Source organism: Nesoenas mayeri (genome assembly GCF_963082525.1).
Source record: "Nesoenas mayeri genome assembly, chromosome: 18".
Lineage (NCBI taxonomy): Eukaryota > Metazoa > Chordata > Aves > Columbiformes > Columbidae > Nesoenas > Nesoenas mayeri.
Window position 1 is genome coordinate 8,727,226 of NC_137566.1, and position 108,406 is coordinate 8,835,631.

General features: G+C 47.4%; 1 protein-coding gene across 1 annotated transcript; it reads right to left on the minus strand.

The window, feature by feature from the left end:
- Nucleotides 1-2,078: 2,078 nt before the first annotated feature.
- RAPGEF1 (Rap guanine nucleotide exchange factor 1) lies at nt 2,079-77,724 on the minus strand. The gene is made up of 26 exons (XM_080356075.1): nt 77,489-77,724; nt 50,754-50,893; nt 47,418-47,596; nt 44,129-44,285; nt 39,796-39,884; nt 39,255-39,407; nt 37,741-37,864; nt 36,326-36,509; nt 35,256-35,771; nt 29,057-29,259; nt 26,399-26,557; nt 17,183-17,464; nt 15,851-15,943; nt 14,157-14,245; nt 12,800-12,911; nt 11,132-11,207; nt 8,167-8,258; nt 6,857-6,942; nt 6,554-6,739; nt 5,898-5,982; nt 5,612-5,706; nt 5,075-5,153; nt 4,830-4,931; nt 4,374-4,471; nt 3,871-3,999; nt 2,079-3,497 (listed from the first exon to the last, which is right to left on the minus strand). The coding sequence occupies exons 1-26, from the start codon at nt 77,511-77,513 to the stop codon at nt 3,347-3,349; spliced, it is 3,684 nt and encodes a 1,227-aa protein (XP_080212201.1). The 5' UTR covers nt 77,514-77,724; the 3' UTR covers nt 2,079-3,346.
- Between the last annotated feature and the right edge of the window lie 30,682 nt (nt 77,725-108,406).

The window sequence follows — 108,406 nt, forward strand, 5'->3', positions numbered from 1 at the left end:
GGGGAAGGACACGGGGACCCCACGGCCCCCGCGCCGGTGGGACGCGCAGCGCGGTGCAGCCCCGGCGAGCGAGTGGGCGGCACGTGCTCCATCGGTGTCTGGGCATCCTCCTCCATTATTTCCTGAGGAATTTTGAACCCCGTCCAGGCCTGAAATAGCGCTGGAGCCGCAGGGGTTATTTACAGCCCTTGGCCGCGGGCTGCGCTGTGTCGGGCACGCGCTGCCAACGGGTGTTTTGGGGAGCGGGAACCCCCCGACACGGGACATCGGTGCCTGGAGGGGACAGGAGCAGAAATCCCCCCCAGCAGGTGTGGGGTTTGTACTGGAGCGAGGTCGTCTCACTGAGAGGCAAGGAAGAGATTCGTAGGGGAAAGATGAAAGGGAAAAGGGCAGAGGAAAACCCCGAGGGGCACATGAGAAAACATGAGGCCACACCAGTGCCAGAAGCGGGTTCGATTGTCACTTTAATCCACAGACTGCTGCATGCACCGTAAACAGGATCATCAGGCGGGTTTGTTATCGGTGTTTATTTGTCTTTAATATAAAAGTTACAGGTCTGAAATGTTTCCAGGAAGATGCCACCATCGGGACTGGGTTAGTGGTAAATGTATCATACAACCGAAGAGCTGGGGGAGGTCTGGGAGCGGGTCAGGGGGCTGGTGGCCGGGGACGGCGCTTCCCCCGCTCCTTGCCCAGCACAGAGGGGGCTCAAGACCCTCCCTCCCCCCCAAAGAGAAGTGATGGAGTCGGTCTTGCAAACAGCTGCTCGTCTGGGCTCCTGCTCCCCAAGGATGCTGCTCCTGGAGAGGGGGGGCTCTGGTCAGCAAACCTGAAGCTGCTCTGGGCGAGGAGACCCTTTCTTAGGGTCCCTCCAGCCCTGCGAGCCTGGTGTGAGGTGGGGACACGAGCCAGAGCTGCGGTTGGAACACCCTGCTTGGCCGGGACAGCGCAAAGGGGAGAAGGGGGGAGGAAAGCTGGGGTAAGAAAAGCTCAGCCCCACGGCGCTGGACAAGGTGCTGCGGCCACGCAGACCCCCGTCCCCACGCCACGGGCTGAGCCTGCGGGCTCTGGGGGGCTGGCAGAAGGCTGGAGGCGAGGGGCCCCCCAGGTCCTCCATGGCATGGACGCTGCACCCTGGGAAAGGGAGCGATGGGCTGTGGGGTCAGAGCGGCCACCACACATGACAACCCTGGAAACGGCCCCCGGCACAGCTCAGAGTTCCACGGCGCTGCTGGGAGCCGGCCAGGGGGGACACGGGGCGTATTTGCCTTTTCACAGTCTCGTCATGTCAGGTTTTTTAAAAAATATCTTATTTACAAAGGGAAACGCAAGTGTTACCTCCTGCACGCGAGGCCGGGAAGCCCTCGGGGATTGCAAAGTCTCAGCCAGACACGACACACGGCTCCAGGGCCCTTAGTGCCATAAAAACAAACCGGTTTTGAAGTGTTCTTGCTCAGACGCGTGTTTCAGCGCAGGTAGATCCCTGCTCTGGGGTTGCTGAACCCCACGGTCTCCTCTCCGAGAAAATGCCCTTGTAGGCAGGGGGGGTCTCTTTGCACTTCACTATTTGGCTGCTGCACGAGTCCTGTGCCTAAATTGTCAGGAAAATACTCGACCTGGGCACAACCCTGGGAACGGGGCAACGCGACCGCCGCTCCTCCTGCCGCCGGCTGACACTGCAACCTGTTTGCAGAAGAAAGTGCTGGCGGCTCTGATCCACCCAGAACAAACAGAGGCTTTAGCAAACACAGGACTGTGAGAAGTGAGTTCAGGATGCTCTGCGGAGCGCTCCGGCTGTGTTCCTTGCGAGCCGCTGCCCTAAAACCACAGGGGTTTGTTAGACCAAGCTCTAAAAACCTGCGCCCACGCGACACGGTGCTGAGAAAGGCACCGCAAGGCTGCGAAAACCTGCAGCGTCCGCCCAAAGCCACAATCCACACTGTAAACCACGGGATGGGGACAGAGAGGAGGGAGGTGACACGGCCCGGCTGGGGACAACACTGCGGGTGGGACATGGAGAGGGGACAGAGTGAGTAAGGCACACCGAACAGATCGGGGTTAACGCTGCATGTGTGGGAAATGAGACCCCCCCTTGCTGGGCTGCCCCTGTGCCCCGCTGGCTCCAGCACGGTGGGACTGGGGACGGGGCTGGGGACAAGGACCTGCTGGGGACATGGAGCTCCTGGCAAGGCGCGGATCGCAAGGACAGCACCAAGGGTCAGCCAGATCCCCTGGAGAAGAACATTTGGCAACAAGTGAGAGGGGAGAGGAGCGGGCGGAGGGGACAGCTCGGCCGGGCACGGGGCTCCTTCCCGCTTCCCATTTCCAACCCCAGAAACGGACCCGCCGGCTCCTTCTCCTGCGCCGCAGCCGCCCAAGCCCCCTTCCTTCCAGCACTTGGAACGACGTTGTCACTGGTTGTGAATTTTATACATACTGTTTTGCTTTTTTTTTTTTTTTCCTATAAATCCATCGGTATTCAGACATGCATCAAAAAAATCCCCCAATGGATTCTAAATACTAGTATTTACAGTCTCATATACTACAGCATTTACTGTGCAAAAGCTAGTACCATCACTAAAAGATACGGGTTCACGGGACGGGTGAACCGCGGTACCTCGGGTAGTCCGTGATTCCAGGGTTCGGAGGGATTTATCGTTGCTTAAATAACAAGATCTGAGAGGAGGAGGGGGACACGCTGACTGAAGACGGCGGGTCTCTGCCCGCGTTTTCAGTGCCTCTTCCGTATCTACGACTGGTGCCTTCCCCCCGCGAGGAAGGCGCCGGAGATCTGGGGTAATGCGGAGACCCCTGTAAACACAAGCAGCTCTGTGAAAGCTCCTCTGCAGAGCTCCTCTTCCGTCCTCATCTCCTGGGGACGAACGCGTTTCGAGGTGGCATTGCAGGGGAGCCTCAAACCCTCGGCTTCCACAGCTGCTGACCACCACTCCGGGGACGAGTTTGTGGGTGCTCAGCTCTTGCTGACCCTCCTTGGTGGATGAAAACAAAAACCCGCGGTATTCCGGGATGCAATGAGCCAGCAAACCACTCGCACGGCACCCTCCTTCCACAAAGCTCTCTCCCCGGGTTTAAAGCTGATTGACGGCACGGAGGGACGGGAGGAGGAGGAGGGTGAGCACAGCGGCTGATCTCTGCCCTCGGTGGCTGACGTGCGCTCACCTCTCGCCCGCTGCGAGCACCCGATGACGTTGGCCCCCCCGGGACGGCTGCCAGCTGGGAGGGAGGGTGCGTCATCCAGTAACAGGTACAAACACTCAACTCCAGTCTCATAGCTGCCCTCGGCGCGTCTGCGGAGCAATTCTCCTCGCTCGCACGCCCCCTCCTCCTAGGTTTTCTCTTCTCGGTCTGTTTTCCGCCTTGTGATGTTCCGAGGTTTGATTTTGAGGGACAGTTCCCACAGGGCCTCCTCGGCCAGGTGGTCACTGAAATCGTTGAAGAAGGACACGATGTCGTCGTTTCTTTTGATGTCGTAATGTCTGCAAAAGCACAGAGGAGGGCAGTGGTTGAACAAGGGGATACCTGGGGAGCCCTCCGAGCTCCGAGCCACCATGTCCTGCTCTAAGGGACACCCAGCACTGTGGGGTCTGTGCTACCTGAGCCCAGTACTTGTGATTGTGGTGCGACAGCAAAAAGGGGAAAAAACATCATGCCCACCACTGCACTGAGGAAAAAAATACCCTAAAGAGGGAAGGACTGTGTCCAGAGCCCTGTTGTAACCAGGTCTCCTTCCATCTCCATCACAATATTTTACTTTAGCATTCCCCTTCCACAGGGGCTCCTGTGCCCCAACCACAACCCCCCGTGCCCACCCCCAGCATGGTGGTTCTGAGTCCCCGCTGCTGCACTTACACTTGCTGGAAGCACCTCATGCTGTCCAGGATGTTAAACTGCTGCCAGCGCTTGGAAAAGTTCACTTTGTTGTCGATGTAATCGGGGTTTCCCAGATGAACAAAGGTCAGGTCCTGCAGAATCAGGCCTCTGCAAGAGAGAATGGGGTGGCAGGGCAGGGAAGGGACAAACAGGCAGGGAGGTTGGTGACATTGGGCAGGACAGCCAGCCAGATGGAATCTAACAGCCTCCCGCTGCTGCCACCACCAACAGAATCACAGAACAGTTTGGGTTGAAGGGAACTTCAAAGCCCATCCAGTGCCACCCCTGCCATGAGCAGGGACATCTTCACCAGCTCAGGTTGCTCAGAGAGGGCACATGATTTGATGTGCCACTTTGCCATCTTATTCCAGATGTCGGGCAAAAAGCAAGTGCTGAGCGGAGCACAAGCTGCTGAGAAATCCTTGAAGGAACTATTTGAGCGTGCAGAAATAACAGCAGGGGAAAAGCAACTCCCAACTCACAGGTAAGGTATGCAGGGAGGTTCCACATCAGCCAGAGCTGCTCGGTAGGCGCGGAAGGACGAGGAGCTGTCGATCAGCGTGCAGTACTCAGCCAGGCCCTGCCGGAACACAAAGCGCACGGTGACTCCGCTGCTGCAAACCCCTTTTCTCTGTCACCTCTCCCCAGAGAGCCAGGGAGTTAATGCCACCCTGAGCTTGAGTGCGTATACACCGAGCCCTCCATTTGCAGGGAGGAGGAAGAAAAGGGGAGGAGGAGGAGGAGGCTGTTCTGACCCATCACTGCGCTGGCAGTGCTGCAGGATGCCCAGCTGTGCTGCAGGATTGCACCCGTGGAGAGCAGCTCCCCCCATCCCTCTGCCCCGGGACGTTGCTGAGCTGTTAAACCCCCCAACTGTTTCACACCGTCAGCACCGTTATCTTTTCCCCCCGCAGACAAGAGCCCTGGCTGCTCCTCACCTCCGAGGTTTGTTTCTGCCACTCCAGCCTTCGGATGGGCGCAGAATCCAGTGCAGAAAGAATGGCCAGATAGGAATTAAAATTATTCAGCTTTCGTAAGTGCTGTGAACAGGGAGAATATTCCAGTTACTCCAGAGATCTGAAAAGCTTTCTAGCATCAAACAGCTCTGCCAAACAGAAGGTCCCACTCCCCTGCTCCTCCAAGGAGCAGCATGTGTGACTCACGGCAAGAACCAAGCTGATACCTTCATAATCTTTATAAACTTAAGGAGAAGCCTCTCTCTGTCTTGCGCCTTCTCTTGTAGCATAATTATTGAACGGACCCTGGAAGAAAAGACAGAAAAAAGATAAACCCACTTACGCAGATGTCAGATTTCTTCTTGTTTCATTTAAAAACCAGATAACTGATAAGGATGGGCCTACAATACTAAATAGTTCATGACACCTCCAACTGAAATGGAGCACTCTAATTCACAACAAAGACAGAAAAATGTCAAAGACGACGACATGACCCTTCACAGAGCGCATTTATTTGCAGGGGGAATGTTTATTTGAAGGGCTCAATGGTACTGACAATAATTCCTACAGGTTACAGTGTCCCGATTTTCTTTCTCCTGTTCTCTGGGGTCTTCAGTGAGTGCCCTGCATCTAATTCTTGGCCAAAAATACAGGTTACCCCACTTGTAACAAGGGGACCCAACTCTACAAGGAATATTTCAAATATTTATAGGGCACTGGGGTTTAAGCACGGTTCAGTGCCACGGGTGCTCTAAGCTCCTTACCAGTAGGACATATTATTAAAGTGCTCTGTGAACTGTGTCAGGTTGGGGCTCTTCTCCTCGTTTTGCTCCTTTGCCCAAAGCAAAACTTCTGGGATCTGCCGAGGAAGAAGAAGAGAGGGGTGTGAGAATACCACACTTTAAAATGGGATTTATGCCTCCTCATTCCCCGTCTGTGTTCACAGCCGCTTGCTGACCCGAGTTCAGCACCTCCTGCCACACAAGGGCCGTGCTGCAGAGCGGGCAGGGAACGCCAGAGATTGCCCCTACCCCATCCCCATCTCTGTACCTCAATTTTGTAGAAGAGTTCAGCATCCAGGAGGGTCAGCTGCTCGGCTATTTCGTGGCTGTGGAAATCATGCAAGGTCCCTGGTCTGTAGGAAGAAAATGACAAAGTATAAAGGCTCAGAAAATGTGTCCTGTTTTATTTTCATTCTTATATTTTGGACGGACAAAACTCTTGTGTCCACAAGAAAGGGATGCCCTGTCTCTCACAGGACCAAAGTACCATTATCACACAGAATCACAGAATCGACTGGGTTGGAAAAGACCTCAGAGATCATCGAGTCCAACCCTTGGTCCAAGTTTAGTCTGTTTACTAGATCACGGCACTAAGTGCCATGTCCAATCTCAGTTTAAAAACCTCCAGGCCGGTGAGTCCAGCACCTTCCTGGGCAGCCATTCCAATGCCTGACCACTCTCTGCACAGAATTGCTTTCTCATCTCCAGCCTAAATTTCCCCTGGCAGAGTTGAAGCCCATGCCCCCTTGTCCTATTGCTGATGCCTGGGAGAAGAGCCCAATCCCCACCTGGCTAGAACTGCCCTTCAGGTAGTTCTAGAGAGTGCTGAGCTCACCTCTAAGCCTCCTCTTCTCCAGACTAAACAAGCCCAGCTCCCTCAGCCTCTCCCCATAGGTCTTATGTTCAAGTCCCATCTTTCCTCACCTGGCTGCCACCCCACGGGCTGCAAGAGGTTTGCTGGAGTTGGCGTAGCCCAGCATTTTCTTCTGATCCACTTTATCAAGGATATTCTTGCGTAGCACTCTGGCAAGGCTGAGCTCCCCGTTGCAGACCAGTCGGAAGACCAGGTCCATCAGCAGCTTGAGAATTTCTTCCGTCAGCTCCACTAAGCTGAAAAAAAGATGGAAAACCCAAGGAAGGCATCAGAGCCGTGACTCTGATGGAGTGACTCCATGGAGCTATGGAGTTTGTATCCGTACCCATCCTGAGATGAAAAAAGCAACTCACCACAGCTCATCCACCACCCTCACCAGCACAAAGAAGGTGTTCTTGCTGACTCGCTTCTTAAACGTGTCTGGGAAGTGGCAAAACTTCTCATACGTTGGTTGCAAGTTAAAGAATCAACTTAAGTGTTGTCAGACAAGAATTAGTACAATCAGCAGCTGCCTTGAGCAACATTAGAATCGTTTAATATTCTGTCTTGGCTGAAACTGGTGTTCAATTTCCAGAAAATAAGGAACACCGATATGGCTCTAATTAACATGGGATTAACCTGTCACCAGCTGCAGGTAGCAGGGGTGTGAGGAGGCACTTACACCTTGCAGAATCGATGCTGGAAGAGCAGGTGTACCCTGAAACTGTTCTCTCTAAGGTGGAATTTAATGAGTAGCACTCCTCTGCTGTGATTTCCCTGCTGGTCTGAGACATCTGGTCTCATGACAGACCTCAGATGTCACCTCTGCCTTCCCCACTGCCTAATTTGCTGCAAGGAGAATGGTGGCAAGGGACACAGCACAGGTTGAAAAAGCTGCTGCCAGGTGGACAAAGGGAAAGAGAAAAAGGTTATTGGTTATTCAAGTATTGACATGCAGCAATGCCCCAGCTGGTATTTTCACTGACAATCGCTCCACAGCGAGATCCGTGTGTCCACGCCGATGCCAGCAGGAGCGTGGGGAGCAGGCTCTGCTGCAGGTGGCAGTGACGAGCTGTGACAGGGGACAGGGTGACGTCAGGCTCCCTTTGACGTGCACAGACAGGACCTAAGCCCGTGAGGTCTTTGCACTGTCTGATCCGAGATGCTGAGCAGCTCAGCTGAGGGCGAGGGGAGCAGTGGGGACAGAGCGCAGGGGCCATCGCCTCCTTAACAGCCACGAGCTCGGTTCGGAACTGGAGGCTACGAGGACATTCTCTTCCGCGCTACGTTTCTTGTAGTAAGAGGGAAAAAAGGTCTCGACCATTTAGTCACCTCCAGCATTAAACAACATCTACCCATGCAGGCAACCCCCACAGCCCCTCACGACAGCGTGATTCCTGCTCTTGTAGATGTCCTGAACAAATGGCCCGTTCCCCAGTGATGTACAGAGGATGTGAACTGCTCTTCTCTCCCGCCAGGGCCCTCAGGAGACAAGTCCCTGGTCCAGCACTCTGCTAGCACCTGCCCCAGAGCATCCCCCACGTGCAGGAGGTGCGGGACGTCCTGTTCATGACACCTCCAGGACAAGCACGTCACCCACCACACTGGCAGCGGCTTTTGGCCAGACAACCTGTCATCAGCTCCCCCCATGATGACCACGTGGTTCCGATGCCGCTCATGCAAAAGGATATCTGTACTGCAGCTTCTTGATGAGCTCTTCAGGGGTAATAAATGTCCTGTATGTAGTCAGGAAGGCTTCACAGTACAGCACCAGATCTACAGAGAAAGACAAGAAAGCCTCAGTTTCAGCCAAAGGAAGCTTCTTGTGAAGTTGAATCCAGTCTCACATCAAGAGGACACGGACACATGTTGACACGAACAGGCTTTGCAGAAATGCTGTGCTGGTGCTTCTTACCAGCAGATGGACCCTATGGCACAAGAGCAACAGTGAAACTGCCCTGTCCCCACTGTGCTGGCTTCCATTTGCAGCACCCAGGCTTGCTGCTTGTTTCTGTGACCACAAAAGGGGCCAGTGAAAAACACCTGCTTGTGGGACAGGAACTTTTAACAATGGGTCAAGGAAAAATGTAGTTTAGACCTTGGGGATACTTTAAAAATATCTGATGGTGAGAGGTGGGTGCCTGTTCGCTGTCTGTACCACTTAGGCAGCACAGAGCCCTGTAGAAAGACACGGTCACTCTTCCTCCTGCTCAGGAACATGTGGTTTGACACGGCGATACAGTGCTGCAGACCCTATGCCCTTGCTGTGCTCCAGGAAATCTGCCCCAGGATGGTGTAAATGTTAAATATTTTTGGCCAGAAGGAGAGTAAATTGCAGTACAAAACCTGACGCTACCGTGACCCTGCCACTGCACAGACACAGTGCACACAGTCGACTTCTGTTCATTAATCTGCAGCAGGTGCAGTGCCCAGCACACTGCACCCGCGCACTGCAACCACTGCCACAGCCCCGGCAGTGCAGAGAAGGAGAAAAAGCTTCTGCCGTGCCTGCCCAGGCTCAGCTCCACATGTAAAACTTGTTTCAGCCAGGCCAGGGCTCACCGCACACCTGTGTACCATCCATCCCTTGCACGTGGAGGTGGGGGAGAGCAGGACCGGGTGCGAGCTGTGCCTCTACCTGCCGCGTTTCTCTTGGCAGGAGCCTGACAGAGGCGCCGCGTCCTCCTGCTCTAAAGTCAGGGAGCGCTGCTGCCTTTTGGTTATAGACAACCAGACGTGAGCTCTAAAGCCGGAGGCTGGGTGGTCATGTCAAGGGTGAGTCCCGGGCCTCGTCCAGCCGTAATCCTGCGCTCACAGCCAGTGTGTGGCTGGGAGCACTTAACCGACCATGGATTTTATTCCTAAAGACAAGTCTCCCTTTACCCTTTATTCCATTTAGCTCTTTTAGAAAACTCAAACGGACAAGAAGCATCATGCAACAGGGCGTGGAGTTACATTTATTCTGGGTTCCCATCTGCCCAAAAGGCAACGTGAGGTAATACAGCTGGTCTGCTCTGGCACTCCAAGCTGCCAAGAAATTCGTCTTTAAAGGAAAGCCTCTTAACTATACCCCTCTGTGCCGTTTGGCTGATTGATTTACAAGCCTTGAATTCTTCTCATTGTAGGCTTAATTCATTAACCCTCTCAGTCACCCAAACACTGGGTTAGCATAGCACAAATTCCTCTGTGCTCCATTCAGCTCCGCGCTTGGCAGAGCCCGGGAGGCTTAAGCTCCAGGACTATTCTGAGACTCACTCTGTGCAGAGCTCACTCTGCTGCACATTCAAAACCCTGCTGTGTTTTTTCCTAGTCTGGAGAGGTTCTGCACGGCTTTCACTGCTCACAGCACCCCAGAGCTCCCCGTTCACCAACTGGCGGTCTAACACACATCCCTGTACCAAGGAGACGTCTTGCAACAGGAACGGTAGGGAAGTTCTTCCAGTGTGATGCTTGTTCTGGAGAACAGCAGGTGTAAATTAGAGCTTCACTATTCCAGTTTAAGCATCTTTATAAAGGGTATTTCCACCACCTCATTTAGACCATTTTTTAAAAAATATACATATCTAGCTTTGGCACAATTGGTTGCCTCCTCCTCTCTAGTATATTCCTAACTTTGGTCCTTGCTGCCTGATTTGATGCGTGATGTAAACAGGGAAACGTAACTGTCAGGGGAAGGATTTTCTTGTGAGCTGAATGGTGCTGTAAGTAATTGCAAACACCTTATGTTACAGTAAAAACCCCACCATTTCAAAATGCCCACAAAAGATATTTCCCCTTTGACTATCAAACCTCTAAAATACGAGCGCTGAGTGCATCAGCGGGTTAGTGCATTTTGTCTTGCGTCCCAGGAGATAAGGAGATCAATTCTGGTTAAGGTCATCAGCACAAATGTGTTTGGCAGGTTCAAAATCACTCTCTGGACACATTGCAAAGGCTGTTTTTGCTGCCGGTCTGGGAAAGGAGCTGCTTCATGTGCTGGTGACTGAGTTTGGAGAGATAAAATGGGGTTTCAACAAGTCTATAGCTAAGGGTTGCAACCCCGCTTCTCCTCCCCTACATCTCCTTTCTTGTGCTGTGGATTCTCTCTCTGAACCAGTCTGGGTTCCAGCACACAAGGGGTACAGAGTGGCTCTAGGAAGTGACACAGTAAGTTGAAAATATGGGGTGTCACCAGATCAGCACCTGAACAGCTTTCCCAGTGCCCACGGGTACTGTGTTAGACCCAAATCAACGTCCCTCCTCTCCCACTTTGATGTAACAGTCACTCCAGCAACTCCTATATCACCACTGCCCCAAAGTTCTAAGGACAAGGAGCACCTCTAAGCAAAGAAGCAGGACTTGCAGTGGCCTCCCCTGGCTCATGGAGACACCAGCTCCACTGGTACCCCTTGCCTTCCAGATCTGGGCAAGGGCTGTGAGGAGTTAACACCATCCCTGCTGCTAAATGGAACGACTAGGCGCTTATCCAGCTTATCTCCGTTCCACCAGAGACAAGCACAATCCCCCCCTAACTCAGAGGATCATGATTTGGTCCTCTCCACCCTGACCTAGCTGTCTGCAGTGACATGGTGACCAAACGGGCTAGAGATGCAGAAGACAAGCAGCAAAGGGCCGTGCTCCTCAGCTCTGGTTTGGGAAACCCACTGTACCTTTCCTGTCGGTCTCTGTTGCATGCACCAACAAAATATCTCCGGATCCACCACGAACATCTGGCCCATCATCTCCCTGCAATGAGAACACAGATGTTAAGCGTGGCCCAAGCTCCCTGTGACCTGGTTTATCATCTCTGGGATTCAAACTCAGCAAGGACTGGCAGAGTATGCCATGTTCCTGGCACAAGCTGGGACATGGTCTTCAGTGCTGGGCTGATCCTGGAATCTGAATAAAGCATTTGGTGTCCCAGATGAGGATCTGGGCTGATCCTCACTCGAGGTCTCTGACTCCTTAAGGCCAGGCTGTGAAGCTCAGTGAAAGCTGAGCCTTCTGCTCACAGAAGAATGAGCAGAAATGTCCCAGACTCCCAAATGCTCCTGTTAACAAAGCAATAACACTGTGTGAACTGTCTCAAAGTGTGGGATCACGTACCACAGTGGCTGTGTGCTGAGAGGTCACGCACTCAACTTGCACGTTCCCAGAACATCAAAACCCAGCGAGTTAATTCCCTGATCTGGAACTATTTGGCTGGGGGGTCACCTGAAGCGATCCAATAACCAGGAGCAGAAAAAAGCCCTGCTAATGGCTTGACCCCTGCCTTACCACGTGCTAAAAACATCTTTCTTCTCACTACTGGAATTCACAGCTCAAACTATGCAAAACAAACCCATCACTCAGCCAGCGGTTCCCACCCTGCAGGAAACAGCCCACACTGGCAGTTCTACACTGTTTCAAACACGTAGAGCACAAAGAAAATAAAAGGTAGGGGTTGACACAGATATGTTAGTCCCAAATGTTCAGAAATCACTGATTTTTAATTGATTTTCAAAGGAAGTATTCCTGCAGAGGAGACTGGAGTCATGTCTGGCTTCCCTTAGCAATGTCTTTGCCACTTCAATATACAAAACCCTGATAAAAGCATGGATTACAGATTACAGCCATGCAGCAGCTATGTCTGAGATGGGAATTTTTCAGGTGACACTCTGGCAAGACTCAGGAAATGCTGCTTAATAAATGAGTAACAGCTTCTCACTCTCTCCTGCACATCTCGGCTGACCAAAGAACATTCGGAAAGTGCCAGTAAATGATACATTCTCTCTGTTTTTCAGACTAACTCCCTGACAGTCTGAAAGCTTCAAAAGCCTGAATATGCCCTCCAGCTGCATGTCAGGAACAGCTGGGTTCAAGAGCCCAGTGAGCAAAGCTCACTCACAGAAATAAAGCCACTTCTCAAATACAGAAACTGTTACTCTGGCTGCTCTTCCACACCAGTAATACAACATCCTGCTCAGGAAATCAGCTAAACCTGCCTTCAGATTGAAACCTGCACCTGGATTTGCTGTGCTCGGGCTCTCAGGTGTTTAGTTTCAGACTGCAGCAGGCTGAAGAGGTGGGAAGGAGCAGACTGGGAAAAGGGCACCAGATGGGTTTGTTAGCTTTTAGAGAGACACCTCACGTTTTGTGAAACCCTCACTCAGGGCTGATGCTCCCTGCATGTACCAGCATCTCACGCTTTCACAACAGCCAGCACACATAAAGCTGCATCCCACTTCTGCCGCAACCTAGTTTTTCCTATCAAATAAAAGCTGACGCCTTGCTTGGGCACACAGATTTCCGTACAGTATAAACCAAAGAGTCTGAAAGCAAACCCCGCATGCACCTACCTCTTGCTTCAGCGTTAACCTCGCCATAATTTCACTGTGGTCGATAAGGGATAGCTCATCTACCTCTTCCTCCAACTGCGATGATTCCAAAGCATCTGGTGACTGCTGCTGCCTGTGAAAAAAGAGGCAAATAACCATCAGTGTCACCGTCCACCCAGGTGAAGAGATGCTTGGTCCACCTGAGCTCTCAGGGTACAAACCTTCATTAAGTGACAGTAAATACACAGACAATCAGGAGGAAAACCTATTGCAAACAAGCCTGAACGTCTGAGTCTAATTCTGTTGCTTTGTGCATATCTTGAAAAATATAAAAATGAACTTTCAGGACCTCAACACTCGTCTGCCTGCACTTCTGGCAGATGGGGTTTTACTATGCCCTGCCTGAGTACACACTTCCTTGTCTCCTTAATCCACCAAATTTTTAGAGCACACAAATCTAAGCCCTTCCTCAAACGCAGAGAGACTGAGCATACTCTACACATATATACATCTTAGCTCACAACCCACTGTGCTGCTGCAAGGGAGACAACAGGCTCTCTTTTGACAAGAAGACAGAGCAGGAAGCTCTGACCAATTTTTTGGTGTATATCCACAACTCCAGCGTTCCTGCCCCCAAAGGCTGGAGCTCTTGTCCCTGGCCACATGCTCTCTGTGCCTGTATTCTGGAAGAAAAGGAAAAAAATAAAAAGCAGCATGTTCTTTATAGGTTTCCCTGGGCACAAGCCAAAATCCTGTGCAGCAGTCAGTACTTTGGGCAGACCCTGAGCTTTGCAGAGCACTCTGCATTGTCTTCTGCACTGCGGGGATTAAAACTCTCACATCAACTGCAGGGAAATGGGGGAGGGAAGTTGACTGTAGCACACCAAACAATGCTGTTCGTGATTTCTGCTTTAGAAATGCAATTGAAGAGCAATCTCAAGCAGCAGGGAAGCCCTCATTCCACTCCTCCTGCAGCCCATCTGTTACAGCCTGCACCTCTTCATTTACATAGCCAAATGATAGCTAAGAGCATTAGGAGGGATATAAAGCCTCCTGCTTCAGGGCCTTGCCAGCCCCTAACTAGCAGGGTTAGGAAGAAATTCCCCTCTGTAAGATCCAGCAGCAACACAGGCTTTTTTCACAGGTTTCCCTGGAAGGAGGATGGAGCAGCCAATGTCTGAACAGGACTGCCAAGGAGATGGACTCAGGACGACCAACAGCGGCTGCGTTAACCCCTGCAAGCTCATTAAGTAACAACATTGTGCCAGGATCCTCCTGCCTCAGCACGATCCCACCACTCGGCAGTTGTGCCAAATAAAGGGGGTGTTGGTGAGACTCTGCCCATCCAGGCTGGGGAGCAGGAGGGCGCTGGGCTCACCTTTCAGCACCGTCCTGGCCTTCCTTCCCCACCGTGCTGCTGCTTGAAGTGGAGTCTTTCGAGTGGCCGTCTTTGATGGAGGGAGATTCCTGCAAAGAGAGGGAAGTTTTCATCATTACACGGGGTCCTACGCCACAACCAGCCGTGCATTTACAGTCTGACTGCCCCTGAAGGGCCCTTTACTGTAAATTCCTACAGAGCGGTTAAAGATTGATGCAAGTTAATGCCAAATGCCGGGAAAACACAGAAGTTAATTAGACAGGAAATTTGGGACCATCTCTGGAGACTAGCGTAATTAGTACTGTTTGCTTTTAACATTGTGAAATGATGCTCAAAGTTACAACACAAATCAGCTGTTGTCTTGGATTTTAACCCTCTCAAGGCTTTTATTTTTGTGTTCCTCCAGCCCTTACTGTTGGTATACACTCGCCTTCAATCGAAATGGACACAGCCAGCTCTAAGCTCTCTGGTTTTGGCTCCCCTCCTGGTCACAGCCTCCGAAAGACCAGCCTGTCTTTGTGGGGTGGATGCAAACTGCCCTTCCTACCTCCCTCCTCTCCCTCCAGAACAGGTTACGCAACGATGCAACGTTTCCGCTTCACAATTTACGGCTGTGGAAACGAAGCGAATGCAAAAAATGCAGAATCATCTGAACCTGCGTCATGGAACAGCAGGTAGAGAGCTCAAAGCTAAGATACAGCATTTTAAATGAGCCATTTGTTAAGGAGAAAAATATCCATGAATGGCAAACGGGAATATTAATCGAGCAGTGTTGGGGTTCAGAATTAATATCATGCAGACTGAAACTTGGAAATTCAGCCTACTGAAAAGACTGGATGGAAACCACCTACACGCTACCCATTTGGCCTGGAAAACACACAGGTGAATTTAGATTGTATGGTGTCTGCAGAATTTTTCCGGAGTATATCTGTAAAGCCCTTGGCTTCAAAGTTGAGAACCAGCTCGCAGCTGCCCAAAAGGACGGACCTGCCCAGATGTGTCTCTTGAAGAGAAGTGATGGGAGCGCTATCTCCTGGAGTATTTAACGCCAGCACGGATAAAGGTCTTGGACACATCCTGTAGGAGATGTGCCTTCCAAGACGAGGGCAGGCAAAAAGATCACCACAGATCTCTGCACGCTTTCCTATGACCCAACAGGAAGACGGTACCTCCCTGCAATGGAAAACGCCCTGTCTCCTCTAGGAAATATCTAAGATACGATGCTTGAGGAAAGGAAGAAACAGCGTGCGATTACAATGCTGAATCAATCACTTACTTTGTATCCAAACGATGAAGGAAAAGAATAATTTAGAGTGCAAGGCTTTCTGTATTAAAATAGGGAAGACAAAGCAGTGATAAGAATAGACGCGGTGCTGGTCAGGGTGCAGTTTCGTGGAGGGGAACCTCACACAAGCAGCTCCAAACAGACAGCGAAGCAGAAGCCGCCCCTGCCTCCCGCTGGGGCTCAGGGTGGCCCGAGAGCGTCCCCTGCTCGCCCCGCGGGCCGGGAGCCAGCCAAGCCTGCAGCCGCGAGCGGGCAAGCAGCGGGACCAGCAGCCAGGGAGCCGGGGCGGTGGGGGGACGCGGAGCTCGGGGTGTGCGGAGGGGCCGGTGCCGAGCGCGCAGCCCCGGCGTGAGCTCAGCATGCACCAGGCAGCCCCGTCCCGGCGTGCGGCCCTGGCCGGGTTACTTACTCCTTCAGAGCGAGGGAGTTCCCCGTTGCTCTGGCCAGAGGAATACAGATTGACGTATTCACCCTCACCAGCCTCCTCACTGGCGTTTTCACTCTGGGGGAGACAGGATGAAAGGAAATATGTGATGGTGCCCCCCACGAGTGCTTGATGTTAGAGAACGTGCCCATGGGCTGGGAGGAGAAGCCTCGGTGGCTGCTGTCCCCTAATGGGAGCCCTTCCTCTGGCTCAGTGGCCAACACCGGCCACTGAGGCTGTACCTTCCCAGGTGCAATTATTTTCTCGTGCTTCGGGACCATCCCAAAGGCCGCGAGCTGCAGCAGGACAGCAGCAGGCGCTGCTTTGCAAGAGCTGCCATGGACTCTACGTTGCGAAGGTGCCACTTGCATGTGCAGATTTCGAGGTGATGGAAGCTGAGAATTCAGAGCTGGACACACAAGTGCCTGTCCTACCCACGCTGTGGTCCTGCCGCTAAGTGCAGGTCAGCCCTGCAGCCCAGAGGGTGTCAAATACATCTCCCACACTATGCTACAAGCACCGACTAGAGCCACCATGCCAGGCTGAACCAAACTCGAGGGCTTCTGGGCCATAACAAGGACCCAGCGCAAGGAAGATGCCACAGCAAGGTCGGTCCAAAACACAAAAATCTGATCAATCTGCATCCCTCTTTCAAACTTTGTGAAGAAGCAGCACTACCATGCACTGTGCTGACAGCTCTAATGCCGTCGACTCAAGGCTTTGCAGCAAACAAAGGAGGAACTGCCCTGTAAGCGAGGCATTCAGAAAAGCAGCTGTTATGCAGGAACCTGCCCAGTGATCTGCAAAACTGATCTGGGACCTTAAACCGGTAGTTCCATATCAGTGTTGGGAACGGCGTCAGTCTAACTCTGCCAACACGTGATGCTTTGCACGGACGTGCACGGCCAGCAAGAGCACAGCAAGGGCTGCTGGAAAAGTGGGGTGAGCAGGAGCCTGGAGAGAGCAACAGGTTTACACAGAGACAGAGCTGGACTGAATCCACCATTTAGGAGCCTTCTTTACCTTCCTCAGCTTCGTATTACAATTGCAGGAAGCTACAGCAACTTCTCTCCCATTCACCAGCATTTGACATTTTATGTTTCCTGCATATGTGCTAACTTTTTCTCAAACCTGCTGAGGTCGCTCATTCTTTCTAGCCACCATTTCTATATGAAATTACCTCTCTGCAGTTCACACGTTTGTAAAACGGACTAGATCATATTAAGCACGTATTAATATGAGACATTTTATTTAAAAAAAAACAACAAATAAACCCAGCCTTGCATTAAGGCGCATTATCTCTTTGGATAGTCTCACCGAAGGTGTCTGGAGAGAATCAGTGAGAGAGGTTTCAGAAGGAAGGCAGACAGGAGCATTCCCGTTAAAGCTGCTCTCCTGAGAAGAGGAGTTTGGCACGTCCGCAGTGCTGGGTGACTGGCTGGCTGCGGCGGGCACCGCCAGGTCGGGGCTCTGGGATGGATGGACGGGCGGAAAAGGTGGGGTGGTGCAGGAGGAGGAGGCAGAAGAGAGGAAAGGAGGTACGGAGACTTGGTTGTGAGGCACAAAGTCCTGGGAGTAGGACCTAAACACGGATTTGTACTGCAGGATGCAGAGACGGATGACACAGAAAAAACAAGGAAGATGGGGAAAGGAAAGAGACAGACAAAAGAAAAAGTCATTAGATCGGCAGCAGCGCAGCAGTGACAGCACAAGGCATTGCTAACACGGGCACCTCTCGGACAGAGGCAGCACAATTCAATCGCCCATGCGCTGGAGCAGGAATCACTACCTGGGACATGTCAGCTGTTTTATTCACGGAGAGGCACGTTTTTGCACAAACAGAGGGAAAACAGGTACCAGGGTGTTTTCCTGCAGGTATCCAGCCCTTTTGAGGCAGGGGAAAGCCTGAACATCTCAGTAATTCTCATGACAGTGACCCTAGCAATCATTTGAGCAGACGAAAGGATGCGAACGCATACAGAAACCACGCTGTGAGCATGCTGGAAATATCTAGATAGAGAAAAGTACTCTGAGTGCTTATTGCTTTTCTGGGATTTTCCACAGGATCCAAATTTAAGATGCCGTTTGCTCCAGCCCTGTAATTTAACAGCTACTGTGTCAAGACTGTTCCAGAACACACAGCTCCCAGGGAGGAGTGGCTGGATACTGTCTTCAAAGTTCCACTGAAGGATAAAGGAGATTACACTGCTACTCCTTCCCATTTGTGAAACATAAGGAACAGAAACGGTAATTGCCCTCAGGAGCGACGAATTCCTTATCAGACCAATCCTTTAATGCTGTGCCTCAAAGAGTCAGCTGAAGAGATAAAAAGCGATCATCTACGTAAAGCTTTATTTCACGATCTCTCCTAATCATCAGATTACTGTTCAGATAATATTAAACAGGCTGCAGTGGGAATATGTTGTGCCAAGAAAAACAAGAGCAACCCTCTGTCTTTTAACATCTGGTGCTAGTAAGATTTGCCATCATGGTAAGTCTAAAACAAAGCTGACACCCATTAAAAAAAATACAATCATGCTAAACCTGCTGGAGAGGAGTTTATTTTAAAGCCTGTAGAGCTCGACCTCTAGCGAGATCTGTGTCATAGTCAAGTGGGCTAAGGAGGAATCCCATAATCTAAAAAACCACACTGAAATAAAGCTGTAGTGGTTGCTGGTTGGAGAGACCTGCAGCAGTGACGGTGCATCACAGAGCTCTCAGAAAGCACAGACACAACTTGCTTAAACCCGGCTGAAAAGCAACACCGCTGTGATGTAAAAAGGAGAAGGGGAAACAAAGGCACAAGTCGGAGAATTCAGGCTACGTTTTCTCAGGAGAGACGAGTGGGTGATGAAAAGCAAAGCTCAGTCTGCCCCCTGAGCCGTGGCAGCAGCCACTTGGGCAGCGGTGTGTTTTATACGTAGGCAAGCTAAGCTTAAAAATCTAAACTGAGAACAACCTCGGGCCAGGAGCTTGAGCAAAACAGCTTTTCCACTACAAAGGAAAGGAAATGTAGAGGTCAAGGGCTGGACTTTACCTTCTACCACTTCAATCCTTGAGTACTCGCCCTGTGCCGAGCCTGGAGTTCGGCAACGCTCTGGGTGAATTTGGGGCCCAAAACATGTTGCAGGCTGTAATACAGGCAAGTAGAGGAAGATGCTTTGGAAAGAGACCTTAAAACACCACTGAAAAAAATCACTAAAATGCAAATCCCTAGCCCATGCCCGTGGCTAAGAGGAGACTGGCTCTGGGGCCGGCTCCTCTCTCTTCCTGCCCGTTTCTTTCCGGACAAGCAGCCCCGGCTCTGGGGACACTGTTGGCTTTTGGTGCTGCCTCAGTAACAATGACAAGTCTAATCTCTGTATTTACTTTCTGCCTGGATAAATGCTCTGCATTTATTCATTTTCACTTGCACGGCACAAAACGCTAAATCCCTCGTAAGACGCCAGGCTCATGACATCATCTTGGCTCAGCACATTCATTATTCCTGCCCCGTCTCCCTGGTATTTCATGATCTCACTGGCACTAAATACACCAACTATCGCCCCAAGTCCCAGGATAGATCCCCAAAAAAAGAACAGGAGCAAAGCAAATGGAGAACTATCGCTAGTGAAGGAACTCAACAAACTGCTGGTCCGATGACGAGATCCCCAGTAAAGGAAACAATTTGCTCAAATGGGACCTGCGTGCCAGCTCCCCTGGAGCTGAGCTTCCTGCGCCCACACGAGACCGCTGTCCCTCGCTTTGCAGTTGATGGACATCTTCCACCGAGGAGTCCCCAGGGGTTTTGTCTCTGACCCGCCGAACCCGCAGAAAAAGCCAAGCCTTTGCAAAGCCGAAGCGGAGCTCACGCAGGGCAGGAGTGAAAGGGAATCGCTGTCCTCAATCGAGTCACTCGGGGACAGGCAGCACCCTGGGATGCTCTCGTGCTGTGCGATGGTGCTGGCAGGGTTAGTTCAGGGCAAACGCCGGCCAGGAGGCTCAATGCTGCCTGGTACAGCGCCCGCAGGCTGAGCCGGCGGCTCGGGGAGATGAATTACTGCTTCTGGGGCAGGGACATCTGCACAGCTCCAGCCTCGCATAGTTTCAGAGACATTAATCCCAATTCAAAGGCAACTTGGACCTAAATATAGCAGAACATCGCATCAATTTGAAAAGTCTGAATGCAGATACGTTACTACTGAAAATCTATATATTAATTTCTCCTCGGCCTCACCAATAAACTTTTCAACACAATATCTTGGCATTAGATGTGTTGAAAATGACAGTTTAAGGCCCAGGTACCCAGGAAAATGCATTCATCTTCATTATGAGATCCAAGAACAATCATTTAACGACGCAGACACGCTCTCAGCATGCTGTTAACAAAGGGAACAGTGTAGAGAAGCCTTTGGTGTGCTGGCATTAATTAGCCAGGCTGCTCTCCACTACCAATCTCATTGTAACGCTGCATCTTGTAGCAAGCGAGCCAGGGAGCCCCCTCCTTCCTCCGGAGCCTGCAAGCAGCTCTGGAATTCCAACTATGCAGCCGTGCTGGGACAAGAGCCAAGAATGAAGCATACTTTTAAAAGGGAAAAAAACACCCTGCGGTGGAGATGATGTCCATATGGCACCCATTCCTCCGCTCTCCAGTCCCACCCAGCCAGCAGCTGCAGCAGGAATTGTGGCGACAGCTTCCAGGGCTTTGGGTGTTGTACATCTCTTGGAAGCCCTGTCATCCTTTAAAAGGCTTTTCTTTTCTTTGGGAGGGGACAGTCCATTCAATAGAACTGTCACAGGGAAAGCTTGTTCTTCCCTAATCCTGCTGCTGTGAGATCACAGGCAACAGATTTTTCTTGGAAACAAATCAGTGCGTGTTTTAATCTGCTTCTCAGAGCTTCCCGGCAGGGTCAGTACGGTCTCAGTAATGGCTGAACTGACACAACCTCCTACTCCACGGCTTTAAGTGAAGTACTTCAAAATAACCTCTGGGAAAGCCAGAAAGAAGGGTGCAACCGGGCCCTTTGAGAAGAGATGCCTTCCTCTTCAAACCCCAGCCAAGCTGCCAGGCTCCCACCACAGGACCAGGAGATGGTCTCCCAGCACAAGTGATCCTGAGCTACGATGGCAAATGGCCAACACGGTGAGAAGAGAGAGATCCCTCTCCTCTCACCAGTAAAGTGGATTTAAAAAAAACAACCCTACTTGCCACTTGGGAAGTTCTTCCACAAAGCGTGTTCTGAGCTTGGAGCAATCTTGTCTCCTGGGAACCGCAGGAAGCTGAAGTTCCTGGACCTGAATGTTTACCGCACACTCCGACACAAAAAGGTCTCCCAGAGATGGCGTCTTTCCACGTTTTCAATTTGCCGCCTTTGATTTTTTGCAACGGTCAATATTTTAGAACAGCTTTCCATCGTTAGCCAGTGGTGTTACAGGATGTCCCAAAGGTCAATGACATTACAACCGTTTATTTGGATTAGATGGCAGGAGATAAGCACTCTCATAGACAACTTATTTCAAGAGTAGTGCTTCTCTACATTCACTAGGCATGGCTGACCACGAGTAACAGGGAGACAGGGAGTCACTAGTCACGAGTAACAGCAGTCGCCTTCCTAAATTCAAAGTTGAATTCAATTATATGGCTGTCAGAGCATCTGCAGCTTCAGCAGAGAGTCTTCACCTTTTAAGCAGAGCCTTCTCAGTTACCCTGCGGCCTTCTGCCAAATTAATCTGCGATCCTGCCAGACACTCCCAGATCAGATAGAGCATCAGACTTCCAAAACACGAAGCTATCAGAGGAAAGGATCAATCTTTCAGATCTCCTCTGCTAACGCTATTAAGAGAGCGACGTGGGCAACGTGCCAGAACTGGATGCCCAAATTCTAACAGTAGAGAACTATGTTCACAAAATACTGGGTGTTGCACAAAGCCGCTACACCCTCCGGGTATAATTGCACAGACAAGTACTGGAAAAGACTTCCTATCCCATGACACAATGCTGGGCTTCCAGGTACTTTTGCTAATGAGGAAGGAAACGCTCCTGCAATGAATGGCTGGAAACACAAGCTGCCAACAGATCGGCCACAGGAAAGGCAGCAGCTCCTCACGCCTGAGTGTTTCTCAGCAAGGGCTCTGACCTGGCTGCACAGTTGACCTCCTGTGTTTTTAAGAGCTGGTCAGCATTGGCAGATGGATAGATGGGGCTTGCTATTCCCTTGGGAAAGGCTCTCCTGGCTTCTGCACGAGAAAACACAAAATCCAAACCTCTCCTTAAGTGGGAGGGTTTCTTGTACACCTTTGCAACAAAAAAGAATACAGGGTGGGGGGAAGAAAACATTTACGAGATTAATTAACCACGCTATCACGCATCTCCCTCTTTAAAAACACCAGGAGAATTCAATCTGATCACACCTATGGCATTAACTCTTGTTTGGCTTGTAGACAACACCACCATATCCAGCAAGCAGCCCTTTAAAAGGAGACAAAGACAAGGCTACAAAACAATCAGTCACCCCAAAATGTGGCCCGTGACCTATGAAGTCAAGAGGGGACCGTTTAGAGAGACCTACACAGAGACAGGCAGTGCTCCAACTGCAAGAAAAATGTATAAACCACTGGAGGAAGTGGTTTTCAGGAGGATTCAGTGTTGCCAGCATGCAACGGCACTATTAATACCACCGTCCAGCCATGCCATGGGCAGCGGAAACCAACACAAACACAGAAGAAACGCTGAACAGGAAAGGCAAAACAATACCTAGACCCCGGTAACTGGTTAAGTGGATGCATATCTTTTATTTCCCTTTCCTTCTGCTCCAAACTATGGAGCCAAATCCTGATTAGGAGCGAAATGAACTCACAAACTATGATTTCTCAGTCCTGGTTTGACTGCAGCTCCCACCACGGGACCACGATACGAATCAAAGCAGCTCAGTCTGTGCTGAAAACTGGTCTCTGCTCGCATTGGAAGTGAATTACGCCAACTGGAGTGAGGAAGGGAAAACATGCAAAGCACATGTCTGCCTTTTGAGCATCTTTAAACGCTTATCTGACCCTTCTTTTCCTGAACACATATTAGCGCACACACAAGAAAGAGAAACAGTTGCTGCAAATTTTCTGTGTGCTTGCTCAACTTGCTCAAGAATGGTGGGAACAAGTGAAAACAGAAGCGCTGAACTGGAGCTTTCATAAGGAAATCACTTGCGCCTTCTGCTGGAATCCAACCACCAATTTGGCTGCTGGAAAACTACTGGAAATGTTTCTTAATTAAAGAGAAAACATAAGAAAAAACCAACGTTTTGAGAAAGGCAAGTTATTTCTCCATAGTGCAGAATGCAGCCAAATTTCCACTAATGGTATGTACATGTCTTGGAGAAACAACTGCATTCCTTGTATCAGTCAAACAGCACAAGGAGTTAATAAACCATAAGACAAGTATCTCTCTGCAAGAAGGAAGGAGGGAGGTGATTGTCTAGAGAAAAACTGCTGCCAACCATTACCGAGGAGGATGATTTCTTATTGCATCTTTCCTTTCCTGTACATTCAAAAGACACGCAAATCCCTAAAATGACTCTTGACAGTACAATCCAGTTGTCCCACCGATGTGGGATTTAATGGCTTAACTGTGCATAGGATGGGGAATATGATGCTGCAATTCCTTAAAATATCAGCCCACACTAAACACACGAGCCTTGTTGGAACAGAGACACGAATCAGAGCCGGTAAAAAACAAGCTCAACTTGCCAAACCCGATGAGGTTTGATACAGTTGCTCAAGATCTGCCTCTATCCAGTAAAAGCTATTACCTCTGACAGAATTTCCTGCAAAGAAGGGAAAAGAGCGATTAGTGGGTTTACAGAGCTGTGCTGGTTTCGGGACTGCAGCAGCGTCTGATTGGAAAGGAAAATGTCAGAGTTCTAGAAAAGAAATTCATACATTAAAAATGGAAAGAGAAAAGATGTTCTGAACAGCCTCATTCCCTTTTTGCTTCAAAACACTGTCTCCAAACGGTCTTTTTAAGCCTTGTAAATCAGTAGTAAGGCACTAGCCCTCCACCTGGAGCACAGAGCCAAGCGGCTGACATGTCAGACACGGTTTAGGCTCGGCTTTGCTGCCTGCGCAGGAGCAGATGGGTCCAGCTCAGGGATCGGCTCCTGCCAGTCTCCAGGGAAGGAAAAAGCACTGGGCACTTTCTGAAAATTGGCTACGCTGGGACAACCTGCGAGGTATTGCCCACGTTGGGCCCATGGACAGTCATCTGCTTTATCAGCTCTGACTTCCTGGTTATGATCTAAAGGGGCTTTTGCTTCCTGGACTGGATAATGATTAATGTAGGAGACATATTTTAATAAATTTGATAATCACCACTCATTTTTGGGTCCACAGTTGGTCAACTCCTCAGCTGGCTGATATGGGGAAGGTGCGCTCTCCTGAGCATTAACTGGGGCTGGTGGAAAGCTAATGTTCATTTTTTAACGGGTTTATTGTTCACTGCAGTGCTCACTTGAGTGGCCTTTCTCTGGTGAGAGAGGAAAACAATGAAGATGAGAATAAGAGGAGCAGAGCGATGTGCTTAAAGTGTCACCCCTCGCCTGAAACCGCACGCTCGTTCCAGCCCCTCACAAGAGGGGTTCTGGTCCTTCTTAGTGCTGAAACGCAGGGTGTCACCCTGGGAGCGATCCAAACCTCCACAGCTGTTTCACATCCCTGTCTTGTTAGGGACAGGGAGAATGGGATAAACCACGGTTACAGTATGATGTGGGTCAGCTATGATGCATGTAAGGACATTGGTATTTTGCAGCTCGCAGACAAAGAGATGCTGTCATAGGGAAAATCTCATTTTTGCCTGTGAAAAAACAGACCAGCTAGAGTCATGAGTAACTATGAGATTATCATAATTTAAAGGCATTTATGGAAAAATCACAATTTTTAATTCAGTTTGTTTCCTTTGTGTGTTTGACAGTGCACTGTCTAATTGTTCTCATTGTTCCCCATGCTCCAGCCATTTATCTTGCCCTCACCACATGCTTGCACAAATGAGTATGGATTTTTAATGAAGTTTTAACATTTTGTAAAATAATAGTTTCATAATAATGTGGTCCAAAGCAAGACAAGAACAGGTCAGAACAATAAGCAGGTAGTAACCATTTCATCCAACCAGGACGTTTTTTAGAACGAAAGCGTCCACATACTTTTAGAACAGTATTGTATCGTCTTTATAGCGTCTCAGTTAAACAAGTGCGTTTACCTAGTTTTACAGTTCCGTGTTTTGCTTGCACGGATCACTATCAAACAAGCCAGCTGCACAATTCAGAACTTTTGCATTCCTTCAAATTTTAAAGCTGTTTACCACAAACTTCTGCAAGCACAAACTTTTCAACACCTCGGCCTCTTCATCTAGGCAGCAAAACCATGATACTGTCGCACAAGTGGAAGCCACAGTTTAATCCATTGCTTGGGAAGTAGGACTCCTTGTAAAATACTTGAATACTTCCTCCTTTGGACCAACGATAATCGCTGATTTTTGGAGAATGAGTAAGCGTTGAAATGGGAAGCTAGCGGTGGCGCAGGGGTAGGATCCTGTTTTCAAACACTGCATATTAAACTAATTGAACACTTCTGAATTTCCTCAAGTCTCGTCTGATAATTTCTTCTCCAGAAGAAGTCTAATTTACTAAACCATCCAAGGCCACTGTTAAAAAATAGCCTATTCTCAGTTGTCATCACACGGCAATCAGAGCATAACCACATAGTTTTACGTGCAAATGAGCCTTATACTAATGAGCTGTTGGAATCCCACGGTTAGCTTTAATTTCATTACGTTAACACTTTGTTATTGCTACCATTTAATTTAAGCCGCTGATCACAGATTTAAGCAGTGCTCTAAAATTATTGTTATTTTGACTTGAATAATTCTCAGCTCCTCCCGCCGTTGTCTCTTCAGACTGCTCACAAGTGCTGCAGGACAGAAAACCCGGCTCATTCCTCAGCAAACTGTACAAGCTCCTGAGCTTGTCTGGACTGTGGAGACGTGAAGGGAAGCAGAAAAGCAAAAATGAGATGAAAGATCTGCTGGAGACCATTTTCTAGAAAAAAAACATTAAGGAGCTACAGCCACTGTTCCATATGTTTGACTAAATCCTTGTATTTTGGGGGTGGCATCTTGTTATTTCTCCAAAGGCCAGACTCACCCAGCAGCCTTTAATCGACTCATCCACATCGCTGACAATATTCAACTGAACAAAAAAGACTTTGCAGCTCCAAAGTGCAGCCTGGGGAACATGAAGGTCGAAGGACCGTGCTCTCCTTTGTCAGTCTCTTGCCATAAATGTCAATCCCAACATGTACATGATGTAATGAAAACCACTTCTCCCCTTGTGCTTCATTTAGTAGCATTTACAGTTTTTCTCACCTGATTGTCTCCGTGAGATCAAAACCCCCAAAAGAACTTTCACCTTTAGCTGCAACCGAGACCTTTAAGCGCGGAATTTGCACACGAGCAAAATACAGCAACACGAATACACACACACACACGTTAAAGTGCAGAGAGCAACTCACCGAGTGCACAGGAAAGGAGCTGTGCCGGTTGAGAAAGGAGTTAGAGACTGACATAGTGAGGCCCTGAGCGGCACCGCTGTCCTCGGGGGTGAAGGGCACTTTAGTTTGCTGGACACAGTAGGAGACAGGAGAGAAAGAAGAGGCAGCATAGGAGGCCTGCTGAGGAGGGGGAAGAAAGCAAGAGACAGAAGACACAAAGAAAGAGAGCACAGAAAAGGCAATGAATAAAGGGTAAGAAATGCTAACTGTAAAACAATGCATATAATGGCTTGCTAAACAAACAGCTATTCATGCAGTTCATCAGAGCCAGACACACCAATATGCCTCTCTTGAGCTCAAGAGGCATGATGAAAATCACAGTTCAAATCTTCTTTGTTTCACAAATCCCTTAAAAATAAACTCCCGCCTCCCCCTTCCAGCTCACCCATGGGAGCTGCTGTGGGGACAGACGAGCTGCTCCTCGCTGCCCTTTTTTCCCCATGGCATGGGGGGCAGATGCCCAAAGGAAGAACTGGCTCTTCCTTCTGGCTGTCAAGCAGCCGACTCTTGCAGACTACTCATTTTTGGGGCTTGGTCTCTCCAGTGTGATCTATGGGCCCTCACTGGTACTGCTGAGACACTGGATAACAGTGATGCCCAGTCATTTTTCAGCCCAATCCAAAATTATGTATCATTTGCGCAAGAGGGAGATATTACACTGTAAGTAACAAATACTATTAAGGAATTTCTCCTGAATTCCAGTATAGTGGGGAGCATGAGGGAGGCGAAGGTATATCTAGGCTTTCTCAGCTCTGACTTATTGAGTATCACATACAACTCTTCCTAGATAACATCTGAAGCTCAGAAGAAAGGACTTCCTAATTGTTACTTTATAGAGGAGTCCATCCAGCAAAACTTGCTCACTGCTAGAGCAGCTGATGCCCATGTAATTTGCTGTTGCAGAAACTCTCACGGCAGCAGAAGCAGAAACAAGAGTCTGGTGGCTTTTACAATTATTTTTTGATAAGCCATTGTCTTCTTGCACCACTTTCCCAACAGAGAGATGAAGGCAGGGATGGGAGGCTGCACTCGAAGAAACCTTTGCTTCAGGGGAACTGCAAGCAACACCTTGACGGTATCAGCTTGCAAGGCTGCAAGAATTGCCTGGCAGGCAAACCAGTGACAACTTGGCTGCCTGGACAATGACTAAAGGGCAGCAAAGAAACGCTTTGCTTCAGCTGAGAAATTCAGAAAAGGAGCAGAATTTCCCTTCTGCACAATTGCTACAGCAAATCTGTGCTTTCCACACCCTCTCTCGTGGCCGTGTAGACCACGTCATCACTGGAAAGCATCACTGCAGAGTAGCCGCTCTAGGAGGAGGAGGTCGGGCAAGGGACAAGTGACAGTGCAAGGATCACACTGACAAAGGGACCGCAGACTGTGGAGAACTGGATCCTTCAGAGAGGGATCTGAGTCTTGTAGACTCTTCAGTGTCCCTGCAAAGCAGATGGGACACGGGTGCGCAAGGTCTCATCCCCACAGCTCAAGAATGCGTAATACTCAGTTTAGCTCAGCCAGAAATGTTACTTATCTTTTTACAACTCCTACCTGCATCGCAGGAATGTACTAAGGCAAATCCCAAAATTAAGAGTTCTTGGTTGCTTTTCCCATTTGATTAAAAAGCAACACGCTGGGACAGTCAAACTTTAGCACAGATAGCATGAGGAAATATTGCAAGTTGCCCTCACGATGGTAAGACCATGGCTCTGTTCCCACATTTCCTCCTGTTTTGTTAAAGCCATGGCCAATTTAAGTTAGCTACGTCAGCTTTTTTTTTAATAGAGCAAGTCAGATAATTAATATCAACAAATACCCTAAGGTTGGAGTTAAAAAAAAAGAGAGAGAAAAGGAAAACTCTTAAAAAGAAACAGGACAAAATCCCAGCTCCATGCAGGCTGGAAATACAACCGTTGCTGCTGTCATTGAGGCTGGGGTTTCCTCCCCCACATGGAAAATGGCACTTGCTGTACTGTGAAACTCACCACCCAACACACACACGCTTGTGGATGCGCCTGTTTGTGCTGAGAGTCTGGGCGAAGAAGCAGAACACTGAAAACCAGGTAAAATCCTGAATCACACAAGGGGACTAATGTGGAGAAAACATGCAGGAGTTCAATCATGGCTATACCAGCGTTCTGCGGCTCTGGCAAACACCGAGCCATAAAAGCAATTATTATGTTTAAATGGTCATTATTAGCGGCATCCTTGACAAGGGTTTCAAAACAGCACTGGGAACAAGAGTGCAGCAATCCCCTGAAAATCGTGCTGCCCAGCATGTCAAAATCTTCAAGGCAGTTGTTACACAAGCCTGCAGTCTGGCACAGATTCAGCTGTGCCATGTGGAAGACTAACATTTCATTTTTAGGGCATTTCAGGACTTTGGCAGCTTATGGGGAATAGTCTGAACGTGGGGTCAAACATGAGCGCAGAAGCTCAAAGCAGATGATGCAAAAATGCCTAATAACACATTAACAAGATGACAAGGAGCATGATGTGGTAGCACCACCGAGACATCCTCCCACCACCGCAGCCTGTTAGCAACAGGAGCAGCAAGAACAAAGCTGCTCCTGGGGGGTCTATGTGTCCTGCCAGGGGACACCGTGCATGGACGTCACTCACCAGCTGCCGCTGCTTCGGTGGGAGAGCAGGAGGAGGTGCCAGATCTTGAGAAGGGTCTAAGCTGATAAAGGAGTCGTTGAACCCATAGACTTCCATGAGGAGCTTGTTCTTCTGCTGGTAGATGTGCTCGTTCTGAGGGGTCTGGTAGAACATGGACGGCTGCGGCTCTGAGTAGTCTTCCACAAACTGCATGTATGCCATCACTGCAAAACAAAGGTCACGTCACTGCTGCTGGTCCGCACGCTGCAGCTGCAACAAGCAGGCAGGGTGCTTATTCCGAAAATAAAATCAGAATAAGGCCATGCCATGGTCAGCTGGGCTTTGCTGCAGGCTGGGAGCCGTGAGGCAACGCGCTGTGCTCCCAAACCACACGTAACCCATGGCAATTCTGGGAATATTCAACAGCTAATGCCTGAAGTCACCAGAAGAAACAGAATAACTCCCGTCTGCTTTCCAGGAGCCACAAATCATCTTGCACAAAGATGCAACCCTGACAATAGATCTATAATAATGTTTGTGCCTATAATAAGTCTCATACCTGTAGTCAGTAAGATTTCTTCAACAGGCTTACAGCCCTTCTCCACTCTAGCAAGCTGATCAAACTGTTATCAGAGAACATTTACCTGTGAGACGGGGTGTACATCTCCTTCAGCTATTTACAGGTCACTGCCAATGCTGGCATAACAGATTTCATCTTTTAGAAGTGCCCCTGACCATGCTTTCCTACCTCCTTAGCTCAAATCCAACACCCTTCGCTCCTATTCCCTTTTAAGAGCATCTTATAATCTCAAATTCTTGCATCCAACTGATTCAAAAGCATCTCTGAGATGCTGTTCAATGGAAGTATTAAATGGGATCAAATCTCATTTAGAGGACCTTTCCATCTGTACAGTATCAAAACCTAAGAAAAAACCCACCCATGTCTGCCTATGCAGCTCTGACAGAGGATGAGTTACTAATGCATTATTTTAGTGTATTTTAGAAGGGGAAAATGACACCCAGAGTCATAGAAAGACTACCACAAAACCCCAGAATTACTAAGGATCGGAACTGTAGTTAATAAATGTAAAATAAAGAACTCTCTTCTATATACCTGAGCACAGGAGCAACAGATGTATATAAGTGTCATAAATGGACGAACCAAGGCCTTTTTGTAAATATGTTGTCATGTGCAAGATATTCAGTGATCATTCCTCCCTTTGTCCCACTAAACAAGCAGGTGTCTGTTTTTGTAAATCTAGTCATTAGGTGGCAATTACTCGGCTTCTGGTGGCATTTCAGGTTGTGCAGCTGAAGCAAACGGACGGCTCCAGTGGAAGCTATAAATTCAAGGACCACGATACAGTATTTACACATCGGGAAGCCGGTTTCCACAGGAGCTGCAAGGCAAAGCCCTCTGTTCACCTGCCAGGGCAGATGCACGGGCCAGCCTGTATCAAACAGGATGCAGCCGCGAGTCGGTTTGCACCTGTTTTTTGCACCTTTTTTTCAGATTTCCTCTAATATTTTAAAATACATTTAGAAATGGAGCTAACACAGCTGCCCCTTCCCACAGAACGATAGTCCTCCTCCAAAAAAATAGAATAAAGAGGAGAAAAAAAATAGGTGGTGGCAACTGGAGCGCAGGAAACCTTGGCTGATGGATTTCAATCCCGAGTGGTAACACCTGCTCTCCCCATCCTGTGACTCGAGCCTCGCTGCTCTCCCTCCCTCCTTCTTTTTGCAGGGACTGTGACAGAGGATCCAAACCGCACCCACATGTGCTGGTGTTTGTGCCCCTTTGTCTGCTGGTGTGGGCACTCATGGTAAAGCCACGATCAAATTTGCTCATGCACGTGAATTTCAGCCTAACAGTGGAAAGAAGCACTATTTATTTGGCAATATTTATTTGAAATCACGGTGGAGGAGTTCGCGTAGAAAATACAGAACTGCCAAAATACCGTTTTCAAATACCAGTGATTCACTTGACTAAGGTCAACTATTAATACCTGTGCCCTGAAAAATGCCTCAGTATCATACAATCACTTCAGGGGATAAGATCCAAGAAGGGTTATGAAAGACATTTCTTTAGTAGCAGAAGTGAACTAAGGATCAAGACTCCTTGGAGAAGCATAGAGGACAAGAGCTTGAGGGAAAAACCACATTCTGAGAGCTCATCAACTGAGTAGGACAAAAGCCAAGAAGTCAGGCTTGGCAGTCCTCATATAACGCAGCTGACATTGCTAAATTCAGATCAACCCTTCGTGTGGAGTTACCTACAAAAACAGTGCCTCACTGAATGTCTGCATCCAAAGACAACACGGGATCGATTGCTGTGAGTTCCTGGGTTCAGGCGTCTGTGCGACACTACAGCTCAGGAAGTGTTGGCGAAAAGGGTATCACATTAGACACTTACGTAAAATTAAATTACTATAACCCAAGGTAATAAGCCTAAATGCTGTTGAGAGCCTTAACTCAATCTGCAAGGGAATAATGAAGAGCTCCTTTATCTCGGCTCTTTATGAGGCTAATGCATCCCATCCGCTGCCGTGCTTGTCACAACTAGTCCAGGGCGGGTGAGCGTGTCTTTGCTTCTACTTTGTCTTCTTCTCTGTTTTTACGTGAAGAACGACTGGGATGGTGAAATACCAACCTGGTTCAGGAGCAGAGACTGCAGAGCACAAATTAAAACGGGCATCATTAGAACTGCCAATCTTCAACGAGAGTAAGGGAGCAGGACCACTCCTGAGGCTGCTGTTTGCAAAGGGTCTTCTCTCTCTCTCCCTCCATCCCTTCCCCTCTCTGCTGTGGTATTTGACATTTAAAAAGCAGATGGGAAATGACATCAGCAGCTCGGCCGGGGCTGCACGCCCTGCAGCGGCTCCGCAGAGGGAGGGATGGGGCTGCAGCCTCCATGGTGAGCAGCGAGAGGCTCAAGGCAGAACCTCGGGAGAGAAGGGAGGCGTGAGAGAGAAACCTCTCCCATCACAGCGCCATGCCCAGCTTACGTCAGTCCTGAATGCAGACAGAAAGTATTTTAAATAATAATAATAAAAAAATCTCAGACCGGGGCTAGGAACACCTTCCCAGCAATCTGCTCACAGTGCCTTGGCTGCCATTTCTAGAGGAGCTAAAGCTGCTTGGGGATTTCTGTCGCACACCAACAGAAGTCGCAGGTATTGCTCGGAGCGCACCAGCACCGAGGCAGCTCATGAGTAGCTGCTAGTCCTGGAAGGTGCGAGGAATTTTAGCAGATGAGCAGCAATAAGGCATCTGTGTACTATAGGTGAGGATGAGGAGGAGTCGCCGAAGGTCCAGCCCAACTCCTGGCGCTGTGTCAGCCTATGTTACAACCAGCCCCAAAAAAGCCCAACAGACTTGTGTGCATGAGCAAGAGTCAAAATAATGGAAATTCTTAAGCTACGCTGCACATCAGCTCACTGGAGAAGTCAAGGTCTCTGCTGTCATCCCTGGGAGGAGAGCAGTTTTTCAGAGCTCGCGTTATCCGCGGGCTAAGCCCAGACTGCCCCAGCAGGCTCCGCGGTCCAACACCCGCTGTTACAGGGCACCCGCCTGCATTTTGTTCCCACTGACACGGAGGGGAACATGAATAAGTGCCTCACTTCTAGTTTGCAAGCTGTTTAGGGGAAGGATCTTGTTACTTCTGACTCTGGGTTCTTCATGGCAGAAGCTGCTCCAGATCTGTGTCTAGTACAGCAGGAGCACGATGCTGGTGCTCAAGCAGAAATCTGGAGTAATTTGCCCTTAGCACAGCAACATGTACTTTTGCAGCACAGTGAATTAACAATAAATCATGCCAGATTAAAAGGCTTATCACTCCTCTGTTTAAATTATACAAAGTCAACTCTTGGAGGTCCCTCTTGGCACAGCTCACAGCAAAACACATGGGTAACTCAAGCAGGATTTGCTGTCTATTATCAATAAAAGGACCACCAAAGTCTCTACTGCAGCATTTCCTGCCAACTACCAAAGGATAACCCACAACAAAAGGTCTACAACCAAGTCCCATCTCCGAGAGCTCTAGATCGTTTTAATACATCCGTACACCTCCTTTGGATCCCAGGAGTTTGTTGGGGTTGTGGAAGCAGCACCGCCTCACCTATGTGATTACACAAGAATATCTACATGTATCAGCCCCCAGGCAAAAAAATCCTGGGTGCTACTATACATTCTGAGTAATGTTTTACTGCCCTTTTAATGTTGAAAATAAAAGTAAAACTAACAACCACAGATCTGTGGTGTGATACACTGTGGAGTAAAGATAATCCAAAACAAGTTCTCAGTGTCACATGAATGCAATTAAAAAGTCCGCAGCAGCCAGGTATCAGCTCAAATTCTACTACAAGCTTTACAGCAAGGATGCTTTATCAAACCATCAGAGCTGACAACACATTAGATAACAGCTTCTGCCTTTCCAAACAATGCAATCTGGTCAATAGCCCAAGAGCTTCTGATAGCGCCAGATGACAGATGACAATTAACTCTATTCTAACATCAAAGAAAATTCACAAACAAGGCCTTGGTATTGAGGTTAAAAGTGTGCACGGGCAATAATGGAGAAGATAGCTTTTAAAATTGTTTTTAAGTAACTCCTTGATGTCTCATAGGATAACACAAAACAAAGACATGGGGCTTAAAGAGAAAAGCAAACAGCTCAGGTCTCCCTTTCAATTGTCAAATTGCCTCTTACCCAAGATTCAGGCAGGCGTCTCCCCGATGAAGCTGCCTACGTGTGCAGAGGTGCATTTCCCTGCGTCCATCCCAGCCTGCACGGGGTAAAACCACCCGCACCAGGCCCTGGTTTCCAACATGCGGAGCCCACAAGGACCTGATCCCCCAGTGAGGATGCTCTGGGTCACCTCACCTTGCAGCTGGCACTGGCAGCACTATTTTGAACAGTCCAAGCCATAACAAACAGCCCTGGATGTGCCCTGTGCCAGCATTTATTTCCTTTCTGGTTTCTACAAATGCAGCTTCTTTTTAGCTGCTTTCAGTATCTTTTACCTGCTTGCTTACCAAAGGGAGGCAGAAGTGATTTCCTACATATGGGGACACTCGCTTTCAGATGGGTCAAACCCTGTGATTTGATTAAAATCCCAGGTTACAAATGTGGACTGGTCACTCAGGAATAATGGAAAATGCTTTTAGCCGGCACACTTTTTAAAAAGAGTGACCAGCACAGCAGATTATCACAGAAATGGACAGAATACTTGTGCACGATACAACGATCTCACTTCCACCTTACTTTCAGTGAAAGGGTTCTAAACTGCAGAAATTAATCAGAAGACCAACTTGGCACTTTAGAATCAGCTCTTTGCTTGGGCTACCAGCCATACAATGTAACGCTGTTGATCCAGATCTTGTATATGTTGCCTCCTCATGCAACACACAACTGCAAAGCAAGCCAGTGACTGCTAAACTAAACATATGCTGGATCTCCCTGTGTTGTCCACAGCCTTCCTTGGCAGATCAGTATGGCTGCTTTTTTGGCAGGAGGTTTCACTTGTTTTCAGCCATGAACATTAAGGAAATCGGAATAAGGTTGTGAGCCTGAGTCGCGGTCAGGACTCATGCGCCAGGAGCTTGGCTGGGCCGGCCAGACTTCATGTTTAGAGGCTGCTCGTTTTAACGATGTGGGAAATTCTTAGGTATCCAAAGGAAATGAGATCCCGTCACAAAACATCAGTACTGGACGCTGGGTTAATGGCGCTGTCTCGCGCAGCCACGGGTGACTGTGTTCCCGTTGCCAAATAACTGATCTGGCAATGCTTGGTTTTGGACGGAAAAGCAGCCCTTTCTCTGAGCTCTTGGAGAGTACCCAATTTCTTCTACAGTGGGAAAACATTCATAAAATGGGCGCGGAGGGAAGAAATGGACATGAAAAAGAAAGATAAACCAGGAAGATCTGCAAAGTAGATCTGCAAAGAGCCTCAAAGATTCACACTCAGGTAAACAGACAGTAATACCATCTCACTATAGTAATGAAGATGCTGTGTGATGCTGCTCCCCAGGCCTGGATCATTCCTGGCTCCAGGAGTCACTCGTTGACCCCAAAAGCACTGAACCTTCCATGCCTTTGACACTCACTAACTGGTTTTGCCTCATGTAGGCAAGGGTCACCATTACTGAGTGGTCATCAGAAGTAAAACAACCGCAAGGGCAAGGTAAAAGTAAAACAAAAAGATAAGAACTTGCTTACTGTGTTTGTTCTTCTTCTCTGGCAGAGGTGGTGGCTTCTCTGGGTCACTGTTAGAATCTGGAGCAGCAAAGTCAGCAATGAATTCAACTGGTGCTGAAGAGTTTCCTTGCTGGAATGGCAAAACAGCAGCAAACGGCGTGAAAGGTACTGACGGGACAGACGCTGCATTCTGCAGGTCATCCTCCGAGATGTTGTCATATTGGGAAGGGTGCCTGTCGTAGGACACCCTGCAGCCCGAGTTCTCTGAGGTCTGAGAGGCTGCGCTCCTCCTCTTCTTCTCTGGTAAAGCTGGAGGAGTCTCTGTTGGTGGCGCCGCTCCCGAGAGGCTGCAGAATTCCAGCGGAGGAGAGCTGCCCTGCGGGAGCTGGAAAGCATGTCCGTGGAAAGGGGAGCCAGACTCACCCAAGGACTCTGGCAACGGGCTGAGGATACCGGGCACCTGCTGAGGTATCTGGTCAGCGTTGGAGAGGTCCTGCTGCAGAAACTCATAGTCCGGGTCATAGTGATCTGATTGATCTGGTTAAACAGAGGGGACAGCAGAATGATGCATTAGTTTCTCTCTTTTACTGTTTAGCCCTTCTCAGTTCTGCCCCTCCCATCCCATCAGTTAATTTATCAGTTCATTTAATCAGAGTAGTACTTCCTTGCAGCAGGGACCGTCTTGCTAGACCTGTAATGTCCAGCCTTAATAAAACTCTTGTAATTATTTCTTTACACTAGCAAACAAGTAACAAAAACTCTACCTAGATCATTGCAGAGATCATATATGTTTCACATTTAAATTTTTTATTTTCTTTCCTAGTACGTAGAAACAACAGCGCTTTAGTCTATCAGGACTGTCATTTCGTATCGATGTCAGCAGACAAGGTTGAAACCAAGAAAACATTCCACTTGAGAGCTGAACGGAGTTTGAACACAATCATCTACAGCCAGGGAAACGCATTCCCCTGGGCTTTTTCCTATCCGACAGAATACAATTCTGCACAGAACTGCCTGCAGCAACGACAAGATGACAGTTGCAAGTACAATCCATTTACTTCTGCATCACAGCTACGACAGCTCCCGCTTACCCAGGGTTTCACAGCTTGTGTTGCGGGAGCACTGCCCGCTGTCACGGTCCAGAGACGAGAGCTGCTCGTCAGACTTGCTGAGTTTGCCGATGCTGCTGCAGGGCGAGAGGCGAGGAGATTCCCCCCCGTAGGAGTGGCTTCCACCCGACAGCCGTCTCTGGGCATAGCAGTCCACATCGAAATCCTTAAGCAAAAGAACCAAATCACCGTCGTTCTTGTGCGCTCGTTAGCAAGTGAGATGCGGCTCAAGGAGCAAACACCTCACAGCAGCGTTTAAGGAAACCAGGATCAGTGCTACAGCCCTTTCTGGTTAGACAAGCTTGGCAGGACCTCAAAAAGCCTCTGATTTGGTAAAAAGCCCAGGCCAGGGAGCTCTGGCTGCTCCTGCTTCCAGGCAGGTTGTGCTGTGACCCACAGTGGACTTCACAAGGTGCTGAGATGACCAAGTTCCTCACAGCTACACACATCTCATGACCACTTGTACTAGGTAACCAGACTGAAAGACTTCTTATTAAATAACTGGGACTTTAGCACACATCTGGTTAGCTTAGGTGTATGCAAAAGGAAAATAAGCTATAATGAGATACAACTTTCTGTGCCTGTGACTACACTTCTGTTTTGGGTATTACCTCAAGCTCATCAGCCTGCAAGTGAACCCCCCAAGTGTTCCCACTCCTGCAAAACAACCAAAATGTGATTGTACCAGTAACTGCAGAGCTGCCACGGTTTAATCTGGGTCAGCCAACCAACAACAGAGGCTCCCTAAGCCAGGGCTGAGGCTTTGGGGATGAGGACAAGACTTGATTTTGGTGCAATTTAATATGATGCAGATCCTCGCTGCTGAGTTAGTAAGTTCCTGAATGTGTAAAGCAAACCCAGCCATTTACAACCTCATAAACCCCAGACTAGCACAACAGATGGAATATGATTACACACACACAGCCCCAAGTTTTCCATTTTTCTACTGGAAAATTCTCCTCAAGGCACAAGCAGCGGTTGGAGGAGTCGCTCAAACTACACCTTGGGTGACAATTTTAAATTGTGACTGGATGAATACAGATTTCTGATCTCAAGATGCCACATGCTCCCTGGTCTGTAAGTCAATCGTGGTGAGAGCTCAGCTGGCTGCTCCGCACCCTGATCTATTCAACATGGCAACACTCAACTGCTACAGCTCAAGGCAACAAAGTTTGTAGCAATTTGTTAATTAAATCCAACAACACCGTAAAAAAAATATATATATTAAGCTGTTTGCATTATGTATCATAAAACTCCCCCTGCAGAGCTCTCCCGTCCGGGGCTGGTTGGGACGAGCAGGGACGTGCATGGAGCTGCAGGTCACAGCATCTCTTGGAGCTTTGGCTCCAGTTCCCAGCACGTTCTCCTGGGTTTTCATAATCAGGCCGCGCCATTACCTGTCTGTTGATGCCAACAGGTAAACTGGAGCCGCTGGTGGCTCGGCTCATGGGGGCCACAACAGCCACTCTGGTCGGGGAAGGTGCCGATTGCCGTTTTTTGGGGGGCAGTGCTGGTGGAGGGCTGCAAGACACAACAGGCATCAAGGCTTCCATTACTCTTGCAGCAAAATAAAGGCTTTTAGAGGCTTCACAAGCTTGTTTTCTAAAAAGCCTTAGACTTGCCAGGCTCAAATTCACAGGTTCCTGCCCAAAGCTGGCCTGGAGCTATTTAGCAAAGTGCATCCACTAACAAATATGAATTTATGAATGCTCTCACAGGTAAGGTCCTGTGCAGTGATTTATTTTTTAAGGTTGCAAAAGAGTTGGTATTTCTCAAGCAAAACCCACTGCCATTCTAAAAATTATTTTTAATGGAGCCAATTAGCACAGTAATTATTTCTTAATAAAAGTGGTGAAAATCCAAATGAAATATTTTCGTTGACCCAAGCGTTGTTTCCATTCACAGAAGTCCCTCTTCTTCAAACCTTCCATGTTTGAAAAATGTTCATATTTTCAAAAATTTATAGGACAGGAAAGCTATTTTTCTGCCCTTTTACCCTCCTGGCGAACTTCAGGGAACAAGATGGTCAGTGTTGCTCTCACCATGTTTTGGCATAAGTCTGTTGCAGAAACACATATTGGCAGTAACTAGTGAGATTTTAACCACTGTGCTTTTAGTTTTTGTTTCTAATGACACACAGTTCTGGTAACTATCAAGCCTATGGGGTTCCCATGAGCACATATATTCTGTTCCTGGAACATACCAGGAAATTTTTATATAACTCATGAGAATTCATACAACACGTAGAAATGTGATTCTTTTGGCCAGCCGCAGCACTTGCTGCCGCATTTTCAAATTAGCACGACACGTATTTTTCACACCATCCATTAGCACCTGTACTAGAGAAGAAAACCATCATACACACAGACCAAAAAACCTGCAAATTGGGGCTTTTCTCTTCCTTCTCAAAATAGAACTTAGAAACTTTCATGTGGTTACTCGTAGAACAGGGTAAGAACAACCAAATAAAAGGTTCTTTTTTTTAATGCACTATTGGCTCCTTTCACTTTTAAGCTGATAAAAGCAATGCAGAATTGCCTGGATGTAATTGCCAGAAGAAGTTACAATGTAGAGTGTGGTATTCACATAGTTTTAAATAAGGCTCTTAGCATATATGTAGTTTTAAATAAGCCTTTCATGCATGGATATCAGAGCACAGCACTGTCCTCACATAAAAAGAGGTGAAGTAAAACACAGATAATGAAGAGTGCTGTCAAATCAAGACCGAGAGAACACAAAGTCATAAGTAGAGTGCAGGAGCAGGAAAGAATTACTCTGGAGGACGGGAAATCCAGAGGCACCACCAACCCTCCTCATGACCCCTCTGGTGTGCATTTTGCCAAGATTGTTTAAAAAAAGGAGCTGGTAAGAGCCAGCGGCTTTCTTCAGGCAGCAGGTTGGCCGGTGTTACCTGTTTTCTGCCACACGAATGCTGGGCAGAGGGGGCTTAGGAGGCGCAACTTCTTCATCCATGGAGTCAGTCAGTAGCTCATTGGATTGAGTCATGTTAGTTGTTTTGTTGAGGATTTCCATTTCTCGGTCTGTAAGGGGAAGTTCCGAAGGGCTGCGACAAGTAAAATACAGATTGTAGATCTGTACACAGTTTGAATGCAGCAGGTTGACAGATTAATATGCATTTTAAATCATATGCAGTATGAGAAGCACCTATAGCAGAAGGTAGAATTTGCATCTGCAGGTGGAGTTCCATGTATATGCAGAATACAATGTGCATGTGTCATGGCCAAGTGATGTTTCATTGCGAGATTTTGGTATCTTCCCTACCATAGCATATTGTTCTCTTTAAGTCGTGCCACTGTAATGAGGCTACATAAAGAACACTATGCTAACATCTGTGAAGAATAACTGAACACTTTCATTCAACCATCAGTAGTCAGAATTTATCTCTCCTTGATTAGCCCTGCACACCAAAGAAATCCTTGTCAGTGACCCACCTGTCAGATTTACATGCTGGTAAACTGGGTTTAACTGGGCTTGTGGGAGAGGGATGCTCCTGCTTTTCAATTGTGAGTCTGACCAGCTCCTGAGGGATAGAGAGAAGAAAAAGAGAATAATCGTTATTTGCTGCATGCTGCACTCAAACATCTGGGACAGAAAGAGATGCTACTGCAGTAAACTCTTGGTTAGGCAGGGCACAGAGAGCCGAGCTGGGTGCAGGTCTGGTCCAGAGCCGTACAAACATTGCAGCACCGCTTCTAAGGAGCACCCAGTACTAGTTTAGCTGTGTTAAGTGCATAAACCCTGGCCCTATGGGGATTCTGCACAAACCCACGAATGTGTCTTTTTGCTGTTCTTCCTCTTTCTTCTACAGTCACAAACGTATTCCAGTCCCCACAACACCCTAGATTAAGACAAACTGACTTACATACATAAATATAAGTACAGAAAAGTCTTAAACGGTAGAGTAATTCACCTAGATGTCCAACAGCAAATTAAATAGTGAACACCTTTATTAAAAGGCCTCCTTCCCCTGAAGCCAACTTTTCACGTTAGCAATGGAAGGCTTAATCATTCAAGGAACTGCTGTAGTGTATCTGGTCTAAGCAGATAAGGCTCTGGATAAAGAGATAAGGGCACGATAATCCTGAACTACAAGTCTGCCAGCAGTCAAAACAACAATCGTTCGCACCAGAAAGATGGAGAGAACATTTTAGGGACATCGGAGGCCAGCAAATAGATGTACTGCTCACAGACAGAACATACGTCCGCTTACAGGCAGGCTGGAAAGCTGGCAGAGCTTCCTGACGGTATTGGCTTCCTGGTATATTATGCAAAGGAAACTACATGGGACCAATCTTTAATTTATTTTAAAGGAGCCTGAAGTACATTCCAGTATCATCTTCATGTCCGTGTCTGCTGAGCTTGGGAACAACTGTCATTGCGCTCTCAATGCGATAACTGCAAGTGGAATGTCATCATCATCCTTTCGAGGAAGGGAAATATTCTCGTTCTTGTGTTTTTATATAAGGCTCTCTTTAAAGCTGAACCTCCGTGGGTCTGCATACTCACAAGAGGAATAAAGGACTGCGCTGGATGCGCAAAGGACAACAAATGCAGCTGATTTGGGCTTCAATGTTCTACTTACAGTCTCATTGTGAGCTTGTGCCCAAAAATAATGTACACTGTGTCAAACAAAACCACAACACAATGCCCAGCTTTCCAGAAGTTGTCCTGGAAAATCCCACTCATGGGGAAGGAGGAGAAAGTACAACCAGAGCACACAGAGATGTCCATGCGGGCTAATGCTATAAAGATATTCCTGTCTGGGACAGACAGACAGACAAGAGTCCTGGCGAAGAACAGACCAACAGGGCTTTTGACAACCTGTCAGCTTCACTGGGCTAATGAACATTTCACAGTATATGCACCAGTAAAATAATTAAAGCCATTCAGTCACAGAACTAGAGTGGTAACACAGACACTGACTTGACCTCAGACCTCCCCGCTGAGTGTCCCCAGTCACTCAGCTGAAACTATTATTTTTTAAAATGTACGTTCCTCTGTTTCATCCTCTATTTCAGGCATTCAAACCCAAAGCCAAAGCACTCCTTAAAGTGCTACGGAAGGGAAAATGTAACATCTCCTTTTCTTCACCACATTTAACACCTTCAGCCAAAGCAAGGTCGGGCTTGCAGACCATGGTGGTGGCAGCGCCAATGAGCCCCTGGTGTTTGGGCCAAAATGCTTGGTTTTCCTATTTTGCCGGCTGTAACGGACACATGCTTGCTTACCTTAAGGCAGTGTAGGTTACAACGGGAGAAAAACAATCCAGTTTGGCTCAAAAGTATCTTTAGAGTGATTCAAACCATTGCTGCTGTGAAAAAACCCAAGACGCTTCCCACCAGAGTCGCCACAACAACATATGATTGAGAACACATCAGAAGATCACCGTTTCCCCTAAACTTTGATAAATATCACCAGATTCCCTGGACCCCGACTTTCTCCCCTCTCTACCAACCCCAAAATGAGAACTAGTGCTTGAAAATCAAGCCAAGATCTTCAGTGTATGCAGAGGTAATCAGCACGCAACCGAGCCAGATGCACGTTATACTGTTCCTTATCAGCAAGTAAAGATTCCTGCAGCAGTAATTAGAGATAATTAAAGCCTCTCTGCAAACTTATGCTACTTCAGCAAGCTGGAAATTCCAAAATGAGATGGATTTTTAAGAAGTTACATAACCAAAACATGGATTATTTTTTTTTCTTTTTATATACGCCTAGTCAGGCACTAAAATTTGGGATAAAAACAGCAAGTAAAGCAAGTGAACAAGCGACTCCTTTATGCTCAATTCTGAAAATAAGGGGGGAAGTAAGCACTGAAATGTGGAAGTGGATCTTGTGCAATCTGCCAGAAAACCAAAAAGGACTCTCCACAGCGGAGAAGTGTCCAACTTCTCAGTTCTGCTTCCAGATCTGCAAGCTGGCTGGGCCCTTCTAAAATAAACCCTGTTCCTCGCTGTGCAGCAGGAGAAGAGCTCATGGTGCTTATAAATGCTGACCTGTCGATGGGCAGACACGCTGGCACCTCCCCAGCCGGTGACACACCTGCTCTGACCGTCTCCAAGCTGAGCAGACATAACCCAGCTCCAACTCCAAACTAACTTTTAGTGTAACAACAAAATAGAGCCTGGTACAGCCATGGTGCTCAGTGGGGTTTAACAGGTCAGGCTTAGCGCTGTACGGGCACATCTACATCACTTCCAGCATTGGCAGAACAGGCATCCAAGACCTTCCACCCATTCGCATGGACACACTGCTTTGGCTGGAAGGGAATAGGTATCGAAGGCTTAAATATCTGAAATTTGCTTGAAGTGAAAGGGCAGCAGGCGGCAGGGTCTCTTGCAATGAGCCTGCACAGCCCTCTCCTGGATCTGGTGATAAAACGACCCTCTCTCCGCAGGATTGTGCGGATTCATTAAGTGATATCAGAGAGAACTGCCTCGCTATTTGCTGGGATATTACAGTTCTGATACCATACCGCAGATTTTCACGTACTGCAAATTGCTGCTGAATTCCGACAGTAACAGCAGCTGAGATTTTACACTAACCTCCTTTTCTCTCCCCTGCTGTGCAAATTTAAGACCAGCTTTACTTTTCAAATCTGGAGCTTAAAGTTAAAAGGCATCTTGTCCAAAATGATCCTGGAAAATCTGTCTTCCTTAGGTGATGGCAATGTTTTGCTTCAAAGATATTTGTTTAAAAGGCTCAATAAGTAATAGTGATTTTAGTATCTGTGTTTGACTAACATTAAAAAGATATTCAGAGCACGCAAACACCACACCAAGACTCCTGAAAACGTGATAGCCAAAGCTTGGGAGATCCACTTCATTGCCGCCTTCAGCTCCAGTTAATAAAAAACGGAGTACAGCGAGAGGTGCCTGTTCCTGATACACTAATCCAGGTGAAACACCTGCTGCCATTCTTAAAACACCATCTCAACTTTCCTACTGTGCTTGATCGAAACGTTCCCCTTCCGATTCAGCCTTGCTGTTGAAAGTGGATTAACTTTCTCCACAGTTTTTAAAACCAGATTCTCAGGAGATCCAATGGTCGCTGGTGCCCTCAGCCCAGGTCAAGCGGACTTCTAAGTGCAGCCGAATGAACAGTCCCCGGGGCCATCAGCCCAGGGACAACCGCATGAAACAGAACTAAATAATGGTACCAAAAGCTACCGGGAGGTCGCAGGAAAGCCAACAGCTGTCCCTGGGTGGGGTGTGGAGGGAATGCTGTAAGCAGGTCTCACAAAGGATACAAAGGTTTCTGTTCAACATTTCCATTAGTTATATAAAATTAATCTCCAGAAAACTGAGCTTAGCTCATCACCTGTTCCACACCCTAATCCGCCTGCTGAAAGCGGTGATGGATCACTGACGAATCCTTTGAAATTCGCGTTAAAAGATGGAGCTTGATTCTCTATGAGCATTGACAGGAAGCATTTCCATTATATTTTGCCTAGACAGAAAATACGCAAACTCTGTCTTGTAAACTGCACGGGAGATTGGGAACGACTTGCTGAAAATCTACTACAATGCTCAATAAAGATTTATTGTTTCTTCCAATTCATCCAGAAGCCAGGGTGAGCACTTCAGCAGCGCACACTAACAGCCAAACCGTTTGTGTCGGTCCTTAATCAGCACACCGAGCAGGATCATTTCACTTATGATACAGTTGAGGTAATTTATTGAAGGCAAGAATAGGATCTTTCTCCTCTAAAAATATGTATTATATACTTTATACAATATAACTGACAATATTTGTCTCAGGTACCTTGACTCCATCCAGAACAGCTTTTATGACGCCCTTCACTGTTGTCACCATCTCCTTGTCTTCTGAGTTCACACCTTCCAGCATCACTTGATCTGACCAGCGGATGAGATTGGCCAGACTCTGGTACACACGGCTATAGCAGGACGAGATGGCAGAACTGGACGGCAGGGCAGGAAATAGCCGAGAAAAAAACAGAACAAAATGAAATGATGGAGATACTATCAAATGTTATGAGAGCGCTTGATTTAGAGCGCATTTCACGCTGTTAAAAATGTGACTGTTCTCCTTTTCTTTCTGACATCCAGAATTAGTGTTTAGCAGGTGACAAAGCCGAGATTTCTCCTCTGCTGCAGTTGCTCTCCCATTCTCCAGCACCAAATGGGTCGACAGAACTAAGGTACAACTAATCTCAGTTAAGAGAATGAATTAATTGGGCTGCAAGTTAACACGGCAATGCTAAAAATAATATGGTTTCCATTTTAATTTACAGCTCCAATTCTATGGCTTTACTTCAAAGGTAAATATGTAAGTCCTGTATTTAAGCCTAAGTTATATTATTTCAGTATTATCTATGCTTTCCTTCTTCTTTATTAACTCTTTCAAAGAATGTCTTGGACAATTGAGAGCTGACTGTATTCATTCTTTACAAATCATTTCCTCATTGTTTATAATGCCTGAAAACATGTAATTAAAACCTGCTTCTTTACATAAATTGAACTGAATGAATTTCAGGTTTGGAAGAGGAAGGGTGTTGCTTTGTTTTGTTTTTAATGAGAAACAGAATTGAAGCTATTGTTCCGAAGGGGGAAAAAAAAGGCATTTTGGAAGGGTGACAACTCTAAATAAAAGTGAACTGTAACAACAGTGCTCACAGGCATTTTCCTGGCCGTTCTGCACACACTTCATTACTAAACAAGGTGTGTTAACAGCTCTGCTGATGGCAACGCTTCAGCAACTCTTTGTAAAGTTAAATCTATTTGAAACTGCATCAAAAACATAAACAGATAAGATAAGGTCTAATCTCACAATCATTACTGATACGGGTGTTGCAAATCTTCCCATTTCTCCTTGGTATCCATTTTACACTGGCTTAACTCCAGTAATTTCATTAGCTGTGAGAAGAGAATCAAGCCCACCAGCTTCAATGAGACTCTTTAGGTGAATGAAGTTTGCAAGTTCCAACCATGGGGATACAAACATTGGCAAGGGCTTCTTTGTTTGGTTCTTTTGGTTTATTTTATTTATTTTTTTGAAAGCATTCTGTTTGCCATTTATTCTAATTTCAAATGAAATCAGCTTGGTAGGAGATATTTCCTAAACAGAGCCCTCCCCCATCTCTTTTTAAGGCTTTGATTTCTTCGCCATTATCTTCAGTCTGCTTCCTTCTAAGGAGGCAATAATTGAAAGCCCATTTTGTGCTAGATTTAATTACTTTTTTCCTTGATGCAAATGCTCTCCCTGAAGCCAAAAGCAATCCAACAGTGATCGCAGAGCTTTCCTCCACACTGACACAAGGCTCGCTCACTTTTCTTCAGGGGGATTTGCCATCAAATCACCCCTTTCTGTCCTGCCACTACTCAACAGAAACAACGTGTATGAAAGGACGCGGCTTTTGGAGAATGCCAGATCCCCATTTTTCCTGTGAGATTAAACAAGAGAGAACATACATATGGGATCTGCACTTTAAACCACAGCGTTTCCAGAAGGAGAAACTTATCGCTATGCAGAGGACTCCACTGACTACAGACTGAAAATTCTGCTTATGTGGGTAAATACAGATACCCGACTGTCAATGTTGCATTAGCTCACAACTAAAAGAGATGATCTAAGAAATGTGAAGAACAGGACTGTCTGCAATACTGCTGCTGCTGAAGACCACTTAAGTGATATTTATTTCCAAATATATTCTTGGAAGGGAAGATCACCCTGAGAACACCCAGGAGATACACAAATCAAAGCCAGTGACCCTAAAGATGACACGTTCTATCCTAAAAAATATTTGCTGACATTTTACATGTTCTCCCGGTGCAAGGGGAAAGTTTATTCTTTCTTTCATTAAGTGAAAGCAGGTGCTTGTCAGGAATTTAATAGCTCTGGGAAACCCTGTGGCAACTGAAGAAACTTCTGTGTTGGTATCCAGAAGCCTGATTAATTTTACCATTCTAACAGCTATTGCTCTATATAGTTCTGCAGATCTAACCTAAATGGGATCTCTCCTGTCCCAGCCACAGCTCTGATACTCACCAATTGCCTCCTTCATTTTGTACTGTCAGATGCAAACCTGGCCTCTGCACTAGGACCAAACACAGCTGAGCATCTCTGTTTGCAAAATACCCGGTACTCTACTGCTGTCCCAACCACGCTCTAGACCTTCCTTGCACCAGAATTGAAATAAGCATCTTGAAGTAAAAAAAAATTGAGATATTTAACAGGAAAAAAGTAGGAACAGCACAAAAAATGGCAGGATTTCCATAACCAAACACTTGCATTTCTCTGCCTAGTTTTGTGCTTTTCTCTGTCTCTGCTAACTTTGCTCTTTCCATGTTATTCACTGATGTTTGCTTGCTTTGTGTAAATTGATTGCTCCAGCATCTATGGGATGAACAACAGCTGTATCTCTATGGCTTGACAACTCCACAAATTCTTATAATCCATGCTGAGCTTTGCCTTGGCAAATTTCTACTTTTCTGGCTTCAAACTCACTGTCTAACTGGTTAAAACATAACACATATAATCTGTTAAAACACAAACAAAATAATCTGCTGAGAGTGCACAGGAATGAACTTGGATGGTTAATCTACTGAAGTACATCTGTGTACTCCTGTTCTGTATCTGATTCAGTAAAAATCCAAAAAAATCAGTAAGAGTGCAGGCTCAGACTTCTCTAATATCAGGGGGGATAAACTGAACACTAGAAGTGATTACTCAGAAGATACACTCTTTTTCAGGTGAAAGCTATTGGATTTGTTAGCTTTTAGGATGCAGAACCAGTACAGCATCTGAGGAGAATCTCCTGCCAGTACATGACGAATCTCCAAGTTTATCATCATCAGTCCTTCCTCCTCTCTGAAACCACTCCGACTTGCTTTATCTTTCCACAGCATGGGCTTCTTCGCAGCAGGGGGTCTGCTTTTAAATTGTGTTTGAAAACTAGGGCATAATTAGTAAAAACAGCAGTCACTTCATCAGCCACTGCAGCATTTCCCGTCTCCTGCATGACGTGATTCTTCAGACAGGAGGAGGAGAGGAGCTGGGAGCCCCAGTCCCAAAGCCCAACAAGAGAACTGACCTTTGCTGGATGCGTGGGTCGGTTTGCACCAAGGGCAGGATGGCTTCCAGCACTTTGCTGGCTGAGCCTGGCAGCATCTCTAATACTTTCTCATCAATTGCCATTTTGTCCACAATAGTCTTAAAGTAGCGCAACGCACTGACGACCTCCTTCTCCTTCTCCTCTAGCCACGATACATTCTGGAGAGGAGGAAAAAGGGAGAGATGTGTTAAAACCTCAGGATTTTTAAGGGCAAGGTTATTTTAACTTACCTGAAGTACTGAGACAATGAACGAGGTACATTCCACGAGGACCAGAGAAAACTCCTTCAACCACAAACACTTTTAAATTGAATTACCACTCTTTCAAAAAAGTCAGAGCAAAACTGCACCCACACTTTAACTCCCTGAATTACGCGCATCCCAAACTGAAGGCTAATCTTGATCAGTTTTAGGTCAAGATTAACACTACTGATGATGTGAAAGGCTCTGCTTTGAAACCCACAAACTGGGAGGGTGAAAGAAAAAGAATATACCAAGTGCAGATAGTAATGATAATGCAAGAAAGGAAGCAACAACTGCTGGTTTTAAATAGAGCCGCCCCTCTGATGTGATCAAAACCCTTTTACCTTCGGCACATCCCACTATCAAAAGGTCTTTTCGATCAATAAACGCAGTGGATCAGGAAAAGGGCAAGAGAAAAAGAGGAAAAGAAGTCCAAACACCAGAACTATCTAAATAGATGACTCCATTTTTGTATCCATCCCTGATAGTTTCAACGACACACATGGTGTTCACTCTTATTGAGTAATTTGGCCGATACCAATACGCCTACTTATATGAAAGCAGGCTGCAGGCTTCTCTCTCTATTTGCAAATACAAAACTCCTCTCTGATCAGTCTCCAACCCAAAGTCACTGTGATGCTGCTGGAACAAGGGAATCCAGACGCGTTCCATGGGGACAGGCTAAGAAAGCCAAGTTTTGCCATCAGTGATGAGCATTACAGAAGGGAACAATTCATTGGAATAAAGCTGAGTTGTGGTCACCAACTTCCAAGCCACCACCACACTGGAAGAGCAAATTCAGAAGTGATACGTGATATCTTAATGGCATTCTAGACAGGGGTATTTTTTGAAAGTTTACCAGAGTATGCCTGGAGGACTTGTAATGCCACAAGTAGTTCCTAAGTGAGATTTAAATTAACTACTGAACACTGCTAGACAAGGAGCAGAGAGCTTAGCAGAGTCAGGTTTCACCATTATCTCCTCAGTAAATTCAGCTTCAAGAATTAATGACCTGTGGGCATTGTGTGCTCCCCATACTCTTGTCAGCCGTTAAACTGCTGCTTTTCTGCAAAACCAGGCCAGCAGCCCTAAAGGTTTTAGGAAGAACAATTTATAGGCAGCGCTGGTTAGTAATTTGGGGCCAGTTGTAAAAAAGGATTAGAGTCCCAACTCCCATTTATCTCCAACTTTAGAAGTCTAAGTCTCAGTCCAAGATCTGCAAACCACCCTGTCATTTTCCATCTCATCTGGGAAGTGCCCAGAACTCTGCTGCTGCTTCCACTTTTTGACAATATTGCTTGCCAGGCACCTCAAGTTCTGATCTGCAGCCCACGGGGCCCCAAACTCCTTTGTTGAGGAGCACCCTGGCAACTCGCTGATGTCAAAAACGCCATTTCCCATTCTTCAGGCATGTGTCCTCACCACCGCATGGTTTATTCCAGGATACGGAGCAGCTCGGTCCCTCCCACGAAGGTTTTGCCCTTCGTATGAAATGACCGCATGCTCAGGGATGAGAGCGCCTGTGTATTCCCCGAGCGAGGGTGACTAAGGCCCGGTGGTCAGAGCTCTCAAACAGAAGTGAAAAAAATGTGGATTGCAGTTCCTGCTCGGATGGCTGTTTATGTATTTCATTCAACAACTGCTTCCTGTAGAAAGGCTTGTGACTTAATAGCTTAAACACTCTCCTGGTGCATAGGAGGGATGGGCTTGATTCTGAGAGGTCAGGGCTGAGAACAAGTAGAAACCCAAATCCTTCTGCAAGGGCTTTGTTTCCCCATTAAAAAAATCTCACTCTGTACATAAAAAAGGTTTCATATCTTCAGCATGCCTTATCAGGAAATCTTCTTGCATTGTTTTTTAGAGAAGATAAAGAAAAGCAAAAACTTCACCTATGATTAACATGCTAATACATGTTACAGAACCGCATTTGAAAAGGGTTCTTCATTTTCAAACTCATTTAATATGTGGTCACGTATCAATCTAAAGGAAGGCCTTTGAATTATCTCAATATAGCATCCTGAAACATTGCTGAGATTAAAAGCCTTCAAGGAGTACTCCTAGATTTTATTTTTATTCTTTAGAAGCAGTCGTAACACAAGGTGCTCGGCTTCCTAGAAAGCAGATTCATAACCTCTTGGGGGGAAAAGAAAACCTCACAGACTGGTAAATAAAAGCCTCATCATCTCCCACCTGACGGTGCAGAACAGAGCTGGGAAGCCCTGCAGCAACTTCTCTGGGTGTCAAACATGTCACACAGAATAAGATAACTGTACCCTGCTGACAGCCCTCAAAACCACCACAACAATCCCCAGCAAAGACAGCCCCAAAAAGTTTGCACCTCTGGTGCTGCACATTGGGTGGGATTTTCAATAACTACGAAAGATTTTGAATTATCATAAATAACCTCGATTGTTCTTAACTTTTGGCTTGGCTTTATACTTGAAAACTGCACCAGCACGACACAGAGAGAGTCTCCAGTCACATAATCGGGTCAGAACAGCAGAGGAGATGACACTTGGACCGGTTTGTGCTGGGAAAAGCGGTGAGCTCAGCTCTTTGAGGACGTGAAGCACGTTGGGTCTGAGGAATCGTGTGCTGGAATCAGCAGCTGCTTGGACGCATCTGTTGGACTCTCCCTGCCGATGTCGTCAGAGATTGAGCACGACTTTGGACCAGCTTCAAGGGTTTGCTCGCCTGGGTTTGGGGGTTTTAAAAGGATCACACCCCAAAAGCAGGCAGTTATTTGGAAGCTGTAAGCATAACCATAGGGTGTGCGTGTTGGGAGGATGTGTCAGGCCATAAACTACATTCCATAATGAGATATTTAAATGCTTATGGAAGGACATCTTGTCAGGCTCTCCAAAGGGAATTACATGGCTTGGTTGCTCTTATTTTATACTACACAGCAGAGTTTATAACTAAACAGAAAGTAATCCTGTGAATCTCTGAAAAATCTGCAGAATTCCACCGAGGACAAAGTCACGCACTGAAAGCAGAGCTGTAGATTTTGATAAACTGATACCAGCAAGCAAGAAACCTGCAAGACTAACAGAACGTGTCCCTCATCTCTTACTTTGTTTGCTGTCTTCTCTGGTGTTTTCACTGTCACGTCAACTTGCTTTCCTTTCTTCGAAGGGGTTCTCTTTATTTTTGGTGAATGAAACTTGCCCTTCAGCTTCATAGTGAACGAGGAGAGATGGGAACGCTCAGAATCTAGAAAGACACAGAAATGCGTTACTGGATTAGGGTGAATTTGTTGACACCAGGGAAGTTGTGTTACAGCCTTATCTGGAAGACCAGCCTATGAAAAACATTGCAACCATGTAAATCTATTGAGTGGAACAAGATAAAGAAAATTGTGGCTCTCTATTTTGTTTCCAATGCCCTTCCCAGGCTGCTCTGGCCACTCGGCAGCATCACCTTCCAATGCAGTTCCATAGATCGTCTGAAAAAATTTCCAACCCTTGTCACTCCCAATGGATTTCAAACCAGAGAGCAGAAGAATCACTTCAATACCACAGCATCCTTGAAGAAACTTAATTACAGAACTGCTCAACCTTTTAAAAATTGTATTTTCATGGGGGTTTTTTAATACCTAAAAGCTGAAGCTCGAAGGTTTTCAATCATGCCTCATGCAGACTTACTGTTGAAATATATTTTTATCTGTTTAGCCACAAAGCTAAATAAAACTAAGCTGCCTCATAGAGAGCAACTGAATGTATTCTGAGCAAAGAGCACTTTAATAAATGAAAGTCTGAATTGTTCTCTAGTGACCCAGATAATTCAGGAGAAGATACCGAACTTGTCTTTAACTACAGTACCAAGGGAAGTAAGCAGTTTTGCTGTATGTTTCATTTTTCTTTTAGATTATTTGGGAATCGACTACACAGGCAACAGAGCCCCGTGCATGCAGCACTGCAGCACCGCGTTAGCACGCAGGCTGCAAACAGAAAAGGCTGCTGAGTCAAATCTAGCACCCTGGAGCTAAATACCACGCTGCGGCGCAAACCCCGCTCCTCGTACTCAGAAATGGCCCAACCACAGCTCAAGGGAAGGAACCCGCGCTTGCCTCCCCATAAGGGCTGTCTCCCTTTCAACTTGGTTTCCTGCTAGCACGTTAAGACCTTGTTATCAACACCTTAACCAGAGCTCTGGTTAGTTGTGTCCTCTAGCTCAAAATTTTGCAGGCATCCTATTAATGGAAGCTGCACCAGCACTGATTCTAATCTGGTCTGACTGCAGACCTGTTCTCCTTTTACAGGAGTAAATGTGTTTTAAAGTTTTCTGAGTATCATAAAGCCCCATTTAATGCGCGCAGGAGAGAGGCACTAAACCCCTTGGCCACCGCAGATAAATCCAGACATATCAGTTGGCCTCTGAAGAATCACTTGGAGCAGCTGGCACCCTAACTTAGCAACAATTGACGTCACTGCTTTGCATCCACACCGGGATCTCCAAACCTTTCAAATCTCCCTGGCTCCACAGGGTGCTGAAGGTCACCACTGAAACCAGCTCCTGGCTGCGGTGACAATGCTCTTGCACTCCCCCCCGCCAAATAATTCGTCTTTATTTTGCACACCATATGAGAATTTCTATACATGCATGCGTATGCACGCTTGCCAAGAGAAGTCACGACTCTCAATTTATTTTTCAAGAACTGGCAAACAATTACAATAATTAATCTTCAGGGAAATGATGGTAGCCGCAACAAATTGTGTCTGGCTCCTCCATGGGCTGCGGTGAGATCCAAACTGCTAGTCTGAGTAAGAAAATGTTCAATACCTATAAACCCCTTTGTAGCTTATGGTGATAATTCTGCCTTGCAGGTACAAGAAATTTGGAAGGGAGAAAGGTTTCAGAAGACTATAATTTCCTTTTCTCCTTCCCACCAGACGTCTGTAGCCACATTTATGGGACAAGCACACGAGCAGCTGAACCAATGTGTGTGCACGGTGTGGAACCTACAAAAGGAGATGTTGTGTCCAAGGAGAGCAGATTCCCCTCACCACCACCAGCAGCCTGACCATTTCCATTTGCTCTCTCCACCTTTCTGTCCCCTTGAACACGGAATCATTCGCACACCACGCTCTGAGGGGACACAGACCGACAGAGCGAGGACAGAAGTAAGCAGCTGAAGCAGAATGGGAACCTCCTAAAATAGTATTAATGAAGTAAACCAGCTGACATTTGCAAAATTAATAAACGTTATTGTCTGAACAGCCCTACTAAGCCGTACTTTGAAGATCACAAATTAATGCAGCTTTTTACTACCATGTCTTTCCATCTACAACAAGCATTTTCCAGATCTCATCTGCTCATAGGCTTCTGATGCGTTTGCAGTTAAATGAGTCACAAACCAATATTCTCTGACACTCAATTACACTTAGCACTTAAAATAGCGCTTTTCTTGTTCCAAGTACATTGCAAACACATCTTTCCCATCCTTAGACAGGTCGGTCTCAACCTTACTCTGTGGCACGGAGGTGAAGCAACTCATCTAACCAGAGCAGAGGTGAGTCAGTGACTCCAGGACTCGTCTCCATCGCACAGTCCTTTCCCCACATTCATGAATCAAGCAGTGGAGCTACTGTGATTATATTCAGTGAAAGCCAACTGACATTATCCAGCATGATGGGCTGTATGGTTTTCAAGCAGATACATCATTCAAGCGTTAGGATTTGCATTTTAATGAATCTGGATGAAGTGGTATAAAAGAGAACGTACACTTCAATAGGAAGGTATTCTAGCTCAAAGGTGGAAGTTACCTAAGCTTTTACAGATGAAGATGAAACTCTCCAGCAAAATGCACAACTAAGCAAGACTTCCTAGCCTGGTTACCATAGCACTGGTCTGCTTTGAGAAAGTCACTTTCTTTACACTTTATCCTAATTTAAATAGCTAACATGTCCTACGTCTGTCCAGTTAAAAGGTTCAAAAAGCACAGCATGCCTTTGCAGATCGATTCATTTGATAACATGCAGAGAGAGGCAGAAAACAGAGCCATGGCACTTCTCAAACCACTTCTGTCCCTCTGCTCCTCCCTGCCCGTCTACAGTAACCAGACCCCTTAATGCAGCATTGAGGTTGTTCTGAGCTCGGTTGGCTGCCCGCTGGAAATTGTTCTATCATATTACCCTCGCCTCTTACCCATGAATAACCAGCAGTGTTTAACTGGAGCCTCAGCATCGGCTTTCTGAACTTCTCTTTCTCCTTTCTGGTGGTTGCAGGAGGGTATCCCATACTCACTTCTATGCAGCGTCCAAATATTTATCAGATGAACGGGAAAAGACAGAGCAATAAACTCGATCGAGTGATTTCAACTAGAAGGGGGGAAAAAAGATATTGTATCAAAGCGTTCCTGACTTTCTGTCCCCTCGGATTTCATCTGTCTGGATGCTCTGCTGCTGCATGTAAGTGAAAAATAAAATCCCTTCAAAGTTATTTTACTATGGATCTGAGTTTCTTGATTTCTGACTGTAAGTTTTAATATGTCACTCGTTTCATTGCTAATTCCATCCCTCTATTAACGAGGCTCCCGCTCTGCTGTGCTTGAATGTGCTCCAGCTGTTGAGTCCTGCTCAGCTCTCAGGTTCGTCTCCCCTGGACAACAAGTGTCTGGGGTCCGACCAGGCACAGGACACAAGAAAGTTGCTGTTGCCAGCCTGCCCCAAACAGCCAGGTGTGGCCGGAGGGGTTTTTGGGTACCCACTGAGCCCCCCAAGCCCAGCACCCCATGGCCGAACAGGAACCACCTCGTCCCTCGGCAGCTCCGGCAAAGCGGTGCTGCCTGCCCGTTTGGTGGCAGAAAGCTAAATCTGGTGAGGAAAGAACCGCAGATTTTCAATGACAGTGGATTAAGAGGCACAAGGGAAGGCAGACAAATCAGCTTATGTGCTTGCGGGCGAAGAAACTAGGCTGCTTAGGAGAAAGCCGGCAAGTCAAAGCCCAACGTCCACCGCGGTAATAGGCAAGCAGTCACTTTCTACTGGGGTTCAAACCAACGCCAGGAATTACATCGAAACACGTGCATGTTGGTGAATTCCACCAACCTAACCCAGTAGCAAATTATTTCAAGTCAAAATGAAAGTTCAGCCTTTTACAGAGCTCAGTCAGGGCATTTTCCAGCTCCTCGCCTGCTGTGCCGCCCCAGGAGGCTCCAGAGATGGGCAATAACCCCCAGCTGCTGCTGGACCCCCGGTCATCCTTTTGTCACTACAACTCAGCTCAATGGCACACAGGTTGCAGCAGCAGGGATGTGCAATTTAATTGTTCAACGTGTCAACCAAACAAATTGAAAACAGACTTTTTTTTAATACAAGAACCCCAAGCTTTAGAATACTGTACCTTTTCTTCCCTTCACCTGAAATCTAAACCTTCCATCTTCTCTCACTCTGTATGTGTTCACACACCAAAACCCTGCAGCTTTAGAGGAGACAAAGCCTTAAAAAAGGGTTATAATTAGTTCTCCAGCTCAGACTGACTCTTGCAGCTCGTTAGAATGAATGGAGTGGAGTCTAAAAATCTTATCCCACAAATGGTTCCCTTTTCTAAAGGCCATTTGGGTCTCTGCTGGATGCACATATTTAAAAGCTATCAGATTAAAAATAACAGCAGACATCTCTCCCCATGTCATAATGAAGCTATTGTGCACATTTTTAATCAACCGCTTCTGCCATTTATGCCACGAGTCCTTTGAAGGCAGAGGTGACTTATGTAATGAGTTACACAACGATGCCCATTAAAATGGCATTTGTTCCCTTGGGCTCAGCTCCATCATTTGTGGAAGACAAAAGGCAAGTTGCGAGGCTTCAGCTAAACCCTTGCTGACAGGGACTTTAAGAGTTCTGAAGCAAAAGGAAAAAATAATGAGTTATAGTTGAAAATAACCTTTCTGCTGCGCTGTACGTTTGGTGCGGTGAGAGACTACAGGGCTGGGGCTACGGCTCTGGCTCCTCTAGACCCAATTCTGCTGTCAGAAACACAGGAGAACAGGGGATTCAGGACAGACAGATGGGCACACGAGAGCTTCCCACGATAACCATGAAGCGTGCTGCGAAGAACAGATGTTTCAAGATTTTATATGTATATTACTAGAACTCCCAACCATCTCCCATCCTCTCTTAACCTCAGGGCACGGGCTGTTATCTACTACATACTTGTAAGCACACAGATCTGTGGGGCCTTTGCCCTGCTGAAGCTTTGGGCTCTCCTGGAATGCAAAGATGAAAATAATAGTGATTGACAGAAAATCAAAGCCTTGGAGCTTTGCGGAAACGTTGCTCTAACCTGAAACTCAAACAGCCTCTCCCAAGAGCTGAGTTCCTTGGCAGAGGAGCTGGTGGAGCCGATGCAGGAGGAGCGGTGCGGAGATACCAGCGAGCTGTGGGCAACAGAAAGCTACCGCAGGGACACTTCAAATATCAATTTTTAATAATATTGTGGTGGAGGGCATCTCTGCCTTTCTTGTGACTAAATGTTCAAGCCTGCCAGTGTGTAGCAATGGGGATGGAGAGGAAGCACGAGACACGTTGTTGAAGAAAGCTGAGGAAAGAGAATCCCAGATACATTCTCGGCCCTTTCACACCTGCAAAGTAACTCAGCATTACGCAGCAAACAGCCTTCTGCTACATTTCACGCCCTCTTTCTCCAGAAGTCCTGGGGATGCTTAGAAGTTTAAAACTGCTGATATGCAGCACTGGTGCGATGCTTTATGTTCTCAAAAGGATGAACTGAGATCCTGAATAAAGAAAAGACAGAATGTGGCAGAATAGAATTAAAATATCCCTTTTAAACATCTGAGTGTATCGCTGCTGCATCAGGGGTGCTACAGAAGCCCCAGATCTAGCACTTCTGTCTCTGTGAGTTTTGAAAAAGTGACTTTTCTCAACTTTGCCATTACCCCCAGAGACTGAAGCAAAGAGAATTTATACAGAAACAAACAAGACACCCGGCAGGGGATCCAGAAAGGAAAGAAAAAAGGGAGGGTGCAGTGTCAATCAGGAAGTTTGCCCACCCTAACCTTTGTACCTTAGGTGGAGCTGTTTGTGAGCTGCTCCAAGTCCCTCTCCAGGGAACCCGTTTGCCAGGAGAGCCGCCAGGTTTGGGAGGAAAACAGTGGAGGAAGGGCAGCTCGAGAATCAAACAACCCTTCTGGAGCGCTAAAGAAACTTCTCCTTTAACATCACGTCACCTTCGAACCAGCCAGCGCTCGGGAGCGGAAAGACCGGCTGCCCTTTTTCTTTTTTGGCAACGTTACAGTGAATGAGCATAAACCAGCAAGCATTAATGATGTGCAATGACAGCACACAAACTTCTATGGAAAAGGGAGGCTCAGTTCCCTCTCAGCTGGCCAGGCAATGCTCACTGACTCACAGGCTTCATTATTTTTATGCCGCCCTCTGGGGCCTTCAGAGGAAGCAAAACATTTTTATTTGTCAGAGAGCACATTTTTATTTTGATTTTTTTTTTTCTTCTTCTTTCTAAGCAACCATGAATGAGGCATCTCCAGCTGCAGCAGCCGCGTGTGGAAAGAGCACACAGTGTTTGCGAGGGAATCAGGAGGCACAGAGGGAGACTTATCAATTCAGCCACGTCTCCCGACCCCAGCGAAAAGGATGGGTCAGTCAACAACATTAATTTTACAGTGCATTAGTACTACAGCTCTTCCTCCTCCCAGCTTCATATTTGGAAGCAAATCTTCAGGTTGCAAAGAAGAGAAGATGCACCAGATGAAGCAGCGAGTTCAGAGCAGCTGACTGGGTTCCCTCCTAGTCCTCTTTTAGCCTCAAGTATTTCAGAAGAGAGAAATCTCCTTGCATGCAGACGCACACATCAGGAATCCTTCAGCTGCTGCAAACCCTGCAGCAATGCCACCCAACCAATTTATGGGGGCGAGGGAATTGAAAGTTACAACTAATTGAACAAGGAGGGATTTAAGGGAGTAGGGCTTTGCTACCCAGTTTCCTCCAGCAGACCAAAGCTGGCTTTGAGACTTCTTTTGCAAAAAGACACTGTAATTTATTGATAAGCAGCAGACAGGACTTTTGCCCTGTTTTATCTGAAGGAAAGTCACGCCAGCAGTTTGGGCCCGTATCAACTCACGAGCAGAAATGCCGCCACTTACCAAATCATAGCAAACCTTTGTGCCGCATCTGGTGAGTCTCTGGTAATTTCCCATTGAAGTCCTGATTTTGCACAGCCCTGCAAGCCCCAGAGAACTAATGGGATTACAACACTGGTAACACAACTCATAACTCCCCCTGTGCCAGCAACGCTAAAACAACAAGAGAGTCAAGAAGCCTCCAATGTCAACATGACTGCTGTGGTCCACGCTCACCCTGCTCTACGCATCAAAACCACCAAGGTTGTTAACTAAACATTTAATTTTAAATGGAAAGAAATCACCCAGCTACAAGGCACGGCCTCAGCGTTACTTCAGCAAACAGCTCTGAGCATAGAAATTGCAGCGGTCGCGAGGGGAATCTGTTGAATTTCTCCGCTCACCAAACATGACTTAATAAGGGGTCCGTGGGCATCCCCACTCGTCTAACGGCTGTATGAGGATACAGTCATGACAGTGATTCAGACATCTAAAAATAAAGCCCTGCAGGCACAAGTCTGCGTGCGCACTACCTGAGTCACTCCGGGCTGGAGGAGCATGTGAGCCAGAGCTAATTTGTTTCATTCACACCATTGCCACGGCCAAGCAAAAAGCCTTATCGCTGAGCTCCGCTTAAACTCTTTCTCCCCTCCTCTCATTTTACTCGAGCACATTTAGACTCTTTCCACGCTGAAAAACCTTTGCTGGGCTTGGGTTTCAGTTGTACGGCTGTCAGCGCTGAAACTCAGACCTGAAAGATTATAACCCAATGTTGCTGAAGCTGTTTATCCATCTCCAAGGTGACAGAATGTCGTCACTGGCACTCCGCAGGACGGCAAGCAGAAACGCATTGTTGTAGATGCTTTGGGGAAAAGCCTAATTGCTCGCAACCTGCCTACAGGTTCAATAGCTGAAAAACAAGGTTGTAAATGAGGTCTTGACTTTGCATCTGCCCCACGGCACCAGTTTTGAAAGGGAAAAACTCAGCCCTCTTCCATCCTCGGAGAGCAACCTCAGCTCTCATTCATTAGGCGATGGAAAAACAAAAGAGAGAAGCTGGCTCGGATCTGCCTGACACAATTTCCAGTTGCTTTGGACATTACTAATTATAGTCATCTTTATTTTTGACCTCTGATTACAGACTCTTTGCACATTCAGACTGAACTGCAAAGCTAACCCCTCTTTTCTAGTAGGCTTGGGAGGAACCTCATACCCTGCCCAAGAGCCACCGCCCACACTCCTCTGAGCTGAGCACAAGAAACAAGATCAAAACATGGAAAGCATTTGCTTAAACACGCTCAATTTTATTTCCTTCTTTAGCAAGTGCCATAGATTAAGGGCAACAGTCCAGGTGAGAGTGTGATGTAAGCTCTTTTCCATGCATGTTAAGAGATGAGCTAACTTCTCTGCAAGGAAGCCTCGTTTCTTACTGTTCTGACTAGCACTGTATCCTCAGGGCTCAGATGCTGAAAAGCAGATATTCGGTTCGGTAAGATTAAACATGTCTGCACAGCTCCTGTGCACCGTGCCGGGGGCTCACATCTCTGCAAGAGAAAGACAAATGGGTTTCAGGAGCCAGGTCAGCGCTGTCTCCTAGAGGGGCATCGCAATAGGAGTGTAAACTCCCCTAATATTGCTTACTCAATCAAACAAGGCATCACAGGAGGGCTACACAAATCACTCAACTTTGAAGTCCTGCTCTACTGGCACCCCAAAGGGCCAGCTCTCTATCTGTACATACACACAAGCGTGTGCGCAAAGTGATACAGTGGCACCGGAGGTGTGAAATTTCTGATGTAATCAGGTCAGAAGCTGCTTTTACATTATTGTTGTGTCGCTTGCATAAAGCGTTAAGAAGCCCCAAGCCATATCCTCAGTTCCATACTCTGTTCTATACCTGATAGGATCTGCAACCAAACCACCAGTTTTATTGCCTGCCTACAGGCAGGAGGAAATTTTAGTCTTCTATAAGCACAATTTGAAACATCAATGCCTCCAGCAAGGGGAAACTGAGATGTTAATTGAACTGAACAGCCAAGGAGGGAGAGGAAATACTAGGCCTAGTATAACTAGTCTCTTAGCTGTAGGATTAGCACATCTCGGTACCATCATGGCAGGAAACACGAGGTAGCTTACAGAGTCTGAGATGTCTATATTTTACTCTAATGCACATAAAGATTAAAAGTTACTTTAGCAGTAAATAATTATTTGTGTAAACTGTCTATTTTATCCTGTCTCCTCATGCCTGCATTAAAACCACCTGGTTACATCGCTCCTACATATGACAGGTTTAAAGGTGGTACACTGCTACTCGATGAAATCAATTCGCCTCCTCACCAAACAAACAAGTAGGTTCTGCGTTTTTTTCCATGGACTCGACTCTGAAGCTCAGCAAATAAACTCTCAGCTGCATTTACTTCTAAACTGCTGATTTCTGTAGAAGAATGACAGATGAAGAGGCATCTCCTGCTTCATTTGTGGCAACTCTGCAGTCAGGAAAGTCTGAATACGCTAAATGTGCCATCACTCTTCATTAACCTGAAAACCAGCCATGTAGCTATTGCAAAGAGTGCAAAACATGAAGATGTCTCAAACAAATCTTGGAAAAGACATTTGACTTGGGAAAACCTGCTTCATTAAATGTGTCGAGAGTCCCGAGTTCCTCCGCAGAACTCTCTTAGAGTCTACAGGACTTCAAACAATACACTGCATTTCCATATCCATCCTGATTTTTACACACAAGCCATGGGTACAAAACATCCATAATGGTTTGATTGCTTTCATTTGATAAAAATACACATTATATATAGCGGTCACAGTGTTAAATGATGAAACTGAACGTAGCCATATAGAAACTTCGATAGATGTTGCTCAGAAGAGCTGAGCTGGTTTTCTGGCAGCTCTATGAATCTATACTTTTAAGGAGATTGCTTGAAACTATAATACACCATTAATTTACCCTGATAAAACATATCCACGTTCAAAGCCACAAGAGCCTTATAACCCAAGACTCTATAAATGAGAGCTTTTCTGTCTAGGAAAGTTAATTCAAATCAAGGTGAAGGGTGGAAACTTACACATGTTATTCCCAATTAACTCCCTACAAGGTTTTATTTTGGAATCAGACTGTCCACTTGCAAAGCAGGTTGAGCTAAATAGAAGCCAAACTGGCAATAAAGGGAAATATTTCAGGATCATTCTCCTATATATGGGAAGATGTTTCTCAAAGATAAAGTCTAGCTTTGTCGAAGGCAAGTCAGCTGTAGACCGAGCAGCAAAGCTATAGGCTTCCATTTAGCCAACAGTCTAAACAAAGCCTAACCTAATACCAAACAGGCATCTAATTTTTACAAAGGAATTTGCAGAATGTCTCTTTGGCCCTTTTAATGTCAAAACTGCCACCTCTGTGTCTCTGAAATGACTCGGTGATGGTTTTTCATTTTACACAGCCAGAAATTCACGGCACAAGAGGATAAGAGGTGGGTGTTCAGAGCAAGTGACACTTGCCATCAGTCACACGAAAAACGAACGCAGAACAGACACAAAAACATGTCAATATTGGTGGAGGACCCACCTGGGTGACAGCAGCTCAATTCTTGATGTCACTGTGAGTGGCATTAAAGGACAAAACGGACTAACCGTGACCCTGAAGCCACATAATATTCCTATAATCGGCTTGAAACGCGCAGCCTGTTAACAGGCAGCAGATACTAAACAGTTTGGCAAAGCTGTCCAAGCAATAATCAGGCTACTGTGGAAGAAATGCCCAATATTCACAGCAAATGACCCAGTATAACCAGTCTCACCATCCCTAATAAGCTCTGCCAATAATATGAATGCTTACAGTCGCTTTCAACATTTCAAACCAAGAAACCACTCCCTCATATTCTTAATTGCCTTCCGCAGCAAGAGAGACGGGGATTTGGAGTCTCCATAAATTCTGACTAGTAGAGAAGTCATCCCATTAATTTTCTACCAGGCTTATTTTATAAAATCACTAGCCAAACCAGAGTCTAATAATGAGATGATCTATTTAGAAATGACATTTTGCTTGGAGTAAAAAAAGAAACACCATTTTAATCTATAATGCCCATAAATCACTTTATTTACAGACTACAGCTTGGAGACTCAGGGCCAATCTAGTGATGGGATTTCTCTTCTCTTTGCACCATGTCAGCATCTGGTCTCTTCATGTGAAAACAAAAAGCTGCCCAAGGACATTATAGCACTTTCACACCCTGAAGCACCCAAAGAGTCTGCCTAGTTCAGTTAGTTATAAGCACACTGCATTTTGCATTTCCTACCATTAGTATTGAAAGTAAATATATGGTAACGCTGACTGGCAGAGCAGGTCGTGTTCAACTTCGAACAAATACAAACCACTTCTTTATCAAAAAGCTGGAATCGAATGCTTCAAGGCTTCTTCCAGAAAGCAATAATGCAACAAAATGATGGGTGTACAAGGCAAAGACCAGTAAATACAGTCAAAAGTACGTCCTCCTCTCCCTAGGTGTGTTCCTACTGTTCAGTTACATTGTGGTAGACATGGCTTGTTACAGGATTTTCACACGCCTAAGCAGTCAAGCCTGGCAGTGATTTTTTTTTTAAATTTAAATAAACATTTTATTCCCATATATATGTAATCCTTTTAAAGAGAAGCTCTGATTGTGCTGAATTACTGTACCAAGAAACAGCCATCTCCAAGATAAGAGATAACAGCCAAGCATGAGAAAAATCACAACAGGAAGAAGAGGAATTATATTCCAGATATAAGAGCAAAGGACACAGCTTTCAAAGCATGCTAGGGGCTATACAGAGCCCACTTATTGCAGATAAGAATTCAGATTGAATTTTGGAGGTCTAGGCTGAAATACAAAGAGTCATAATATTCCTGGGGGTAAACAGCTCCAGAGAGCACCAGTGTTACAGGAGGAGGCTTCTTGAATGAAATTACCATCACTCCTACTTGAATTCACATCTTCTGGTTGTGTGTTAACACAATAATCTTGTATTATCTTAACCGCAGTCCATCATTTTACCTCCACAGAAGTACAGGCCAGTAAAGGGAATTCCAGAGTCCAAACCCACGGATACAGTTCAAGCTGGATCACAAAAATCACAGCGTAACCGTATCTCACAAAAGGTCACCCACTGGGACCTGATGCAAAACAAGGAAAAGCAAAACAAGGAAACCAAACAGGGAAACAAAACAAAGAAAACCCTTAAACAAAGAAGGAAAATACTTGAAATTCATCAGTCCATCCACTTCAGTCCTGTTAATTCATGTTGATCTAGATTCTTATAGCTAGTTCTACATTTTCAACAATGTGCTGTTTTATTTAAAAAAAAAAAACCAAATAACCTGCATTTGAATTTCTACAGAAGAGCACAGATGTACACAACGCTTTGCATGTTAAATACGTGGCTTCATAGTGGCTTAGATTTCACACGTGCCCACTATTTCAATGGTAAATCTGTTCTGATGTTGCTTATTGTTACAGGATCTAAAAAATACAGACAAAGAACGCGGCTGACATGCGAGTTTTGATAGCAAACAGGCTTTTTACCGAGAGCTCCACAGACAGAGAAGGGAAAAAGAGGCTGATCAGTCGTCAGTCAGACTCCTTTTAATCAGGTTGAAACGCTTTGCTGCAGAGCGGGGGTTCAATCTCTCCGATCCCCATTCCCATCGCTCACGCTGCTTTCTTAATTAGCAGCAAGTGGACAACAGCTGTCAGTAGCCCGGAGGCCAGAGAGTGATCAGTAAAAAGGGGCATGTGTTGAGGAGAGAGACAGAGGGTGAACACCAAACGGGTCTGTTAAATGATGAGCGGTCAATACACGCGAGAGATCTGGCCGCAGCCAAAATGGCAAACGGACACACGGCCTCGAACCCTGAGATGCAGAGGATGCTCTTCCTGCTGGCTTTAGGCTGGTTGTTTTAACATATGACTAATTGCAATTCAATTTTTTTTTTTTGTTAGTATTCCCATAACAGGAAAATTTAAACTGAGAATAGAAGGAAATGGGATGGCCATCCTAATGTCTCAATGGAAATATATGGGGGTCAATTCAAAGGCACAGCATAAGCAAGTCTTCAAGACTGTTCCTGAGGTTTCAAGCAAAAAAGCTGAAGCACAGGAGAGAGGGGGAAGAGAAAATGTTTTACTTAAACAGCAGAGAAACTTTAGCAGAGGATACAAACTTAATCAGGCAACTGGAAGCCATAACCTCAAATAGCATGAAAGGAAAAATCTCTACTCAGTCATTATTATTTGTGTATTAAATCCTATGAGCCCAAGTCATTGGCCCAAGTCACCTTCCTGCAGCACATATCACACTAATGTGGATAAAAATAGACTTATTTCTTAAATAGGTGATACCCACTGGTCAAGGCACGTGCTTCTCTGACAACACAACTCTCCGGATGATCATGAGTCTCCAGATGATGTAGAACTAAAATAACTGATTCCCTGTTGGAGGTACTGATTACAGTCATTTGTGGCAGCTGGGGAACTCTGCAACTGTAAGCAATAAAATGTATTATTCAAATTTCCCACTGCCCATTTGTTAATGAAAAATTGCCATCACCCTAACTTCTTCAAAAAAAGCCAGGCTTCTCTCAAATTTGGCTTTAACCTACCCAGGGAACATAGATTTGGAGCAATTTTCTGAGGCCTGGCTGGCAGGCTGCAGTTCTGCCAGTTCTAAATATACATCAGCCTTCTGAGCTTGAGCCCACACCAGGGAAGCTAGGCTGAAGATGGAAGCGTTTCCCCAAGCTGCCAGTAGAGCAGCAACACATTTAAAAACCCTCATCAAATTAAGTGCTTAATTACAACTCAGACTTTGAGACTCTGGAAATGAGGATAATCTTCTGGGAAGTTTATTAGCCTCCCACTAAAGAAATTGCAACATACAAGTGCAAAGTTTGAAGAGCATGAGCCCATCAAATCATACCTTGTACAAGATTCCTCAACCCAGAGAATATGAGGTGAGGTCCGCAACTTAATTTCAGATTCTTGAGCCTCCATGAAAGATTAGGATCGACATAACCAGGAGGCTGAATCGGGAACAGAAGGTTCAAGGGTTCTAGGTGGCACAGAATATTACCTGCACCTTCCCTCAAATGGAGAGATGCCACCGCTACATAGCTCTATGTCTTCTACTCTCACTACTTAATGCCCAAATGACCAAAATAACAAGTTAAATCGCAGCAGTAAAAGAATCAAGGGGAGAAGTTGTACTCCTCGCCACGCTACAGTCAGCACTTTCCATCACCACTCACCATGAAGGCAAAAGTATAGAATGCTTATACAATGCTCTAAAAATGAAAAGTTCTAGATAAACACTAAGCGTTACACATTTTCCTTTCTGATTCATGAAACTATTGCAGCAAGGGAAATTGAATTTTGTTCTCAGAATAAGCCAGAACATCCCTCATTTCCCCTTGCTACCACCCCCATGCGTCACATTCAGCAGCAAGAGAGGCTCTGCTGCTTGGGCAAGACGTGTGTGTGTGTCCCTTTGCTGTGACATACATACCACTATTTGCTGGCACATCCCTATACATCTCCAGGACAACCACGCTGAATCAAGCACTCATGACCCAGGCTCTTAGACAGGATGCCCTATGAGCCAGACGAGTACGCGTCAAAAAGATTGTAAATCAGGAGAAACAAAGGGCAGTGACAGGTGGCAAAGAAGAAATCATATCCTGGTTTCAAAGACAAGAAGAAACAATACAAAATAAAAGCAATTCAGATGCAGAGCTCAAAAGTAGAACGAAGGAAGTAACTGAACTTGGGTTGGAAGCTTCTCAGGAGCTGAGCTGGGAAACTACGATGGGGTTCACTTGTACCATACATCAGTTATAGGTGAACGGGTTTTCCCCTTCAGCGGCTTATCTCTGCATGCTCAGCTTCCAGACAGGTTCCCGTTTAGAGCACAGCACTTCTTGCTTATTCTTTTTCTTTCTTTTATGAGCCACAGGTCAGCAGTTCTGCTACAGCCACCATGTCCAGAAAAGCCCCCCCGGAGCCCAGCACCCCCCTGCTGCTCACAGCTGGCGTCCGTCACAGGGGTGTGGATCAAAATCATTACCTCTTCTTCCAGAAAATGTCAACTGCAGAAATCAGCTGATATGGCCATTTATTAAAAATAAACTTTTTGCTGGAAAGCTATGGAAATCTATGTATTGGTCTCGACAAAGTCAGCTCTGTGGTTAAAAACAGAGAGACTACACCAAAAAGCCCCAATCTAGCGATAAGGAAACTCAGGACAGGGAGGTGACTGCATTTCAATGTGTGCCCTGTCTAATACAGGCCTTGGTATAAACCCAGTCTAAGTGACACTGTACTAGGAAATGCTAAAAGCCGCAGAGCCGGTTGAGACTACAGAGACAGAATCTGCAGCATCAACTCAACTCGGGATAAATCAAATAAATCTGTACCCTGAAGCAAGAGTCTGAGGAGTGTCCAGACAAGCCTTTACAAATATTAACTAGCCTGAAGTTAAATACCTCTCTGTAAGCTACCCTACAGACTTTGATACCATAAGAAAGTGAAACTTTCTCCGATACAAAATTCCAAGCAAGTGAAAATATGAAAGCAGCTCTTGGTACAGCTTAACCACACTTTGCGGCTGATCATTTAAGCTTGTGCTGCTTCCTATCAATATTAAGGCGTTCGTAAGATTTTTCATATGGGTTACTCATACCGAACAGCTGCTTTGGCAACTGCTGGAAGCAGCGTGTACTTCCTGCCTTGAAATAAAGTCATCAATATATCTCAGTACAGAAAATCATACTCTCTTTAAAACAATTCATCATAGGGTTTAGATATCAACTGGCTACGTGCCACCGACACTCCCTTAAACAATGGTTACACCCTCTATACAGCTAAAAATGAAATAGCTGAAAGGGAAGACGTTTTATGCAAGTTCCCAGGGTAAAACACATCTGAGAAGCACTGGTCTGGGACTGACATTGTTCTACTGAAAGAATAAATATCTGAGTCCAAATCGTATTTCCTTCACCACCTTCCCAGACTCACACAAGAAGAAAATCCATCTGAACTTTCCTTTTACACTTCTGGTGCTCTCTAACAGAACGAAAGCCTAGCATTTTAAAAAACTGTTAAATAAATCAGAAGTGCTGCAGATTATGATTTAACCTTTTGTTAACATCACTTGTAGTGCCAGTGAGACTGTTTGCCAGCTAAGGAGAGGTTTGAAACTCCTTCAGTGTTGACTTTACATGGAACACAAACATTGAGGGATCTGCCCATCCCACAGAGATCTCCTTGCGTAGCGACGCTGCTCACAATGCCGCCACAGTGAGACGGGGTGTCAAGACAAACATCATTGTATTAATTGCATCTGTTGATTAACCAGCCCAAGAACAGCCTTGTTTCAGTCACAGGCTTTATAAGACAGCACTGAAATGTTACTGTGAGTGTTGAGATGGATGAGTCAACAGACAAAACACAAAAGCATTTGTGAGGAGAGTCGCGCTGTAGTAATTTGATGAGCTGCTCAGCTACGCAAAATGATGGTCTTTATTGACATAGCTTGCTCATATAGTCCTTAACTTGGTTTTATGTCTGTTTTGCAAGCTTTCCACTCAAAGCTGGGCAAACACACACGTAATGTTACCTTTGCAAAGGTGGAAGATGGGTAAAGATGCACAACTAATCTGAAAATAGTTCAAGAAGTCGCACTAGATACTAATCCTTCTCACTTGGGGAGTTTACAACTGCTCTCCTCTATATTTTGGAGGCTTTCCTTGACAGTGTGGAGTGAAAGACTTTTCAAACCAACAGGAGAATATAACGCTGGGGGTTTGGGGTTCAGAGCGGTGCAGGGACCACCGGCCGCAGACCACAGGCAAGTGTCTCCTTCCATTCTCGCTCGGCTGAAACAACCCTGCAATGCCACGTAAGGTCAGGAGATTCAGGTTACTAACTGAATGACATTTTAAACCTGATATCCCTCTCTCATCCAAAACCATCTGCAATTCATCTGTTAAGGCTGAGATTATTCATCCTGGGGGAATTATCCACTAATCAGTTTTTATCTCCAAACTCGGTCCTCATGCTTGCAGACAGTCAAGAGCTCAGGCTGGCAGAGGTTTTGGTTCCCTCTGCTCTCACCGGAGGCCACGGTAACGCAGAACAGTCTCCCATGGGACAAGCTGCAAAATACATTTGTTGGTGACTCCATGACAAAAGGCACTAAGGGAACTGGCACCAATTCATCAGCCAAGGTACAGAGGCACAAAAAAAGGCTTTAAGTTATGCATCACCTTAGCTAAGCTGGGCCTTAGTTCTTCACGCTTTCTTGCACGGGGAACTGCTGCGTGTGGTTTTGCCCAATCGTGATTTTAAGAAGTAGGATAAAAACTAAGCAAAAGCAGAAGGCACAACAGGAAAAGGGGTAAGGGCACCAGTATTTCCCCCCAAATACACGTACACAGTGGTCATCGTGGACTTTTGGGTTTTAAGCTCACTTTCTCCCTACCTGGCTGCCATTCTGGTGAGTCAATCCCTGGGCTCTGCAAGTCCTTCTCCTCTACCTGTTACTGCTCATCCTCTTGCTCCAGCTCTGTCCAGTTCCACCAAAGCATTTCCTATTGACTGCTCGTTTACTACAAAAGTGGTTCATTCCATTCACTGGTCCATATTGTGTACCAGCACGAAATTCATTTACATCTACATCTCCCAGAGCAGTTCTCCCTGTTCTGCAGGGGCTTCAAAATAAGATGCACCCTTTGTTTGCAATGAGAATGCAAAAAACCCCAAAATTCAGGCTGATAAATTGCCTCCCGCAACTCACTCAGAAGCCAAGGCCATTACTGCAAAACTTGCAGTTTGCATCAGTAAACACAGTAATGTACTAATTTTGGTTCATCTCATTTTCAATTTTGAGGATTATGTAAAAATAAAAACAAACCCAAACTCAACTGGATTTCTTCCGACAAGCAAATTGTTGAACTGGCCACAAATCATATTGTACCCACTGCAAAAGAGACATTCTGGAGATTCTTCAGCTGGTATGATTCAGGATAAAGGGCATTTTACAGCTGTATGACAGAGAGTATTTTGGGAAGGAGAAATGTTTTTAATTCCCTCTGGTTCATTTAATAAAATCTAAACATCATAGCTTAAAATAACCCTGACAGACAAAGCAGGCCAGACCTTCCTATCCAATAGTCTAACCATGAACTGCATCAAAACTGTGGGATGGAGAAAAAGAAACCATTTACACACAGAAGAGCAGGAATCTCTCTACTCAGACCCATTTGTTTTACTCTGCAAGTATTGACAGATGAGTAATGAAAACTGCTGCAGACACGGGCTCTTCTTCAAGGCAGCGTCAGTTAATAAACCACAACCACAGCTGCAAAAATATTCAGGAATTTAACTAAACGACTCCTTCAAGGGCACAGGATGGCAGGAGGAGCCAGTTTTTATGCTTTTTACCATCCCAAAGGTTAAGATCATAATGTGCAGCACCAACACAAACCAGCGTTACTTTTCTGGATAGGAAAGCTTTGAGTAACCATTTCATTAAATGTATACTACTGATATTTCTAGCGTTATTTTTTCCCATTATGATCATGTTTGAAAGTTAGCATAGTAGCTTGCCAAAGCTTTTAGATGTGAAGTACCTCATCTGAGAGGTATTAAATGATAAAAACAAATGAAAATAATCCTAAACCCTCAGGACAAGCCACAGCACTGATAACATTGCCGAGAACGGAGTTTTGCACGATTTATCAACTTTGGATGCCGGAATCGGATCAGGACCTCAATCAACATCCATGTTAATAGCACATATATTCTGGGAGTGATTTTGGAATCAGTTATGTTTTCACTTGATGGGGGAACTTTTTTTTGCATCTTGCCAGTGGAGCTTCAACAACCCAAATGCTCAACAGCTGTAATCTCGGACGGTGTTATATTATTTATAGCAGCCTTAAGTACTTGCAGAAATTGAAAAGTATCAAAACAATGACATAAACAATCAACAACCTTTCAACATGGTTTTGTTGTTCCTAACACTATGACACACCTTGTTGCCAGAGACTCTTGGGATTTACAGATAAACTCAGCTGCCCACCTGTCAGAAATAATCCCACAGATGTTTCCTTAGTTTTCCCGTCTTTACCATGTTAACTGCAGCCAGAATAAAAAGTGCAAAATACACACTGGGGTGGTCTGAACAGAGATAATTGCGGTTGGCTGCCAGGTAAGTGTTTTTTCCTTGTGCATGGAGTCAAAAGCCACAAGGACCCTGGCAACCCTGGGCAATGACACGACTGACACCAGCATCTGGTCCTAAGGATGAGTTCGATCCCTTGGACTAGCCAAGGGGAAGCTCACGGATGTTCTCCCGTGTGTCACTTGTGGTGTACGCGACGTCCCCAGGGAGCGAAACGCACACCTCAGACCTGAGGTCTGATAAGCAAGGCTGTAATTTGGGATAAAACCTAAGAAGAAGAGCTGCCCATGCATATTTGAAGACATTCATACAAGTGCATTCACCCGAGATGGACGGAAAGTAAACCATCTTTGTTTAAAGTCTACCTGAAAACACACACAGGCAGTGATAAGAACCAAAATCCTTGTATATAATCAAGTTTAAAGCTTCTTCTAATTAGAAAATATACACTAAAAAAAAATAAGATGGAAAAAATATATCCAAATAGGGATATTTAATTTCTTCGCATATGAACGTTGCAGCACACATCACTCCCAACAATTAAATGCAAGGTTGCATTGTTAAGCAAAAGTTGGATGGGAACCATCCACACTTTATCTCCCCATACAAACTAAAGCTAAGGTAGTCAGAGCACAAAAAGAGAGGATAATGTATCAACCAAGGAAAGCTGTATTTTCAACAGTATTGTGCTAACTGAAGCCCGCTGTGGGATGGATTCAGTGAGCGTCGCTCTCTAGAATTGGCTGGAATGCGCTATACAATCAGAAATAAAATATTGATTTCCCTGGGTGCCCTTTATTACATGATGTTTGGTTCGTAAAGGAAACTTTCTAAATATGGAATTTATTCCTGAGGCTATTTTACCACATCTTGGGGAGCATGGACAGGACAGATCAGTAGACTGAGAAGCACAATGAAAACATGAAAAGATAGGGGAAAAGCCAATGCATGCTGTACATTGTCAACACACTTCTTACAGATATAGAATTACACAGTCTCTTGCTAAAATTCTATCAAGGTTTCATCAAACAAGTTGCAGCACCTGCTTACTCCAACTTTACCAGCTATTTGTAACTATTCCTGGATTTTGACTTGTACTGATTTTTTCCTTTCTTTCCAGAAGCCAAAAAAGAAAATTGTCATCTATTTTCTTTCAAAACCCAAGATTTCTGTACATGCAAGGGATGAAATTAAAGATCTTGTTTAGAATATAAATGGGACTGGTTCAGTGAATACGTTAAGTACACAACAAAAGGCATCCCCGCGTGAAGCCTTCAGAGAGAAAGAATGAGAGCACGAGAGCGCCAGCGAGCTTTAACCTTCCACCCTCAGCAGAATAGCGAATCAGTATTTCCTCAGAGGCACTGACACCACACCACGATGTTAACTCAAATCACAAAATGCACACTATTTTCATGACACCAGAAAAGCTCTACACGAAGCAGCAGAGGCCGTCACCCAGGTAGAAGAAGATAATGCAAAGCACGCATTTGCTTAATTCAAGGAGCCTCAGCATCGTGATTAAGAAATCTCGTCTTCGGGTGCCATCCATGCTCAATCAACACCCTTAGGGGTGTGAAAGGGGAACCAAAAATATGAAAGAAATCTGAAACCAAAATGCCAGCCAGGATTAGAATCTCCATACAGCTCTGGTCAATTCTCTGATTTTTTAGATTACTTTCCTAAATATGATAAAATAGAAAGCAAATGTACAACGAATTCTCCCAAATGCTGTCCGTATCGCATCTCCCACAACACTAAGTCAGTGAACGCTCTGGTACACACCTGCTCTTTCTTATACTTGTTCCTATTCAATTCTTCCTTGCTCTCAACATTAAAATATTATCTCACAAGCTATGGTAGCAACTAAAACACTAAACAGATTTAACGTCAAGAGACAAGTTTCAAAGCTGAAGAGCTTTAACTGAAATATGCAACACAAATAGAGCAATAACCTGATCCATCCACTTTCTCACGTTGCTTCACATAATATGTGGGGACATCATTTCTCTCTTACATGGGTGAAATTGTTTCCTCTATCAGCGTCAATGTCACACAGCACAGGAAGAGATCAGAAATGCATTTTTGAGAGTGGATGCTACGGGGCAGGTAACGTAGCTGTAAATTTGTCAGGCTGCAGTAACATGAATGGCAGAACTGCAGAACGTTCCTTTGGCAGCGTGTCCCAACCTGCGGGATTCCTGCAGCTCCTCTGGATTGCTGAAATTCATCTTCTGTCTCTTCGCCTTGGAACAGACTCCACAAAAGCCCCCAGGAGCCTCCTCCTTGTTCACTTGAGCTTTTTCTGATCCGTCTGTCTTCTCCTATCTGCTCTACTTGCACGCGACTTCACCCACCATTCTCTCCTCTTCTGACATCCAGGGCTTGCACGTCCTCTCGCTCCGTTTCTGGTCTTTCCAGCCATTCCACCAACACCTCCATTTTTGATGTCATTTTTCCTTCTCTGGCCACCTTTTCATACACCTTGGGGTTCTGGGGCTGCAAATTCAAACTTGCAAAGGTGAATAAATCTCATTTTTCTCCAGCCAGCTCTCCCTTTAATCTCCACTGAACCACTGAGAACGACACCGTTTTCTCCGTCACCATCCCCTCATCCCGTTATGTTCTCCAGTATTTCTCAACTCTACACCATGAAAGCCAAACTTTGGTTATATAAACAAAACAGGCAAATAACAAAGCTAATATTCTTGTGATAGCTATATGATTTTAATACTCCTTTCATACTGCTTCCATGGCAATGGCTGAATCCTACAGCTTTCTCATGCTAATAAAGAAAACAAGACAGATAAACACCAAAGCAGAATTTCCCAAGTATTCGGGCATTTACAGCACAATACATTTTCAGTTGTTTTCAGAGATACATTCCCTTCCCTAGGAACAGATAGCAGGTTTCTTCCACTCGGGCAATCTCTTGCAACAAGCAAAGCTGTGCTGAGAGCCTACAGGTCCCTTACAAATACAAAATGTTCCCTGCAAGTGAAGCAATGGACCTGGACGAGGGACATTTGTGTTATGATCGTGACCAACAGCCAACCTCCACTCATCAATCTGCTTGCTGGAAGGTTTGCAAGAGCCGGTGAGAGCTATCGCCACATAAAAATCACACCAACAGATATATTTAGCCATGGCGGTTCAAGGAAAACGATTGCTCGCACTGAAAATAAATTTAGCAATTGTTTCCAGTTTCTGCTTTTTCACTGACTAAGGCGCAACCCAGCTGCTTCACATTCCAGCAGACTTCAGCTGTCTTTTTTTCTCCACTCCTTGTCTACTCCCTTCTTACAACTGCTGTGAGCATCTCAACCTTGCCGCCGTTATCCCGCAGGCTGCATTTCTGAGTGCTCCCGTCTCCCAGCCGTGCAGCGCAACCCGTCAGGTCTACGCTGACTCATAAAAAGCGCAAAATCCTGCTCTTCGTGCCATTTTGTAGGGAACACTAAACAGTGATTATCTTGTACCTGTATTTTGCCTTCACACAAAACCAGACTGAACTGTTGATGGTTTTTACACACGTTACAATAAAACACACATGGGAGGTCACTATCCGAGTCACGTATAATAGGAAATGCGGCAGGTGCTAAAAGGCCAAGTAAGGAAGGATTGGAACTGAATTGCCTTTAGGGTTGTGAAGTGAGTCTTTAGAAGAGTTTAATTTTCAGATTGTAGGACAAGACATTTCATGGAGCATTCTTAGTTTGTTTGAAAACCACCAGGAGAGCAGCACTGGCCAACTGCTAAACTTGTAACTTGAAAGTCCTCATTCTGAAGAACACGGTACAGTGGTGAATCTACAACAGAACCAAGGAGTTCTGCCTAGTAACTCACCATATAAAAATTACGCAGGATAATTTCCATAGAATGATCCAAGAGGTGATAACAGTTCAAAATGTGTCCTCCCCCAAAAGAATATCCCTGTGAAACTTCATGTTAATAAAAAATAAAACATTCACAGATGCACAATTCAGAATATTGCAAATTGGCATGGTGGACTCTGAACAAACATTAAGTTCCTATAAAGATGGGAATAATCTGGCCTCCTTAATTGTTTCTTCCACTTCACAGTATTCCTTAAAAACAGAGTTCTCCTGGGATTACCTATAGATTTTTATACCCCCACTATTCAAGGATGAGACTTCAGAGATGAATTTGCTCATCAGGCAAAGGCTTATGAGTAAAAGGTGAAAACAACAGCATTTTCAGTCTGCTGGGAATAAATACATGCAGTTGAGTCCAGAGTAGAATTGAGATAACTGACTGCGCTCCAGGTAGCAAACGATGAGGCAGTTATCTCAAACAACCTTTAGCAGACAGCTATTGAAAAAGCAAGCTTACATGGCACATGAAAACCCTGCAAGAAATGATGAGATTAATATTGAAAACATCAAGTAGAATCGACTTTCCAAGTATGGCACCCATATGTTACTTGGTTTTAATAAAGGGCATTCTTGAATGGATCTGCTTCATGGAAGAGCTTTTGTTTTTAGACTGATGGTATCTAACGGGTCCCTTATTCTCCCTGAGTTGATGCAGAACAGTTCAACTCCCTGGAGCACGTAATCCATCAGGTAAATAAATACAGGAATTCATCTATTGCCATGGTAACAGGAAACCCAAGCAGAATCTGCGACCTTCTCCACTCTTCCTTGGCATCCTTATTTTGGACTTTAGATCAAAGCTATAAGATTAACCAGGGTGAGAACAAATATCTCCTGAAAGCAAAGACAAAAAGTCACAGCTCTGCAGTAACAAAAACCCGACACTGGATGCCATTCCTTCTCTTCAAGTCAATGGGGGTTCTGCTTCCACAAGGAAGTCTCCTGGCTGAAGCCCTGTGAAGCAGGCAGTCTAATACTAGTGAAAACAAAAGATACCATCTTATTCTCCGTCACCAGCTGGCTGCCCTTCACTCCAAGCAGTGCTCTGAGTCGCTCCGCAGTGATTAAACAACAGTAGAGAGAAGCTCCAGAGGGAGCCTTGTCCGCTGCCTTGGTGGAGAGGATGGTAGCTGTTATCTCTAATCATTTATTATTCTTTTTTATTAAGTGCCAACATGGTGTTTCATTTATGGACCCAAGGAGCAGATGTATGTAAGATCTCCAGGGATCCAACCCCACAAGGTAACACTTTTCTTCCCAGCAGCCTGACTAGATGAACACCAGAGTCCAACCCAAGCCCATGTCAATTCCAAAGTTTGTCAGATGGCTTGTTATGAGGCAACAGCCTATTTTATTTACAAACATGATGGGTTTTGCATGTATTTCCGTTCCCATAAGAAATAAACAAACTCAATTGTACACAAATACGCAGACCTTAGACCTCAGAGCATTTGTTTCATGACTCTCTATCCTTTGTTCTGCTACTGTATACATCTTGACAAATATTATCCCAGAATTGCTGCGGTATTGCAGACAGTGTTTATTCGGTGACGCTGTTAACTGAACTGTTTGTGTCAATCAGAAGTTCAAACACTCACAAACAGCGATCAAGACTGTACCGCACTGGAACAGCTGGCTTCCAGCCCTCCTCACCTCCCGTTTATACTGGGATATTTTTTTAAAAATACCCTTCTAAAAGAAACGAAAATGCAAGCAGACGAAAGAGAACAGTTTCCCAGATTTACAGTTGTTCTTGTTTGGCAAATCACCCCTATGATGCACACCCACTAGGAAGAATTCCCCCACATCAAGGCTTCACCCATCGCGTCTTCAAATCTACACTGACAGCACTGACCTGGGGACAGGTCTTGATGTCCTGAGCTCTTCAACCGCAGTTCAGCAGGTTGCAAAGTCAGGTCTGTAGGCTGCACAGCGTATGATTTTTTTGTATGGTATTTCTGGCCTTCCTATTCTATTGTTTATGGAACTGCACTGCGTTTGTGTGCGTCTACAGAGTCACCTTCTCGCGTTTGAACTCTCCACGCTGCTTCACTGGTGCGGAGTTATATTTACTATTCTCACAGGGTTATTTACTGCACACGGATAAACAAAACGTGATCGCTTATTTATACATCTGTAATTACTCTCTATAGCGCTATCAGCAGTTACTAAAATCCCAGGCCAAATTCACCTCTGACATAAACAAGTTGCAATTATTTCTGAGCTGGCCCCAGGTCTATATATGCCACTAACACCTTCTTTACTCAGCTACCCGCTTCCCGGACAAACGGTTGCAACGATACACCAGCAAAAAACATTGCCAAAATCCCGAAGCAAAGCGTTATGGTGCGGTACTGTGTAAGGGATCATGCATCAGATTAACCCATGATATTTCTGGAATAGCATTTGTCCCGTGATGCGATGCACACTTGTGAGACAGCAACTTAGCGCTAAGAGCTGGAAAGATGCCTACAAACCGCGCTCAAAGCCGGCTGCCAGCCTGCTTATCCCTGAAGACCGCTCCAGAACCGTATAATGGGAGAACGTATTAATATACTGTATAGCACAGAAGCCAGAATGAACCGGGATCAGAACCAGAAAGCACTGCTACCAACTCTACCCCTTTGAAACAGGAATCTTTGTGAAACTGGTGGCCAACATCCTGGAAAGCCTGAACGCTGTGCTTGCACATCCTGGTTCAGGCTGCTACCCTACGTTCCCCAGCAGGAAACCGCCTAGCTCTTCCTTACAATTAAAACAAAAAAAAAAATACAAAACAGCATTGATTTTTCTCTTCTAATTAAATGCAACATAATTAAACTAAATCACTGGTTGATTTGCAAAACACTAATTGAATCTTTAAACGTACTACTCCCGCTACACAGAAAAACAGGGGCATTCAGCCATCTAAAGTGACAACTGAGAACCAGACACGGCTCCAGAAGCACAGAGAGACAATCTGATCCGTGCCGGAGCGTTTGCTTGGGAGAGCAGATCTCAGCAGCCTCCCCCGAGCACCCCGGGCAGAGCTTTGCAAGGGAGAGGAAAAAACGAGCCAGCTCCCTCTGACATTTGCCCACAGACTCATCTTTTCTGACCTTGCACAAAACAGCAGAAAGAGGAAAGTTGGAGAAGTTGCAATTAATCATCGCGTGTAGGCCCCAAAGCGTTGCAGCGCCCCTGATGCTACATGGGAAGGACGGCAGGGGTGCGGGATAATTTTAAAAAATAAAAGAAACAAGGGGGGAGAAGCGGAGGAGACAAAAAGCCCGAGGCAAACGGCGCCCGGCAGCCCAGGACCGGCCCCTGGCGCGCCGGGCTGGGAGCTCCGGGCAGAGCATCCCCCGCCGCGCCGGGCCCGGCCCCGCTCCCCGCTCCCCGCTGCCCGCGCCGCCGTGACAGGAGCCGCCGCCGAGCCCCGCGGGTAGCGGGGGCCCTGCCCGCCGTCCCCAGCCCCGCCGGGCCGCGCCAGGCCCCAACCGGCAGCTCGGGCAGCTCCGCCGGGCCGCGGCGCTGATGGGGAAGGCGGCGAGCGCGGCCGCCCCGGCGCGTCTCCCCGCCCGGGCCTCCCGCGGCGCCCGGCGCGCTCACCTGCTTTCTCGATCTTGCCGGACATGTCGGAGCCGGGCTCGGCGCTCCAGGCCCGGCCGCGCGGGGAGCCCGGCTGAGCCTGACCAGCCGCCGCCGCCTCCCACCTGCTGCCGGCCGCGATCCCGGGGGTTGGCGCTGCGGCGGCGGCCTGTGGAGCTCGGCGGTGGCGGCGGCGCAGGCAGCGCCCGCCCCCCGCCCGCTCCGCCGGGCCGCGAGGGGAAGAGGCGGCCCGGGGGCTCCCGCCGCACACGCGCCGCACACGCGCCGCAGCGCCTCCTGCCGGCCCCGCCGGGGAAACGCCGGCACGGGCCGCCGGGCGGGGCGGGGTCAGCGGGAAACGGATGAGATAGCGTAAAACAGTAAAAATGGGCTGGGCTGGAAGGGACCCACGAGAGGGACAGAATGTCAGGGGTTGGAGGGGACCTGGAAAGCTCATCCAGTGCAATCCCCCCATGGAGCAGGAACACCCAGATGAGGTTACACAGGAAGGTGTCCAGGCGGGTTGGAATGTCTGCACAGAAGGAGACTGCACAACCCCCTGGGCAGCCTGGGCCAGGCTCTGCCCCCTCACTGAGAAGAAGTTTCTTCTCATATTTAAGTGGAACCTCTTGTGTTCCAGTTTGCACCCATTGCCCCTTGTCCTATCACTGGTTGTCACCGAGAAGAGCCTGGCTCCATCCTCCTGACACTCACCCTTTATATATTTGCAAACATTAATAAGGTCACCCCTCAGTGTCCTCTTGTCCAGCTCCAGAGCCCCAGCTCCCTCAGCCTTTCCTCACACGGGAGATGCTCCACTCCATCATCTTGGAATCATCGAGTCCAGCTCCTGTCCCTGCATAGGACAACCCCAAAACGTATATATACATTTTTTATATATATATATAGTATCTATGTCTAAATACATAATCCTTATTGTATATTGGGATATATATATACACACATATATATATATCTTAAAGGAACTTATTTCTTACACCATGCATTTTGCCATGCATCATGGATATTAAGCACCACCTCTAACCTGTATTGCAACAATGATTTTTCTAGCATGCTATTTTGATGATGCTTTTTCTTTTCTTTTATTTATTTTATATTTTTTTAACTTCAGTGTTACGTACTATAAAGAAAAGGGAAGAGCCTCGCCTGCAGGGAAGAAGTGTTTGTTTCTCTGCTCACTATAAATACGATTTCTGATAATTTTACAAGATGAAAGGTTTTCTCTTTTGCTTAGTAGGACATTTCTTCTCCAGCCAATATTCTCAAGTTTTATGTTTATAGTAACTAAAAGAATTCTCACATGACACCATGGATGTTCAATGTGCTTTGAGATGCTCTCCCCAGGCCTGCGCCGAGGGGATAGCAAACCCAAAAGAAAGAGGTTTCCCCCCAAGTGCAACCCCTGTATGCAGGTTGGGGAAGCACAAGGATCCGCTGTCTGTGCTCCCCAGGGCACATCCCACCAATGCTCCCGGCTGGTCACAAGCCATAGGAGTAAACGTCTAAGAGCAAGAGAATGCATTTTTCACTCGTTATTTTCTTGGGGAGGGGCTTGCGGAGAGTTCCTGAGTGCATTTGGTTAATAAATCTAAACCAAAAAGAGATCTGGGGGTAGATTCTTCTCTCACTTCCACGATGTAGAAGGTGGCAGTCTCGTAGCCACATTGGGCTGCGCTGACTCACTGGTATTAGCGAGCGGTAGTAACCAGGAGCTGTGGTGGGTGATGCTAATGCGAGCAGACCCAGCTGTGAGTACTCGCAGGAAGCAGACAGATGAAGTAAGAACCTGCTATTCTTACACCCTCCCTTTTCAGACTTGGGAAAGGAAGAAGGAGCGTGTGTGCAATAATGTGTGATCTGAACAGAACAGCTACTAAATTGGAAGGTCTTTTCATAGTCTCCGGTATAAAAAGCTCCGTTCTGCCTGTGATATATTTGCCTTCAGGGGATGCTGAAGTTCTCTTGCGCTTTCTGCATTAAGATGTAACTCACAACACCAGGAAAACCTGATGCTTCCGAATATCCCATTGAGCTAGCTGGAAATAAGAAAAAAATAGAAACAACAAACCAACACCCCAGAGCTGATTGCATTAGTGTGAATGTGTTGTTATGGACAGAGCTGAGGCTGGGAGAGCGGGAGGAGAGCTGCAAAGATTAATGCTACTATGGAGTGACAAGAGATCCCGTGGGGACGTTTCGTGCTGGACAAAGTGGGTGATGGTAGCTGGTTACCTTCAAGAGGGAGCAACACTGAAGCATCCTGCAAAGAGCCAGTTTGTCATGTGCTAATGCTATTATACATCAGGAAGAAGAGGAGAGGAATATGCTGGGTCTTGGTACCAATGTGGGTACCTGCTTTGCCATCAGATGAGGGTGCAGTGCTAAAGTTCACCTTGCAGCAAGAGGAATGCAAGGGAAAGGTAGCAACTGCAGGCTCCTTCCCCAAATGTTGATTTGCTTGGGGAAACTACCTGCCAGCAACACTCGCTAGGCTGTCGGTCTCTGCGTGCAAACCCCTCTGATGAAGTCTGCTTCAGCCCCTTCCACCTGTGCTGACAGCGGCCAGCCAAGGCCAACAACACAAACTGCAGCCCCACAGGGTCATTTCCTGCAATGGGTCACTGAACTTTACAACCGACCCACTGAACAGGGGAAATTGTGCAAGAAATGCCAACAAAACGATTGAGACGTGCAGTTAGAAAAGACTCTCCTGCCCTCTAGCGCCTTCCCCTCTCCCAAGCGGCTTCTTCCCACCCGAGTTTTTGCTCTCCTGTGGCTAGTGGGTATGGGACTGGGGCGATGAAGTGTCTGTCCCTGCAGAAATGCCAGGAGATAGTGGCTGTTCACCTTGAAACACAGCTGTCCAAGTGGGTTTCAGTAGTAGGGAATAACTGAGGTTATGTAAGGAAATGCAATTTAACCAACTACCTTGGTGCGATGGCTTCTGCACCAGCCTTGATAACCAATAACTTGATAACCTGCTGGTCAGTGTGGTTGCAATTTGGTTAAAACATAACCAGCTCCATGTAAAGACCTTATCCAATATACACAAGGATCCCCAAGTGACAGATGCACCCCAGCAACCTGCTGTGCCCCTGCTATAGGGGGAAAGCTCAGGGTGGAAAGCTTTGCAACTGGGAAGAGGTGAAAAGAATCCAGTGCAAGCAAAACTAAAGCAAAAGGACAATGTTCTCACCTCCTGTTAATGGATGCAACTCCTCTGAGGTCTTCAGTGGTGCAAAAAATAGTACTGAGGTGTCAATATGTGAGGGAGGAGAGGAATTGTTCAGGGAAGGAGAAGAAGGGAGCATGATCATGGGGGACAGACTGTGGGTGGGAGACCCAGAGGAATGATGCAGAAAGGGCCAGAGCTGATGTAGACAAGGACAGAGCGTCTGTATCAGTCCCCTGGAAAAACTTGTATGTGATGTGGGCTGCATCAAACTCAATGTAAGCAAAAAAGCACAAATGGGAGACTTTGATTTTGGATGCATCCCCACTTTCACCTCCTTGAGGCAGCCTCAGTGGGTTTATTTGGTGCAGTTGCTAACGACACCTGGCTGGTGTGCTACCTGCTGGAGTGACACACATGCTGTTATTTGGAAAGCTGGTGGTCTGGGCAGATCATAGAACAGTAGAAACATTTCGATTGGGAAAAACGTTTAAGACCACGGAGTCCAACCGTGCGGGTCTCACCCTGCACCCCCACACTGCTGAGGCTCGGAGCAGGGGGATTGAATTTTCTCTGGTTCAGCCACTCTGACACATGCTTGACAGGGCTTGCGCTCTGCCAGCCTGTTTTTCCTTAATAAAACAAAGAAAAAGAAAAAAGAGACGTTTGGATGGTGACTCTAGAGGGCAGCATATGCCGGCACATGGGGCTGGGGCCCCGCAAGCCCGGGCAGAGCAAACGCTCCGGTGCCAAGAGGAGGAAAAGATCCCGGGACTCGTTATCCCGAGGAAGCCGCCGTGAGGATGCTGCCAAGACCCCGCTCACCTTCGAGTCCTTCCTGCAGCAAAGGGGGACACCGGGGTGGGCAGGGGAGGGGGCTCATCCCCATCTGCAGGTGGGACATCCCAACCCTGCTTGGCCACAGACTTCTGGCTTTCCACCCCCTGCCCCCAACACATCTCTGGAAGGGATGAGTGGCCAAAACATGGAAAATCTCTGCCCAAATCCCCACCTGCTGCCTGGCCCTGCGAATGAGCATCGCTGCCAAGGAAGGGCTCTGCAGCCCCCCTGCCTCGGGCTGTGCCCCCCGGCTCATCGCTGGCTTCAGGAGTGCGAGACCGACAGATCCTTTGGCTGCTTGAGTTGCGTCGCTCACTGTTTCAGGGCTCCCTGCCTGTAAAACACATGCAACCATGCGAGCAGGAGGGCAGAGACACAAAGATGCCACTGGGGCTACATGGTTTGACCAGAAAAAAATATTGCCCTTTCAGACGGTGGCTGAAAGTGAAGCTTTTTGATGTCCCTCTCTTGGCCTTTTGCAAAAGGAAGTAAATAGGGAAAATGTTCTGGTCTCACAGTGCCATGGGAGGGTAAGAAGGATTGGAGTATGAAGGCTGAGAAGAACTCCAAGCCCTGGAATTATTAAAAAGAAAAACAGAGAAAGAGAGATTAACAACTTCTGACAACTCCCTTGTACATTTAAAGCAATTAGGAAGGTGAGGTTGGAAGGAGAAAAGGCTGTAAAGGTTCTTTCTCTGGCTTAATCTTATCCCTCTACTGGGGACTATATTTCACAGGGGAAACATAAGCATGTGAATCATCACAAAGTATATATTGGCCAACACTGGAGGGAGAGGCTAACAAGCTGTCTGGTACCCCAAGGTTTGTCTGTCAGCACTTCCTTAGCGGTCAGATGTCTGGCTGTCCTTTCACCTCACCACGCGCCGAGGTTCACATCGATAGCTCATCCTCTCGGGGTTTATTGAGATAGTGGCAGGTAATTCAATAAAGATCTTTGCTGTGCATGGCTGGATCTCAGCTGCTGACTTGGCTGACCCAACCGTGTGTCCATCCTGGCTGTCACTGAAGAGCAAAAGCAGCTCCAAGCAGGGACTCTGGAGCCTGTCCTGACTTGTGTGCTGGGGGTTACATTCTGGTTCTGGAGGCCAGGAAAGGTGGGAAGATCGCTCTTTGCTTCCAGAGCCCAGGGGACGGTACGTCCTGGGCAGCCCTTTCCACTTGCAAATTCTGGGGCCATCTTCCCAGAGACAAAGATGGTCTCAAGTCCATCCCTGTGGGATGACTCGCACATCAGCTTGTCCCACTCTGCATCACAGAGGCCATAGCACTATAGCTGGAGCTAAAGAATTAAGTAAAAACAATAACTTTTAAAAAAACAAAGTTACCTCACTCTCTGCCTGGTAAAACTGAATTTTTCCTTCCTTGAAGCGTCGTTACAGGTCACTGCTGGAGATGGATACACTTCTGTGGCAAACCCTCCCTTTCGATCAGAAGCTGGTCCTGCTGCCCACAAAGATCAGAGGAGCTCTGTGTCCAGACCTGCTCCATCACAGTGCAGTTCACGTCACCTCCACGAAGGGACACAAGTCACCGCATAGCCTGGGGATATTCAGGAAGGATAGGATGGAGGGGCCCGATTCAAAGCATCAAATGCAAACTCAGCTCATACACAAGTGCTCTTTAAAACCTTGCTTTTCTTCCAGGTCATTTACTATGGACAAGTGAACCTTCCTGCCTCATACTACAGAGCAAACAGAACTTGAAGGTGACCCAAGTCACTCCCTGCAGGAAAGAATGAAACCAAAACGAATCAAAAAGAGGAAATCAAAATCAATATTCCAAAGTAAAATAATAAAAATTGTGTTATGGAAACAGAGGTCACCTAGAAAAAAATGTAATCGGACGTGACAGCCCAGCTCCCATTTCCTCTCTCTGCCAGTCCCAGGTGGGACGACCTTGTGCCCAAGCCAAAGTGTCACCTCCCCATGTTCCTGACACACTGTACAGTTTGTACTGCTGACAGCAGACACATGGACTGGGAAGGATGGAGAAAGAGACCTGGGGGAGCTGGGTGAGATGCAGACGGTCGTAGTTTGAAATAGTGGAGGTCTTGTAGGGCAGGAACCAGCCGTGTTGTCAAACCCACCCGGGGAGCCCAGCACTGAATAAAAGAGGCTGTGGCAGGTCAGGATTGAGATTTGTGGAATCCTGAAGGCTGCACGAGAGCAGAGGATCCCAAAGGAGCGCAGCGCTCCCTCTGAGCTGGCACAGAGGAGGGGCATGGGAGAGAGGAGCCGTGTTTGCTCATGGGACAACAACACTTTCAGTGCAGAGAGCTAATGTGGAGTGGGCAAGGGCCCTTTCTCCTTTGCCATAAGAACGTCACAGGCTCCTCTGGACCCCGTTTCTGAGCACAGCAGCCAGGCTGGCAGATGAACCAGCAAGTGTGACCCAGCCCCTCTGAGGTCCCTCTCAGAAGCGAGCAGGGTGATGAGCTGCAAGGTCTCGTACAAGTCTCGATTTCGGCTCTTCCATCCCCGCAGGAGGGACTGGCACACCCTGATGCTGCTTCCATAACGCCACACAAGTCCCAGATTGCACACTCGTAATTGTAAATGTGGGGCACGTAGCCCTGATAATGATGCAAACTTCAAGCCATTATTTCTCAGCCCAGAGCACTTCTCTCTTCTCTTCATCGTCAAGCCAGTGCTGATTTTTTTTTCTCCTTCCTTTTTTTGTTTTTTAAACTTGACCTCCTGATTCTGCCTGGGAATTTATGTTGAATTCTTTTTGTTATTGTATTATTACTATTTTTGTGTGTATGTGTGTGTGTGCACAAAGTTAGCAGCAGGGAGATAAACTTCCCATGAAGTCCCTTTGCCAACAAAGCTTTCTTTAGCAAAACAGACAATGGAAAAGCAAAACTAATGCTCCGGCTGGACGTGACATTTCCAGCACCATGGTGACCATAGTGGCTGCTCTCTGTCCCCCCACAGCTGGCCCAGGGGTGACCTTCAGCTCCATAAAAAGCCGATTTCCTTGTCAGCTGTGTGCCCGTCTACCTGGGCTGACAGGTCCCACCGCAGGAGCCGGAGCTTCTCAATTCTTTACCAGTGGCCTCTTCAATCACTGTTTCCAGCTTTGTCATCTTGTTTTGCTTCTTTTGGTCTCCAGTGCTTCCCTGCAGGCTGGGCTATTTGGGAGAGATCTCACCTGCTGTGACAACTCCAACGCAAACAGACAGGGAGAAAAACACGGGTCCTTCTGCTGGTGGATGGGGTCTTAGTGAGAAATAAGGTCTTGGGGAAGCAGGGATTGCTGGGGGAAGGTCCAGGAACATATAACGTGATGGGCAGAAACAGCGACTTGTGCGAAGCCAGCAGGTCTGAGCAGCGCAGGGAGAGGTGGCAAACCTGCAAATGTTGCTGTGACTTTATAGACTTCACCTTCAATGGGAGTCAGCTCTCGTCACCCCATCATCTCAGCAAAGACAGAGCAGAAGTGGCAAAGATCCAAAAGTGCAACAAAGAGTATCAATAATCCATGAGAAGAGATTAAAAAGATTTAACACTATTTAGTTTAAGAAAAAGAGGGGATGGGATAGAGGTGAAGATAAGGAGGGCACAGCAGAGGCATACAAAGCAACGCCTGGTGTAGAGACAGTTGCCTGGGAGCACAGATTTGCCCTTGCAGCATCAAAGCAGGAGACATTCAATGTGATTAAAAGACAATACATTTCATATCAAGAGCAGGGAATACCGGCAGGTAGAACTGCAGAACTCCCTGGCACAAAGTTTTATGGGAATGTGGAATTCAGGAGGATCCACAGTGCCAGTGGGAATTAACCAGGACAACCAGGGTTAAATTGAATAAGGTACAAACTGTCCCGTCCAGGTTTTGTACCCTGGGGGTCTCCAGCATGATCTCTGCTGAAGACAGGACAGTGGGATGGGAAAACAAAGTTTGGGGGTAATTCCTACACCTCCAACAGCGTCCTGTTAAATAGCCTGAGGACAGGCCCTGAGCTACTGGTGGGGAAACAGGAGCTGGATTTCAGCATCTGCCCAGAATAGATCCCGTAAGCGTCCTTGAGGGACTTGGCCGTGAGATGAGAGAAATACATTTGAGGACCTATAAAAAAAGCAACAGTGAATAACAATACTTGGCACCTACGGCATGCCCTTCATCCCTGGATCTCAAAGTGAGCGCCTGTGGCTCTCCTGTGTCTGCCTTGAGAAACTGAGGCACGGTGAGACGCGGGCACACGTACGGCAGCTCAGCCGAGAGCCCCCGGCTCCTGCACGGGTGTGTGACACACCGACAGCCTCCCCCGCCTCGAGACGAGCACCTGATTGACAACAAGGGATGGAAAAATGAGCACTGCAAAAAAAACCCCAACAGGTTATAAATTCAGGGCTCAGGAGAAGAGCTCAGGGATGGAGGGAAGGATTCTGGGTGCCCGTGGGGCTCTCGTGGCATTGGCTTGACCCAGTGCCCTGCAGCAAATGTCAGGGACATGTGGGGACAGCGGGGGCTGCAGCCAAAGTGGCCCAGATGCCTCCTGTGTAGCAGGGGGACGGTGGCACCGGCGGGAGGAGCGACAGGTCGCGCCTGGCTCGGAGCGACGGGATAACGGGAGCAGCAGGAACCACCTGCTCCACCTGGTTTGTTTGGAGGATTTTGCTGGTTTGCTGCGAGAGGCCAAAGAAGAGGATTATGCAGGAGCCTGTCAGGAGGCCAGTGACATTTATAAAGTATTAATCCCTGCCGTGTGTCACTTGCCAGCGTGTTTGATAGCGGCTCTGTGCTGGCTCCCATGGTCTCTCGCCTCTCTGCCGCTCAGGCGTGGTTTTGCTATGCTTCAGGGACTTGCTGGATATTTTTTCCCCCTAGTCACTTTTTCTACCAGGAATTCCTCCTCCTCCTGTCTGGGAGCCTGTGTCTCCTCCTGGGTTCACCACGGAGCTTGCTTTGATCATCTGCTCTCTCCCTCCTACCACAGGCCCCCAATGTCTCCCCAGACACAATCCCCAGTGCTGTCTCTGCCAGCTCAGCCCTATTTCATCTTTAAAAGAGGCTTAAAAGACTCTTTACAGGGGCAGCAAAGGGGAGAAACAAATATTCTGCCTCCATACACGTGCCGGTTCCCACCAGCCGCAGCCCAGCAGCACCCAGCCGTGCTGGGGCTCAGGGAGCATCACACCACGGTGACACCGCAGTGACAACTTCTGTCACTTGGCAGCCCTCAGGGAAGAGAAAATGAGCAACTGTAGCTTTAAAACAAAGATTAGATGCAATTTTTTTCCCCGTTTCTCTCCCTCCCTTTCTCTCTCCTTTTTTAAAGGGAACTTGTCAAGGTTTCCATCAATAATAGATAATGGTGCATCACTCTGGCAGGTTACACCCTCCGGCTGTTTTGATATTTTCCAGAGAATTTGTCAGCAGTGTTACAGCAAAGGAGGGCTGGGGGAGGGGTGCAGGGGGGGGAGAGGCCTCATTAATTTTTTGTCATTTGCATTCCCACTGTTAAATAATGTATTGATTGCTCTTTCTCTCTCCCTCTTTTAATTCTCTCTCTTCTGCGGCACCTCGCAGCTGATGGCCCTCACTCCATGACAGATGAGTTTGTCACAGGTACCAGACAGCTCATGCTCCCCGAGACAGGGCTGGGAGGGCTCAATGTGACCCCAGCAGTGGCTCTGGCATTGCCACACAAGTCACAGCTCCAGTGGCACCAGCTCCTCACAGGAGGACACTGGGTCTCCCTCAAACCAGTTCCTAAGACATCCCAGTCCATGACTTAGTGATTCACCTCCATACCCAGCTCCTGCCTTTGGGGAGGTCAGGGACAACAGCACATGTGTCCTGGCACACTTGGATGTCACCAAAGCAGGAATTGCCAAGAAGTCGGAGCAGTGGCAGAGATGCACGGCCAGGGAATCCATCACCCCTGCCCTCACCAGCCCAGCTCCTGGGGCTCTGCAAGGAGGAGCCGCTGGAAGAGACAATGAGGGCAGCTCGGATCTCGGGAGGGCAGGAAAATGGAAACACTGAGGGGATTTTGCTCCTTCTGACTTCACTGTGAATCTGCATCCTTGTCCCTTCGGTAGACCTGAGCCCAAGGCCCCGGGAACCCAGACACGAGGCCCATTGGATTAGCAGCTGAGCTAGACAAGAATTTGCACATGATTAGGGCTTTGCTTGGCTTATTGGGGCTTGGCTTCCTTTTTAATTAATAAATACTTAGTTACATAGTTAATATTTTAATATTTCCTTTTAAAAAACGTCTGATTTAATGAAGTTACTGCCAGCTATTTGTTTTGTATGACTTTTATGTTTATCTTCCTCTTTCGTTTCTCATTTCCCCCTCTACTCACCGCTCTAATCCCTGAAGCTCCGAGGTGATCTTTGCTACTGGAAATGAGCAGCTGGGCTTTCAGCTGAAATGGAACCTGGCCCTTGGCGCTGACATCCTTCAGCCAAAGGTGCTAATGTGAGTTATTAGCACTCAGGTACTTCACTGCAAATGCACCCACCCCTGGGGAGGAGAGGAGAGGAGAGGAGAGGGGAGGTGAGATGCTGCGGGAGCTGCCCAGGGCGGGGAGGCGGGAGAGGAGCTGGGGTGGTGAGTGGGTACGAGGCTGGGGGTACCCCTAAAGTCATCCCCAAAGGTGAGGACAGCCCTGAGCCTGTGTGTGCCTTTCAGCCAAACCTCAGCTGCATGCACAGCTTGTCTCAGGGGTGGCTAGTGGTACCCAGGTGAGGATGGAGAAGGGACCCAGCAGTGAGGATGAGGGGGAGATGGATGTGAGCCCCCGCAGTGGTGATGGCTCCACACCTCCTTTCCTAAGCCCTTGGTCGTTGCTCCAGCTCCTCTTGCTCCAGGATGATCTCCCCACCATGCCCTGCGCACAAGCGGGTGGATGCATTGAGACAGACACTGAGTTAAAGCAACTTCGGCTTCCTGCCCCCCTCCCTCACTCCCCCGCTTCACAACCAGCCCCAACCAGCAAAGCCCAGTTCAAAGCAGCGTTCCCACAGTACAGATGGGCTGAGCAGCACCTGGGATGTCTCCTCCAGCCTCTCCGGGGGAGCACGCGGTGGGGGACGTGGGTGTTTTCACAGTAATCTTCATGAGCAGCCTATTGGGATAATAAAACAAATAAACAGAAGAGTTATAGCCAAGACACTCGGGGCACCATAAAACAGGCTAAAAGCAAATACAGCGTCGTTAATCCATCATAAAATAACAGCCTCTTACGATCCTGAATGCATCAAAATGAAGAGGAGACCGGCGGGGTCGTGATGCAACCAGGGACGTGGTGAATGTGAAGCAGGGCTGGAAGCAAACCCCAGCTCACTGGGTGAACCTGGGAACTCAGGTCTTCCCACCCAACTGGGTTTAAAACCAGTAACACCAGTTCAGGCCAGAAAGAGGGTTGTGCTGCACACACCTTGGTCTTGCGGTCTCCCTGCCTCCCGTTGGAGAAGATGCCCAGCAAAGGCTGGTCGATAACTCCGCAGGTTGAAGATTGTTTCCTGAAAGCAACAGCTTTATATATACATAGCCCCAAACATATTAATATATTAGTATATTTATATGTAACATATTAATATATTAAATAATGTCCTTAAATACACACATATATAAGCTCAAGGCCTCAGTCTGGTGCTGACAGCAGTGACTTTGGCCGCGACTATTTTTGGAAGCCTCACAAATGTCCACTGGGCCTCCAGTTTCTCACTGTAGTGTCTTTTATTTGAGCAGAGACGTTAACGTCCAGGAGCCACCCGTGCCCGGCTGTGCTCGCTGTCACCTCGGCAGGCAGGGAGGAGTGGACAGAAACCCTCTGGGGTCCTTTGCTGCCTCTTCTTAATTAGAAACCTCATTTTTAAGCCTTACGTGTCCTTCCGCAGGGTTAGTCGCTCTCACCTGCTTAATCCTGGGAGATTATTTGCTGGTGCCTTTTTAAAAGAAAACCCAACTGCCCCAAACCCTTCAGTCCTCTTTCAATTCTTTCATTTCACCTCATTTAATTCCTTGCCAGCTTAATGACTTGGTAGTAATTAGTAAGATGAAAATTAGGGCTTAATAAGTGTTAAGAAAAGACAGTTTTCTTGCTGATGAAGGGAGTGCGGTGGTGGGAAAGCAGAGCCTGGGGAGAGCACAGTGATAACCCCAAAGCTCTTCCTGACCTTGAGATGGGTAATGTCATCTCTGGGCTGTAACCAGGGACAGTGACGGGCTGCAGCTGGGACCAGGGACATGCCAGGCCCGGGAGAAGGATGCTGGAGGGAAGGGGAGAGGATGGAGATGAGGAGGGGCTGGCACAGGGGCTCTGGAGGGGACGTGACGATCCCAGCTCAGCATCCCAAGCCCCACAAAGCCCAAAGGCTGTGGCGACCCCCACAAGTTTGGGGAACCCTGCATCCCACCTTGCGACATAACTTTGTCCTGCAAAGCCTCTGGTGGGGTGGCACCCACCAGTTCTGCAGTTGAGGAGCTCAGAGCCCAGCGAGTAAATCCAGCTCTGGGGCTTTGGTTACGAGACCAAAACTGCGTTTTGCTGTCTCTACCCAAACAAGGAACCTGCTGACTCAGCAGAGCAGGTGTTGGCAAGATACGAAGCAGCTGATGGTCACTGGTACCCAAGCATCACAGGCACGAGGGTGCCAGGACACGTAACCAGATCAGCCCCACTAACGACCGACCCGCCAGCCACTCACGCTGCACTCGCTCGCTCTGGACATACGCTCTAATTAACAACAATATCGGGACTGACAGGTAAATCAGGGCCAAAAAGGCACAGAAATAATCGACCAGCCAGAAAATGTGTCCAACAAGATCCACCCCCCTGCATGCACCCAGCTCCTCCGTAACACAGACACCCCCCGGCCACCCTCCGCCAAATGCTGCCGGTGGGTCCAGCCCCGGGCGCTGGCACGGCCGCGCGTGGGCAATACTGATGATTTCCTAATGGGCCCTGAGAGCCACTTCCATCTCTGCCGCCGGCCACGTCATTCAAGCGAGTGGCTCCTCAATCATCTCATTTGTGGGACCCCTGGCCAGCACCTGCTCCCAATCTCTCGTTGGTGCTGGCAGCGATTTTTCCTCCCAGAGATTGGTTTGCTCCTTCTGCTCCCGGGTGCTGTCACTTCAGAGATGCTGGTCATTTTTTAAGTGCATTTCTTGCTCTTTTGATCCTTATGTTACACCCCTTGGAGTAACTGGGCATGAGCGAACTAGAATACTGGATCAGAACCATGGTTAACTCATCTGTGTGGATCTGCGGAAGGCTCTGAGTGCAGTCTGGGTTAATTCGGGAAGGGATGTTTTGGAGAGAGGGTTTTATCTGAAGAAAAAGCATAAATCCCAGCACCTCTAATGAACCCAACGAGCCTGCTGGGTGGCAATGCCAGCAGCCCTGGCTGGGTGCAGGAACAGGTCCGGATGTGCCACCGTCCCTGCTGAGCGCTGTGCATCACCGCGGGGCCACGGAGGAGCCGTTTGGGTTCGGCGTAAGAACGTTTCTCATTAAATCCATGCAATGGAGGACCGGAGTGGATGCACATTTACACATCCACGCTGGGACCGTGTGACATGACACACATGCAACTTTAATTCCAGCTTTTCCAGATGCGATGAGACACAGAAATCCAATGACCGAGCAGTGTGTGCAGGGTTTGCAGGCAGCGAGCCATCCTCCCATCGTCTCCTCTTCTCCAGGTGCAGAGGGGAGGCTCCAGGCAATACAGGAGGAATTTAATTCTCCTTTGCAAGGAAGAGAGACTTTTCCAGTGCAAGAACTAGAGGTACTTAGATGGGTTTTCACATGGAGGGGTCAACCAAGCTGCTGAAATCCTTACCCAAGGGTGATGCAGGCAGAAAAAATCTGTAGGCTGAAGAAGAGAGTGGATGAGGAGCTCCAAGAGTTCAAACACCCTGACCTGTTCCAGCTCGCTCTTGTTCATCTGCTTATGGCTAATATGGGAGACAGGAGACCAAAAGCACTAAAAAGCCACTATTAGGTGGCAGGAACCTCCAGCAAACCCCGGTGGGGATGTGCTGGGTGACGAGGGGGTGGGTGCATCTATTTTGAAGGGAGTGCCTCATGCTGGGAAAATAACTGATTTGGATGGGGAAATCTATTCCTGCTGGCACTGTGTACTATAGATCCGTAAATAATCAGCCCTTAAAAGCAATTGCCTCAACTAAATCAGAGAGGCATGTAAACATCCCAAAACTGCATGACTAGAGAATAGCGCTTTGATTCAAAAGGATGCTTCAATCCCCAAACCCCCTTTTTTAGATGGTTTTTAAAATTCTAAGTCCTCTAAGAGCCCAGTCCTGCTGTGACAAGTGGCTTCAAAGAGCCCCTCCATATTAAAATCAGATGCTGCTCCCACACAGCCCGAGATCAGAAACACCTGCAGTGGGGATCGATCACCTGATTAGGGGGAATTGATTGCCCCAGCCCCATTAGCATATCACTAGTGTTGACCCTGTGGCTGGCCCCGCTGGAACCGGCTGTGACCTGGATGGATTAAAGAGCACAGTGTGCTGAGGAGTGATGGGAAATCAGTAAATGGCAGAGAGGGAGGTGAGAACCCCGGTCGATAGCATCCACCTCGTTACTCTGCTCGACACCCCCGGAGCATCACTGGGGATGCGGCTCCGGAGGCGCGGTCCCTGCCCATCGCAGTCCGCAAGTGGAGCATCCCCCGTGGGGACCGAGGAGCGTTTCTTCGGGAGCTCCAGCTCTTTTGAACATTGACTAATGTTTTGGGTTTTGGTTTTTTTTTTAGTGCCGTGAGTCAGTAGCCCCATATAGGATTTCCATCTGTGCTTTGCGAGGCCTCGCCAGACTGTGCTTTAGGCCCGTGTCCAAACGAAGATGAAGAATTAGCTGGGTTTGATTTGCACACAAAAGAGGGGAGGAGGAGCCCTGACTATTCCTGAATAATCCCATATCCAGCCTGAACCTTCCCAGGACCCACCTTGCGAATGATCAGCACAGATTTGGCAAAAAAAGGGGTTTCCTCGCTTCTTTCTGCCATTTGGGATGTTGCTGTGGTGGAACTGCCATCTCCAGCCCTGGATGCAGCGGTGTTCCCGCATGGGATGAACTCCTCCACATGGATGCTGTCCACCAGCTCTCGTTACGGTTCATTTTCTGTACTGGGTGAATTACTGTGAGAGACTCCTCACCGCCAGCCTGCGCTCAGCCCATTGCTGGATACTCTAACACAGCGAATTAATTAGCAGCGATGTGTTAAGCGCCTGCGAATCTTATAACTGTAATTGCACCGCAGTGCTCCAGCGAGGAGCATTTGATCTCCTATTGATTAATAAACCAGTTTTTCCTCTTTCACAAGGTGTCTCGCTTCCCACTGGCTCTTGTGCCACCATGTTTGAAGAGGAATAACTTGACCGCAGAAGAGCCGGAGCGCAGGAATTGCTGCGTCCTGTGGGATGTGATGGTCACCCTGGTGCTGCAGGTGGGATGGGGGGAGAGGACCAGGGACCATGTGCATCCCATAGCATAGAAACATAGAATCATTTCAGTCGGAAGAGACCCTTAAGGTCATTGAGTCCAACCACAACCTGGCACTAAACCACGTCCCTAAGAACCTCATCTATACATCTTTTAAACACCTCCAGGGATGCTTTTTCCAACTGCAAGAACGGCCAGTGCCCCCGCTCAGCACCGGGCTCCACCGCCCCTGAAATGGAAACGAGTGAGCGGGATTCATCTGAATTACAGTGACCTTCCCAACCCCAACGCTTTAGAGGAATGATTACACATTATTTTATGAATAAGTAATGTCTCGCTGCAGACTTCCACCTGTTCCGAGCGTCTCTGTGTGATCTCTGTGGCTTTCAGATGGGGAGTTGGAAACAGAAATCTATTTTGCAGGCAGCAGAGATGTTTGAAGCCTCCTTCATCCCGCGTTTCAAGTGTTTATCTCCGTCTCTCGCTACAGCTGCGCCTCCTGCGTGGCAGGCAGGTCTGACTGAGCAGATCAAGCTCTTGATGTTAAAAGTTTTCGCTGCTGAGGGTCCATCTCCTGGTCTAAAGGAAAAGTTGTCATGGATATCATTAAGCTGCCAAAGAGAGAAACGAAACTCAGCTAATTGGGTTGGCAGCTGGATCCCAATTAATTAGCTGATTAACTATAGACGTGTCCAACACGGGCAGCTGCTGTGTTGCATTGCGAGGGGAACCCGGGGTCTGTAGGATGGCAAATGTGCTCGTCACACTGCAGCGGGGACGGCAGAAAAGCCCTTGTGTGCTCGGCGTGGTGCACATCGCTGTGTTTAAATACCTTCCTCCTCCTCTATGGAACCGACCAAGAGTTAAACAAGAATTGCTTCACTGTCCCCTACCACTGCCACCCCCCCAGCAAAAGGCACAGTTATAGTAACTGCTGTGGCCCTCAGGACAAAAAGACATAAAAAAATCCACCCCCACCTTCCTCTTCCCTTCCCCTGTAAAAATAAGCAAATTAAAAAATAATACTGAAAATATTTTGCCACCAACCCCAATGCGTCACGCTGCTCAGGTGTTCCTCCTCTCCATGAAACCAGAGTTGGCCCAATTTACTTATTTTAACATCATTTCAAACAAAGAGTCAAGACACTCCATTTTTAAAGTATTATGAAGAAACGTTTTGACACAAAACCCAACCCCTCATTTATCAACTCCTCATCTAATTCAGCACAAGTTCATGAATAATTTCCATGAGCCTCAAGCCATTTACCACTGATGAGACTCAGACAAACACAGGTGTCCCTTGTCCCCTCTCAGGAGATGCAGCAGTGAGACGCCCATCGGCTCCTGGGAGCTGGGGACCTGTGGGACAAGGTGACACCAAAGCCCCTGCGAGTCTTCTCCTGGTTCAACACCAAGCAGGCTTCATCCCATCTTCTTCAGAGCCCGACAGGGCCCGACAGAACCTGAAAGGCATTTTGCAGGATGATTCTCTTATTATTCGTTTTAAATGCAATTCTAAGTACACCGGGAAAAAAAAAATAACAAGTATTCACACCAGAATTCTTGACTGGCAATTGATATCAATGTAGCTGGAATTTTGTCTATTACTAGATTCTAGGAGTGACCCCTCTCAGAACACAATCCCTCTACAGAACCATATGTCAACTCTGGAACACAGTCTAGAACCATCAACTGAGTTTGAACCCAACCTAGAACATTATATAGAACTTTCAAGCGACCTAGAACCTGCTATAGAACCATCAAGTGAGCTAGAACCCTGTATAGAACCTTGAAACTGAGCTAGATCACAATCTGGAAATGGGCAAAGCTGCCTGGAACACAGACTTCTGCAAACAAGAGGGACAAAAAAAATATCCCACCCTATGGCAAAAGCCACACAACAGGGGCCTGTGGAGCTGCTGAGGGTCCAGCCCTGACCCCAAACCCTCCCCAGGGCAGAGCGAGGGTCTGTCCCTGCACCCCCAGAGAGGAGCTCAGGGGTGATGAGCACGAGGGGCTGCGATGGACATGTCTCTGGTCTTGGCTCTTTCTCTCCACAGGGCTGCAGCAGCCCCAGCTCAGTCTCCCCCAGCTGCAAACTCACTCCCCAGGCTTTCTGAGCTCGGACAGCAGCTCTTGGGGGTGATTTGGGGAGCAGGAAGGCAAAGAGCTCCCATCTCACCTCCACGGCAGCTGACGGCAGCATGGGTACATGCTGCCCTCAAGGGCTTCCAGACAGCTCCACACACACCTCAGCGGTGCCGGGGCTGCCTCTTGTTCACATTTTCCTAAATAAACGATGCTACAGCACAGATTTTCCTGCGCTGGTTTTTATTAGCATTAGCAGCTCTCCCCAGGTTCGGATGCAGCTGCGGGATGTCTGCACCGCCTGTGAACCCAGCTGTAAACCCGAGCGGGAGTCTGAGCCTACAACTTCTGGCTGACTTACAACAGAATATTTTTATCATTAATTTTTCTTTACGAAGTCTTTTGAACCACATTTTTTCCCTTCCTGGGATCTCCTGGAGCCAGCGCGTGGGTGTTCGGCGCCGTTTTACAGCATCCAGCTTCACAGAGGGTGTTTATCAGCGGGGTTAAGCTGGAAACTCTTCTCCTCCTGACATTCGCAGCTTTGCACAGTCGATTTCGAGCAGCTGGTAAAGATCCAGCCAGGGGTCCCAGCTAACAGATGCCATGAGATAACCTGGAAAACACGGAACGCTAGTTAAAGCACCCACGTGTTGTCACGGGGGTTCAGCCCAGGGGCGGTTTTGGCAGCCTGGGGTGGCCCTTTGAGCAGCTGGGTAGATGCTCCTGGGGGTTTTGCAGTCCGGCTTTTCTAGATGCTGCCTCTGCCACAGCCACCTGCCCAGAGCCAGAGAGCAAAACAGGCCTGTGTGGGGGAAAATAGAAGAAAATAAACAGAAAAATGGGATTAGGAATTATAAACGGCAACAGACGACAACAACAACAAAAATATACAGCTTTCTCCTCAAACAGTTCTTTCAGTCCCAACAGCGTCTGCTGTGCAGAGCTCACGTCTGAAAACTCACAGCTGCTCAAAAAAGGGAAAAAAAAACCCCTCATGAATTATTTATCTCTGCTCAGATCAATCCCTCAGCCTGCTGTCAGCGAGGAATCAAAGCCCCAACAAGGCAGGCAGCGGAGGAAGCGGCTTCCACCCCCAAAGTGGCCAGCGGGTCCACGGGTTCTCGTGCTGCACCTCGCCCCCTCCATCCCCATCCCCATCCCCATCCCCATCCCCATCCGCATCCCCATCCCCGTCCCCATCCGGATCCCCATCCCCATCCGCATCCCCATCCCCATCCCCGTCCACATCCCCGTCCCCATGTGGCCGCGGTGCCCATGCCAGCAGGAGCCCCCCACACCCCGTTTCTGAGCTCCTTCCAAGACCCTGCGCATTAATGATTGATGGCAAAAGCTTATTTTAAGGCACGTAAGTCACCTTGTTCCCAGGGAGGCTTTTCTCCCTCACCCCCGCACCCAGCCCATCCCCACCAGCACGGCACTAACGGAGGGCGCTCCATCCCCGCTCTGCCTTGCCCGGGGTGATCCCATCTCCTGCCTGCAGCCTCGGAAACTCCGGTACCTCTGGCTGCAGCCCGGTCCTGCCTCCCCACCGCCTCTTTCCCCTTGCAAAGTGATGAGGAAGTTAAAAGAGAGCCCGGTTGCTTTGGAGACAGGTGAGAGCTTCACCAGAGTCAAGCGCCCCTCCCTGCCACCTTCCTGGATTTCAGGACATTTGACATCTTTACTGAGAGCAGTGAAGAGCGCAACACAGAACCTGCTCCCTTTCCCATGAGATTCCCTCAGCCAGCCCTAATTCAGTTTGGAGCCCCCAAAACCCCGACCCACTCTCAGGGGGAACACTTCTCCCTCTGAAAACACTGGTTTTGGTGTCTCTGTTCTCCCCATCCCAAGCCCTGTGCTGTCAGAGCAGTGCTCTCAACCTCCTCCCTCCAGCATCTCTCCTCCTCCAGCATCTCTTTCTCTGGACGGATGCAATGCTGCTTAATTAGCCCCTGCAAAGTGCTGGGTCTGTCACTAACCACCCTCCTGCTCTCAGTCCGGAATGTGTTTGGTGATGCTGCTGCAGCTCCGCTTCTGCAAAACCCAACCGCAGTTCGGCAGCCGGAGAGAAACGCGAGAGCGGGCACAGGGACCGGCTGCTCCCAGACCCCGTCCCTCATCATGCCCGTGCTCCTGCACCCGTTCGCCTTTGCACGGCGACTCTCTGCCAAAAAAACCCCAACACGCTGCATTTCCCACTGCCTTAACCTGCCTGCACCCCACCAAGCACAGGGCTCAGCGTTTCTGCTGATGCTGCCCCAGTTCCCCCGTCACTCCGCTGTCCCGACACCCCCGCGATGCTCCGGGAGAGCAGCCAGCGCAGCCCTGAATTCCTGCAGCACCTTCCCTGGTGCAAAGCCATTTATCACCGCACGCAAACAGCTCGCTCGCTAAAGGCCACGCCATGACAAAATGCCAATAGGTGTATTTACATTCAATATATCCTGCTAATCTGGCCTTCAGAAAGCGTCTGCTGAATCTGTCCTTTCGTTCCTGGGCATCACCTCTTTAATCAGTCTCTCGTTACTGATCACGGATTGATTTCAGTTCCAGTAGCCAATAGGTTTTCCTTTTAATTTTCAGCATCACGTTTAATTAAAGCAAAGTGGGTCTGACCCCATCAAATCATATCAAAGTCTGTCTAAACCCCAAGTGAGAGAAAACACCGGCATAAATTATTGATTAATCTTTGTTCAGATTAATCTATCACTGCCTTTCCCTGGGCAGCGTGAGGACGGAGCTCACAAGATGCTTGTCTTGTGGCAGCTGTTTTGCGGCTGCTGAGGACACCGTGGAGTCTCCAGCCAGGGAGGCACAGTCAAAAACCTGCTCCCCTAGAGCATCGCAACCCTCACCCGCTTCTCCCAACAAACCCCAGCCCTGGGTGCCGCTTCACCCTGCGAGAGGTTGCTAAACTTCCAGAGCTGCTTGTCCTCCGGGAGAATGATACAAACTATAGTAAGAAGTGTGATTAAAAACATCATCCCTGTTTCTGCACAAAACCCAGACTAAAGGCCCTCGGGCTGGAACAACAAGTGTTTTTTCCTGGTCTGGGTCAGCACCAACGATGCTCAGGGCAGGGAGACCTTTCCCCCCTGCCTGGCTACCCCTCAAACAGACTTCCAAGTGAGCACAACGCTGGTACCTGGAGGTGGTTTTATGTCAGAAGATGGGGACCGACAAGAAGTGGCTGTGATGGGGAGAGAACACCCCGCAGGCACAAGGGAAGCACCGCGGCTGGGGAGGGTTGTCCTGGTGAGCACCAGCCCCGAGCCAGCAGGATTTTCTGCCCCTCGCGGGCTGGGTGAGAGTCTGAGTGCAGAAATGATGCAGAAATGCTAAAAACCAGCAAAGCCTCGGAAAACCCAAGGGATCCTCTGCGGCTCAGCTGGAGCCGGTTCCTTTGGCAATGCAGCAACCTGAACCCGGAGAGCAAACACGGCGCTGGGATTATGAATAAAGATGGAGCCGAGCCGTCCCTCCCGCTCCCGCCGCAGCCGGCTCTCCTGCCTGAATACTAATCGCTAGTCTAAGCCGAGACCACTTAAACGCAGCTTTGGGGTCAGGGTCTGGAAGAGGCAATTTGCGCCGTTTGGGGAAAAACAGGTGGCTTTGCGGGACGTGGAAAACTTCTGTTCTTGGAATAATCTTTGGATGCTGCCAAAACCTGAGAGAGGTGAAGGGCTGGATAGAAATAGCTGGAGGCTGGGGAGGGATTGCCAACAGCATCGGATCGGTTTGTGAGTCAGCAGCATTAGCTCGCACCTCAACGAGCAATCTGCAAATTGTGCAACTCTGCTTTTCACAGTTCACCTCACCTGCTAAATGGCCTCAGATTTACAGCTTGGGTGTTCGCTCAAAAATGACTGAGTTAATGAAGAAGCAGAAGGGAGGAGGGGGAATTAAAACAAACACACAAGAGTTTGGATTTCATTTGAAGAGGTGGCTGCAGCCATCCTGAGCAAGGGTTTATGCCACACAATGCCAAGCTCGATTTGCAATTAAAACCCCAGAAACACCTGAGACCGGTTCCCAAGCCGGCCATCCCTTTTGCTCCCCTATTTTTCCACCTGTTCGCTGCAGCCCCGGTCTGAAGCCTTTGCCATGCGGGGTGACTCTTTGATCAGGTAAAGATTTCCAATCCTTCTGGATTAAAACCCTCCCGTCATCAAATGCAAACCGGACAAGGGGATCAGTCTGTGCAAGGAGAAGATGAAAGGGGCCGTGTTTCCCCTCCCTTTGTAAAGTGATGAGATCAATACCCAGTTTCCACCGGGATAAAAGAGTCAGCTCAGCTGCGGGGGAAATTGCCTGGGAAGGAGGAGGCAGGTGGAGAATGAAACAGTGGAAACAGCCACCCCAGGGTTTACCTTTATAGTATTTTTAGTGCCGATCTTGGGAGAAAAAGCTGCAACGGGATAATCCAGAGCAGGACAAGGAGAGGACACATGCGTCTCGGGGAGGGACAAACGCAAAGGTCCCCAGAACAGAGCCGGGGAGCGGAGGAGAGAGGAGCCGCGGCAGGTTCGGCTGCTTCTTGCGCTTGGCTTCTTGCAAGCGTGTGAAAGCAGGACAGTGGCTTTAAAGCGTCTCTTGGGGTCTCACCCCTCGGCTTTTAGATCTTCAGAAGCAAACCTACCAGCTCTTCACACAGGGCTGCGTGTGGGAAGGCACCTGGTAGTCCCACGTGTCTGAAATCTCGGTGTTCAGAAACCCTCGGGTGATATTCTTGATAACCGTCAGCATTTTGTGGTCCCTTCGGTGCCGTCCTGGCCCCAAGGTTGGACCCCCGTCTCTCTGAGCAAAAAACAAGTGCCCAGGTTTTGCTGTGGGCCGGGTTTAACGCCATCAGGGCCTTTTCCATGGGCACAAGCAGCCACCTTTTCCCACAGAAACTCGGAGTGCCGGTCCCATTACAACCCTTAATTCAAATGGTGTTTGCTCTCCTTTGAGATAATGTCATCTTAATGTTTTCTAACTGGCTGCTATTAATCTTGCGCTGCAGACGGACAGATCGTTATGAATTGGGGGAGCAGGGGGATCTGCAGCACAGACTGACCAAGCACCTTACAAAAACGTGATGTGTTCTATGTCTATATTACACCACATATTGAGACATCTCTACAAGGTGGTCCCTGAGAAATACAGGTAGGTGCCCCACACAAAACATCATTGTTTCTTTAACTATAATAGCTGCGAAAACACAATGTGGAGACATATAATGGGGTGTAGTTAAATCCTGGTGGGAGAAACCCCATCCTACAAAGAGCAGTGAGCAAAGAGGACAGCCCAGCACACCCAGACCCGTCTCATGTCTTACTGCTTCAGGGGTTCACAGATACCTACCCATGTGCTACCTCTATGTTATTCAGCCTGACCAAGCACCTCCTCTTGTCCCTGAGCATCACTTCATGAGGTTTAACAGCTGCTGTGTTCCCGCATCTATCGGAGCCAGTAGAGAACTCCCATTGACACCAATCAATCCAAAATGACAAAGGGTTTGTAAAGCCTGTGATACCTCGGGGACGAAAGATAAAAATATAAGTATTTTTGAAATTTACATTTTAAAGAAACCTGGTTTTCTGTGGCCAATAAAAAGAAGCAGCGTTGCCTGTTGTAATGAAAATTGGGAAATCGTTCTCGTCCTACAGATGCTGAGCACGGGGGGAAAGCTGCTGGATTCTGAGCACAGACCTGAGGATGGAGTGGAGCCTGTGGGTCAAACCCACGTCTGAACTGGCATCCAAGGCCAGGAGGCTCTTCACTAATGGCCCTGAGCGCAATAGGAAATAAACAGCAAATAAAATACCAAATAAACCCTGGGTTTTGCAGCTTCCTTGAAATACCAGAGGAAAAGGACAAAGTGAATGCGTATCTGAATGCATAAGTTACTTCTTTGAAACAGAAGCCTAAAAAGGAACAGCTTTATTTAAAGCTGGTAAACCAGCAGAATTAAAACGGCCCTAAAGCAGACCAAGGACAGGTTACTATGTGCTGACAGTCTCTAAGAGGAAGTTTTGATTGGCAGCTCCAATTTAAAATGCAGTTTATAAATCAGCGACTTGGAGGTGGGGGTTTAAATTCTGTACGTTTTTGGGTATTTTTACTTAATTACTTTGCCTTCTGAATGCCCTTCAAAAGCTTTACGTTCCCCACGCTGTGCTGGCGCAGAGCTCTTACTGCACTATACTTGGGAAAAAGAAAGTAAATCCACTTCTAATCTCAATGGCTAAAGGTGTTGCTTTTAGTTTATATCACCACTATTTAATGATAAATACTTTCAGTGCTTCTGATAACCTGGGTGAGGGCATCTTGATTTCCTTACCTTGTGCTATAAGGTGACTTGTATTAAAAAAGAGAGAACTCAGCTCTTTCCCAGTTCGCAGCCTGCTAGGAAAAGGCCCAAACCCCCCAACCTTCGCCAACCCCAAGAAAACCCTTTAAAAATGGTCTTAGATGAAAAAGAAACACTAACCTTTTCACTGAATTTTGTATCAGCCCATTCACAGTAAAGCAGCCAAAAGAGTTTTTAACAGCAGCAAACAAATTGGTTTGGAAACTGAGATGCAAATGCGGGACTATACCCACGGGTTAGAGCTAAATTGGTGAAGAAAACGCAGTTTTAAAGCCCTTTGAGCAAGTATGGGAGGTTCACACCTGCAGGGTATCAGCTGCAATGATACTAGAGAGCTCACCTCTAATTTCCCAACACAATTAACACAGTTGTCGGCAGAGCTTGAGCAGGACTTCTCCACCTTCCTGATCACCCACTGCTCCTTCAAGGATGGACAAACGTCATATCGCTGTGATTTCAAATGTCTCATAGCACAGCACCTCCACTCTCACATCAGCAGTTTTAATTGCATGGATGGCTGTAATTATGTGAGTATAGCAAGGTGCGCAGTAAAACCAGAAAGAAAACTCTTAAGAGTTTAGCAGCTTTGCTTTTTTGGCATGTTTTGTTAAATACTCTCGGTCTAATTTCCTCATGTTGTTCAGCAGGATGAAAATATTTAATACAAAGAATTTAATTTGCCCGTGATCTTCCACGGCTGCTGCAACAGAACCATGTGCAGTGGTGGAAATTGAATTGAGTGGGAGGGGAGGATCACGAGCACATCGCACATCAGCATCAATCACTTCCCTCCGGAGTGACAGAGAGGAGCTGTCATCCCCAGCTCAGGGGTGAATGCAGTGGTGTCTGAGCAGAACAGACCCTGTGGTGAAGGACTGGTGTGGTTTCTCCCTTTCCCTTCGCTGGGGACACACCTGAGTCCGACAACCAGGTTTTGGGGGATTGAGGACGAAGGGGTCTGGAAGAGCGTGAGCATCTCATCAGTCACCTCTTGGCTCAGGAGGAGTTCACCACAGGAGCAGGATTTATACAAGAGCTGGGTAAAAACCTACAGAAAGAAAATAAAACATTATTAAGCCTCTTGTTAAGGTTCTATCTGAGCGATTCTAGCTCAAATCCAGCATTTTGGGACCTCCGGCTCAGCCTGGCCCCAGCGGCTGGACAGGCTCTTCCATCCCCCAGGACCAGCTTTATTCCAACAACAACCAGCCCCTCAACAAACGTTCCCCCTTTTCCCATTCTCACCTGACATTTCTCTTTCCTGCAGCTCCCCCGGCGGGTTCCAGCCTCTTCAGCCAAAGGAACCGACTCTTTAACCTGGCAGAAAATGAGGGGTGTCCACAGGTCACTGCTCCGTAGATTGTTCTGAGCCAAGGGGAAGCCACAACAGCCCCATTGTCATCCCTGGGTCCCAGCTGCGGGGACTTCCGTACCTTTAAATAAATAAGAAAAGGCTCCAGCTTTCTTCTCAACATTTTAAAGAGGGATTGTCAACCGCGGCAAGGCTCTAAGGGAAGAAAAAAAGGCTAAAAATACCTTAATAAAAGCAAAACGCACACGGGAAGCGCAGATGGTGAGGGACAAGGGCATGAGCACAGGCTGCTTCTCCCGCTATCAGCTTTATTTTTGTACTGAGGCTACGGTGAAGTTTCCTGCTAATAATTCTTCACCTGCAGATGCTGAATGAGCAGCTCGTTGTGAAAACTCAATAGCTGAAAAGTGGGTACCGTGGGTTCATTGTAATTTGGTACATAAATCCCAGCCTACGTTACTGTTTCACGACTACGACTCTTACAATCGCATTCTTGACACAAATATTGTTTTTTCCTTAATTCAAAATTATCTCACCATTAATATTTTTCACATATTTGTTGTTTTCTGGAAATATTCCTCAGCAGGACATTGCTGGAGATGTTAAACAACAACAGACCTGAGCACGGGGCACAAAGGCGTCTTTAAACCCAAAATGACAAGTCCAGGTATCCGAATAACAAAACATTTCTGTCCTTCATCCCAGCCCTCTGGTTTTCAGAGCAACTTTTTGATTAGCACAACTATTACCGACTACAAGGAGTCTCATCTTAAATTAACCTTCTTATTAACATAAAAAAGTAAGTAGGAGAAATGCTCGGCTGTCCCTTGGTTCTCACAATTTAAAGTGCAATAAAAGAGCATTTACATTCCATTTTTATGTGACGAACCTGGTAATCAGGTATTCGTGCCACTGTTGGGTTTTACAGAAGATAAAAAGCCCGGTTGTTGCAAAGACGGACACCCCGGCCCCCCGAGGGTTCACCGCTCTCCTCTTGTTCACAAGAACATCTGGAGACGACTCTTGTTTTGATCGCTTGGTTCTAAAAGGGAAGAGAAGAAGACGACCTCAAAAATCCTAACGAGTTCATGACACATGCACATCTTTACAGGAGCTGATTATCTGATATTGAAATCAGAGCCCCTCAAAGCAGGAGAGGTGATGCAAACCCCGGTGCTTTGTTTTGGGGCTGTTCCTCACAAAACAGCGAGTTCCACCCATACCCCATTGGACTCTGACCTGCGAATGACCATGGAAAGATCAGCCCCGTTCCGATGCAGAGGAACCAGCCGGAGCCGTCACTTCCCCCATTTACTTGCAGAAAAATCCCTTCCGGAGGTCACCAGGTGAGTTTAGGAGGAGAAAAGCCTCGCCTAGCACTGGTTTGTGATAAACCAGGGGAACTGGAGGCTTTGACATGGGCTGTGAGGTTCAAACTTCATGCAGGAGCCAGTTCCCACGTGGAGCCGGGGCAGGGAGACCAGGAGATGGCTTAAGGTGCTAAATTCACCGATGAGACCCACGTTGAGAGCCAGCTCTGAGGCCGATCTGTCACCCTAGTGCATGTGCTTGAACTAAATCTATAGTCTGAATCTGCAGTAAGGTCACACAAGCAGAGACCCAGACAGGGACAGAAACATTTCAGGTTTCCACACAGGGATGGTCACAGTGATCAAACTGAACCACGTAACCAGCTCACTGTGAGCACGTGGAGACACATCTCCCGCCTTTGGGCGCTTGGCTCTGTGTGTGTATCAGTGCAGAGCAAGGAGTAATTGATTCCCAGCTAATACTGGTATTAATAGAAAGACCAGTCACAGGGCAGGTACAGGGGTGGTCCTGGTACTGCCCTTCTGCAAGCCCTCCCGGTTCTTTTAGGATGTTGTCGAGGGTTAAGATTGCGGGGTGACAATAAAACCCTGGCAGATGTATTGTTAACCCCCTCTTCCCCACTCACTTCCCCCTTTTGCCCCTCCCTCTCCCCCCTTTCCACTCAGCACAGGTGATCGGGAGGGAAAGGAGGACAGAGAGAATAGAGTTGGAAAAAATTAAAGATGTTTTACTAATGCTACTAATAAGAATAGAGAAAATAATACAATATATACAAAACCAATCTTGAAAGTCTCAGCAACTGCAGAGCCGGCACCCGAAGTCCTGGACTGGACTCTGCAGCCAACCGGAGCTGGATTCAGTCTCTCACTCAGCCTCAGTTCACAGGGACAACTAGCAAGGTCCTCTCCTAATGTCGGCCCTAAGGAAAAGGGACGAGATCCTCGTATCTCCCACTTTTATATGAAGTATTCACGTGAATGGAATGTTATACACAGTTGGTCAGTTTCTTGGTCACCTGTTACTCTTGTTGCCCCTCTCGCGAGATGTCCATCCATGCTTATCAATAAGTTTACATTCCATTGCTAGCTTTACCAAAACATGTGTCTGGTTCTCCAGGAAAATGCAGTTAATATGAAGCTTTAGCTGACAGGCAAATTCACTAAAAGAGAAACTTGTTTTTAACAAATCCAGGACAGATGTTTTGCTCATTTTTGCAATTCCCAGGTCTGGAGACACCAGAACAAGCAGCCGAGTCAAGGCTCAGCATGAGGATCCTCGAGATGTGCTGCAGTTCACGCCTGTGCTCTCTGGGCTCAGCGCTGCCTGGAGGCACAGCACCCGGCAGGGCCGCAGCACCCCAGCGCAGCACCCAGCAGCGCCGCAGCACCCCAGTGCAGCACCCCAGCGCAGCACCCCAGCGCAGCACCCAGCAGGGCCGCAGCACCCCAGCGCACCACCCCAGCGCAGCACCCCAGCGCAGCACCCAGCAGGGCTGCAGCACCCCAGCACAGCACCCCAGCACAGCACCCCAGCGCAGCACCGGGCTGCGAGGCTCCCAGTGAGAGACAAATATCCTGAGAGTTAAGCTGCATTTTTTACCTCGAAAAGCAATTTGCAAACCCACAGAGCGATTCTGACAAGCCCCACTGAAAGCCCGTGTACCGAGCTTGCAAGAAAGACGCATTTACCCACCTGCCAGCCCTGAGACTCATGTCGGATGAATCTCTTTCCACTTCATCATCACCATGGCTCAAAACTGCTCTCCAACACAAGCCGGGCCTCACGTCTACTTGCAGGAACTGTTATGGTTTTCAGAGCGTGCAGGCAGCGATATGTATGAAACCTGATCAGCCTTTGGTGGGTTTAGCTGAGAACATTGATTTGTGGTCCACAAACCTGCAGAGCTCAGGCTGGTACCCAAGCCCAGGTGCTGCGGGTATGACCAGCAGCTGTACTTCGCTCCCATTCTTCCCACTAAAACCTCCACTAAGGCTATTGGGAGAGACAAAAGATAGAAGACAAGATCCCTAAGTCTTCTTTAAGCCCTTCTCCAGAAGCTTAGGCAGGAATGATTCCGGCTTTGAAACAGGGGACTGTACCCAGCACTTCCACTCTCTCTTATCGCATTTTCTGGGTTAGTATTTCAATGTGGATTGCTCTCCATGGTATGTAGCTTCAGATTAACCTAGGGACTAATTAAAAAAATGCATTTGTTTCCAAGTAGGCGTTAAAAACTTCATAAGAGGGTAACAAATATACAAGAAAGGGAAGAGAACTAAAAGGCTTTGGTTGGAAAATTGAAGTTGTTCGCCATGGCTTGATGGCTTAATCAGTCGATCAATATTGTTCACAGGGCAGGCAGGGAGGGAGCCATGAGCTGTGATGAAAAATGCATGAGGGGACAAGGGAGACCTGGGAGTAGAAAATTAAAAAGCCAGCCTGTTACATTTGTCCAATATTGGCAGAGAAATTAAAGTGGTTTGGGGAGGGGTGCTGGGAGGGAAGAGGGGAGCCGGCTGCAATATGCACCGCGGATCTGCTGCGGGTTCCCGTCACGAGAGAAACTTTCACATTAATTAAGTTGCTTTCTTAGCGGAAAGATGGATTTTGTAACCTTTAGCACTTGCGAGTGCCACAGGCACAGCAGGTGGGGTTGGCGGGTGGGAGAATCAAATGGGATTTCTTCACATCAGGGAGGCGACGGAAGACGGCGTGTTCTGATTAGGGTGATACCAAGATGATACCAAACCGGCTAAAGCAACGCGCTTTCCCTATGGTGTTGGGTGAGATTAATAGCTAAACAACTATAAACAACAATGCAGCTCTATAACACTTACAGCCTGAGCCACTGCTGTTCCTGCGTGGAGATTTGTTTCCTTTTTACTCTGTTAAATGTGGCCGCAGTGGCGCTCGCCTTGCAGAAACAGGTACCGGGAGCACTGTGGCTCTAGAAGATGCTCTGGAAGAGGTGAGAGCCAACCACGCTTTAGGGATCACGGTCTTTGCTTTAAATACATGAGAGATTTTAAAAGCTGTAACAAACAAAAAGAAGAAAGGTTGCTCATCATGCAATTAAGCTGCTTTTTGCCACCTGTCCCCAAACCGATGCGCTCCCCAAAATGGAGATATTCCCACCTGTAGCACTGGAAGGTTTGCAGGGACAGAAATCCCAGTTTCTGCGGGGCCTGGGTGAGGGGAGGAGGTTTGTTCCTGCCGCGGTTTTCTGAGGGAAGGAACGTGACAAACAGGTTCGCATTGTGCTTCTCTGAGACAATTATTTTCGCACCGAGGTACCTACAGTGAATGTTATGGCTCTCCATCAGGCTTGCCAATTACAGGTTTAAAATTTCAGGCTCAATTAACACACACTGGCTGATGCTGTTTTCTGCAACTAATTATCTCCAAGTGCCAAGACATGAATCCACATTTAATACTTTTGTGAACTTCAGGATTTGCTTTCTACACCATTATTTAAGTATAAACAGAATAGAGCAGACAGCAGTACCTAAAGCAGGTTGGATATCATATTATGACCTTTTTATTAACAAAAAAAAATGCTTACACTATCAGAAAGTCGGGCCTTCTAATTAGTACAGTAAAGGGATGGATACCAGAGCCACTTATTTACGAGGCTCTCTCATCGAAGATGCACACATTGTTCTGTCTTGGGTGATCTCTGCACCGAGGCGGCTACTTGGGTCAAATAACAGCACGACAAGTTTTCACTAGATAATTCAACAGCAGCTGGACTTGGAAATGTCATTATCCCACTGCTATGGCCACGTTTCTGTTCGGTGATTGGGAATAATTAAAGATAAAAAGGTCGAAAAGTAAGAATCACATTTCACTTACCAACATCCTCGAACAGATATAGGTTCATTCTTCACACACAGTGCTGTGCCTCCAAAGGAAGTCATCAACATCTATTTTCTTTCAGGTTGCTCTTTTATACGAGCCGGTCTTGCAGGGATTTCCATACCCAGAAAGCTGCATTCCCACCCGACATGCTGCCCTTATGGGCCGGAGCTCTTGTCTTTGGGAGCTTCGTCTTTTATGTGACCAGCAGACATAGTCCATTTAGCACCACCCAAGTACAGCGTGGTACTCAACCTTCTTCATTTTTCAGTTCCCACAGCTGTGAAACATCCTATTTCATAGATGCTGTAGGTTAAATTAAATTAGTGCTTTAAAAAAACCTCTAAACACCTTACTTCAATCAGCTGCAAAAAGCTGGGTCTGTCCCCTTCCAGCCCTGTTTTTTTTGTCTCCTTCATCCCCCTTCTTTTTATCAAATGTGATTAATTTACTCAGAATTCCTTGCTGAAAACCAAACTTTCCCACCACCAAAGCTTCCGAGCCG

Coding starts and splice junctions, on each gene's coding strand:
- RAPGEF1 (XM_080356075.1), bottom strand. CDS start 77,513: ATGTCCGGCAAGATCGAGAAAGCAG. Junction 14,246..15,850: donor AACTCCCTCGCTCTGAAGGA/GTAAGTAACCCG, acceptor CTCTCTTTGCAG/GAATCTCCCTCCATCAAAGA. Junction 11,208..12,799: donor GGTTAACGCTGAAGCAAGAG/GTAGGTGCATGC, acceptor TTCTCATTGCAG/GGAGATGATGGGCCAGATGT.